Genomic DNA, 121,896 nt, shown 5'->3' on the forward strand with positions numbered 1-121,896 from the left:
CATGACTCACAAAGTCTTTGGAAGTGTTCCTTCGATCTTCCCCAGGTAGCTAGTACTGCCTCGTAAAGGTCTGAATATAAAGACACTTGTAACAAAAATAAAGTGGATCCAAAAACCTGGAGCTGGGCTTGGCATCACCGAGCCTCGACTAGATCAGCCAAACCACTGCAATGTGCAGACCCGTGAGGGTGAAAATAAACGTTCATTGTTGAAAGCCCACTGAAGTTCGGAGTCTATTATGTAGCGAATATTGACTAATATAGACAGTGGCACTAGAAATGGGTTGTTGCCTTTACAAAAATCTATTATATGTGGTATCGTTTATGGGCCTAGGGGCCAGGTTGTATGAAAACCAATAAAGGAAGTTAGAAAACTTATGATCTGTCTTATGTACTGGTGAAGCATTTGGCCAAACTGTCGTCTGCTATGCCCTAAAAGGCAGAAAATGGCCTAATGAACGTGTGGGATTAGAAAGGTATTTGAAGCACAATGTTGATAGCATGAGCATGCTGTTGTAAGAAAGAAATGGCCTCAGGGGGGTAAAACTGGCTAATTTGCAAGCATAATTGAAAGGAAACGAAGTCCAAATAATGCAGGTTGGGTAATGGAACTTTTTCTCACTGAATCATAGCTATAGCCATTGGGACACAGGACAAAGACAAATCAAAGATGGAACTTACAGTGTTCTTTTTTAAGACCTGAAAAAAATAGTGTTAAAAGATCCTTATAGAAAGGTAACTTTTGCTCTCTTTTGGTTTAATTTACTCTTCCTTTTCTAGGTTCTGAGGATGGAAGTCTACATGATTAGTATTAATGCTTTTCCTCCCTAATTTATATATATTTATGACTATAAATTTCCCTTTAAGCACTGTTTTAGCTGCATCTCAAAAACTGCTATATTTTCATTATTATTCAGTCAAAAACATTTTCTAAATGTCATTATTATTTTGTTTTTGACCCTCAACTTATTTACAAAGGTGTTATTTATTAGCTAAACAATGAGTGTTTGGAGATTTTCTTGCTTTCTTTTTCTTACTCATTTATAGGTTTATCGTGGTCAGAAAACATACTTTAAAATTTTTAATTTCTCTTTATGACCCTATCCATATATCCTGCATTGGTATATGTACCTTATGAGCTTGAAAACAATGTATATTCTGCAGCTCTTTGTTGCAGTGTTCTATAACATCAGTTAAGTTAACTTGTTTAATATTGTTGAAAACTGCTATATTCCAGCTGATTTTTGCTTACCTGTTCTATTAGTTACTGAAAGATAGATGCTAAAAACTCTGATGCCTGGATCTGTCCATTTCTTCTTTATTCCTTTTTTTTTATTGCTTCATTTCTTTTGAAACAGCATTATTAGATGCATACACAATTAGAATTGTTATGTGTTTCTAATAATTTGACCCATTTATGATTTTGAAATATGCCACTTAATCTCTGGTAATGGCCTTTTTCTTTAAGTCTGTTTTATCTGACATTAATATAACCCCACTAGCTTCCTAATGATTGGTATTTGGATGATACAACTTTTTCAACCTTCTTCTTTTATCCTACCTGTGTCCTTATATTTAGTGTGTGACTCTTTGTCCAAATATTGGTTTCTAAATCTTTTCCTCACTAAAAGGAAGCAAATATCCTTAGAGAATGATCAGGTTCATGGCTGGACAGAGAAGTCCAAAAAAAGTGAGCCTGGAGTATTTTGTTTTGCCACAAATCAAGGAAGCAGTTAAAATAAAATTGGGACATGTCAACGATATTTGCATATTCCCACTCATGTAAACTTGCACTTTCATTACTTAATTCCTTTCAATATTGTTTGCAGTAGTAAATTATTGGAAACAATTTGTACATCTATGTATAGGGGACTAGTTAAATGATGGGGTATCTGTATGATGGAATACACTGGAAATATAAAAAATGAGAAAGGTCTTTCTAGAAGACTTAAAATGACATACAAAACATGTAGCTTTTCTGAAAAAAATAGGTACAAAGCAGTGTGTATAATGTGCTGCCATTTATATAAGAAGGAGACAATACTATGTTTTGGTGTTTATATGCATTTATGTTACATAAATGCAATATATGCATTTGCTCAACTGTTTGTAAGCTATCTCTAGGAGGATAAACAAATAAGTGATGACATTTTTGCCTTCAGGGAGGGAAACCCGATAGCTACAGCAGGAGTCAGAGGAGATTTGTACTTTTTGAATATTTTGAAAAATGAACAAGGACAAATTTTAAAAACTCAAGTAGCCAAACAAATATGTATTTATATATACACAGATATAGTTGTTAAAACAATTTCTGTTGGTCATTTTTAAAAATTGTTTTAAAGAATTTATTTTAAGGACACTTGCACTGTTGGTCTCAATGCAAACCAATGCAATCACTGTGGCAAACAGTGTGGAGTTTCCTCAAAAAGTTAAAAATAGAATTACCATATGATCCAGTTCCAATTCCACTACTGGGTATTTACCCGGAGAAAATGAAAACAATAATTTGAAAAGATATATACATCCCTATGTTTATTGCAGCATTATTTACAATAGCCAAGATGTAGAAGTAACTTGTGTCCATCCTTAGATAAATAGATAAAGAAGATGTGCTATGTATACACCACATTCATATATACAAAATGGAATATTACTCAGCCATGAAAAAGAATGAAATATTGCTATTTGTAACAACATGGATGGACCTATAATACTAAGCAAAATAAGTCAGTCCAAGAAAGACAAATGCCATATGATTTCACTCATATGTAGAATTTAAGAAACAAAACAAACAAAGAAAAAGAGAAACAAAAAAACACTCTTAAATACAGAGAACAAACTGGTGATTGCCAGAAGGGAAGAGGGTGGGAGGATGGGTAAAATAAATAGGATTAAGAGTACACTTATCTTGGGGCGCCTGGGTGGCTCAGTCGGTTAAGCATCTGACTTCGGCTCAGGTCATGATCTCGTGGTTTGTGGGCCCGAGCCCCACGTCCGGCTCTATGCTGATGGCTCAGAGTCTGGATCCTGCTTCAGATTCTGTGTCTCCCCTCTCTCTGCCCCTCCCCTGCTCACACTCTGTGTCTCTCTGTCTCTCAATAATAAATAAATGTTAAAAAAATTTTTTAGAAAAGAGTACCCTTGGGGCGCCTGGGTGGCTCAGTCGGTTAAGCGTCCGACTTCAGCTCAGGTCATGATCTCGCAGTCCGTGAGTTCGAGCCCCGCATCGGGCTCTGGGCTGATGGCCCAGAGTCTGGAGCCTGCTTCCGATTCTGTGTCTCCCTCTCTCTCTGCCCCTCCCCCGTTCATGCTCTGTCTCTCTCTGTCTCAAAAATAAATAAAACATTAAAAGAAAGAAAGAAAGAAAGAAAGAAAGAAAGAAAGAAAGAAAGAAAAGAGTACCCTTAACTTAAAAATTTTTTTTTCAGCATTTTTTTCTCTATAGCTACATATTCTGTAGGTTGTTCCTTGGTTAAACAGAGATGTACATTCATATTTGTTGACACAGAAAGATGCCCACATCACATATAATACAAATATATGTATATCATACCATATATTTTTATGCATATATGTGTATATGTGTTTATCCACACACACACTTAGAGAAGAGAGATACATGCACATACACCCTCCTAGGGAGACACTTGGAAGTATAACAGGTATTAAATATTATCTGTAATAATCCGTCTCTAGGTGGTAGAATTTGCATGCTTTATACTTTCTTCTTTGTAGTTTTCTTTTTTTAATTTAATTTAATTTTTATTTAATTTTATTTATTTAATTTTATTTTTTTATCTTTCAAAATGTACATCCAAATTAGTTAGCATATAGTGAAACAATGATTTCAGGAGTAGATTCTTTAATACCCCTACCCATTTAGCCCATCCCCCCTCCCACAACCCCTCCAGGATCTCTCTGTTTGTTCTCCATATTTAAGAGTCTCTTCTGCCTTGTCCCCCTCCCTGTTTTCATATCATTTTTGTTTCCCTTCCCTTATGTTCATCTGTTTTGTCTCTTAAAGTCCTCATATGAGTGAAGTCATATGATTTTTATCTTTCTCTGACTGACTAATTTCACTTAGCATAATACCCTCCAGTTCCATCCACGTAGTTGCAAATGGCAAGATTTCATTCTTTTTTATTGCCGAGTAATACTCCATTGTATAGATATACCACATCTTCTTTTCATTCATCCATCAATGGACATTTGGGCTGTTTCCATACTTTGGCTATTGTTGATAGTGCTGCTATAAAAAGGGGGTGCATGTGTCCCTTCGAAACAGCACACCTGTATCCGTTGGATAAATGCCTAGTAGTGCAATTGCTGGGTCATAGGGTAGTTCTATTTTTAGTTTTTTGGGGAACCTCCATACTGTTTTCCAGAGTGGTTGCACCAGCTTGCATTCCCATGTAGTTTCTATAGATGAATTTATTTTACAATGAATATGTATCTGTTTCCCCCAAAGAATAAAGTTATTATACAATAATACAAAATATTCATAGGCCAGAAAAACTTATACCATAGGGAATAATAGCACACAAAATAGTATTATTTTCTAAATTGTCACTTGAAAGGAGAATAAAAACAGCCCATTTTAAAGTAAATATCGCTGGTTTCCTTCATTAATAGCATGCCAGCCTATTGAGAGCAGTATTTTTCTAAGATTCCAGAAATTTCCAGGTGTCACAGTCCCACATGTTTCCTGGCAGTGCTCTCTTTCCTAGATGCAATGTTGTTTCCTCTTGCAAAAAATATTTACACAGAAAAAGTTACAAAAGAAAGGCACTAACTCACCAAAAAAAAATTAAAAAAAATTTTTTTTTTAAGTTTATTCATTTTTGAGAGAGAGAAAGGGATACAGAGAGAGAGGAGAGAGAGAGAGTGTGAGCAGGGAAGGGGCTGAGAGAGAGAGGGAGACACAGAATCTGAAGCAGGCTCCAGACTCTGAGCTGTCAGCACAGAGCTCAATACGGGGCTCGAACTCACGAGAAGTGAGATCATGACCTGAGCTGAAGTTGGATGCTCAACTGACTGAGCCACCCAGGCGCCCCCTCACCAAAAAGTTTGAACTCTTTTATCGGATAGGATTTGCAGACTGAACACAACCAGCCTTACCTTAGCCTATTACGTAAAAGAAATTTTTACCCTGACATTTATTACCCTCACCCACACCCCCGAAGAACTGCTAGGTGATTTCTCCTCTTTACCCTGTCCTTTAGCACTGATCAGTTTCCCTATAGTTCCTCTTCATGGCTCCAAGTTGCCAGCGAGTTGCTCCCTCCACTAACTTGTTACATGACCTTTTAACCCAGTAACTCCCAGTTTATAATTACAATACTGAAAGAAGCACAGACTTTCCAATGCCCATCACCACTGTAAAATCCAAACATATACACATATTAACACATACACAGTAAAACATTGTCTGCTTCCAGTATTGTGCCAGTTCTTCAGGATTAATGGCCTTCAACCTGCTGGAATGTCCAAACTAAATATCTTCATATGCTGGGCTATCCAACCTGAATCGTCAAATAGTAAGTGATGTTTTAAAATTCACACATCTGTAACCTACTCAACAAGCACTATGGTGCCACACGTTGTGGTAGGTATTTTCATGTCGATTATTTCTAACCTGCCAAGAACCACCTCCCCCCCCATACTGTTCTCCATAGTGGCTGTATCAATTTGCATTCACACCTGAAGTGCACTAGGGTTTATGTGGGAATTCTTTATGCTAAGCTTGCCAATGAATCCACCCCATCCACACCAAATCTATAAGAAGGGGCAAATGGGATGTGTCAGCTGAGCCTGTCCTTATTTTAGTATGTAAGCAAAGTTTTCTAGCTGCCCCACTCAACACACTTCCACTTATTGGTCAGAAATATATTAGGAGGCCGGTTCTGGCTGCAAGATGTCCAGGGAAGGGGGCTGTAGCTGGGGTAAGCTGACCAGAGTGTGGGTCGAGAGAGAATACAAGAAATGAGGGGAGCAGTGAGAATGAACTGAGCAGAAGCTGGGGGAGAGGACCTGTCACCATCACGGGGGAGATAGTTGGTGGGCATGGGAGATAGAGGGTGGATGATGCAGATGCCTTTGGCCATCTTTGCCATTGCACTTCAGACTTGCCCTTGCAGGGTGGTTTGTATAAAATGGATTTGCCATGTCTCTTTTTTATTCATTCCATGCATATCGAGAGTCTAGTACATATTCCCAGAAGGTTTTTAAGGGAACACATAATTCGATTGCATGGGCTATAATAAAAATAAATATATTGTACCAATAGTACCTGACTTGCAGTGTTTCAACTTAATGATTTTTCGACTTTACAATGGTGTGGAAGTGATACACATTCAGTAGAAATCACACATCAAAATCTGAATTTGGATCTTTTCCTGGGCTACCGCTATGCAGTACTGTACTTTCATGATGTGGGGTAGTGACAGGGAGCCATAGTTCTTGGTCAGCCACACGATCAAAAGGGTGGACAACCAGTGCATTTACAAACCCTTCGATACAGGAGTACTGATGCATAGGGGCACTTGTACCCCAATGTTTATAGCAGCACTCTCAACAATAGCCAAATTATGGAAAGAGCCTAAATGTCCATCAACTGATGAATGAATAAAGAAGTTGTGGTTTATATACACAATGGAGTACTATGTGGCAATGAAAAAGAATGAATTACGGCCCTTTGTAGCAACGTGGATGGAACTGGAGAGTGTTATGCTAAGTGAAATAAGTCATACAGAGAAAGACAGATACCATATGTTTTCACTCTTATGTGGACCCTGAGAAACTTAACAGGAACCCATGGGGGAGGGGAAGGAAAAAAAAAAGAGAGAGGTTAGAGTGGGAGAGAGCCAAAGTATAAGAGACTCTTAAAAACTGAGAACAAACTGAGGGCTGATGGGGGGTGGGAGGGAGGGGAGGGTGGGTGATGGGTATTGAAGAGGGCATCTTTTGGGATGAACACTGGGTGTTGTATGGAAACCAATTTGACAATACATTTCATATACTTAAAAAAAATAGGAAAACCAGGATTAAAAAAAAAACAAAAACAAAAAACAAACCCTTCTATACCCTTACAATCATTCTGCTTCTCACTTTCAGTATAGGATGCAATAAATTGCATGTGATATTCAATACTTTATTATAAAATTATAAAATGGACTTTGTATTAGATGATGTTTGCCCAACTGTAGGCTAATGTAAGCGTTCTCAGCATGTTTAAGCTTGGTCAGGCTAAGATGATGTTCAGTAGGTTAGGTGTATTAGATGCATTTTAGACCTAGGATATTTTCAACTTATGATGGATATATTGGATGTAACCCATTTTTAGTTGAGGAAGATCTGTATATTATATATATTTGGTCTTTGTCCTTGGTTCCTGGCACAGAGCTCCTAAACGTCTTGGAATTTCCTGAATGATAAGAGTGTTTTTGTTACATATATTGAACCCCTTTATAACACACCTGAGCTGATACTGAAGAAGGGACTCAGAGTGGAGTTCTTAGATAGCCTCAGGATGGGGACTGCTCACCAGAAAGACTAAAACCATGATTAGCGGGTGAACCATTGGGGACTGAAGGGGGCTAAGGATTGGGTTATAAAAACTCGTGAACAACAAGGTTTGGAGAGCTTCTGGGTTGGTGAACACACGGAAATGTAGGGAGGGTGGTGTACCCAGAGAGGGCAGGGAAGCTCTGAATTACCTTCCACACCTTGCTCTATGGGTCTCTTCCATCTGGCTGTTTCTGAGGTGTATCCTTTATAATAAATCCATAAATGTAAGTAAAGTGTTTCCCTGAGTTCTGTGAGCCATTCTAGCAAATTATTGAACCTGAGATAGGGGTGATCTGTGGGAATCATCAAATTTAGAGTCAGCCAGCCAAAAGTGTGAGTAGCCTGGGCACCTGATTTATCGCTGGCATCTGGAATCTGGTGGTGGGACTGAGTCCTCTAACTTGTGGGATCTGACGCTAACTGTGCAGATAGGGTCAGAATTGGAGAATTGATGTTGGAAAAGACATTATCTATGTGGTGTCAGAGAAAAAGCCAACTGCAAAACCCAAAAAGGCAAAAACAAAAATAAAAACCCACAAACGACAATAAACTTGCCATCTTCTCCATGAATTTTGACATGGTAGCAGGAATCAGTATTTGCACTAAAGGTCTTTCCTTAAAAGTGGCAAGACAGGAATTCTTTCAAGTTGAGAGAGCGGCCACATTGGCATACATCTCGGAGTTCGCAATGCTGGGAGTTTAGGTCGGTAGATGCCACATAAGCAGTGAGTCAGGCCAATTGTTCTGTTGCCACTGTGACCCATCCCCTGTGAGTCATGTCTTTAAAAGAAGAAATGGACCGCCCAAAACGAACCTTGGTTTGCTAAACTTTTAGAACACAGAGAAGAAGCATGGTTTTCTCCCAGTCACATTGAATAAACACAGCCACGTTGTGAGCCTTAGACCCTTGTTATGGGTTGAATTGTGTTTCTCCCACACCCCCCAAATATGTTAAAGTCCTAAGCCCCAGCCCCTCATATTGTGGACTTATCTGATTATCTCAGATTGTGGACTTAAGGTGAGGTAACACAGGTGTAGGAAGGACACTTCTCCCAATATGACTGTTGTCTTTATAAGAAGAGGAAGAGAAATACGCATGAGAGGGGAATCCCATGTGATGATGAAGGAGAGACTGAAATGCTACAGCTATAAGCCAAGGAATTCCAAAGGCTGCCAGCTACCAACAGAAGCTGGGAAGAGGCACGGAGGGAATCTCCCTTACAGGTGTCAGAGTGAGCACGGCTGATACCGTGATTTCAGACTTCTTAGCCTCCAGAACTGCAAGACAGTAAAGTTCTGTTGTTTTAAGGCAACTAATTAGTGGCACTTCATTATGGCAGCACTAGGAAACTATTGTAACTTTCATATATATCTTTTTGTCTTCTACTATATGCTATAGAAAATGTACCAGGAAAGATTCAGGTTCCTGATAGAAAAGGAACTCTTTACTCCTTAGTGTACTGAGTGTTGAGCAACTGATTCATAAACTAACGTTTCTTCCTGGCGTTTGGCTTAGAATTCTTTATTCTAGGATTCTCTTACTCAAGGATTATCGGTAGGATATTTTACATCTTTGACTAAAACATAAAAATGATAAACTTGGGGCACCTGGGTGGCTCAGTTGGTTAAATGTCCTACTCTTGATCTCAGCTCAGGTCATGATCTCACGGTTCATGAGATTGAGCCCCATGTTGGGCTCTGTGCTGACAGCACGGAGCTTGCTCAGGATTCTCTCTTCCTGTCTCTGCCCCTCCCGGCTCACACACACACACGTCTCTGTCTCTTTCTCTCTCTGTCTCTCTCAAACTAAATAAAAAAAAAACTTAAAAAAAATAGTGATAAACTCTAAACTGAGACTGGAAAAATTTTGACCAGTAGGGCTGGGCTATTTCTACTGGCTGGGCTATAGGCGGTGTTGGCAGTGGTGATTCGTCCAATCTGCACCCTCACCTCACACTGAATGTCACTTCCAGAGCTCTCCCTTAAGACCAGGTTATGGCATGTTACCCTTAGACCAGTCTCTTCCCTGTGTTTGAACTTCCTCCAATGTGTCATTGGTTGTCCCATAATAATCTTAGCTCCTGTATCATGGATTGGTGGCAAGAAGTGTGACGGGTCTGATACCTTTCCTACTTACAAGTTAGCAAGTTCTCGTGGATGACGGCAGAAGACATGAGACTCCTAGATCAGAGAGAACAAGGACTATCAATCACAGCAAAAGTAGTAGATAGATCTTCATGTTCATCTCCATCAGTTTCTCATGGTCCCCAAGTCTCTCCAGGGCAATTCAAGGAGCCCATGAGGGATACCTGCAGACACACTGAGTTGCATTACAGAAGAGGAACACTCATCTTGGGGAATCCACCACTTTTATGACATTCCTACTCCTAGTCTGGGGGAGACGTACCTCATCCCCTAATATTGCTTCCTATGAACATGATCCTGAAAATGGCCTGGTAAACAGCAGTCAGAGCTGTGCATTCATGGCATACCAACCAACAATGTACAGGAATGCCCACTTTGCCCATGGCAAAATGGCCTCTCTGGCGTGCCAGAGCCTTGGCAAACTGTAGACTGCCCGAAATCCAGCCTACCGCCTATTTCTGTACATTCTGTAAGGTAAGAATGGTTTTTACATTTGAACCCTAAATAAGAAAATTATTACACCCGCAAAAGAGGATTCTATTCTTCTTACTAATAGACCTGTGTTACAAAAAAGTGTACTCAATTATTATTGAAACTCTTTGAGTTTTGTCAATTAAAAAATAGTTTTTTGTTCTGTAAGTTCCTATAAAACATTATCGATTTTTGCCTCTCAGCCTGAGAACCGTAACTCTTGACAGAAAACATTTGCTGGCTCCTGATCTAGGTAATCGAGAGAACCTTCGCAATGGGTCCTGCTTATGTGACATTTTTGTAACTGCTAATTTCACAGCTAAGCTTAGAGGGAATGTGTGACTAACCAAATTAGTTCAGATGTCTGCGGATTCTTTATTTAAATGTAGTTTTTGAATAGGTAAACATGAACATTATTTCATTCAAATCAGAATTCAAAAGGTTCCTTATCAGCCTTTCTCCACTAGCCAGCTAGATCTTTGAATCTTCTAATGCCAGAGCTGAGTTTTATCACTGAAAAACACCTTTGCTTTATATTTAGGCTGATAATAAAAGAGACTAGCGTGCTTGAATTAGAGAGATAGAATATTGCTTATCTAAATTTTTTTTTTTTTGGCATCCAGCCTGTCTGGATTAATTTTATTTAGTATACATATATAAATGTCAAAATAGTTACAGTTGATGTTTCAGTTACGTATTGGTGCATAACAAACTACCCCCAAACTTAGTGGCTTAAAGCAATAACAATTTATTATTTCTCCCAACTCTATGAGTTGACCAGGTGATTGTCCTGTGTTCTGAGGTGTCAGCTGGGGTGCTGGGACTTTAGAAGGACAACATAGCCTTACTCACATTGCTGGCAGTTGGTGCCGGCTGCCAGCAGGGGGCTCAGTTGGGACTGTTGACTGGGGACAGTGGTTCTCTCTGTGAGTCTCAGGAGACTGCCTGAGCTTTTGACTGCGTTCAAGTTGGGCTCTAAGAAAAAGCATTCCAAACCCAGTCTAAGGAACTACCCACCACCACTGAAATCTATCGATCAAAATATATCAGAGAGATGTACCCTGGTTGTGTAAGACGTTAACATTATGGGAAGCCAGATGAAGGGTATGCAGGAACACGCTATATTATGTTTGTAAGTATTCTATAAATTAAAATTATTTTAAAATTAAAAGTTTACAGAGAAATGGGTCACAAGGTTAGCCCAGATGTAAGGGGCGGGGAAATGGACTCCAGCTTTTGATGGGGAGATGACAAGTTATATTGCAAAAGACTATGCAGGATGGGAGGCATTACAGGACCCTAGTGGGCTTGTAAATTCTGTTCAGGACGTCTTAGCCAAGGCATGATTTGGAGTCTGTGTGTGTGTGTGTGTGTGTGTGTGTGTGTGTGTCTTGTTTGTAATGCTGTATCACCTGATTTTAAGAATCTTCCTTTTTTCACCTTTGAACCAGCTATTAAGAAGTATTTCTGTGTTCATATTGCCATTTACTCCTTCTGGGATCACATTTTCTGAGCATGACTCAGAAAAAAATAGATTGTCTGAGGTAAGGCTAAGGGGCATTCCCTGACTTGACTATTGTGACATGCTGACCCCAAGTCTGAGAATCAGACATGTAAGCCCACTGTGTGCACACAAAATGAGCTAGAGTAGAGAGTATTTTCCCCCAAAGCCTTGGTCTAATTTGGTTACATTGCAACTTCTAGGATCTAGATGAACTGCTGATCATCAGCATTGACTTTGGGAGCTAATAAAGCAAAAACACCCTTAGATTTTAAAGACTGGCTGTGGTAAATCACAAGCCATTTGTAAACATCTTAGGATTTATTTATGACTACGTTTTGGGGTCTACTTTGGTCTTTCCCGAAGTTCCAAATTCCACTTGCTGCTCCTTTAAACTTCGTTCATACCCCAGCATTAGATACAGGATTTATGAGGAAAGAGTAAGAAACCTGGGATTATTTGACATGGAAATGCTATAAAAAATGTCTTTATTTAGGAAAGCTCCCTCATCATAAATGAAATTGATCTATGTTTTACTTTTTTGTACTATCTCTATCAGATATAGTATAAGAAATATGCTAGTTTTCTAAAATGAACTAGAAAGATTTCCATCTTTGTATGCTCAGCAGTAATTTAATTTAAATAACATGGGAGACACCTGTTCTTTGAAGGTCAGATAGAGGATAACTATCTGTAAAATCACCCGGGCAGGGCTCATTTTTTTAAAAGTAGATCTTTGGGAGTTTTTTCAATTTTTTCAGTCATAATTGGTCTATCCAGGTTTTCTATTTATTCTTCAGTCAACTTTTAAAATTTATATTTCTAGAAAATCAGCAATTTCATTTAGATCTTCCTATTTATTGGCAAAAAGCTACACATGATACTTTATTATAACCTTCCAATGTATCCCTGTGTGTGATTTTACTGCCTTTCTCATTGATAAATTTGTACATTTTTTAGCCTCTTTTTCCTTGATTAATCTTAGCTATTCTTTCTCTTTTTATTGCCTTTTTGGGGGAAGAAATAGCCCTGATTTTGTTCATTAATTCTACTTCTATGTTTGCCTTCTAATTCATTAACTTTATTAATTTCTTTGCCTTTGTGAGTGTACTCTCAATTTACTGATAATGGGTATTATAGTTGCCCACATTGGTAGCAGGAGACATGGTGAAGAGGAAGGGCTGTTGGATGTGATCGGAGCTTCCAAAAGGTGACTAGATGAAGTTTGAAGAGGTGAAGACCACTTTTCATTTATTATGAGACACATCCAAAGAGAGTCATTTTGAGTGATTTCCCTGCAGTGTAATGAATAATTTAAAGATGTTTTGAGTAAGTGGAGCATAAAGGACAGAAAAGGAATAAAATGAGCACCCTTAGGGGTGGTCAGGTGGGTCTACCCTGCTCTGACTGCTGTCAAATTGTTTCAAAGCAATTAAGAGCTTCATGGCTTCTAGGAAAAGAATCACTTAGAAGATCAGATTTCTAAATTCAGATATATGAAATGTCTGATTATTCAGTGGTACTTTTTCTTCCATCAGTGCTATGAACTTCCCACATCATGGTATGGAATCTCTCCCTTCTTGAAACAAAGGAAAATTCCTACGGACAGAAATGTTTGGGTCGCTAGGAAAGCAAACTATCCTCCTGTAATTCTTCATCACTTAGGGGGAACAACTGAGATTGAATTAGGAAGGTAGGGCTCTGTCTCAGGCTTCAAAAGCTAGAAACACTAGCGTGGACAAGTAATTCCTTGGGTTCCGTCTTCTAGGATCATAATATCTGTCTTACTGAATTTAATGCAAAGCAAACACAATTTTTCCCAGTATTTCGTGTAAACCAAATTACCATGCATTTTTATGTACTGCTCTCAGCCAAGGCCAACGATTTGAATTATATCCACCATCTTTAATCCCCTAACCCCAAGCACATGGATATCCCCCAAACCCCTGATGCAGAAATTGTTCACCCTATTCTCTTCCATTCTGTTACTGTCTTGTCACAGGACCTGAAAACTCCTCAGTGGCCCAATTTTTTTAAATACGTTTTTAATGCTTGGTAAAAATAATTAGAAAAAGAAGAATATTTCATGACATAGGAAAGTTACATGAAATTCAAGTTTGTGCCCATAAATTAAGTTTATTGGGACACATCACACCACACTTGTTTGTTTACGTATTGGCTACTTTCAGGCGACCATAATACACTGAATAGTTGCGGAGAGATGGTATGGCCCATAAAGCTGAAAATGTTTGCTCTCTGGTCTTTTAGAAAAAAATTTTGCCGGGACGCCTGGGTGGCTCAGTCGGTTAAGCATCAGACTTCGGCTCAGGTCATGATCTCACGGTTTGTGAGTTTGAGCCCCGCATCAGGCTCTGCGCTGACAGCTTGGAGCCCGGAGCCTGCTTCAGATTCTGTGTCTCCCTCTGTCTTTGCCCCTCCCCTGTTCATGTTCTCTCTCTCTCTCTCTCTCAAAAATAAACATTTAAAAGAATTTAAAGAAATTGTCAACACCTGGCCTAGACTATGAATGTGATGCCTGGAACAGTGCAAGTCCAATGTCATATCAAAACTTCATCTCTCGGTCAAATGGAAACTTCTTCCTTTCCTCTGGCACACACAGGCTCTATGCTTCTGCATACCTAGTCCTCCACCCTGCTCCTTGTATTCGTTTGTAGCGATGCTATAACAAAATACCACATGCTAGGGGCTTCAACAACAATTTGATTTCTTACAATTCTGGAAGCAAAGCTGGAAGTCCAAGATCAAGGTGTCAGCTGGATTGGTTTCTTCTGAGCTTCCTCTCCTTGGCTTGTAAATGGCCATCTTTTCATCCCTGTTTCTTCATGTGGCTCTCCCTCTACATGTATCTGTCCCAATTTCCTTATTTTCTAAGGGTACCAGTCATACTGGGTTAGGACCCACCCCATGACCATTGCAACTTAACGACCCCTTTAAAGACCCCAACTCCAAATACGCTCACCTTCAAAAGCTCTGCAGGTTCGACTTCAATGTATAAATTTGTGGGGAGTTGGGGCGGGGGCGTGGAAAGACACAGTTCAGCCCATAAGACTCTTCTACTCTTTCTCTTTTACTCTGCTGCTTCTGACTTGTCCAGGATCAGATCAGGGGAAAGGGATGAGGGTTGAAGAGCAAATGCATTTTATTTAGCTGGTGCTATTGTTCCTTCTCATGAAGCTGTCGAATGCCTCCTTCCAGGACAGACTTTGAACTGTTGATTTCTCTAGAAGTAATAGTATCGGTTCTTTGGACACTCCCTCTCCAGCAATGGCCTCCACCCTGTACCTTGACACTGGTGACACACTCTCTAACTGATCGCTCCTTTTCAGCTCTTGCCCAGCCAGTGGTACCTTCCAGCCAGTTTTCTTGCTATCCTTTGGCCCAACAGGCAGTCCTCTGGGTTCAGGTCCTTTCTAGCTGACTGAAGCCTGGCTACCCTCCTGAGGATGACAAGCACAAACACAAAGGTCACACACCTTATTCCATGTCCATGGAATTGTAGTTGTTTCCCTCTACTGCAGTTCACTCTCCTCCTGCTGCCATTTTCATGGGGACCCTCATTTTCATGGGGACACATGTCAGAGTCTTCCAAGGTCTTATTATATTCCATTCTAGGAGCTACAAAGGAAGCAGGGGCCATGTAGGCCATGCATTTCCGGTAAGACCAGGCTAACAGGTTTCTGTAGGACAACAAGCATTCTCTGGGGACTCCTAGCCAGAACATCCTCTCTGCGAAGACTTCTCTTGGGGCTCCCTCACTAGGCCTGAGGTGGGGATGGTAAGGAAAATGCTACAAAGAATCCTCCCTCATCCTTTATATCCTCGAGGTGGCTGGTGACATTTGAGCAAAGATTTAAAGGAGATGAACAGCAAGGGAAAAAGTGTGAGCCAGCAAAGTGTCTGACATTCCAGAGTGGGATGAGTAAGGAGAAGACAGGCAGGAGATGACATTTTTTAAGGTACTGTAAATGGTAATGTAAGATGATAACAGTAGGAAACTGGGTGAGGATTATGGTTAATTAAATTGCGTCCTACCCCCACCGAATTCATATGTTGAAGATTTAACCCCGTTGTGACTATATTTGGAGGTAGAGTCTTTAGAGATATCATTAAAGATAAATTAGATCATAAGTGGGGAGCCTTATCCCAATAAGACTATAATTAATGCCTTTATAAGGAGAAGAGACCTCAGACTTCTCACCCTGCATGTGCACATGCGCGTATGTGTGTGCATGTGCACAGAGGAAAGACTATGTGAAGACACAGTGAGAAGGTGCCTGTCTACAAGCCAGGAAGAGAATCTTACCAGAAACCAAGCCTCAGCACCTTGATCTTGGACTTCTAGACTTCAAAACTGTGAAAAAATAAATGTCTGTTGTTTGGGTCACCCAATCTGTGCTTATCTTATGGCAGCCCTCGCAGGCTGATACAGGTATATGGGAGCTGTCTACTGTCTGCAACTTTCTTATAAATCTATGATTATTTAAAAATAAAAAGCCTGGGTGTGCCTGGGTGGCTCAGTCTGTTAAGCATCAGACTCTTGATTTTGGCTCAGGTCATGATCTCATGGTTCATGAGTTCGAGCCCTGTGTTGGGCTCTGAACTGCCAGCATGGAGCCTGCTTGGGATTCTCTCTCCTGCTCTTTCTGCCCCTCCTCTGCTCATTCTCGCTCTCTCTAAATAAATAAATAAATAAATAGCCTTAAAAAGTGAATAGAGAAGAAAAAAATGCCCCAGAAGATAACATATCATCAGAGTGCAGAAATACAACAATAGGCTTATTTTGGGAAGAGATTCTTTTCCATCTCATTGTTTTAAGTCAACCACTGCTATTTTCTTTTTTTTTTTAATTAAAAAAATTTTTAATGTTTATTTATTTTTGAGAGAGAGAGAGACAGAGTGTGAGCTGGGGAGGAGCAGAGAGAGAGGGAGACACAGGCTCCAGGCTCTGAGCTGTCAGTACAGAGCCCAATGTGGGGCTTAAACCCATGAACTGTGAGATCATGACCTGAGCTGAAGTCGGACACTTAACTGAGCCACCCAGGCACCCCAACCACTGCTATTTTCTAGTTTCATTCTTCTATATTCCTGCATTACCTCTCCTGCCTTTTTCATTGTGCTTCCATATGAATAGTTCTCCACTTTGTGAGCCCTCCTACTTCCCTCACCCGTTGTATCAGTATATTGAACGTCCTTGGTTTGTTGAACAATAGATGTTATCAGAGTGAAGCAAGGATTCTGGATCCAATATATTTTGAAAATTCTAGGTGAAGCAACATTAAGCAGGTGTGTCTCCAGTTTAAAAAACAAACAAACAAGTTAATATAAAGATCCTGGTTGTGGAACCAATCTTGCCCACCTTTAGTAGTAGGTCCTTAGGATGATGTAGCTCTTTTGTTTCAATGGGAGGGTGCTGTCACCTATTGTTCTCACCTTTGAGATCTACTCTGAAACCCAAAACATTAAAATCAAATTTCACATCCTCTGACACTTCCACTGCTTTGTGCTTTGAATGTATATTTTCTTGCCACATGTTCCCACTTTGCTACCACTGATACCTACTCATTCTTGGCCTGGCTTCCCTGTAAAGCCTTTAAATGTTCCCTCAACTAGAGTTTTAGATTAATTGCTTAATTCTCCTGTGTCAAGGGTCTGATTTATATTATAGATAATTGCGTGCTTTCTTTATTAGATTGCAAGTTCTTGTTGGCAGAGAGTTGAGGAGGCGTGAAAATATGGGGAAGGAGGAGAGATACTGAAATTAAATCAAGATGAGCTGTAATGAGCATCCCACTACAAGGGGAATGAATTTTTCCCCATGGTGTAACTGAAGGGATCTTTTCATGGTTTTTTGTGCTCTCTGTATTCTTTCAAATCGTGACTTTGGATAATTACTTTTGTAATAGTTAATATTGTCAAAATTATGGTAAAATGTTGGTGCTTTTGTAATGATACCTGAAATGCATGAATCCTGTCTTGCCAGAAGATCTTCGTCTCCAGGAATTCCTGGCAGAATTAAACACTCAAATATCAATAATGGTTTGTGAGTTGAAGCACCCCTTATAAGCACTTGCACAGGGCCTACTGTCCCAAGGCAAGTGCTTTGATAAAGTCTGAGGTTGAAGCGTCCAGACCAGGCTGGAGATATGAGCAGATCTTCTTCCTTTGTCCTGAAAGGGCGAAAAGCTGACATTTAATGAGATGGGAAAGATTTTGGATGGAAACAGTTTTGGGAGGAAGAGCAGGAGTTCAGTTGTGAATGTCTGAAGTTTGAGATACCTATTAGACACCTAACTGGAGGTGTTATTAAGCTCTTTGATAAGAAGCTGCTCTCAGGGAAGATATAGGCCAGACAAAAATTCAGTGGGCCTTAATAAATGGTTAATATTTAAAGTCATGAAATTGGATGAAATCATTAAAAGAGTCTAGGTAGAAAAGAAAAGAGGTCCCATGATCTCTTGTATTGTTCAATCACTGCTCTTTCAGATGTATTTGAGGTTGAATCTTTTGTAGATTATGATTGTGTCACAGGTGTGGTTGGTTACGGTTTTTATTTCATGTTGAAAAAAGTTAAAGACCCAAGCCAATTCATAAAATCAAATAAAAATAGAAATGATTGAAGAATAGCTTAAAGATTCAAATAAAATCCCAAATCTTCTATGTGTATTACATATTGTTGCTTACTCACCAACATCCATTCCATGCCAACTACTTAACCTAAACTGACCACAATAATCCCATTCCCCTGCCAATAAAGGTTTAACAGAAGCAGGCCCAGGACAATTTCAAAGACAAGCAAGGAGAGGCTTACCAGAGTCATCCGAAATGAAGCTTTTAGACTGCTAAGAAAACACTATGGGAAAGACAGCTAGGTTTTCTGTCTTTCCCACTCAGTCTGAACAAGAAAATTCATACTACTGCAGATCTATGTCTTATAAACATGAGTGTAACCAACCTTGGGATGATTGGAGATTGCCCAGTAAGGACCTAGGTCCTTGTTGACATCACTAGACTGTGAAATTAACCAACACAGAAATCTGGCCAACAGTTGTGTAAGCTAATAAATATCCTTACAAAATCTTAAGCCAATTTCAGTATCAAAAACTGCAGCTCAAAGTATCCTAATAAATGTATCTTGTGTGTGGCATAAAACGAATTGTCTCTAGGTTCTCGGAGACTGTAAATAAATGGTATAGCTAAGTTTGGACTAATTGCATTCTTCATAAAAGCTGTGATAGTCTGCCCAAGAGATAGTTGGCTTTTGTTTGACTTTGGAGCATAGTCCATACATCTCTGAGTTAAGTTGATTTCAAGAGAAAAAAAATCTCCATAAAGTTTTTTCTGTAGTTTAACACTACCATATAATGACAAGGGGCAAGAGGTGAAGGGCGATGTTTCTAAAATAGATAATATATACTTAAGAGTGAAAGAAAGTCAAAGAAAGTGATTGTCAGAATCCATTCAGGGCCCTCCCAGACTCCCTTTGTGTCTGGACTCCAACGGTCTTCAGAGTCTATGCCATTCACTTGGCATGTGTTACCGGTGACCTTGTACATTATAATAATCCGCATCATAATTATGAACACATGCTGCACAAAGTAGCTGTGATATGTATCTTGTTTAATATGCAGTAATTTAATATGCAGCCTATATCTTGTTTAATTCTTTTGTATTCTCTGTTCTAGGTATAATGAGGTAGGGAATGAGGAAGCTGAGATTCAAAGAAGTCAAGTCACTTTCTAATGTTATCCCTTGCTGCACATATGTGTACCCCTGAAATTTACATGTTGATGTATTAGGTCCTCAGGTGATGGTGTTAGGAGATGGAGGTTAGGCCTTTGGGAGATGATTAGGTCCTGAAGGTGAAGCCCTCATGAATGGGATTAGTGCCTTTGTAAAGGGGCTCTGGAGAGCTCCTTCACACATTCTTCTGCCACGTAAGTATACAATGAGAAGTCTGTAATCCAGAAGGGGGTCCTTACCCAGCCATGCTGGAACCCTGATCTCAGGCCCCCAGCCTGCAGAACTGTGAGTGGTTAAATTTCTGTTGTTTATAAGCTACCCAGTCTGCAGCCCAAATGGACTAAGACACCCCTTTACTAATAGCAGTAAGTCAGTCTAGGTTAGTAGGGCATCCGAGGCATTTAGTCTCAAACCTAGACAGTGCCTGGCACACAGGGGCACTCATTAAATGTTTATTGAGTGAATGACTCAATGTCCTCTAATTGTTACATTGGGTTTCATAGTGTATCACCTTGAACTCAAATCCTGGCCACTTCATTACCTTATCACCATCCTTAGATGACGGTTGTTAGGACTTTTGAATAAGAGAAAAATAATTCAATATATTTCCAAATAATCTCCTTTTATACACTGACAATGTCTTTGTGCAGAACAGCCCCACATACTGTCACCATGACAACACAATGTCCTTAGTCCCATTCAGACCATTAGACACACTTTATAAATAGAATATTCAGCTACATTCCACCCAATTTTGCCTTAACTTCTTTTGTAATAAACCCAGAGAGAATAAACAACATATTAAGTTCTGCTTTAAAATGCAGAATATGCTGCTTTCGTGAGGTTTTTATTTAATAGTTCACACAGTCATGTGAGACTTGTCATGAGCATTTAACACTTAGAAACTATTTTGTTGCCTTAACAAGTAGCCGAGAACCTTCTACCTGGTAGGTGTAAAATTAGGTGCCAGAAACACAAAGATAAACAACCACAGTTTTCCTTCCCTCAGGACACTAACGACACAACACGGGATACATTCATGTGTATGACGCATAAACCTGTAAACTTAAATTAGAGATAATACGGTCAGATAGTGTTACCTTCACTTCCTCTAATGCAAAGACAACCTATTATCAATGTCTTCTTATCGTTGCAGTCAGGTGTAGGTTCTACTCTGAAAGTCTCAGCTTATGATGACACTGAATGGTTTATAACTTGTCAGATCACAAGACAACCAATTTAGGGAAGACGAGAGATAGCACATTAATTCCAAACAGTGAGTTGTCTTCTTGCTACATTTCAAAATACATTTGGTGAAGAAGCATTGTCCTTTACCTCGGGCAATAAAATGTGCTCCAGGAAAGTTTCCCGAAAACAAAAAAATTCCACTTTAGTTAATTATATTTTATAATTCGTCTTAACGGTCATCTTTCAGATGTTTCTAGGGATAGGAAAAGTGTTCAGAACTGCCTAGAATTGCTAATAATAAGGATGATGATAATAGCTATTCCTGAGCACTTAGTATGTGTTAGGTGCGGTAATCTGCCTATTTAGATTCATTGTTTCGTTTAATTCTTACAATAATCTAGTGAGGCGTGTACCATCATCAGCCTCATTCTAAAAATGAGGCATCTGGGACTTGAAAGAGATTAAGTAGTTTGTTCAGCTCCTAAATGGTGAAGGTGAAGTGTAGGAATTTCTAGACCTTATTCGCACTCATCTTCATTAGTAAGAGGTACGTTTTCATTTGTTCTCAAGGCAAGTGTCACATAGAACATTTGTAGCAGGATTTTGACTACAAGTAAATATTTTAGTAAGCAGAGGCATTTCTAGTCCTTTGCCGTATAGCTTGTTATTAACTGGTCTGCTGTAAAACCTACTTCCTCTCGCTCTGCAATACCAAAATATCTCCAGCTAGACTCTAGAACCCGCAACAGTACCCCTGAGGTCATTGTGATGTTGACGTTTCTATTTAATCTCCTTCTCCTGGAGCCCTGTTCTGTATCCCTGACTCACAGCACATGCTAATGGCTCCAGGTGGCAGTGATGTAAGGAGCCTTGGTTAATAAGCCCATTAGCAGTCAGCACTGCTGTGGGTGGAAGAGAAAACAATTCTCTGTTTGGGATGAAGTAAAAAAAAAAAAATGCGCATTATACACTAAAGCAACAGAAAGAATTGGGCGTATGACTGAAAGGCATGGTTATTATTCCCTTCCTGACCCCATACTGTAAAATACTCATTAAAATATTTTATTCCCAGCTGTCCATGACTGAGAAGTATTTCTTAACATTGAAAACAGAAGAAAAAACCCTGAAGTGAAAACCTGAAAGTTAATGGGAAAAACAGGTTTCACACAGAGTCCTGTAAATGGGCCAAGAAGAAAAATCAAAGTTGAAAGGAAGAAAGAAAGAAAGAAAGAAAGAAAAAAAGAGGAGCTGTTTGGGATTTCAGAGTTCATGGGTAACCCTCCAAAGTGCTGGCCACTTGAAAGCAAGTTGAATATCCAGAAGTCTGAGACTACAGAGTAGCCTAATTGCTCGAATCCAAGATGACTGAGGAAAAAAGGAGGCTGTTCTGTAAGATTTTTGTCTTCTAGGGGTGATTAAAAATATGGTCCTAATTCCCAGACACAAGGTTGGGTGAACCTAGACCCAAGTTTGTCGACCTCAGTGCCAGTGACACTTTGGGCCAGGGAATTCCTTGTTATGGGGGCTGTCTTGGGCACCATGGGGTGTTTAGTAGCATCTTGACCTCTGCCCACTGTCCAGTAGGTGCTGGGAGCATACTCCCCGTCCCTCGGTCATAACAATCTAAAATGCATCCAAACATTGCCATGTATCCCATGTGGGGCAAAATTGTCCCCAGTTGAGAACCAGTGGCTTAGACACTTCATTTTCCAGTTCCTTTTATGTGCGGTGACCCAACTGACCCTCCTTCAGGAGACCTGGTAACACAGTGTCAACCCAGAGACCTTACAGTCCTTCAGGTGGCTTTGAATTTCAATTCTTTCACTTGGTAGCTATGGCCTTAGTCAAATTACAAAATAATAATATCAGTAGTTATTATTAAGTGCTTATGCATTCACTTTTCAATATGAATGCTTTCAGAATGCACTGAAGGAGCCAGGAAATCTACTAGGTTCTAGGGATACAACGTTGAAATCACAAAATAATAGTGACTCTGCTGTTATGGAATTTAGCAGCCTGGCCATGAGATGGATATTAATCAAACAACTGCCCACATAGTGCACAACGACCAGGTCAGATGAGTGCTATGAGGTAAAGTATATAGCATGAATATGTGCATAGGTCCTGTGGTTAGAGAAAACAGCAGGCATTCTGAAAGATCAGTATGGTTGAACCATAGGAACCATAGGTCAGACACTCTTTCCCTGGAGGATAGCAGGGAGTGGAGGTACATGTGGCATGACATGAACACTATTAATACTCTTATATATTACATGAGGGTCTGTAATGTTGTCACTTATCAAGGTCAAATGACTTGAGAGTGGGGAAGCTGGAATTTAAGACCATATCTGTTGTACTTCAGAGCCTGTGTTCTTTCACTATTTAATTATTATTATTAATATTATTACTTATCATTGCTGCCTCTTCATTACACTGTCATAGTTCTTCATTTGATTTATTTTTAATAATGAAACATTTTAGACTTCACAAAGATGTAGAAAATGATAGAATAAATATCTATGTATCTGTCATTCAACTTCAGAAATCAAATATTACCAACGTGGTTGGGGTCCCCTGTGGTCTGCTCTCAGAACCCAGTTCCCTCCCACAAACCATGCTCACCAGTGGTAACTACCATCCCGAATCTGGTCTGTTTTTTTCCCCAAGCATATCTTTACACATTTACTACATATACGTGTAGCTAGCTGAAAACATCTAAAGTACCATATAAAATATCAAGTTATGTGTACCCTTCAATAATTTACCCCAGTGCTTTCTTTTGAGGTTTATCCCTTTTCTTTTTTTTTTTTTTTAATGTTTATTTATTTTTGAGAGAAAGAAAGACAGAGACAGAGACAGAGACAGAGGATCTGAAATGGGCTCCACGCTGACAGCACATAGCCTGATTCAGGGCTTGAACTCACAAACTGGTGAGATCATGACATGAGTAAAAGACGCTTAAAGAGACTGAGCCAGCTAGGAGCCCTATCCATTTTCTTTTGAAGTGTATGCTTGCTGATACATGAAGCTCTAGGTCATTCACTTTCATTGCTCTGTAGTATTCAATGTATGACTGTGCCACAACTTATTTATTCATTCTCCTATTGCTGAATTGGATTTTGTTTAACGTTTTTTTTTTTTGCCATTATAAACCATGCTGCAATAATATTCTCGTACATACCCTCTTGCACACAAGTCTAGGAATTTCTCTGAAGACTGTATCTAGAAATTGCTACATTGAAAGTATAAGCATCTTCAATTTTACTAGACATTGTCAACTTGATTTTCAAAGTGATACCAATTTAAAAACCCTAAGCAAGTATGTGGTTTTTGTTCCATATATTCTGCAAACTGAGTCCTCTGTCAGTTATACAGTGTTAAGGATTTCTGTCTGTATCTTGTCACTTATTTATTATGTCTGTTGTTATGCAATAGTCAACTCTAACATAATCAAATCTATCAATCCTTTTATTCCTGGAGTGTAGTTTGAGGAAACCAAAGAAATGAATGAGTTATAGAAATTCTTTTCATATTTCGAAAAACAATGGTGTGTTAGCAATACGCAATGGTTTGCTTTTAATTTCCTTTTCATGCCTTTTGTTATTGGTTTGTCTGTAGTAGTTTCTCACCTGCAATTGAGTTACGTGGTGGGAAAGGCAGAACTTGGGGCAACCACTTTGTCATTGGAGATCATGGCAGATGTGGCACATTTGTGTCAGCAGCTGTGGCAATCAGTGGCTTTCTGATTTGACAGCTTCCAACTGTGGACAAGGGAGCAGCTCCTGGAAGCTCGGCCCATTTCTGAAGTTATTCCAACAATTCTGTGAACTGCCTCTATCCCTTAAAAAATCTGTCTTACACTGGTGGGAGTGGAATCTGTCGTCTATCACTAAAAACCTACCAAACACAGATGACTATGACAGATCATCGCATTCTCAGTAGAGCTGAAATTAACAACAGGAAAAGAATATAACCTTTGAAATACACATTCAAATATGGTTGATTCGCATAGTCTGCACCTGATACTATGTAAAGTGTTTGCAGTACAGACGCCAAGGATTTCCCTGTGTGAGCTTATAAATCTAAGTGTGGGGTATGAGGTGACCACGGAGGGTGCAAGAAGAGATTAACAGATAAAAATAATAAAATATTAAACATGGTGGTAAAAGCTACATATAAAGCTTCCTACTCTTTGAAGCCTGACACCTTTTGAAATCAAAGAAATTGGGAGGGGAGAAAGGAGACCGAGGAAAGAAGAAAGGAAAAAAGGAAGAGGGAAAAAAAGCAGAAAAAGAATATCTGACACTTTATAAATATTATTTGACCCTCATGATGTACAAACATTATCTTATTGAAAATGTCATCACAATACAGCAAATATGTTGAGAATGTTGATCTGATTTTAGAGGTAGAAACCAAGGCTCTGGGATTTAAAGCCATGTACACCTATCCCCAGACCCCTCTCTTTTTTTAACTTTATGTGATGGGGCGGGGAGAGACTTAGTTAAGATTTCTGGTTATTTTTTGCAAAGTTATCAGTTGAATACCTAGTCTGTAAAATAGAATAAGATTTTGCATTGTGAGCACTTTTTCCCCTTGAACTTTAATTAGAGTTTGATGATCTTTTTCTGCTACATAAATTCAAAATTTTATACTTTGGACATTTCTTGGACAAATCTGAAATGAGGACATGCATGTTTCCAGATATTTCTTCTCACTCCTGAAAATTGTGCTGATTTGGCCTGATAGTTTCTATAAGTAACTCTGTGGGATGGTTAAGGGTACAGTTAGGAAGACGCCTGCCAGAATGAACTGCACATTCATGACAACACAGAATTCCCTTATAGATTTGAACTAAGCAACCATATAAATGAGCAACCTTCTCAAGGGCATGCTGCATCACCAATGGAGTTTACTTAATTTATTTTGACAACTACTTCTAAGAAAAATGCATAGTAATATAACACCCCATTGCCATTTCAGATCAAGTGAGAGGTGTATGTATGTATTTGCCAGGCATTTGTGGGTGTGTAAATGTGTGTGTGTGTGTGTGTGTGTGTGTGTGTGTGTGTATATGTTTGGAGGTTTTATTCAAAAAACTTGGAATTTCAGCAGTAAAGAGAGATTAAATTCTATGTTGAATGTGAAAAGACTCTTTCATTAGTAAATACTGCCAATTTTCAGCTCTGAAAAACTGATGGATAAAATTCACTTCAGGTTAAATTATATACTAAAGCTAACTTAAATGTCAGTCCTTTTTTTCAGACATTCTGTTATGTGTTAATCTAGCGCCCCCTTGTGTAATACATTTTAATAACAAACTTTGGCAGTCTATTTCTATACTGTTTTGATTTCTAATTCTAAAGGATAATAGTCATTGGATAATGGCATTATTTTATCTTCTTTGTGTTTTTTTTTCCTTCGCCTTCAAAGACATACGTAATAAAAACTATCCGAAAGGAGCAAGACTGAAATTTGCAGGTTTTGTGCTATGCCTATGACTGTCAGTAAACAAAAAAATATGTTTATGAATCAGGACATTTCTTTAGAAAACCAGGTGCACAATCAAGAGACCAAGGAAAAATAATTTTGCAAGACAGGAAAAATAATTTTGTAAAACCGGACAATTAGTTCTCATAGATTCTTGGAATTTTAGGGCAAGAAGAAAATGTGGAGATCTAGTGAGGGACAGAATATGGTTGGCACTTGTTTTTCCTGTATAAAGGCTGCTGTCGCTGTGTGGGGCTGGAACAGGCTGATGGGCACTGTTTGTGCTCCAGACAGAGCATGGATTTCTTTTTTTCCTTCTTTTCAAGTTGTTATTTAAGTTCCAACTAGTTAACATACAGTGCAATATTGGTTTCAGGTGTAGAATTTTGTGATTCATCACTTATGTACAACACCCGATGCTCATCCCAAGTGCCCTCCTTAATGCCATCACCTATTTATCCCATCCCCCATCTGCCTCCCCTCTGGTAACCATCAGTTTGTCCTCTGTAGTTAAGAGTCTGTTTTCTTGCTTTGCCTCTCTTCCCCTCCCCCATTATGTTCATCTGTTTTGTTTCTTAAATTTCACATATGAGTGAAATCATATGGCATTTGTCTTTCTCTGACATATTTTGTTTAGCATAATACTCTCTAGCCCCGTTCACTTCATTGCAAATGGCAAGATTTCATTCTTTTTTATGGCTGATTAATATTCAAATATATATGTATACACACATATATAGTTGATAATGCTGCTATAACATGTGCATGTATCCCTTTGAATCAGTAATTTTTTTAGAGAAAGAGAGAGCATGAGCAGGGGGGAGGGGCAGAGGGAGAGAGAGAAAATCTTAAGCAGGCTCCTCATTCAACGTGGAGCCTTATGTGGGACTCCATCCCACAATCCTGAGATCATGACCTGAAATCAAGAGTTGGACACTCAACTGACTGAGCCACCCAGTCACCCCCAAATCAGTAGTTTTGTATCCTTTGGGTAAATACCTAGCAGTGACATCGCTGGGTTGTAGGGTGGTTCTATTTTTAACTTTTTAAGGAACCTCCATACTGTTTTCCACAGTGGCTGCACCAGTTTGCATTCCCACCAACAGTGTAAGAGGGTTCCCCTTTCTCCACACCCTTGCCAACACCTGTCGTTTCTTGTGTTGTTAAGTTTAGCCATTCTGACTGGTCAGAGCACGGTTTTCTGACAAATTTATTTTTTAAAGAAATTGTGGTAAAAACGTGTAGCATAAAATACACCATCTTAACCATTTTTAAGTGTACAACAGTATTAACTATATGAGCACTGTTGCGCAACAGATTTCTAGAACTTTCTCATCTTGCAAAACGGACACCCTGTACCCACTGAACAACAACTCCTCTTTTCTCCTTTCTGACAATTTTTCTTTTTTCAGGAAATCTCACGTGCACATCAGTATGTGAAGAGACACAGACAGTGCTGTTCTAGTCAAAGGCTGGGTGGGTGGCACCCTGTCTATTGGGCTCTCCTCTGGGTCGCTCCTCAGGCTGTGTATTCTCTGAATTCTTAGGCTTCTCAGAACTATGATGGTTTGACATCACAATTACAGATTTTGCTCTTCCCCACTATTAAGGGTTGAATTGTGTCCCCCCACATTCATATGTTGAAGCCCTTACCTCCAGTACTATAGAATGTAACCTTATTTGGAGATAGGGTCTTCACAGAAATGATCAGGTTAACATGAAGTCATTGGGGTGGGCTCTAATCCAACATGACCGGTGTTCTTATAAAAAGGGGGCTTTGTAAAGATGAAGGCAGAGATTAGAGTGATGTACCTGGAAGCCAGGGAACACCAGAGGTTTCTGGTAAACCACCAGAAGCTAGGGGAGAGAGCTGGAGCAGATTCTCTCACAGCCTTCAAGAGAACTAACCCTACTGACCCCTTCATCTTGTACTTCTAGCCTCCAGAATGAACACACTTCTGCGGTTGAAGCCACCTGTTTATTAGTGGAACCCTAACAAACTAACAGCCCACATTCACTGTCAGTGGCACTGGGGGTTGTTACCGCTGCCTGACGTAGCATCGCTAACACAGACTTAAGAGTCAGCCTGAGCAATTACAAATCCCCACGATGCAGGCGGGCCAGATCCGGGGACTCCGAGGGGGTCTGGCAGAACCAGCCAAGAGAGTCTGTGGCCTTCACACAGGATGGAGATCAAACTTGGGCTGGCAGGGAGTGAGAGCAGAGTTTATTGAAGACATAGAGAAGATACAGGTGGAGGGTCTGGGAGACTCAGAAAGGAAAAGGAGGATGAGTCTTGTCTTTGTTTGGGATCTGGAGTTTTTACCGAGGACAGTGATCTGGTGGATGTATCCTTTCAGACAACCAGGAACTGGTCGAACAAGGATGAGTGCTCAGGTGTCCTTCACAAGTCACTTACACCCGGGAGCCAAGGGTCTTGGGGGTCAAGGTATTTGGAGTCAGTGGTCTTGAAAAATGTTCATGGCCACCTCACCCAGACACTCCTTAGATGTCACCTGTTGTGCTGGAAGACTCCAAAGAAATCATTAACTTCTTGACCTTTATGAGATGGACACACATTGAGTCATGTGTAAGGTGGGGATGCAGGTCCTAGCTAGAAGCAGGAAAAGAAGCAAAGGAAAAAAAAAAGACAGTTTTTTCCCTTAGGTTTCCCTGTCTCGCCCAGAGATATGACAACTTTGAAACGCAATGCAATTAAATATTCTATCACGGAAAGTAATTAGCTCAGTGAAGAATGTGTTTTGAAATTGCCCCTGAAGGGGAGCAGAGGATGCCTCCCCAAAATATTCCTCTTTGGCCTAAGGATTATCTTCAGCTGGTTATTTTGAAGAAACAGACACAGGAATAGTTCTGAAAATGGAATAGAAGTTACCCTTTTGGAAGGGACATTTACACTTCTGTCTCAGAAAGAGGATGATTACATTTCTACAAAGTCTCATCTAGGTTACGGTACTTGGGTCACTCAGTTAAGTGTCCCACTCTTGATTTTGGCTCAGGTCATGATCTTGCAGTTCCTGGATTTGAGCCCCGACGGGCGAGCTCTGTGCTGACCGTGCGGAGCCGGCTTCGGATTCTCTCTCTCCCCTTCGCTCTCTGCCCCTCTTCTGCTTGTGCTCTCTCTCTCTCTCTCTCTGTCTCCAAATAAGTAAATAAACTTTTAAAAAAAAGGTCTCATCAATGCAGCAGGAAAGGACTTAAATTGGCCACCATACCATGTTTACTGTGCTTTGCCTGATAACTTCCCATAAACTAGACTATTTTTCCTCCTCTATACCCAGAAGATTGCTGAATATTTATTTTTACGTGGAATTGTTTTATTTTTAATTTTTAAGTTTTTATTTAAATTCCAATTCGTTAACATACAGTGTTAACTGTATCTTAGTTTCAGGCCTGCAATATAGTGATTCAACACTTCCATACAATACCCTGTGCTCATCACTTCCTAGACATCAAGATATTCCACCACAAAATTTGCATCTTTCAAAAGTAAAAGCATTTTTCTACATAGAAAAATAACACTTTCTCATTTAAAAATATTGTTTTAAAATCTTTAGTATTATCAATCAACCAGTCAACATTTAAATATCCCTATATGCCCCCAAATCATATTTAACTCCAAAATAGGATCCAATTTGAGCTCAAGTATTGCAACTGATTGTTATTTCTTTAAATCTCTTAATATGACCAGTCACATTTTAATGGCATTTTCTTTCTGAAGGCAATGGCTCACAGTGAAAAAAATACCTCAGATTCTGAATTTATCTGATTGTTTCCTTGTGGTATCATTTACTTTTTCCCTATAAACTGGAGTTAGATGCAAAGGCTCAATTAGATCCAACCCTTTTTGGCAACAGTACATTCTAGATGGTGTGTTTTACTTCATATTGGATCTCATTAGGAGGTTCATGATATCTGGTTGCTCACCTGTGGGATGCTGAGTGAGGCCAAATGTGGTGGCAACATTTGATCCATCCATGGTGACCAGAACTAATCCTGTGTTGTTATTTGACCCCATACACGCGTCCAGTTTCCCATTGATCAGCCTCCTACTGAGGTCAGTTCCTTGCTTGAATCAATGATTTTATTAAGTGCTGCAAAATAATGATTTCTTACTTTTATCATTTCCTATATGTTCTGTTTATTTTTCTCCTGTTAATACGTCTTTTATTACTGACGGTTGGGGATGTCTCAGTTAGGAACTGAGAAGGATGGAGGGAAAATTCTTTTTTCTCACCTACAAGAGTTAGTTTAATAACGGTCTGGAATGATGGAGAGATTTTTTTTTCTTTCCCTTTTGTTAAGATCAATATAGACTTGTGGATTTTTACAAATTCAATGCATTTTAATAAACTACAATCATGGGGGAGGGGTTGTTCAAACTATCACAAATAGAACCAGTGGAAGACACTTTAAGCTGGCTCCTGGGTCTTTTTGACATGAGTCTTTAATATTTTTTTTAAATTTTTTAATGCTTATTTATTTTTGAAGGAGAATGAGACAGAGCATGAGTGGGGGAGAGTAACTCCTTAATCTTTGAAAGTTTTCTTGCTTGCTTTTGGGCATTAAATCTGTGCCTTTGGTATGAGAGACCAAAATCACTGTTCTGAGATGGCAAGATGCAAACACAGTGACATTACATCTTGGATATTTCAGTAATGAAAGTTTAAATATATATATATATATACACACACACACACACACATATATAACACATATAATACATGTATATATATATATTTAAACTTTATATATATTTAAAAAGTGAGTTCATATTAGTATTTTCAATCGAATCGTAGCAATACAGCATTTTTACCTAATTCTTTATCTCTGTCCCTTTATCTTTTATCTTACAATACAAAGAAATGCTTTTAAAAACAACACCAAAAAAAAACACAACAGTATTACCACTAAAAAATGTTTTAAAAAACTTTTGTAGATTTTCTTCTTCTTCTTCTTCTTCTTCTTCTTCTTCTTCTTCTTCTTCTTCTTCTTTTCTTAGAATGCATCCCAGTAAGAATGCACAGTCAAGGTACATTATTTTAAAGTTTCTTAAAATACATCTTTCCTAGGGCGTCTGGGTGGCTCAGGCAGTTGAGCATCTGACTCTTGGTTTCAGCTCAGGTCATGATCTCACAGTTTGTGACATCGAGCCCTGCGTCATGCTCTGTGCTGACACTGCAGAGCCTGCTTGGGATTCTCTCTCTCCCTCTCTGTCTGCCTGTCCCCTTGCTCTCTCTCTCTCTCTCTCTCTCAAAATAAATATTTTTTAAAAATTAAAAAAAAAATTCATCTTTCCTCTGTGGAGTGACTCTAGGAATTTAATATACAATTAGGTTCATTTGTTTTGCTTTGCTTTCCACTTCAGCCATTGGGATTTACAAGAAATGCTAGTTTTAGTAGGGAGTGACTCAGAAATCAGACCCAGATGAGAAGCCTCACCTTATTCCTTGTTTCTCCCCACCCTAGGCAACCATTTTTAATGATTTCTTCTTTATCCTGCCAGTGTTCATTTTTGCAAGTGCATATTTTTTTCTTATTGCCCTCCTTTCCTACCCAAAATGTAGCATGTCGTTTATTTTTCTTCTCCCTTGCTTTTATAATAACTCTATATCCTGGGGATCTCCCCACAGTGCTGTATCTCTCCCTTTTTCTTTCTTCTTTTTTCTTTTTTAGTTTCTGAACTTTATAATTTTAATGAAACAAAACAAAAAGCAGGTCTCACAAACAGCAAAGAGGTTCTAGAATTTCCCCACATTTTTCACTTAAGACAGTGATTATGAAACCGGTGTCCAATGTAAACACGAAACACAGCTGATTTCCTTCTTGGCCATATCCATCCAGGTGGTTTGTTTTGGAGTTACTGAATACTAACTTTTTATAAGCACCAGTCATTTTTTTTTTTTGAGAACCCAATTGGTTTGTCCAATAAGTAAACACTGCTGTACAGCATTTTCCTTTTTTAAAAACCACTGAGCTAAAATACAGAATGTGTATGTGTCTGGATCTGAACCAAAACTTTTAAGATCCTAATTATCCTGAAGAATACTGAAGACATTAACAGGGCATATCACATACTTGTTATATACCTCATAATGGCTAAGGCAACTATTACAGTTCTAAAGAAAACAGCATTTCATTCAGAGGCTGTCCAGAGTTTGAACTTCATCAAAGTTTTCACACTTTTTCTGATTTGGAGTAGTTTCCCCAAATAGGGTCATATTATTAGAACAAAGTTTTATGCTCATGCCAAACAGGCTCTGGCATTTCAGAGATACATTTTTGTAGAGCAAGACTTCTTGCTCTGGACCCTGGAGACCATTGAGAAATTGAGAGGCCGTGCTTAATGGATGCAGACAGGAAGGGACATACTTAAGCTCACGTGACCTTGAGATAAGCACAAACAAAGCTGGAACTCGGTAGCGCTGTTCATGTACCACCTGTTCCAGAAACACATTTTGCTTAAAGAAGGGAATTATGGTCCAGTTTTGCAGTGTTAATAGCTACCAGTTTCTCAAAGATATTTTTGGTAAAGATCATTTCCTGGCTGGCAAGGAGTTAGGAATTGGCCTTAAATTCAGATCAACTTTCTCACTGTTAGTCAAAAACAAAACAAAACACCTCAAAAAAAATGCAAAACAAGCAACAACAACAACAAAAAAAACCCCACCAGCCAACAGGGGTTAAAATTGCACGATTAAGCTGGAAGGCAAATTATATGATATACAGAGAGGAATACACACCACCAAAATAGTTTTGAGAGCATGAAACACTCACGTTGAAATGTTTCCTCTGTATTATCCCAATTTTCATGAAAGGAAAATTGATATGTAGTTTCCTTCTTTACAGATATGAAAAAAGAAGCAAGAAGGCAAAGCCGAGAGAAACATGCTACACTGCCAAGGGCCACAGTGGCGTTTGGTTGTTTTGGTCTTTGTACCAGCAACTCCCACACCCACAGGAGAGACCCAGACCCTGCTGGACTACACGTTTTTCCTTCCAGTCCACACTCGAACAATGGACCCCACTCCTCTGGCAGCAAGTGTCTTTCCATGCCATTGCAATAACACGGCACTGCCACTGTCCGAGGGCTCTGGAAGCCTTTGTAAATGTACTGCATTAAAAGATTCACACCATTCTTGTCCAGGGATTGAACAGCCTTTTCAATATCATTAGCTTTAAAAGAGGTGCGCCCCTTCAAGACGATGCTGCCTGCTCGAGCCTTCACCGCCTGACTCTTGGTGTTGATGGGGGGATATTTCAGGGCTGCCTGTAGGGTAGCTGTCATGTTTCCTGTGATGGAGGTTAAGGGCTCTGCCTTTTTCTAACTGCATAGAGCATTGAGTTCCCTAATCCATCTTTTGAACAGTTTCACCATATTCTAGTGACTATGTATCCTCATAAGGGTAGATAGAGCCAGAAAAATGGATTCTCATGCCCCACTCCTCTTGCAAAATGGCACTGGCATACCTCCAATCAAGCTGAACTGGCAGACAGTGCTTGGGGAAGGAGTTCTGCATAATATCCCTTTTGATGGCAGGAGTGTGAGGCTTTTGAGCACTTCAAAGATCAGTCTATGGTGCAAAAGTGGCGTGGGTGACTATGTCATTTGCAGATTTGGTAAAGTCCACTTGGTGGCAACAGGGTGACTGGTAGCATCTGGTGCTCTGTGGGCAGTGGTCACAGGGAGGGTCCCTTCGTCAGGCCCCCTCTGCAGTGATGTTTGGGGCCCTGTGCCCAGAGCCTTGAGCCTGTTTTCCAGCTCATCCAACGTTTCTCTGAGCTGCCTGGGAGTCTTTAACAAATTTCTTTTTCTGCTTAATTGGCCAGAGTATGTTTTTCATGCTTACAACTAAGAACTCTGACCTAAATACTCTTTATGAAAAAATAATGATTAAACAATACTAAATACAAAGAGTGAGGAAAAAGAATGTACCATCTGTCCTTACTTCATCAGTAATAAATTATCTTTGACCCACTCTCTCAGCCTGTCCTTGACATTTGTTTTATCCTCATTACTTTGCTTTAAAAAAAGAAAAGAAAGAAAAGAAAAGAAAAGAAAAGAAAAGAGCAACCAAGTTTTGAATTCTCTGTTTTGCTCCTCCCTTGTACAGGATGGTAATTGGAGATATTCAACTCGATGGGGTGTAGCCTTCTATCCAATGTCAGAATTTCCTAGTCTCAATATCCTCCCCCCCTTCATTCTGGCAGCAAAGATGGCTTTGGGTATAGGAGATAGGAATGGGACAAAGAGTCAAACTATTGACTTTGGGGTTCCTACTGAGATTCTTCAAAACCATCAGTAAGGGAGATGTTCATCTTCAAAACACAATTTTCAATTTCAAGATCCAGATATTTTAGGGTACCAAGAAATTCAGTGAGTTGTCTGTTAGAAGTCCAAAGATCTCATCTTTGAGTATCAAGATCAAACTGGGAGAACTCACACACTAATGTTTCTGCCAAAACAGAACATGGAGGATGTCATAAGCAGAGGTGTGGGTTTTATTGTACTCTAAAGGAGACATAGCTAAGGAGGGAGTGGATCTGGAGAAGACTTGGGGTGACACAGGAGGACAGAATGAGCTTTGTAGACCCGGCTGCCCAAGAGCAGGAGCAGCCAAGAAACTAATGGAACAATGAATATCAGCAGAAGTGACCACATGACAGACCCTTGCCTGCTTCTGATACCGTGATCCTTGTCACATATCACTTAGCTCACTGCTCAGAACATGGGAGCTGGACTAAGAAACGTTGCTCCTATTGCCATCACCATTTATATGAATAGGCAGGAGCGCTCCTTGGTCACCACTGGAATCAAACCCCTGCCCAGTTATAATAGGTTATTGAAAAGAGGGGACGGCTGATTTCCAAGAGAACATCGGTGCACAGTGGCATCCGGGGCACACTCAGACTTCCAGGGAAGGTCAAAGTTGGGAAGGAAGCAGAACACTGGATTCTGGGAGGCTGGGGATGCCACGCCTTGCTGGTGCCTCTGAGGGGCGCCAGCACTGAAGGAGCTGCAGTCAGGCTGCATAGATTCAGGAAGAAGGAAAAGGAAGGTGGGGGTGTGGCGGCTCCTATGAGGCCTGTGGGGCAGAGAGAAGACAGCACTGAACCCTCAGACACAGATCTGGGGAGTTAAAGCATAATGTGACTGGGACAAGGCTGGTAACCAGAAGCTTAATTTTCTCCTCTTTCTCTTGTGCTCTTTTCCAGCAGAGGTGGTCTCAGATGCTCTCCGTGACTCCCTAACCATCCAGCTTATGCCTAACCATCCCCCTTGAGGCTGGGACCCCTTCCAACTGGCTCCATGAGCCTCACTACCTTTGTTTTTTATCTCTTGATTCCCACCCACTAGTCTGTAATGCTCGGGCCACTTTTGAGGGTTAACATACAAGCTTAAAAATAAAAATATTTGGGAATTAATACCTTTCCCCCCACCCCACCCCCCACATAGATTGTAAGCTCCTTTGAGATACGAACCCACCTTCTACAAGATGCCTTATATTATGTACTACACAAACAGGATAGTCAAATATTAACTGACTGACATCTATTTCCCTTAATTCTGATGGGAATGTTCACGGCTCTGTCCTCAGCGTCACTGGTGACAATATCAAACAGCACTAGATGTTCCAAACGTGTTTGTTTTTCTTTCCCAAGAGGACTACCTTACACTCCCCAGAGTAGTTCACCTGGTGGCTTACCAAACCACAGCCTTGTCCAATAAAGTCATCTGGCAAATGACGTCACAGATACTGAAGCTAATAACCTTTAGGACAAGCCAAGATTTCTGGCTTGACTGCTGGCTTGAAGTATCTGCAGCCCTTGTTCATATCTTCTTACCTTCGTTCCACATTTAATTTTATTAAAAACATTGTATTTATTGGCAAACTAATGAGGTTTAATAAAATACTATATGTAAACACTTGACCCAGCTTAGACACTAACCAAGCTCTCCCATTGTGAGCTATTCTTGTTACCGAATCTTCAGAGAAATGATTTTATTCATTATTCTCTCATGTAGCCATTTACCACACCAGATGAGAAAGCAAGGACTAGTTGTTGAACTTGGCTTGATTTGATATTTTTTTGCTTGATGCATTTTTAATGTATTCCCCCTTCTTCTTTTCTCTGCATTTTCTACCTTCTAAAGTGGCCACAAATATTAGCACGGTAAGAACAATATGAAAAGAAACTACCTTCTCTGTGCATTATTCATGGCCTTCATTACTCGGAAAGGACTGGCCTAGTTTTCTATTTCCATAGGGACATTTTGCACAGCTCACATGCAGTGTGACTGTTAGCAGTCATGACAGGTAATACTTTATTCCTCTAGATCCAGACATCCACACACCCTAAAACTTAATAAAAAGCTGAAGCCCCTCTTGGGAAATTGATTTACAAGAAATTTACTGTCTATTTGGGTATTATGCCTATTCTGTGATGGATCTCTCAGGACCCTCTGATGGGACTTAAGTCAGTAAAACATGTAGGGGACACTTTCCTGTATTGAACTTGCTTCTCCTCTACTCAAAGAGGTAGTGTGACCCTTTCCTACCTGGGAGCTCTAAATGATGACTGCTGATGACAGTGTTAGCCCGGTCCAACGGTTCTAAATTTTCATCTGTCTCCAAATCACCTGGAAAGTTTGAGAAGAGTCATAATCTAGGTCTCTCTACTTCTGCCCTCACCTTTACACACAGGTTTTAACGCACTAGGTCAGGGAGGTGGTCCCAGGAAGCAGTGTACCAGGTCACTCGTTGGCAGGCAGTGCCCAGAACAGTGTGAGGAGTGCTGGTAGATGCCGTTCACAGGTTTTTTCATTCAGTGAGCGTTTACTGAGTGTTCAGGGTAAAACTGGATATCATGAGCGAAAACTATGCATTCCGTGTAGGAGACAAAAGATACAAAGTACTGATGAGTAGAGGGTCTGCAAAACACGTTCACCTCCATTTTTTCCCCTCCGTGTCACATATGTGAGAGGCAGTGATTGGTGTTTCCATTTTACAGAAGAAATAACGTAAGTCATTTCTCCCAGGTTCTATGGCTGTTAGGTGATAGACATAGATAATATCCAGGACTTTTGACCACTGGGGATAGAAGGAAGAAAACTTTAATGATAGGTACACTAACCCTCTGAAAGACAAGGGCATCAAGCTGTGCTGACACAAAGGTCCATTGCTATGTTTACCACAGGGAAAAATTGGAAACAATCTAAATAAGGATTTGGTTAAAAGAATCCAGGTATTGTCTATTCACACAATGGAATACTCTGCAGTCTTTCAAAAGGAAAAGGTAGATCTTTATTAATGGAAAACATGTTTGTGATGCATTGTAAAGTTTTAAAAGAAACCACAGAACTCCAGGTACAGAGTGATCAATTTTATGCATAAACTATGCATGTATTTAAAATTCTTTGAGGCCCCCCCCAATGTTTACAGCAGCACTATCAACAATAGCCAAATTAGGGAAAGAGCCCAAATGTCCATCAACTGATGAACGGATGAAGAAGATGTGGTATGTGTAATGGAATATTATTCAGAAACCGAAAAAAATGAAATCTTGCCATTTGCAACAATGTGGATGGAATTAGAATGTATCATACTAAGCAAAATAAGTCAAAGAAAGGCAAATACCATATGATTTCACTCAAGTGTGTAATTTAAGAAACAAAATAGATGAACTTAAGAGAAGGGAAGGAAAAATAAGATAAAAACAGAGAGGGAGGCAAACCATAAGAGACTTAAATACAGAGGACAAACTGAGGGTTGCTGGAGGGGTGTTGGGTGGGGGGATGGGCTAAATGGGTGATGGGTACTAAGGAGGGCACATGTTGGGATGAGCACTGGGTGTTATGTGTAAGTGATGAAACACTAATGCTGAAAACTAATGAAACACTAATACTGAAACCAACACTACACTATATGTTAACTAACTTGAATTTAAATAAGTAAATTAAAAAAATAAAATTCTTTGAGGCCATTTCCGTCTACACATTGAGAGAGAGAGAAAGTGAGAGAGAGAGCACTATGGAGAGAGAGAGAGAGAGAGCGAGAGCACTATGAAAGGTGTAGATTACTGCTATATTTTTTGGCACCCTGGTGAATAGTTGCCATTGTAAAAATACTAGTCAATAGAGCTTTCACTTGACCCTTTATGGAACAAGAGATAATTTCTCTAAGTTGTATGTAAATCTGAGACATATTTGGTATAGAAAGAACTGCATTAGGGGTCTTGGCCATTGGTTAGGGTCTCTTCTCCTGAGAATCACAGCTCTGTGGGAGCCTGGGTGGCTCAATTAGTTAAGTGTCCGACTCTTGATTTTGGTTCAGGTCATGATCTCAAGGTTCTTGAGTTTGAGCCTCACATTGGTTTCCGCACTGACCATGTGGAGCTGGTTGGGATTCTGTCTCTCTCTCTCTCTCTCTCTCTGCCCTTCTCCTATTCTTTCTTGCTCTCTCAAAATAAATAAATAAATAAATAAATAAATAACAAACTTTAAAAAATCACTTTTTTTAACATTTAAAACAATTTTTAATGTTTATTTTATTATTTTTGAGAGAGAGAGAGAGAGAGAGTGTGAGCGGGGGTGGGGGGGGGGCAGAGAGCAAGAGAGAGACACAGAATCTGAAGCAGACTCCAGGCTCTAAGCTGTCAAGCACAGAGCCCAATGTGGGACTCGAGCTCACAAACTGTGAGATCATGACCTGAGTCGAAATCGGACACTTAACCAACTGAGCCACCCAGGTGCCCCTCACAACTTTTTTCTTAACTATAATTATAATGCTATTCTATTTCATATGCTATAGCAGAGTAACATTAATGTATGTACCCAAAACAGCAATAAAATGAAGGTATTAGTTTATAAGAGCCAAGCATTGTAAAAAAAAAAAATTTTTAATTGTCATATACTTTGCAAAGGGAAATGCATTTAGGAAGAAGATTGTCTTTTGAAGGTGAATCTTTGACTCTTGAAAGGCAAGTACTGGCTGGAAGAAAGGAAAAAAAAATAAAAACACATATGTGAAAAATAGTCAAAGAAGTTTTCCAATTCACAACTACAGAGTGCAATAAGATGATACTTTATTGACGTTTCCTTGTATGCTTTTCCAGAATTGGGTAATGTGTATTATCATTATCATTCTACTTTTAGCCCATCATGGTATGCCTTTCCTGGGCAGGTCCTAGGGGGACAAAGATGACAAGATAATATCTCTGCCTTGGGGAGTCAAGAGTCTTACCCTTTATTTTTCAACCTGCAATAAATTCTGTTCCAGGTAAAACAAGCGTGGGCAGAACAAATGATGGGCAAAGGCTCTTAGGTGAAGAGTCTCATGTCTTTAGTGGCTGATTTATTTTTAACAAGATGAAATGATTTTTTGTGCTTGTGAATACTGAAGTTTGTTTTTTTTTTTTTGAAAACAAAAGATTACTTTTTTTTTTTTTTTTTTTTTTTTTTTTTTACTCTTCATGAAAACAAAGCCTAAAGGAAAATAACACTTAATTCTCATTAGAGTGTCTTATCACATTTCTAGGTCATGGGCCCCCCATCCACGCCCCCTTAAGAATCTGATGAAGATAAGGAACTGTCCTCGAACAAACCCATGAACTATTGCAGCTAGTTTTAGGAGCTCAAGAATGACCAAACCTATCCACGGACACCGGGAAATCAATTCTGTTCTAGAAGGCTGTTCTTTTCAAATGTAAATCTGATACTCTTCAGCTATTTTTAGAGCACCTATACTATGAAAAAGCACTATGTTAGATGTAGGGTTGTAATCTGCTTTAACAAGCCCTTCAAGTGATTCGTCAGAAGTGTCAGCATGCTGAAGTTTGGTATCCACTAGCCTAAACCAAAATATGCCGTACGGAGGCCCTGGCCCCTGGAGGTGAGTTTTTACCTATTTGGTCTGATGTGGGGAGCCAGTCATTGGTATTCCTAAAACATCTCCAGGAAATCCCCATATGCAACATAGTTGAGACTTATTGGTTTAACGACTGGAATGTGCCTTCTGTTCCTGATAAACACCCATAGCCCCAAAAGGAAAAAAATCCATGGTCTACACCTGGTATGGCTCCCAGCATGCATGCACTGTGGCTCCAGGCTAGGAGCCTTAAAGGACTAGGCAGCCCTGCTTCCATCACAGGGCACTTTGGAAACTGTGTCCCGATGCCCCACCTCCCCTGGACTAATTCACCCTTCAAGCGCAGGAGCTCCAAATCCCGCTTTCTAGTTAATTAATAAATATTAATTTCTCTTTTGGGTTTTTTTTTTAATGAAAAAGATAAAAGACAATTTCTGAATTGTCTGTATGAAACTCGAGGATAGGAACTCAATTCTGTGGGTGGAGGCTCTTACCTTCCAATTGCTGTCCCTAGCAACAAATAGATCAATTTTTGTTACTGATCAGCCTCTCTGCTAACAGCTTCTGTTAAGACATCTATTTCACAATGAATGGAGAAATCTTTGCTTTGAAGAGATCGTAGGCTTTTGATTTACATGACAGGCAACTTTTGCAAGTCACTGCCCTCTGGAATATCTGCAAGGGGTCACAAACATCAGATAAAAGTCACTGCCCTTCCTATTAGAGTGATCTTTATTAAATAATGGGATATATCTATTATTATAAAATAATAATAGCCACCATTTTATTGAGCAATTAGTATAGATAGCCACTGCATTGGGCATATTGCATACATTATTTAATATATTTTTCACAAGAATTACTCAGAGTTATTATTCCCATTTTGTAGATGTTGTTCAAGGTCAAACATTCAGCATGCAAACCCAGACCTTTCTGATTCTAGAGTCTATGGACTTCTCCCCACGTTGCATGATCCTCTCTCTGACTGCAATGCACAGAGCCCTCACAGTCACATGCTTCCTAAATGACCCCGGGGAAAGACTCATATGACAGAACTCCAAACTCCTCTTGTAAGAGCACTCTTAAACTGTTTGAGAAATTACTTGCACCACTGCTCACCATCTCCCAGTTCTAGTTGCTGTGAGAGCTGCCTCCAGTTTAAGCTGGGAAAACATTCTTATTTGATAGGAGATTTATCTTGGCATTTGTAGGGAGAGCCTGTAGAATGGATGGACTCATACGGTCATCTAAGACTGCAATGAAGTCACATAGAATAAAATACCTCTCTAAGAATGATCTGCTTTCTTTGGTAAGTTGAAGAAAAGTTAAACACATTGTTTAAGCAACGAACTATCCATTTAGGGCCCGATGGATGTGATATGTCTTTTTATTAAAGAGAATAAACATACATTTGCCAAATCTTCACTTGGCTTGGTTACATGATCCTGACATGACAACAGCCTGTGGGAAGAGTTTCAGGTGAAACAGAATTTTGGCACGTGCTTGCTGTTTAACAACACCATGGTTCTTGCAAGTAACACAGATCCTAACGACTTACTTGCCTTAGAACAAAATCGTCACATTGTGTTCTTCAGGCAAAAGCAATAGGTGCAAAGTCTTTCTTTTACAGAATTTCACACTTACACCTCTATTCTCTGTGAAGTCTGAAGGACCACTTGTAAAGCCTCCAGAAGCCCTTCGGTCCCATCAGGTTAATTACTGGTTCACATGTGGGAGATGCACAAACAGTTCTGCATTTCCCTGCCCAAGGCTGCTTCACTCCTGGTATGTTGCAAATCTGATTTATGAATGATAATTTTTAACCTCCAGCTTTATCATGTTGGATTATACAAGTGCATTTCATCAGAAGGGAAAATAGAAAGGGAAGGCTTCAAGGGAAAATGGTATAAATGACTTTAGCCCACATTGCTTATTTCATCACAACCATGGTCTCTAAATGCTCATGCTTCATGCTGGCCTGGAAATGCCAAATGTTTAAGAAAGAGATGATGTTGTGCTTGCTAGGAATATTGCTTTCTTCATCCACATGTGAATATTGATTTATTACATCAACAAACATTTTCAGAAAATCAGAGTTTTTAATCCATGAAACATTTAATCCGTCAGGAACCAAAGTTCTTGGTACAAGTAAAAAGAGAAATGACTAAATTCAGCAGTTATTATATCAAATGCCACTGCCATTTTATTTAAATTTATTCATAGAAGATCAGATATTGAAATAACTTTTAATTCTCAGTATTTTTTGTTTTTTAAGAGAGAGAGAGAGAGAGAGAGCACGAGTGGGAGAGAAGGGCAGAGGGAGAGAGACAGAGTCTTGAGCAGGCATGGAGCCCGACTTGGGGTTTGATTCCACAACCCTGGGATCATGACCTGAGATGAAATCAAGAGTGGGATACTCAACTGGCTGAGCCCCTCAGAAGCCCTATCAGTATTTTTAACAGTAGTGAAGAGTGATATAATCTAAATAGTCATTATTCAAATTAATTATGGTATTTAATAAGTATTATTTGATAGAATATTCAAATATTTTTAAAAAATTCTTCCAATATTTTTTAATAATATGAGATATGTTCAGAAAATAAATCCATGAGGAAAAAATCAAGGTATAAGATTGTTCCCAAAAAGCAAAATTGTCCCCCCAAACAAAAATATGTAAATATGCAAAATATTAGAACGTAATAGAGCAGAATATTAGGAGTATTTACCTATGAGAGCTAGGGTTGTGGGTAATGTTCATTTGCTTCACGTTTTCAATATTGTAGATATATTAAAATAAGCACATATCCATTTTTTTAATAAGAAGAAATATTATTTTGGTCTATCAGCAGGAGGAAAATTAAAATTCTGAGGAATCTCAGAAATCATCCAGTGAATAACTAAGAGTTAACTAACTCAAATGATAAATACCCCAGTCAGTCTCATTAAAGATATTCATATTTATACTTAATACCAAAAAGGCCATATATGAAAGACCCACAGCTAATATCATCCTCAATGGGGAAAAGCTCAAGGTTTCCCCCTAAGGTCAAGAACATGACAGGAATGTCCACTCTCACCACTATTGTTCAACATAGTGTTGAAAGACCTAGCCTCAGCAATCAGACTACAAAAATAAATCAAAGACAAATCAGCAAGGAAGAAGTCAAACTTCCACTCTTTGCAGATGACATGATACTCTATGTGGAAAACCTTAAAGATTCCACCAAAACAAAAAACAAAACACAAAAAACAAAAATGCTAGAACTGATACATGAATTCAGCAAAGTCACAGGATATAAAATCAACGTACAGAAATCGGTTGCATTTCTATACACCAATAATGAAGCAGCAGAAAGAGAAATTAAGGAATCTATCCCATTTACAATTGCACCCCAAACCATAAAATACCTAGGAATAAACCTAACCAAAGAGATAAAAGATCTATATGCTGAAAACTGTAGAAAGCTTATGAAATAAATTGAAGAAGACACAAAGAAATGGAAAAACATTCCATGCTCATGGATTGGAAGAACAAATATCGTTAAGATGTCGATCCTATACAAAGCATTCTACACATTCAGTGCAATCTCTATCAAAATACCACCAGTATTCTTCACAGAGCTAGAATAAATAATTTTATTTTTCTAACATTTGTATGGAACCAGAAAAGACCCTGAAGAACCAAAGCAATCCTGAGAAAGAAAACCAAAGCTAGAGGCATCACAATTCCAGACTTCAAGCTGTACTACAAAGCTGTAATCATCAAGACAGTATGGTACTGGCACAAAAACAGACAAATAGATCAATGGAATAGAAAAGAGAACCCAGAAATGGACCCACAAACGTACGGCCAATTAATCTTTGACAAAGCAGGAAAGAATATCCAACAGAAGTCTCTTTAGCAAATGGTGCTGGCAAAACTGGACAGCGACATGCAGAAGAATTCTTACACTGTACACAAAAATAAACTCAAAATGGATGAAAGACCTAAATATAAGGCAAGAAACCATCAAAATCCTAGAGGAGAAAAGAGTCAACAACGTTTTCACCTTGCCCACAGCAACTTCCTACTAGACATTCTCCAGAGGCAAGGGAAACAAAAACAAAAACGAACTATTGGGACCTTATCAAGATAAAAATATTCTGCACAGCAAAGGAAACAATCAACAAAACTAAACAGCCACCTATGAAATAGGAGAAGATATTTGCAAATGACATATCAGATAAAGGGTTAATATCCAAAATCTATAAAGAACTTATCAAACTCAATACCCAAAAAACAAATAATTGAGTGAAGAAATGGGCAAAAGACATGAATAGACAGTTTTCCAAAGAAGACATCCAGATGGCCAACAGACACATGAAAAGGTGCTCAACATCACGCATCATCAGGGAAATACAAATTAAAACCACAATGAGATACCTCATACCTATCAGAATGGCTAAAATTAACAACTCAGGAAACAACAGATGTTGGTGAAGATGAGGAGAAAGGGGAACTCTTTTGTGCCACTGGTGGGAATGCAAACTGGTGCAGCCACTCTGGAAGACAGTATGGAGCTTCCTCAAAAAATTAAAAGTAGAACTACCATACGACCCAGCAATTGCACTACTAGGTATTTATCCAAAGGATACAAAAATGCTGATTTGAAGGGGTACATGCACTCTGATGTTTATAGAAGCACTATAAACAGTAGCCAAATTATGGAAAGAGCCCAAATGTCCATCAACTGACAAATGGATAGAAAAGAAGTGGTATATACATACAATGGAATATTACTCAGCAATCAAAAAGAATGAAATCTTGCCATTTGCAACAAAGTGGATGGAACTAGAATTACAATGTTAAGCAAAATAAGTCAGTCAGAGAAAGATAAATATCATACAATTTCACTCATATGTGGAATTTAAGAAACAAAACAGATGAACATAGGGGAAGGGAAGGAAAAATAAGGTAAAAACAAAGAGGGAGAAAAACCATAAGAGACTCTTTTTTTAACTTTAATGTTTATTTATTTCTGAGAGAGAGAGAGAGAGAGAGAGAGAGCAGAAGTGGGGGGTAAGGCAGAGAGAGAGGGAGACACAGAATCTGAAGCAAGCTCCAGACTCTGAGCTGTCAGCACAGAACCTGAAGTGGGGCTCGAACCCATGAATCATGAAATCATGATCTGAGTCAAAGTAGGATGCCTAACTGACTGAGCCACCTAGGTGTCCCAACAAACCATAAGAGACTCTTAAACACAGAGAACAAACTGAGGGCTGCTGGATGGGTGTTGGGTGAGGGGATGGGCTAAATGGGTGATGGGTATTAAGGAGGGCACTTGTTGGGATGAGCACTGGGTGTTATATGTAAGTGATAAATCACTAAATTCGACTCCTAAAACCATTATTACACTGTATGTTAACTAACTTGGATTTAAATGAAATAATAATAATAATAATAATAGTAATAATAATAAAGATATTCATGTTTAGATGTAAAACTTTTATGAAAGAGTGTCTATTTTATAGATACCACTGGTGCCTAACACCTTCGTTGGGAGTTTAGTCTTATAAGATACTGGTTTGTAAATATCCACTGTTTTCATGCTGGAAAGAGAATAGAAGTTGCCTGTCGCAAAGAATGTTGTCAATAAGTATTTGTTGGTTGAAGGAAGGAGTAGGAATGGTTACTCAGATTGTAATGAGTGAAGAGGTCACCATTTGCCCACTTTCTTTTATCACTGCCATCTTGGATTCTTTTTTATTTAATCAACCATCAAGTATGTTTATGAACATTTATCCTATAAATATTCTAACCATAGTTTTCTCTAAGCCACCTCTAGAAGGACGAGTTTTACTATGCTTATAACAGCAATAGGAATTCAACTGATACTAAGACTACACGCGTCTTAATGAGGGTGTGACTTCCTTCTGACAATACGGAAAAGAAAACATCAGATCTTAAACGTGCATATAGTTGTCTCAAAGTCTTGAAACGGTAGAAACGCCTCCCAATAGCACAAACCCTCCTGGGTGTTCACTTGTAGTGGCTTGGCAACCAAGTCCATAGACAGCAGAGTAAACACGACTCATAGCCCTGATGCCAAGTGCCTTGTTGGCAAACATCTTGTAATTCTGGAAGACCCATGTGCAGAAGCTGGACCCTAGTTGGAATGCAAAGCAATGGATATCCTTAAATTGGAGAAAAGAGATTAGATCCACCCAACTGAGAAACTGCTTGTCAAACAAAAGTTGTAGTTTTATACTCTCGGGGCTCTGTGGCTATTCATAACTCTCACGAACAGTTTAGGGTCTTTTTTTTCCAACAGATGCAAACAAATCAGCCAATGGCATTTAAAAAAAAAGAGTATATGAAAACATTTAAAATTTACAATTTAATTGGGGGTTTTGGGTTTTTTTTTTTCATGCTTTGAGAGTATAAAGAATTTGAGGGTGCTTTTAGGCAACACATAAACTGTAACAGTCAAAAATAAATTAAAAATCAGGACCAGATAAAATGAAAGTGTGGTGCAAACACACACCACTGCCCCCTCCCCCCCTGCCCCGCACACACACAAATAGTTAGGAAACTATTTCAACATATAGTATAGTTCAACATAACTGGCTACAGGTGGGACACAAATTTGGCTTTGAGTTCTTGGAAAACATAGCCTAAGAGAAAAGTCAGTTGCATAGTATTTATTGCCCAAAAGAAGAAAATTTAGAGTTTCTCAGGCCAAGCAAAGACTGTATAGAACTCCGTTCTGAAAGAAATTACCCAGTGGACTGCATGTAGGGAACACTTAAAGACATAGTATATAATGACCTCAGTAATATCCCTGCAACAAATGTAGATCTTGATTTTATAAGGATACTTGTTGTTGTGTCTTCCCCCCAAAGTCAATTTCATGATAGTAGAAAGCAACTCAGGGAAACCAGTCTCCTGTGAATCTAAGTGATGCCCAAGGATGTTGTTTTCTTAGATTTTAGTTCAACCCCTGAATAAAACCTGCATAAAAAAATCAGAATTGATGACTTACTTCACCTTAAATCATTTCTGTGTCAGTAGATGCAGATATAAAGTTACATTAACTGAAGGAGGTTCCAGTCAAATACTTTAAGATCAACCAAATAGTGTTGATATTCTTTTATAAAATCAAGGGTTAAACCAGTCTATCTTGATGAGCTATTCTACAAAGTTAGAATGTTATTCAAACAACAATTTGGGGACTGCATTTGAACCAAATTGTTGAAAATATAGTTTTAAGAGTGTCAACTAATAACTCTTGACAATTGTATAGGATAAACCTATAACCAAATGGGACAAAATATTTCAAAAGTATCCAGTGAATGATAGCATTTGGACTAAAATTAAGTCTGCGTAAAGTTAGCTTCACCAGTGACAATGAAGCCTTGGGCAAATCAACCAGTGTCTCTGAGTTTACTTCTATTTGGAAAAATGGGAATAGTTAATCAAAGATCAAAGATCAAATGACATAAATAACTTGAAAGGGCATTGTGCATTGTAAAACACCAACAAAATGTCTAAGATTGTTGTTACATCTGTTAGCATTTTATTAAGGACCATTAGAAATTTGTTTGGACTAAAGGTTCTGATTATAACCCTAATAACTTCCTCTTAAAATTCTTTACCTATTCAGTTTAACGAGTATTTATTTGAGTACCTATCAAATGCTATTGGTGGGACAAAACGGAAACATGGCCCCTTCATACAAAGGGGGTTAGAACGCTATTCCATGGTGCTGAGTGTCCCTTGACAATAACTTCTCTTCTTGTTGACAGCTAGCACAGCTGAGAGCATCAGGGATTGCCTGGGAGGCCTCTCAAAGAAAAGACAGCATGGGGTGTTTCTGCTTCTCCTCCTTATCAAGCCCTCTGTGATCTTGTCATAGAGTTTTCATTAATAAGTAATTGACAACTGATAAAATGTTCAAAGAAGAACTTTTAAAAATTGCCCCAGGGTTGAAAGCTGTATGCCAGTTTCCATGTGAGATTAAATTTTATTGCCTGAGTTCAGATCTTAAAAGATAATGAAGTTTGATGAGTTCAGATGTTACATGCTATTCAAGAATGATCTTTTCAAGTGTTTTCCAAAAGCAGCCATGCACAGCATAGATCATGTTAGGCATCTCCTAGTCCTCTGCCGTCGCCAGCAGAGCATTGGCCCCTACAATCCTACTAATGCACAGGGCACTTCAAACCAGTTATTGCTTAACACGTATTTAAAAAAATTTTTTTTATGTTTGTTTATTTTTGAGAGGGAGAGACACAATGTGAATGGGGGAGGGGCAGAGAGAGAGGGTGACACAGAATCCGAAGCAGGCTCCAGACTCTGCTGATGCACAGAGCCTGATGCAGGGCTTGAACTTACAAACTGTGAGATCATGACCTGAGCCGAAGTCAGACGCTTAACCAACTGAGCCACCCAGCTGCCCCTAAATTGCTTAATGCTTATTAATGCGTTTCACAACCATCCCACAATTGTTAACGTCAAATATAGTAAGTAGGAGTGTGTCATGTCATAACTCCAAAATAATGTTTTTACATTCTTCTTTCTGCAACCAGCTCTCACCCAAACAGCACCGAGGGAACAAAACCTCTAAACTCACAATGCAAAAGCCAGATAATAATTATAGTGACTGTTTATGTAAAGTCCATTACAACATTATGACAAGCTATTGATAATTAAAAACGAAAAGTGATGTTCAGTAAGCTGCTTTGAAAATCCAATCAGTACAATTAAATATACAGGTCATAAATCAGTGCATATAATAAATACATATGTAAACAATTTTATTCCCCACTTAACATCTGTAGTAATTTTCTGGGCTTGTTCACAGTTGAATAAAAGGTAGAAAAAAGGAGCTGGCCAAACATCAACATCATAAGTAACATGCTATTTATGAGAATGTTTAACCTAGTTAAGATAATTTAAAACACAACACTAACAACATCATCTGATTGTATTTTCTTGTGTTTGATATGTCAATTATATATGTATAATTTTTAAAATTTCAGCTGTTTTAGTTACTATTTATGTGAAGGTAACAAAGCAACACTTAAAAAAAATTTTAATGCTTATTTAATTATTTTTGAAAGAGAGAGAGAGAGAGAGAGAAAGAGAGAGAGAGACAGAGCATGAGCTGGGGAGGAGCAAAGAGAGGGAGACACAGAATCCAAAGCAGGCTCCAGGCTCTGAGTTGTCAACACAGAGCCTGACAGGGGGCTCAAACCCGCTAACCACAGGATCATGACCTGAGCCAAAGTTGGGTGCTTAACTGACTAAATCACCCCGGCACCCCACAAAGCAACATTTTTTGGAATGATTTCATAATTCAGACTTTTCACTCAGACAGGTCTTCCTCCAAGTTAATGGGACTGGTGAGCTGTTACTGTATGTGGATTTTCCCATTTATATGACAGTTGCTTGTCCTAAGCCAAAGGGAGGAATTGAGTTTACATGGGAAGTGAAATCATGCTAAATTCAATACACCTGTAGGATAGGTAAAGCTGGTCAGTGCACATTGCTTTCCTCCCTTTTCTCAAGAATATGCTTATTTATGAGAAAGTAAACACCAGTTAATGAATTTAATGTCTCAAAGAAAAGTATTTTTAACTACTCAAGCCGAAACATAAGAAGGTAAAGAAAAATATATACATTTGCAACACATTTGAGCAACAAAGGACTAATTAATAGTCTTAATATAAAAGAAGATTTTAAAAGTCATCAAGGAGAAAAAAGGAGAACAGCAGATGAACAAAGAACTTGATGAATTTAAAGAATATAGGGGCGCCTGGGTGGCTCAGTCGGTTAAGCGGCCGACTTCGGCTCAGGTCACGATCTCGCGGTCCATGAGTTCGATCCCCGCGTCGGGCTCTGTGCTGACTGCTCAGAGCCTGGAGCCTGTTTCAGATTCTGTGTCTCTCTCTCTCTCTCTGACCCTCCCCCATTCATGCTCTGTCTCTCTCTCTCTCAAAAATAAATAAACGTTAACAAAAAAATTAAAAAAAAATAAATAAAGAATATAATAAATAAATTGGGGCACCTGGGTGGTTCAGTTAGTTAAGCATCTGATTTTGACTCAGGTCATGATCTCATGGTCCGTGGGATGGAGCCCCACATCGGGCTCTGTACTGACAGCTCAGAGCCTGGAGCCAACTCTGTGTCTCCCTGTCTCTCTGCCCCTCCCCAACTCACCCTCTCTCTCTCTCTCTCTCTCTCCCTCAAAAATAAACATTAAAAAATTTAAAGAATAAAATAAACAAATGAATAAATAAATGAATACATCGTAGATAACAAGAGCCGGGTGTCTTGCTGTCAGAAAGGGAGTTATGAATACAGAAAAACAGAAGGCTAGAATGAATCCTTGAAATTTATGGGTTTGGATTGGAGTATCAGTACAATCCAATATATTTCCATTGGTAAAAACTTGTGATTTTTACAGTATCTTCAGATGGACAGATACAAGAATAGGATGTGTGTGTGTGTGTGTGTGTACGCATGTGATTGTGTGTACATGTGTATACACACATTTACTTTTTAGCTCAATGTGCTGAAAGAGCCCAGAGAGGGAATGATTTCTCAGTACCAATGGGCCCTTCTAGCACACATCTTGTTTTCACATACCAGTCTAAAATAAAAGGACCTGGGACTCCTTGGACAAATGGCTAGCAGGATGATAGCAGGAAAAGTATAGAATGAAGTACTTCTATAGATGAGCCTGGAATATCTTGTGGTGCCAGAAAGCAAGTGCTCAATAAATGTGGCGGTCATATAAACAAAGGTATAGGAGTCAACCTAAAACATTGACTAAATCTGGAGTAGTCTGAGCAACAAAAAAAATAATGATGTCTTAGCTCTGGTAGCTATAACAAAATACCACAGACTGAGTGGCTTAAACAATAGAAAATTATTTCTCACAGTTCTGAAGTCCAAGATCAAGGTGCTGCTGGCAAGAGAGTTTTCATTCAGAGGCCTCTCTTGGCTTATAGGTGGTTGCCATCCCACTGTGGTCACCTGACCTCTTTGTGCATGTGTGGAGACAGAGCAAGAGTAAGCTTTCTGGCGTCTCTTCTTCTAGGGGCAATCCCCTTCTGAGGGCCCCACCCTCATGACCTCTTCTAAACCTAGTTACTTCCCAAAGGCTCTTATCTCCCAAGACCATCGGATTGGGGATTAGGGCTTTAAAGTATGAATTTTGGAGAGACCACAAACATTCAGTCCATAATGGATAATGAATTATAACCCACAGAGTAAAATAAGAATCCACAAGTCCATGGACATGTAAATAATTGAATAACTGAACAAGTGGGAGAGAAATAAAAGCTCTTTGGTAGAGCAGAATTCCAACTAAAGACTTAAAAAATAATGGAAGTAAACAATCACCACTTAGCAAATATCAGAGTAATAGTTGTTTTAGTCAAGAATCTCCAATGGATACTAAACTTAGTGAGTCAAAGTATGATGAGAAACAGGATAAGTGCACAATATTAAAGTATCACCCCACAAGATTCTTATTAATTCTGAAGAGGAAAATGGCTTTATAGTGGAGAAACCTGGCAGATCCGACTTTAACCAAGTGATTAAAGTTAACATCAATAGTAATAGGACAGATTGCCATCACATGTTTTCTACTATTATATATTGAGAAGTATACACTATTGCTTTTGTGGTATTCTTACAAAAACACAGACTTGAATTCAGTCAGAGGAAACCTTAGACAAACCTAAAATGAGAGACCCTAAAAGTCTGAAGTTCATGAAAGACAAAAACTGAAGAACAATACCAAATTAAGCAGAGGTGACAAGCTCATGCAATCTGTGATCCTAGATCCATCTTGAGTTAAGGGTAGTGTCATATATGATACTTCTGGGTCTCACATAACAAAAAGCATAGAAACAAGCACTAAGTACAGTGGTTTTTAGAAAATACTTACCAATTGTTGGGGTGCCTGGGTGGCTCAGTCGGTTAAGCGTCCGACTTCAGCTCAGGTCATGATCTCTCGGTTTGTGAGTTCAAACCCGGCGTCGGGTTCTGTGCTGACACCTCAGAGCCTGGAGCCTGCTTTGGATTCTGTGTCTCGCTCTCTCTCTGCCCCTCCCCTGCTCATGCTCTGTCTCTCTCTGTCTCAAAAATAAATTAAAAAAAAAAATTAAAAAAAAGAGTACATTTAAAAAAAAAAAGAAAATACTTACTGATTGTTTACGAAAGAATCTAGATGACTAGAGTCCTTTGACTTAATTAGCTCCCCTTTCTCTGAGTAGAAGCATGTGCTCTGAACCATCCATAGAGGATAGGCATGCATTTAGGCTTGTCAGAGGAGCTCTGTCCTTCACCAGAGAATTTATAGTACATAGGCTAAAAAAAATTGAACAGTTGCCTTGAAACTGCTAGACTCTGCCAAGTAAAGATATTTTATGATCTCAGAGGTGACTCTGACTCATTTTTTTTCTTGGCTCTGGAGAACTAGAGAGCCAGGGCCCCTTGATCATGTTGTCCTTAGTCCACATCTTAGAATGTCTACTGTTCTGTGAAAGGAAGGTGCATGCAAAATGATCTCCAAAACCTGAAGGAGCCATAAGACTGAAGAAAAAGGCCCTCAAGTCCAGCTTGACAAGAAATAGTTTATTAAAAGGACTTATGGACAGAAGCATGTCTTGGGTGGCTACAAGATTAATAGATCTCCATAACCCCACCTCCTGTAAGGCCTGCTTTTGTAACTGTGAGACTGCCTGGGAGGAAATATTTGAGAATCATAGTCATATCTCCAAAATAGATCAAAGATATTGTGCCCCCAGGGTGTACTTAAGGGTGTAATTAAACAAAAATAAATAATGGGGGTGGGGGACTGTGTTCAAGAAGGTTGCAGGTCACAAAGTGGTCATCATGGCATGTTTGTCCAAGATGGCATTCTTCTGGTTCACGTATCTATCCTAAGGGTGGATACCTTTCCTATTTATTCTTTTGGGCAATGTCATTGGAAAGATAAAAAACTACAATTCCCACTGTATTTTGCCTGAGTGCTCTAAAAAATCCACCTGTACACTTTCAGTTTCCAAGAATGGTAGGCTAGCTATTGAGGTCATCTCTTTTGATGAAAAAAACTAAAACTACCGGGCAAAAGTCACTTAGAAGCAGTGATGACCTAACATGGCAGTAAAGAATTGTGAGGCCAAAATTAAAAAATAAAATGGGAACCTCAAGGAGTAAGCTAGAACAGAAACTGCTTTTTTTTCTGGGGCATTTGACAATTCTTTTTTTTTTTTTTTTTTTTAATGAAAGAGAGAGAGAGAGCAGCATGAGTTGGGGAGAGGGGCAGAGGGAGGGAGGGAGAGAGAATCTTAAGCATGTTCCATGCTCAGTGTGGAGCATCCTGCTGAGCATGGAGCCTGATGCACAGCTCCATCCATGACCCTGGGATCATGACCTGAGCCGAAATCAAGAATCTGACATTCAACTGACTGAGCCACCCAGGAGTGAGGAATTTGACAATTCCGGTCAATTGTAACTTTTGTTTTGGTAGCCTCAGACATAAATCAAAGCTCAGGACATATAAAAGTTCAGCACTGAAGAGGAGAGCTAAAAATAATAGACACATGAGAAAAACTTGTGACTTTAAGGAGCTAGATCTTTAGAGTAAGATGAATAAGAAGTTAACCAACTTTCACAAAGATTTACATCCAAATTTTAATTCGCCTGGGAGGTACAGGGAACATCAGCCCGTGAATTTGATTTAAGGTGGTCCTTGACTCTTTTTGCCCCCATGTACCTTGAAACTATGCAAATCTCTGGAGGAGGATACCTTCATCATATTCTCACATTATTCCTGAAAGTATTTTCATGAACAATGATCAGTACAGAAACAAAGATGACTGGGTAACAAAAAAAAAGTCACCCTAAGAAAGAAACAGTAAGAACAAACATAGACTTACAAAGATTTCAAATACTAAAATCAGGAGATTCTGGGGCAGCTGGGTGACTCAGTCGGTTAAGCATCTGACTGTCGATTTGGGTTCAGGTCATGATCTTGTGGTTCATGAAACTGAGCCCCACATTGGGCTTCATGCTGACAGCACGGATCCCGCTTGGGATTATCTCTCTCCCTCTCTCTCTGTCCCTCCCCCACTCACAGATGCTCTCTCTCTCTATCCCAAAATAAATAAATACACTTTAAAAAATAAATACAGAAAAATAAAATCACCAGATACAGGCTGCAATCTGACTACATTTAATATGTTTAAGGAAATAAAAGAAGACTTGAGAATAAGTACAGAAAAAAAGAAACCATACCAAAAAAAAAGGATAAAATAACTGAAATTGAGAATTCATTGAACAGATTTAGCTGAAGAAAGAATTATTGAACCAGGGAACAGGTCAGCAGATATTCTCCAGAATGTAACGTGGAAAGGCAGCAAGAGCAGGAGATAAGAGAATAAAGTTTGAAGGCCTAACATACCTTTGACTTTAATCCCAGAAGGAGAGGAGAGAGAATATGAGGTACAGAATATGAGACATGAGCACATAAAAATGACTATGGATTTTATTATTATTATTTTATTATTTTTTGGCTATGATTTTTTTTAACGTTTATTTATTTTTGAGACAGAGAGAGACAGAGCATGAACGGGGGAGGGGCAGAGACAGAGGGAGACACAGAATCGGAAGCAGGCTCCAGGCTCCGAGCCATCAGCCCAGAGCCCGACGCGGGGCTCGAACTCACGGACCGTGAGATCGTGACCTGAGCTGAAGTCAGACGCTTAACCGACTGAGCCACCCAGGCGCCCCTTGGCTATGAATTTTTAAAAATTTATACTATTAACCCACAGATTCAAGAAGCCTAACAAATTCAAGAAAGATGTATAGAAATCCACAGCTAGATACAGCACACTAAAATTACAGAAAAACAAAGTCGAAGAGAAGAATCTTAAAAACAACTAAACAAAAACACACTTTCCGTCAGAAATGCCTCAGTGGAAACTTACGTAAGTTAGTTCTCAGAGCTTTAGCCCAGATATTTTATTTTACAAAAACAAAAACACAAAAACAAAAACAAAACAAAAGCAAAAACAAAAAGGAAGACAAACAAAAACAAAAACAAAGCAAAAACCAGCTTACCATCTCTTAAATTAACACACTTCTGATTTCCTTTAACAATTATAAGAAATTGATATTCAGTGCCAATTAATATGAAGACACACTAAAATCTCTCAGCAAAGAAAGAATTTTGCTTTTAATTTCTGTTAAATTTCCAGAGAAGTTGGATTTCGAAGGTGTGCACCGTTTAATAGAACCAATCAAAAGAAAGAAAATACAGAAACATAAGATACAAATTTGGCTTGACTCTTTGGATTTGGGTGGAGAACATGATGAATTTTCTGGAGATTTTTTTGTCAAATGTTTGAGACTATGTTTTTTTACTACTCACCAGGTTTAGTGTCTGAGAGATTCTGAAAATCCCTTTAATATTTTAAAAGCTATAGGATGACTGTCTCATTTATAAGAACAAAGAAGTCTCACAGGTGAAGAGAGGTGGCCCAAGGAAGTAGGAATAGCATTAGCAGGATCCAAAAGATGCGGATTCCAGTCTCTGTTTAGACTCAAATAGTTGTGTGATTTGGACAAGCCACTCTACTTCAGGGGCCACAGTTATTTTTGTCTACCATGCTATGTTCTGGGTTTCTCTACATTTACCTCAGAGAAAATCTAGATTAAAATAATGGTGTCTTGTTCTCTGGTTCTAATCTTTACCCATTAGTGCAGGACATTAAGTCCCCATACTACTTCCAGATGTCACCCAGACCGGACTCATGTGCTCCTGAACCTAGTGATCTTTTTTAAAAAGTTTGTTTGTTTATTTTGAGGAAGAGAGGGAGAGACGATGGGCATGCATGAGTTGGAGAAGGGCAGAGAAAGGGGGAGAGAGAATCCCAAGCAGGCTCTGTACTGACAGTGCAGCGTCACATGTGGGATTCGATCACATGAACAGTGGCATCATGACCTGAGCCCAAACCAAGAGTTGGATGCTTAATTGACTGAGCCATCCAGATGCCCCTGAACTTAGTGATTTTAATTTCCTATTATTTCTTTCTTCTTTCTCCCTATTTTAGACTCTCTTTAATATGTAGCTGCAGCTTCCAAAATGGAACTTAAATATCTTCTCTTGACACCAAGGCCCATTGGACACTGTGTGATATCTCTGGAGAACCCAGGGAACCAATGTGGGTGGAGCTCCCACTTTTGGGTTACCCTCTGTCACCTGGTGCAACGTGGTCTTGAGCTCCTTCTGCTCCTAGAGATATCAGTAATATTATTCTTTGGTATTTTATTTCCTGTAGTCTCCAAACTCCCAGGAAAGCTGTTTCAAGTCTGGCTGGGTAAGGAGAGAGGAAGGTGAAGACAGAGGAAGAGATTATAAACATATAGTCATGAAGCAACATGAAGCAACATGAGCCGGACATTCAAAGTCTACCTTCTTTCGTGGCCACGCTCTCTACTTAGGCTTCCGGTTTGCCTCAAAGGGTTGAGAGTCATTACCCAGAGATATGACTAAGTAACTTATCCAGGAATTATCCAGTGTAAACTTTTCCAAAAACTTGAAGTGTTCCAGCAGCAGCCCTATCTTTACTGCACTGGACTTAAAGAGTCTGGACAATGTGCCTTGAAATCACTCCATTAGAGATTTAGTTCTTTGGATTCTGTGTATTTTCCAGCCCTCCCTAAAAGTGCTAGAAATCCTGATCTTCATCTGAACAGAGCCTTATCTGTGAGCTGGCTGAGGAAAAGTTAATGCAAGAAATTAGTCACAGTTTAGAGCCTCAAAAGGAGAAAAAAGTAGAGACTAAGAGATATGTCATTTTTTGGTTCCTCTCATCATGCAACTTATTTATCTTTTCTTTGTTACTGCAAAAATATTCATTGAGGGAAGTTAAGGGTTGAATTGTATTCCCCCAAAAGTTTTGTTAAAGTCCCAATCTCTAGTGCCTCCGAATGTGGCCCTATTTGAAAATAGTGTCACTGCAGTTGCCATTAGTGAAGATGAGGTTATCCTAGAGTAGGATGGGCACTTAACACAATATGACCTGTGCTCTTATAAAAAGACGGGCATGTGAAAACACAGTGACACAGGGAGAATTCCACGGGAAGATTAGAGTGATGCATCTACAAAACAAGAATGGCAAAGATTGCTGAGAAATCACCAGAAGCTAGGAAGAGGCAAGGAAGACCTGGATTTCACACTTCTAGTTTCTGGAATGATGAGACAGTAGATTTATGCTGTCTTAGGTCATCCAGTTTGTGGTATTTTGCCTTAAGAAACTAGTACAAAGGCCCATGTGTCAAATCTCATCCTACTGGCTTTGGATCATAATCAAATAAGATGTGATCCCATTCTCAGGAAAATACCAGACAGGATTTAAAAAAGAGAGAGAGAAAGAGATTGGTTAAGAGGTTTGTATTGTTAGGAAAAGGGCTTTAACAACACTGTATATGTATATGTATATGTATATGTATATGTATATGTATATGTATATCTATATCTATATCTATATCTATATCTATTATCTATCTATATATCTATATATCTATAGAGAGAGATATGCATGTATTGTACACACACTCTACAATAAATAAAAGAGTTGGCCTGGAAAAAGTGGAGCCCTGATGGGATGACACAGGTAAGATAGCCTCTGTCTTCTTCCTTTGGAAGTCCTGAGATGACAACTTTGGAGACTGAAAACATGGTTTGTGTTTATGGGCAGAGGGAAGCAGGGATCACCAGATGTTGGCATATTTTCCAAGAACAGTATGCATCAAAGTCAATTCATTACTTTTGACTGGGAAGTCAGACTGGTAGATGACAAAAGGTAGCAGACAAAGCATAGCAAGAATTAGACACACTTGGCAGTTTTCCTTATGATGTCCTTACGAACAGGATGAAGTGGTTAAGTTGGGGATTTAGGACAGCTATACCTATGGATTGGTGATTAATTAATGGAGCTATGCCAGCCTGAGTTGAGGTTTCCAGTGGAATGCCAAGAAGCTCTTACGTAAGTGCTGCCATTTTCCACATTTTTATCAGTGACCTGGAAGATTCAAGCATTGCCATTTTTTTCTTTGATGGGCCAGATGACTCCATCTATATCTAGAGGTATGCATGTGGTTCTGGATGGAGCCACTTACTTAAGAAGGGCACAGGGAAGCCAGAAAGTGTTTTGAAGAGTGACTAGGTTAGTAACCTGGAAAACAGTAGTAGTTATGTAACACATACACACACACACACACACACACACACACACACACACACCCCAAGTGAGGTATTTGGGGATATTGAGGCTAAACAATGGAGGACCCAAGAAAGACATGGCAGTCAAGAGATAGTTTTACTTGGTTTGAAGGGTTGTAATCAATGGATCAAACAGTAGGAAGGCGACCTCCACTTGGCATAAAAGGAGCTTTCAGGATGTTAGAGTAAAATAAAAAATGCTGACAACAACATTTGAAAGAAAGCAAATCTCTATGGATTAATCTATAAATCTAGTAAAAAACTCCAGTAGGGTTCTTTTTTAGGAATCTAATTACTTGGTCTAAATATGTAGAAGAATAGAGGCCTGTAAGTAGCTAAATAATTTTTTTTTAATTTATTTATTTTTGAGAGAGAAAGAGACAGAGTCCAAGTGGGGGAGAGGCAGAGAAAGAGAAACAGAATCTGAAGCAGGCTCCAGGCTCTGAGATGTCAGCACAGAGCCTGACATAGGGCTCAAACCCACGAGCTGTGAGATCATGATCTGAGCCTAAGTCAGATGCTTAACCGACTGAGCCACCCAGACACAGCAGTAGCTAAATCACCTTTGAAAAAGAAGAGCAAAAATGTTACTCTTGCCCAAAGAATGGTAAGGTATACCACACAGCCATGATAATAAAACAGGGGGGAGCCGGTGCGGCCACAGGGAAACAAGCCAATGGAAAAGAAGAACTCAGTGACAGACTTACGCCATTAGGGCAACCTAGTGCACGTTGGAGGTACAACTCAGTGGCGAACAAATGGATTGTTCAATGGGTGCTGTTGAGGAAACTGGTGGACTATGCGGGGAAAAATATAGATGGAAGAACTAGTGTAGAAGTGGATGTAGAACTAGATGTGAAGGAAACTCTAAAGCAAACAGAAAAAAATATAGAGATACATTTTGTGATTTTGGAGTAGGAAGGACTTAAATGAAATTGCCAAAACACAAAGCCCTAGGGGGGAAATATTCAACTGTCTATTTCAAACTGAAAGATTTTTCAGTGATAACCTATGCAAAGTTATCAGAGTAAACAGTGATAGATTGGAAATAGCTATTTGCAACATGAACACCATGAGAAGTGAATACCTAGCTATGCAAAACACCACAAGTAAATATCTAGGATACATAGACCAATTCACAAGGGAAAGATAAGAAGCCTAGTTACGGGGCACCTGGCTGGCTCAGTCGGTCGAGCATCCAACTCTTGACTTCAGCTCAGGTCATGATCTCACAGTTTGTGAGATCAAGCCCTGCATCAGGTTCTGCACTGACAACACAGAGCCTGCTTGGGATTCTCTCCCTCTCTCTCGCCCTCCCCTGCATTCTCTCTCTCTCTCTCTCAAAAGAAATAAATAAAACTCTGAAAAAAAAGAAGCCTAATTAGAAAAGGTCCTATCAAGATAGACTTGTGAGACCTTGGTTTCCTCATTTGCTCATTCAATGAATACTTATTGAGTGACTATCACATATCAGCACTGTTCCAGGCACTGGGGATAGAGCAGACAACGCTTCCTGCCCTTATGGCATTTAAATACTCCACAATATTCTCTTCCGTTAATAGGAAAAAGACATTAGTTTCTACTAAATTAAATTTCCTTTTAAATGTCAATGGTATCAGTTTGAATTGTGAGGAATTTTTAGGGTGCATTTCTTTTAAATTCATACTTCTGCATGATGATAAATAACTTCCAAGGACACACAGGTTTGACAGGCACAGAAAGCTGACGCTTCACCCGTGTTTGGAGTGTAAAGCCTAGTGTTTGGGTGGACCCAGAATGCCTAAGACTGAATCATGGCTGTTCCCTATCACCTATGCATAGTATTTGGCAACTTCTCTGAGCTTCAGTGTCTTTATCATAAAATAGAACTAATGGTCAGACTCGCTGTGAAATTGGTAAAGGATTAAATGATATAATATAAAACAGGACAGCATCTGACACATGATAAAAACTTAATGTTGGCTCTTTTTACTTCTATGTCTTGATTAGGACCTTACGCTTCCAAAAATTGTTATTTTCCTGCACACCGTATTTCAAAATGAGTACGGTAACATCTTCGGGTTATGAATCAGGTAATTCGTTTTCCTTTTAAGTAATGACCAGAAAAGCAAATCATATGCTTTCCCTGCCTCTGTACCCTGGTGGTGTCTGAGGCGTGTCCCATGGGTTAAACATTAATCCTCCTGTGTGACACCTGAACTCAGCATTGCAGGACTGGAGGGGAAGTGAGAGACCGACTCACCAGGCCCAGCCCTGTCCCACACAGGAGGATTCAAAGGCCTGGAGGAGGCAAGTGCCCTGCCCCGAGTTGCCACAGCTAGAACCGTGGTGCTACTTGTGTGGTTATGATTAATTGGTTGTGATTAAAAAAGATTATCATGATTAGGAAATCAAGGTTGTGGTCAGGAAAGAGTCCAGTCATTCAGCTGACTTTGTAAAATGGGATGAACCGGTGACATGAATAATCTCACCTAATTAGAGACCTGGACTCCAAAGACTCGTGGTGATTCCAGGTATGAAGAATTCGCAAGACATCCCGGTTTGCCTGTCATGCTTTGGTGCAGCGGGTGGAGCCAGTCTTCCTCATTAGAATAAGGTAAACAGATTCGACCCAGTTATAAATGGGGGGAAAATGTGTGTCCTCTGTCACTGAGGGTTGTAGAGAGCGGTGCCTGGCTGGAGAACTCAGTGCAGCGGAGAAAAGGGGCAGAGCATGAGTTCCAAGTCAAAATCCATTGGGATCATCGGAGTGCCTTTCTCAAAGGGCCAGGTGAGTAAAACACTCGGCTTTGAATAACTGGAATTTATCACAGAGTTTCAGACTTTAGAATTAGGAAAGTGTTCATGTCTGGTTAGTTCAGTTCCCTGGTGCAACTGGGCCTGAAATATATATTTTAAAGTCTTCTTACCCTTTTGCAACATTGTAGAATTATGATCACCATGTCACCTATCCTGGTGGTTCCTAATCTCAGCCACAGCCAGTTCTATTTGAACCTACTAAGTTTTTCTTCTTATTGTTTAAGAGAACATATTTTTATTTGAATGGAAATGGACTATTTTTGTATTATAGCTATTCACTGAGATTTCCATGTTCTTGTGGTTTTGGGTTTTACAGTGCATACATAGAGGGCAAGAGGATTTTAAGAAAACACATTGGTTTAGGGATGTATTAATGCCTAGAGCCATTTCATAGATTGGCAGCGATTTTCAGACTTCTTGTAATTTGCATAACCTAAATGTTATTGCTTTATGCAACTTTATGACTGATTCACATCATTTGAGGGCTTTAATGCTTCTGTGAAAGTGTTAGTTCATGGGCTGGGCAGAACCCTTTGTGTAGCCCTTTTTGAGGGAGGAAAAAAGAAAGAAAAGAAAATCCAACTGGAAGTTGGCAGTATTGAAAGGACCGATGCATTTATGAAATTCCCTGATTGCCAACACATGCCAGGAACATTTCATTACATGGTCTTCTGCCTGGGCACACTCATTCTGGCAGATAGAATGTGATTATGGACACCTTAGGCTCCAGGATGCATCTGTGCTTAAAGGGGGAAATAAAGAACAAAAACAAAGGCAACCTGACAAAGCGAATTGAAACTCCTAGGGGTGAAACTTTTGTCACTGTTGTTATTTCAAACGGGGTCTTCTTTGTCTCTTTGCCCATGTAGGCCGTACTTCGCTCCTCTTAGTTTTGAACCTGCGCTTGGCACTCTGGCATTTTATTGCAAAACAGATTGGGAGAGGTCAGAGGGTAGAGACCCAAACTGCATTTGGACTGTCAGTAAATACGGCAGCACTTCCCTCCTAGTCCTTTAAAGCCCTCTCCCGAATCATGGGGACATTTGGCTGACGGAGAAATGTTTCTTCTAGTGCTGGGGTTAATCGCAAAACCCACAATGTACTCACCTATTCTTGGGACAGGTTTTAACAAAGACAGAATTAAAATAGCTGACTAAAAGGAAGGAAAGGAGGGAGGAAAACAAAAAATTTCAGAAGGAAGGAAGGGAGGCAGAAGGGAGGGAGCGAGGGAGGGAGGTAACAGCCTGAGCATACTCTGGCCCCTGGACCTCGGCAGAGGACCTTATGCTGATAGGGATAGCCCTTCAAAGGGATAGTATTTTGAAATACAGCCTGATGCATTTTCCATTCTTGGTATTTCTTTTTTTTGTTTTTTCCCTACGGCTCTTCCCCTATTAATGGCCCCATGAGAATGAAGCTTACTGTCTCGTGGTAGTAAGGACGCAGAGATATTTTTGCACTAAGCCATAGCATAGAGGGAAATGGTGGCCAGCATATTAGCATCTCTCCTCACCTAAAGGAGGTAGAAGGCTGACAAACAGGCAAAGGAGAGGATTAGAGGATTAGGATGAGGAGAAGGTTGAGTCTGAGAAAAGCCTCCGTCCCCTGCCTCACTCCCTCGCAAGGCAGTGAGGGGTGGGGGAGAGGCGATGGCAAAAAATGAGGTATTATATTTATTTTATAGTTAACTGAGGATCAGAGAGGTTTAGTAATTTGCTAAGTTGCTAGCCTTGGCTGTGTGGTTCCAGACAGGATTGTATGATTCAAAGCCTATGCACCTGCCTTGTGTCGATGCCTGTAGAGCCACAGCATACTTCACACTTGTGGGCATTTAGGGATCTGGACCCAGCTTCAGAGTCAGTAGAGTTAACAAAATGATTTCCAAACTGGGCGGATAAACCAAGCAACGAGGAGATACCAATCGTGAGAAGCATTTTGACTCAAACAAATAAAGAATGATGGAAAGAGTCACTCTGGGAAATGTAACCACTGTGTTAGAGCAGATATAGTGTCAACCAAGGCGTCTGTAAGACTTGTTCTAAAGCTTGAAAGGAAAGGGGAAAAGACCAGGGAGTTTTCTCAAGGTGACAATCTGTGAGCACCTAGTAAGTGTCAGCCCTAACTACAACACACAGCGCTGCAAGTGGAAAGAACATTGGACTGAAATCTAATAAGGAGGAAAGACAAAGCAAGCAAGTACAAAACCAGAGGCAAAACTTGAGCCAAGCAGCACTCTCTTGAGGTTTAAAGAAAGGGAAATTATATCTGCTTGATGAAGGTTGTGTGTGGGGGGGCGGGGGGCGGGGAGGGTAGTCATTCAAGAAGGGAATGGAGAAAAGGAGCAACATGTGTCAGGAACAGGAATTTGACATAGAGGATTTGCTTAGCAGCCAGGGTGAGTCATCTGGAATTAGGTAGAAATATTTGCTTCGTTTGGTGCCATAGCCCCAATCCCAGGGATATAGACACATGAGCCTTTTGGCACATCTCGTGGGACAATGCAAAATAACGTTCTGTGTCTAAAAGCCTTGTTGGAAATTAGAATCAGAGAGGTGCATAAGAAAATTGTTTCTTAAGACTTCTATTCTGCCAGGAGTCTAGAGAGGATTTATTGCAAGAAGGAAGTGTGTTCGATTTTCTGATGTAAAAACAACAAGAGGAGAATTCTTGTCCATGGTGCCTAAGCAGGTCAAAACCTGAAATACCGGGCTGGTCTTTGTGGATTCAGCTCCCAAGTGATGACGTTCTGCTGCCTGCTCTCTCCCCAGGAGCTCGCTAACTCACTGCCATGAGGACATGCACGTAGGGCTCTCCTGCCTTGCTTTTTTTTTTCCCTTATGCTTTTACCCAAGTTTTCCCCTGGGTTTGCAGTATTTTTCCATCCCACCATCCATTTTCCTGAAAACCTACTTGTGTTGCAAGACTCTGCTGAAATGTCACCTACTGCATGTAGCCTTACCTGACACATGCTCTGTCCCCAGCTGAGCTAGGAGCAGCCTGTTTTTGTCGTTAAAGCATCTTGTATCTGCATTGAAGTAACTCTCCTAGTACCATAATTGGGGTTCAATATACGAATTCCATATTAGCTTATGAGTTACCCCAAGAAAGAAGCCCTCTCTTTTTCATGATTTTCTATCAGAGTGCTTTCGCACAAAATACGTGCTCACCTTGTTGATAACATGGTGTCTGTCATGGGAAGAGGCGATGCAGGTTCTGGAATCCAAAGAACTTGGATGTGAAATAAGGCTCTGCCACTTGTTAGCTGTGTGCCCATAGGAGAACTCTATAACCTCTCTGATTCTAGATCCTCATTTTTAACATAGGACTAATTCAGTCTGCCTTGCTGTGATGACTAAATGAGATGGTGTAAATTCCCAGCTCTGTAGGAATTCAACTGATTAAATAATGAGAAGAGTTTCTATTGTGGGCAGCTGATCATATCTGAATTATTTTATTGTTTAATTGTTCAGCCACGAGGAGGCGTGGAAGAAGGCCCTACAGTATTGAGAAAGGCTGGCCTGCTTGAGAAACTTAAAGAACAAGGTAATTTTTCCATTGAAAGACGATCAGCCTGGGGTACCTGGGTGGCTTAGCTGGTTAAGTGCTGACTCTTGATTTCGCTCAGGTCATGATCCCAGAGTCATGGGATCAAGACCCGAGTTGGGCTCCACGCTGAGTGTGCTGCCTGCTTACGATTCTCTCTCTCTTTCTCCCTCTACCCCCTCCCCAACTTGTGTGCTCATGTGCTCTCAAAAAAAAAAAAAAAAAAAAAGGTACAGGCTCCTGCTGGAATGGGGTATATCTGGAATGACATTTATCGCACAGAACTGCAGCACTAGTGATAACTTTAGAAGTACAATCATATATATATATATGTATATATATATATTCATATATATATATATATGTATATATATATATATATGGCAGTGTGTGGAGAAAATGCTCAGTAAGTATTGTTGGATGAATATCTTCACTCAGGTATTTTGTCTTTCCAGCCAAACTTTTTACTGTATAAGAATCTGTGTGCAAGAACTGGGGTTGGGTGGGTGGTAAGGGAGGTGGGGGATTTGCAAATGAAAAGTAAGGGGCAGCAGGAAGTACAATGCTAGCAAGAGGACCCCTGTTTGTAAAAGGAAGTAAATGATGATGTCGAGGATGATGATGATGACGATAGCACCTGGTGTTTGCATAGTGTGTATGTGCGTATGCACGTACATATACATTCACATACACATACGTGAGCAGACAAAGGAAAAAATGATATAGAATTTAAAAGTACAGGCTAAAGCAGATGTTGTCTTTGCATATAACATCCTGATGAAGTATCGGAGAGGACACAGGGCAACTGGAACCCTCCCGTTTCCAGTGGGAATGTATAATGATAGAGCCACTTTGGAAAGCGGTTTGGCAGTTTCTCCAAAAAACATACATTTGCCTTTTCACCCATCAAATCTACTCCTAGGTATTTATCCAAGAGAAGTTAAAACACATCCCCACAAAGACTTGCTCTTGAATGTTTCTAGCAGCATTATTTATATAGCCAAAAAAAAAAAAAAAAACAGAAAAAAAGAAAACAAAATGCCCATCAACTGGTGAATGGATAAATGACAAGTAGTACATCCGTACTATAAGATAGTACCCAACAATAAAAAGGAACAGACCACTGACACAGGCAAGGACATGGATGAACTTCAAAGACAACATACTAAGTGAAAGAGACCAGACTCAAAAGACTACCTACTGTATGACCGCTTTTACGTGAAATTCTAGAAAAGACAAAAGCACAGCAACAGCAAGATGATCAGCAGGGGGGCCTACCTTGGGGTGGGCGCAGGGCATGACTGCAAAGGGGCATGGGGGAGTTTGGGGGGCATAGGGGAAGTGTTCTAAATCTTGATTATGGTGCTGGTTACAAGGCTATAGATTTCTAGAACTCGTTGACCTGTACACTTAAAATGAGTGAATTTTAGTAAATGATAAATAAGAATTAATTAAATAAGAATAAAATAGTAAATAAGAATTAATTAAGAATAAAATAGTAAATAAGAATTACACCTCATGAAGCTGAAAAGAGGAGGGAGCTAGAGAACAGAAATGTTGGGTAAATGGACTGGACTGATGTCTCAGTAAACAAGCATCATTTGGTCAGATTTTATATCAAGTTAAATCTCTTAAAGGTGTTACTGAATCATGGATATGCGCAAGCATAAAATAAATACAATATACAATGACTAGTTAGATCAGAACACTGAACTGGTCCCATGTCAGTTTTACATAAAGCTCTCTGTACCTTGAAGCTTAATGCAAGGCTTTCTAGCAAATGCACCCATGTCCTTAGGAACTTTGGGTTACCTGCAATTTCTCCCTATTATAAAAGTATAATAATAAAGCCTTTATTTCCTGAGTTCACTGAAGTGTTAGGCTCATTGCTGATAATATACTTATTGAATTTTGATACCATTACTGAGGCAGGTCCAATGCACAGAGGACAGAGCTGAGCTACTTCAGCAAGTGACAGATTGGATTGAAACCAAGGACTGTTAATTACAGAGTCAGGAATCTTAGAAAATACCAGTGTATTTCCTTCTGGGCATAAATGCACACACACACACACACACACACACACACACACACATATTCTTCTAAAAAAACTATTTTTTATTATAAATACAAGACATGCTTATTGCAAAGGTGGAAAGAACATAGGCAGAGAGAGGGCCACAGAGAGATCAAGAGAGCGAAGCCACTCGTTAAGCCCAAACCAGAAGATTATCGCTGTCATACTTTAGTGTCCAGCCTAACTGGATTGGTTCCAAAAGTATTGACCGAGACCCCGGTGTTCAGCTGAGAGGATGACGTCAGGCAAAAGTAGACGTGGATTCTTCTGCCTTTGCAACTTTTGCAGTCCTTCCAGATGCTTTCTTTGCTTATAAAAGTGCACTGTTTTGTAAATTTGGAATCATCGTACACAGACTGTCATCTTTTTTAATGTAGTAACCTGAAACTTTTGGTGTTAATTATAGGGTGTGATGTGAAAGATTACGGGGACCTGCCCTTTGTTGACGTCCCTAATGATCCTCCCTTTGAAATTGTGAAGAATCCAAGGTCTGTGGGAAAAGCGAATGAGCAGCTGGCTGGTGTGGTGGCAGAGGTGAAGAAGAATGGAAGGACCAGCCTGGTGCTGGGCGGAGATCACAGGTCTTGTTTAATGCTTTTCTCCATGAAGTCTGGCACAAATGGCATGAGGGAGGATGACCAAAACCATGAGGAGAGAGAAAATATGAAAGGGAAAGCACTGATCAATACTTTATACCAAATTTTCTGCCTTTTTTCCTTTTAATTGCATTGGTTGCTACTTTCTTTTGGAAACACAGACTCCCCTCTATTTGAAGTCTTGCATTATCTTTATTACAGCAGAAAATACATGACATGAATGGATTTCTGTAAACAATTCCACACAAACTTACATTCCGAAATAAATAAGCATGAGGAAGTCACAGCCAGCTCATTGTACTTGATACAATAATAGGGTAATAGGAACAACTTATTAAAGTCAATATTTAAAGTCTATGCTGCCCATTATAAAGGTAATATTTTCAAATTCTTGAAACATACACACACGTAAATAAGATTGTAGTAATTTTAGCTTCCTAACAACCATTTCAAATGAAACTGAAATTCTGGCATATTTCTTTCCTGCCGTACTGTTTTTATTGTACCTGATTTTGTTTACCAAGTGCGTGTGTTATCCTATATGTTATTCTTAACCTAAAGCACAGATTTCCTTATGTTACTTCATGATATAGATAGGCATAATTTTTATTGTCCATTATTTTTCATCAAGGTATTAAAAATCACTATACATATCCATATTGTCAGATACTCAGGTAATTTTCAAATTTTCACAATTATAAATGTGGCAAAAATATTTTTGTGCATCAACCTTCTTAATGTATCCAGCGACCTTGAGGGTAGACGTTATCAGAAGTCTGATCAGGTCAGAAAGTACAACATTACAATCACTCTTGATGTAAGAGTCAATCACCTCAGCTCCTTGGTTTCCCCTAAAACTCAGCTGAGAAACTGGGGTTCACTTTCTTTTTAAGTGGAAACATTTGTAAGTGGAAATTTTAAGAGTGGCAAACAGCCTCAAGACAAGAAATCTGAAGGGAAAACAAACATCAAGCTGAGTAATCAATACTCAAACTTCAAGCAGAGGATCTGAGTGTTGAACAGTGAGTAAGCACCCAGGATATCCTGGCTGAAATGAATACAAGGATTTCTGAGTGATACTCTCCCATTGTAAAATAATTGGATTTTAGTAAAAATGGAAGGATTCTGTGGTAATTCACTTGAGAGAATGAAGTATTTACCAAGAGAATTGAGAGTACAGAAAATCAGCCTGATACAATATTGAGAATTAAATAGTGTCTCATGCTAAGGGATTCATGTGGTTAGTGTTTTATACAGATTTTTTTGCTTAAAATAATAATTTGCAATTTTATTAGAAGGTGGTTTCCAAAAAACAAAAAAATCACAAGTTTTTTAGCAAGGCCATTGATGCAAACATAACTTGCTAGCAATTAATATAAGCTATGATTTCTCTTTTAATTGGCAGCTCTAATTAAAAATCTGTCAGAAATAGCAGCCATTTTGACTTAAAGGAAAACCAAGTGAGAGCACTGAGTTAATAATATGATGGATGTCATAAACTGCAAAGCCGATGTTTACACAAACTTTTTTTTTCCTGTGTAGTATGGCGATTGGAAGCATCTCTGGCCATGCCAGGGTCCACCCAGATCTCTGCGTCATTTGGGTGGATGCTCACACTGATATCAACACTCCATTGACAACCACAAGTGGGAACTTGCACGGACAACCTGTGTCTTTCCTCCTGAAGGAACTAAAAGGAAAGGTAAAAGGCTGGTTGGTATTCTATTACAGAAGAATCATCGCTTTAGCAGAAGTTCAGGAGATAGAAAGGAAGGAAGAACCCTGTGCCATCTTATTTGTGGTGTGATCTCAATCCATTTTGTCAGCAGTCAATAAGCAAAGGGGGTGGCGGATAAGAGTAGTGAGGCTCTGTGCCTCTGCCGTACATGGTAGTTTGCAAACTGACCTTACAAATATCTTCCCTTTTGATTTTTAAACTACCCTTTTTTGTAGGTGGGGCAGAAAGTGATCCTTTATATAAGCAAGTTAGCAGAGGTTCAGAGGTTATAACTTGCTCAAGATCACATGCCAAGTACATGGCAAGGCAAGGGCCAAAACTGGTCTCCGACAACCTACGTCTTCCTACTGCATGCCACACAGCCTCTCATTCTTACCGAGTGTCCCCTCCATGTCATGGGAATTTTCAAAAGTGTTTTAAAATGTGTATTACAATGGCTTATTATTTAACATCTTTACTGTGAGAAGTTCATATCTACATCGCAAGAGGAAGAACTACCTCCTGTTCCCTAGAAACTTCTTTTCTAACACATATGACATTCCAGATTTAACACTGTGGTTCATAATTTTCATTGATATTCTGTAGCATATCAATAAAACAATTTTTATTGATATAGCTTTAGTATGTTGGTCTTTATGATGATCCTTGGGGATGCAAATCCCCTTGTTAAAGGCTCAGAACTGATGACCAAGTGATAGGTTTATAAACTTACATGGGAAGAGCCATCCCTGGCTCTGGGACATCTGGAAAGCAACCAAAGGGCTGCCCAAAAATTCCCCCAGTCACTCTAAGCCATCCTCTGGGATTAAGTCCTTACTGATGAGAGAAAGAAGGAAGCTACAAAAGTAATGAAAGCACACTGATTTCTTTATGGCAGAGTTTTGGGAAAACAGGGTCCAGTGGAATGGGGCACAGAGCAGGTAAATGCTGACAAATGATTCAGGTCAGGTCTGGGCCACAGGGTGAGGGTGGGTAAGCAAATCTAGAGTGCCACAAGGGGAGGCAGGCATTCTCTTCTGAATTTTGTGCTGTCTTTAATGATTTCCTCGAAACTCGTGTTCTAAATGTAAGATATACGCAGTCCAATAAGTGCCCTTTACTTCTAAGGTAAGATCTGCTCAAGAATCATACATGTTAACCAAATGGAAACATTGCAATTTTAGATCCCTGATGTACCAGGATTCTCGTGGGTGACTCCCTGCATATCCGCCAAAGATATTGTGTATATTGGCCTGAGAGACGTGGACCCTGGGGAACAGTAAGTTTAATTCCTTGATGCGATTTACCTTCGCTTTCTCCCTTTTGCATGCATGCTGGTCAAACCTGTGACACAAAAATTGTTTTAAGTACCAAGCATTATATCGATATCTATATATCCATATAAGTATTTATGTATATAACTCAGGTGAATTTTATATTGGCTTGCTGTTAAAAATACATTGATATATACATATAGGTCACAGAACTCAAATATTTTATGTATCATACCACAACGATCTTTTCTTTAAAAGGAAACAGTAGTGCATAGAACTAGACTCTTTATTAATTGTAGGTTATATTAATATTTCCTCTTTCATAGCTATATTTTGAAAACTCTGGGTATTAAGTATTTTTCAATGACTGAAGTGGATAAACTGGGCATTGGCAAGGTGATGGAAGAAGCACTCAGCTACCTACTAGGAAGGTATGATCCTTGTAAATATTATTAAAAAGACTTACTACTGATGTTAATAGATGTTAAGTTATTAATAAGGACTCTATATAAAATCATAGAACTTCACTGGATTGTTACTTTTGATGAAACAAGGTAAGAACTGTATTTCTGTACTACATATTAAACCACTAACTTTAAACTGAGTTTCCTGGGGTGCCTTGGGTGGCTCAGTTGGTTAAGCGTCCGACTTCAGCTCAGGTTACGGTCTCATGGTTCATAGTTCGAGCCCCACATCGGGCTCTGTGCTGACAGCTCAGAGCCTGGAGCCTGCTTCAGATTCTGTGACTCCCTCTCTCTCTCTGCCCCTCCCCCACTCACACTCTCTCTCTCTCTCTCAAAAAATAAGTAAACATTAAAAAATTAAAAAAAAAAAATTAAGCTGAGTGTCCTTCCCACCTCTTAAAAGAAAGAAAAGGCCAATTCATTTGAGCTTCGATGTTGATGGACTGGACCCATCCTTCACACCAGCTACTGGCACACCAGTCCCGGGAGGTCTGACTTACAGAGAAGGTCTCTACATTACAGAAGAAATTTACAAAACAGGTAGGTAAAAACTGGGGTGAATAAAGAAGCAAGTGTACACATGGCCAATATAGATTTATACCCCCTGATCTCAAAGTCAAGGCCCATTGGACACTTCCAGAATGCCCATCTCATGATGCAATCCCCACCTCTTTACACTCCTGGATAATATTTCAAGTCAGGTTATGAACTAAAAACGTCAACTATTTAACAAATTACATTATTTTCATTTGTTATTACAGGGCTACTCTCAGGATTAGATATAATGGAAGTGAACCCATCTCTGGGGAAGACACCGGAAGAAGTAACTCGAACAGTGAACACAGCAGTAACAGTAACCTTGGCTTGCTTTGGAGTTGCTCGGGAGGGTAATCATAAGCCTATTGACTACCTTAACCCACCTAAGTAAATGTGGACATGCCATGTAAAAATCTCATAGCTAATGTCATAATTCGCCAATCTAATAACTTAAGCTTACAGCTATTGCCCCAATGATTTGATCTTTCCAAAAAATCTTCTGCCTTGGTAATTATTATTAAAATTAGTATAAACTATCAATTCCCTCTGGTATGAAATTCAAGACTTGGACATTCTAACTTCTGTGAAACTGAAAAGTTTGTATTTCTCATTTTGGCAAAAGACATCCTTAGAGAAGGATACGTTAACTTCCAAATAAAATTTGCTGGCCTTTAAAACAAACACACACCTGTTTAAGCCCACACATGTAGAATGGGACTCCTGATGTCAGCAGATTAAGCTTACCCCACCTGAAAGGGATCATATTCTTAAGTTGTTCAAAAGATGTGATTTTTATAATAAACTCTCTATATTAAGGTTCTCTCATGTCTACATGTTTCTAAATACATGGAATTGCTAAGGATTTAAAAAGCCACAGTGAAATCATCATCCTCAAAATTCTGTAAGCCTGGTGAAATGAAACTCTGGCTCTGGTTTCTTCAACTGCAAAATGGGCAATGATAGGGCCTGGGGAATCTCCACATTCATTAATGTTTGACGATCATGTTTTACTTTTGTAAAAACCTCAGACATGGTGTTGGTTTATATTTTAAGCAAAGCTTCTATTCACGTAGGCTTTCTGGAGGCCTACCCTGGAGGTAGAAAAAAGAAATCAAATTGCTATTGTTTCTAAGATCTAACTCGGATAGGAATTTCACTTAAAATGATCTGTGGCTTCCAAACTTCTTACTTTTACTCATTGTAATCAGAGTGTATCTCATTAGCTGAAATCCTTAAACACCCTGAAAACTCATCTTGGCTATGGAATATAGTGAGGAAAGTGGAGAAAATAAATGAGAGTAAACTACAGTTGACCCTTGAACAACATGGGTTTGAACTGCATGGGTCCACTTATATACAATTTTTTGATACATACGGTACTGTAAATGTATTTTCTTGTCCTTAGGATTTTTTTTTTAATTTTTTTTTTTCAACGTTTTTTATTTATTTTTGGGACAGAGAGAGACAGAGCATGAACGGGGGAGGGGCAGAGAGAGAGGGAGACACAGAATCGGAAACAGGTTCCAGGCTCCGAGCCATCAGCCCAGAGCCTGACGCGGGGCTCGAACTCACGGACCGCGAGATCGTGACCTGGCTGAAGTCGGACTCTTAACCGACTGCGCCACCCAGGCGCCCCCTTAGGATTTTCTTAATAACATTTTCTTCTCTCTAGCTTCATTGTAAGAGTTCAGTATATTATATACGTAACAGACAAAATGTGTGTTAATTGACTGCTAATGTTATCCGTAAGGCTTCTAGTCAACAGTAAACTATCAGTGGTTAAACTCTTGGGAAGTCAAAAGTTACAAACTTTCGACTGTGTGGGGGGCAGCACCCCTAACCCCTGTGTTGTTCAAGGGTCAGGTATATAATTAAAACCAGGGAAGCAAACTCTTCCCCCTCTCCCCAACTTACATAGAAACTCAAATGGACTCTGTGATGAAGCAGGTCCCATGAAAGGATTTTTATTGTTGTTGTAACAGCTATGTGTTAAAGAGCCCCTATCACCTGATTTTTCACAAGCAATCCAGAATTTTAAATCTGTTGACATTATAGACTCTGTCAGATACGTATTTTACTGAATTACTTTTAGGTCAAAGCAATTATGATACATCTTACTGTAAAGTATAATGTTCAATACAATAGCCACGTGGGGTTATTTAAATTATTTAAAGCTTAATAAAATTAAAAATGCAGCTCTACACTTCAGGTGCTCAGTACACGGACCTTCTGAGTCTTGTACTGGACAGCACAGATACAGAATATTTCCACCACTGCAGAAAGTCCTATGGGACAGAGCCACTCTAGATTACTATTCATTTTCAAAAAGAAAAACTTTGAGGATGAAATGAATATAAAGGCGATGTTTTTCCCTCAGGTGCATTCTAAACCCAAATAAAGCTTCTATCTTCTTCTATTGTCTCTGATTAACAATTCTTTTAAAAGCCTATTTTGGGAAAATCATATCCCCTTATTTTTAGCTAGAGAGGAAACAAATGGAATTTTTAGTAAATTAACTGGAATGTATTTGTCCTTGAGACAGTCACACTGATTTTCACTTCCTTTATTCTGTTTGTGTAATACCAGAGTCACAATGATTCCATTCTAGGATCTCAAAGCAATATATTCTTCAAGTCAGTAAGAGTAAGTGAAACTATGCCAAAGGGAACACTTGAAATCATTTCTAGCATAACATTTCTGGAGAATTTTAAGGAAATTATTAACCTAGAAAAATTACTTATACCATTACATACATTTTAAGTCAGACTTGCATGGCAAATAAAGATGTAGTGATTACAATAATATGAACCACAAGGAGAGATCTAAGAGAAATGTATTCAGAAATAAAAATCTAAAATACAGTTGGCCACATTTCTAATTCCTTAAAAAAAAAATCAGTAACTCTTAGTTCCTAGGTCAATGTCAGGAAAGTGGAGAAAATAAATGAGAGTAAACTACAGTTTATTAGGTCAGTGTCAGTCACCAAATGCAGTGTACAACCTGTAGAAACAGCCCAGTTCTCTTGTTACAACCTAGCCAGCATACTGCCTGGAACACAGCAGACACCCGTTCAGACTGAGTAATCAGACGGTTTGCTCATTCAACAGATTTTACTAATTATTTTCAAATCTTACAATCTTAACGCCATTGCCCCACCCTCCCCAAATTAAGTTTGCCTCTTAAAATCTGATAAACCATAAAGAACCACAATGTATGCTATAATTAAAAATACATTAACTTAAGAATTTCAAGAGTATAAAAACTTAAAGAATCACATCATTGGCCAGGTGAGAGTGTCAACCTGGAAAAGCAATTAATTTACTTTTAGAAACAGAGATTGGAGAATCACCATTTAAGTATTATTTTATTAAGTTTATGCCTTTCTGTGTTATTTTTTTACATGGCTTTGAAACTCATTTCATACAGTAAGTTCAAGTCCATAGCAAAAGCAAAAACTTGCCAATCTGCCTTAATAGAAATGTTAGCCCATTTCTTTGGAAATCTATGGTAAAAATTTTAAGCCATTTTTAAAAGAATAGGAAACTGTGTTTGCTCCTGCAATGAAGTGAAAATTCGAGTCCCTTACTTGACAAAAATCTCCTATCCCAAAGATACACCAAGATAGATTTATGTATAAAATGATTTGTAATAACTATTTCACATGTGTGTTGCCTTTAAAACAATGTATTTGAAAGCAGAAGTCATTAATAATAAAAATTAAAAATAAAACCGGGGACTAGATAGGAAAGATCGAAAGGATCTAGTAAGAGTCATTTGATCATAGATACCTCAGTATTCCTAGGTAGCTCTAATAAATTGTGATGGATATGAGCAACATGTAGTTCATCTCTTAGAGACAAAAATACCGGTAGGGAGATGGGAGTTGTAAAGTATCAACAGATTCATCATTTGAATCAAAATAAAACAATCTGAACATCACTGCTTCTACTGTATCTCTCTCTATGTAGCAGGATCATGTTCAGATTTAATAGATTTGAGTCCACTTCCAAAGACAGATGTGTCTTCCTTTTCACCGCGGTACACCCTGCCCTCACTGAGTGACCGGTAAAGACACTGGCACCTGATTAGACTGAGGTGCTGGAGACCCACTATTTATGGCTTGTGGGGGCACTGCAGCTGGTTCCATCTTGCTAATGTGTGTGATGAATCGAAGACGGAGTTTTAAAGCTGGTTTTAAGTTACAGATAATCTTCTCTACCTGCGAAATAAACACATTAAAAAATATTTTAACCAGAGAACTTCAATTTCCCACCTTGAAAGAAGTGACTTATGCATATCTGGAGATGATAAACTAGGGAGTAGAGTGGGCTGGATGAAGAGTTTCTTATGTGTTTCAGGTTTTAACAAAAGCAAATAAAATTCTCGTACACGAGGAAAAAACTGCATTCGCCCTCACACACATTATATGTTATATATGTGTGTATATGTGTGTGTGCATATATCTATACATGCATACACTTACAAAAACATACCCACTTACCTAGCTAGCCAGTCATCTCACTGTCAAAAGCTAGTATAGCGTACATTACGCGTTCTTCCTCCTTTTAAAATGCCACCATCACAGAAGCGTGAAGCATGATTATACTTTGAAGTTCTTTGAATAACTTATATCTGTAACATTTATCAACACAGCTAATTTTTTGGTTTTGATTTATACTTGGAATTGAAACAAAATAACATTATATCTGCTTTTACTTAGGGGCCTCCAACTTTGGTTTTGCCTCAGGTCATGATCTCACGGTTTGTGGGATCAAGCCCCACCATCGGGCTCTGAGCTGACAGCATGGGGCCTACTTGGGATTCTCTCTCTCTCCGTGTCTCTCCCCCTCCCGTGCTCACACCCTCTCTCAAAATAAATAAAGAAATAAACTTAAAAAAAAAAAATCTACTTTTACTTGGAAATAAAAACATCAAGCAGTTCCATGGCTTTCTTAGCTTCATTCAAATGCTCTTTGATCTTACCAGGAAAAATCAGCCCATTAATAATTTTTCCTTTCTGTATTCCCTGGTGTCCCAAATATACATATTTTTCAGGCCTAAATATAAAGGATATGCTAAATAAAACATTTCTGTATTGGTTCCCACTCAAATCTCCTTGACAATCTTGCTGAGGCATAAAGGAATCAACATCCTCCCTACCCCATGTCCCTAGGTCCAAGGAAACAATCCAGTAGACTAGGATTCATGTGTTTATATATCAACTTACCTTCCTTTCCTACCAGAGAAAGAATAACATTAAGGTATGGAGAGGAGTTCACCTGCCTTCACCTACCTGCCCTACCTCCATCCTTCTAAAAGAGCCAAGATTCTGTTTCCTACAGATAAGGAAACTCAGTTCTGATTCAAGGACGTCCTTGCCACTTTCCAGTGACTTTACTAGAAAGTAGCTCTTTATATGTTGACTCAGAACGTGCTTCCCTTTAACTTCACTGGAGTTTGTGTGCCCTTTGAAGTGACACAGAACAAATCTAATGCCTATTCCAAATGGCAATCCTCCAAATAGTGAGAACATGAACAATTCCCTGGGACTTTGACAATTCATGTTAAGTTCCTCCAGTTCCTTCAAATACCCTTTCCGAATTATTCTCGTGATCCCCCTGGCTTCAGTTTTCTAGTCATGCTGCAATATGTCCAATGTCTCCAGAGTGTACCCTAATCACTGTGGGGGAAAAGCAGGACCTCCTTTACTCTTTACACCACACCTCCCTGGTCTTTTCAAAAAGTAGTCATACCATACTGTTTCTTTCTAATGAGATTACTATTAATCAACAACCTCGGTCTTTTTCAGATGCCCTGCTGCAAATATCAAGGGGGCAAAGTTTGAGAAATGATAACATGTATTTACTATTACTTTATACATGCAGAATAATGTGTTCATATAGCCTAAAAGGTCTAATAACATCAGCCTTCTCCTCTTAAAAGAAAAAAATTTAAAAATCTCAAACAAAAGTATATCATCACATAGTCAAGTTGTCTAAACTAAACATCATTAAAAGATAAAATTAACTTACTTGTTCTTTTACGCTGTCACCAGTAAACATATACTTCATATGATACAGGAAGTCACAGATGGGGTCCATGTAATTTAAGTGGGCGCTGCACTGGTCTACATTCAGCAACATGTCATAAAATGCCACACCGATCTATTTAACAAATAATATAAAATTACTTAAATGGGCAAAAATATTCAGTAATTTAGAATGATGCAGCTGGACTCCATTACAAGACAAACACAGAGGGATAACATGTTTGTTGAAGAATTGTCGCTGATCATACAAACCTCTATGTGCATGGGATATATACGGTCTGCATTAATAATGGAATCCAGAGTGCTACAAAACTCCCCCCCCAATAGGGCTTAAACGTAGTTTCTCTTCGTAACTCAGGAATGTCGCTTAAAATTAAGAGGTAGACAATCTCTTTTGTAGAAACCACTTCTCAGTGTCTGAGATAACCACAGTCTCAGAGATACTTCAGATTGTACCTTCTTAGTTCCATTTGGTGGCTCATACTTTAAGGTTCTATTCCTGTCTCATTTTCTTTTCTCTGTATTCTTGTAAGACTGACTGACTTCATCCATTTCCATGATTTTAATCAATTCCTCTGCACTATAGTGCAGGCTCTCAAATGCACTTCTCCATCTTAACTTTCTTCTCAAGCTTGATAATGGTTATTTCCCCTATATTTCCAATTCAGTACGTCCCGCACCAAACTCATTATACGCATTCTAAGTTACAGGCACGCTAAATCCTCTAAAATTGCTTTTAGAGCCTATTAAACTAATTTCATTACTAATGGTTACGATATGCAGGTTGGAAAACACTGGGAAATAAACTTACATAGATCTTTTAGGACTTAATCTTATCACAGAAAAGCCAGATTATATTTTACCTCTATCATACATCGAGTTCTCTCTTGCTGAAATCTTTGTAAAAATGGTCCCACAAGATGATACACATAAAGCAACTGGAATTCAGTTTTCACTATAGGAAGAAGGACTTCAGTGAGAAACCTAAAATTCGAAGATTAAAAATAAAAATTTCCTGTGACTTTAAATCATTTGAATTATTTGAACTTTGTTGATGTAGCCTACCCAAGCATTTGTAAAATTTGTAATATTTTTTAAAGTTTCTCTTTCTAATTAATCTTACATTTCTCACTGGCTATTATTTTCATTTGATTATCAAAATAAATTACTTCAGATTTAGGAGTCATTCTCAACAGTACAATTACTAAGTGACAGGGGAATTACAGGTACCCCCGGATCCCCTGAGTGCTTTCTGAAAGTTTGCATCATGCCACTTTGCTTTTACAAAAGACCTACATTATTATAGCGATGGTTTTTTTTTTTTTTGTAAAAGCAAAAATTCTCTTTGGTCTTCTTTTGGTTTGCAAAAATAGGTACTAATATAGGTCTTCCATAAAAGCGAAGTGGCGTAACATGAACTTTTAGAAAGAGTGGGATATGCTTCACTTTACGCCATTTTGGCTTATGGAAGGTTTCACGGTAATGTTCTACTTTTGAATAGTAGGAAAAACATGTATCTGAAATAAAAAGAGAATGGCCAATCTAATATAAATGCCATACTCAAGAAATGTGAATTTAAGTAATACCAATTGTATAGTCAAGAAAAAATAATCAGAAAACAGGCTAATATGAGTTATACAGTTCAAAATACAACTTGTGAGATATATTCTGGAAAAAGCATGCATTTGATGAAGTCTCCTGAAACTGTGATGGAAAACTAGATATCAGATTATTTCTTGCATATACAAATTAATTTTTACAGAAAATTCTGAAATTAAAGAGCTTCCTCATTATTTAGAAACTCTATGTAATTAAAATTCACTTTGCAAGTTGTTCTATTGAATGAGATGCATACCTCATGTGTAAATGAGTTAAAAAACACACAAAACAAAAAGAGTCCAATTTATTTAAGAAATCATAATACCTACTTGGGAATGAGAGAAAGTTGCCCAATGCTGGAATGGTGCCACACAGCATGTGCGAGAGCTAATGTATAGCTGCAGCTCATCTCGGAGTAGGACTGATGACAAGCAGTGAAATCAAAGAGGCGGAATGGATAGCCAACCCACTCTGACTCAGAGGTCAAGCTGGGACTGCTGATAACACTCACAATTCGATCATGAAGAACAATCCAATATGGCTCCTTTAAAATGAGAGGAAAGCCTGATGAAAATGATCACTTATCCAGTATTCCACCCCATTTCTAATATTCCACTCCAAAGCCTAACATAATGGCACATTCTCATTCTTTAAAATTTTTTACTTATCTAGCTTGTGTTTTTGTGTAATGGAGATTTTGAAATCAAAAGTGAGTGGTTTCACAGTAAGTCAAATACAGTTAAGAACCTGGGGATAAGTGTCTGTGAGTTAGAGGGCTAGTATCTGATACTAGTGTATGGAAAATTGCCCTTACCAATACCTATTATACAGACAACACTGGTACACATATATAACTCACAGATAAATATAGATATTTTGGAGGTGTGCAAGGAAAAAATGATTCATAGATGTGCATAAGCAAACAAGTTTGGAGAGCACAGAGTTAGATAATGTCATTGACATCGAAAGGTATCACAATAGACAACTGAATAGTGCTAAGTAGACACATGTGAGGTCACAGAAGGGAGACTTCACATGAGGGGAGGTCCAGGAAGGGTTCACTGAAGAAGCAGAACCTAAGCTGGCAAAGAATGAACAGGCTTCAGAGAAGCTGACAGAAGGAAGATGGGCTCTGCATAATGTCTCGTTCTATAACACATCAGAAGTACCTCAGACATATCTCAACAAGTGTTATTTGCATGAGTGAAAGGCTCTAGATATATAGCATGTTAAGTGGTCAAAAGCAGATCAGAACTAAGGTTGGATAGATAATGTAAGAACTAAAGTTGGTCAGACAAAGGATACCGAGACCCATTGGTCAGGCAGATTTTTAGATCTGAAGAAGGCAAACAAAATAGTCACTGTAGGTGTCTGAAGCAACAATGATATGAAAACTTGAAAAATATGAACCACTTCCTTAATTGCATGACGTCCTTATACAAGGGCATCTTACATGCTTTTTTTTTTTTTTTTTTTTTTTCATGCATCTTATTCTTTTGGCTGACAGCGAACAACTGTATTCTGGTACAAATCAAAATGATTAACTCACTGGCAGTGCAGTGATGATGAGTCCAATTGCATTCATCCATGCTGTAATATTCTCTCTTGGCACTAAAGGCTGACTATAAGTGAAGAAAACAGAAGAAAAATATGAAAAATGTGAAATTACAAAAACACCCTTATACGGTTAATAATGGATCTTATTTTGACAACATATATAAATTGGGGCTAACAACTGATCTACTCCAATAAAACTACAATGGATTTTCATTGAGTAAAAATTTAAATATCCAAAAGCTTTTTTTTTTGGTTGTCTCCTTTAACAGCGGTTGCTGGGATGTTAAGACTATTGCCACTTATTTCCACTTCTCCAATCATTATCCCCCACTTCATGCTGATCTTCAAGAAAGGAATCTTGAAAGATTATCTTTAGTGAGATGATAACCTTATTCCTAACTTAAATGTCAAACAGCTACTAAAGAGTAGAGGTTGGGGTGGGGGGCGCCTGAGTGGCTCAGTTGGTTAAGCGTCTGACTTTGGCTCAAGTCAAGATCTCGCTGTCTGTGAGTTCGAACCCTGTGTCAGGTTCTGTGCTGACAGCTCGGAGCCTGGAGCCTGCTTCAGATTCTGTGTCTCCCTCTCTCTGCCCCTCCCCCACTTGTGCTCTGTCTCTCTAGAAAATGAATAAATGTTAAAAAAAAAATTTTGTTTTTAATTAAAAAAAAAATAGTAGACGTGGGAACAAACCCAGGTCTTCTGACCCTGTCCAGGGCTCCCTCCATTATATCTATATCACAAAGACAAAATCTGGGACCAAAAGACAGTTACTGTCCCAAGTGCATCAGCCTTGGGACAACAGATTTGTCTAACAGCTCCTAATAAAATATCATTCTCTTTACAAAAAACAATGAATCTTACTGCATGAAACAGGATACAGACCTTTTCAGGACGACATTTAGAAGAGCATTTCCAACATCTTCACCTGAAACGGCCAAGGCCATGAGCTCCACACAAGTAACATGCAGTGCATGGGCAGCTGGGTTGGGAAACTCATTGAATCTCCAGTCGCAGTTTGGGAATGGACCGGGAGATTTGCCAGCCATCGGTGCAGATGATTAAAGCAATAACTGTTTGCTTGTTTTGAAATTAATGGCTCATATTTGTAGAGTGCTTTACAGTTTTCCAATGTTTCACATGTAAGCATCTCATTTGATTATCAATTTATGATTATGAGGCCTCAATAAGTGAGCAGAAATTAAGAGGCAAATACCATGAACCAAATACACTAATACGTTTGACATAACTGAAATGCATAATCACAAGGTAGAAATAGCTGGTCTTCTATAGGTGTGCTTTTATAACTGTGACATGACAGCCATAGATGCAACCAAAGTAGCCCTAGGCTTCATCTACCTATTTCTTTCAATAGTTGTAAGGCAGGTAGTAAGAACATTATAATGAGTAATTCTTTTACTTCAGGAAATAAATCTCTTTGTGTAAGAAAATAAATCGTGCCCATTTACGTAAAATTGCTCTACCTAGTAAATAGTGATATGGTATACAAACATATTAAACATGGTGTGCTTATAACTTAAAACATGAAATCAAAAAAAGAAATCAAAATATAAGTAAATCAGCTTTTTCATTAAAAAGGAGGGAAAAACAAGTTTTATTATTATCTATTAATCTATTTTAAAAGCATCCAAGGATTTGTTTAAAGCAACAAAATTCTAGGGGTGGGAGGGAGGGGAAAGTGGGTGATGGGCATTGAGGAGGGGACCTGTTGGGATGAGCACTGGGTGTTGTATGGAAACCAATTTGACAATACATTTCATATTAAAAAAATAATAAAGTAAAGTAACAAAATTCTATATTCTGCAGTAGCAAACAGATGCATTTACTACAATACATAGTATATTTTTTTGGAGATCAATTTTTTTTTCTTTGAAACAAACCTTGTAAGGTCTGTTTTTAAGATTTAAATTTTAATGGAGTGAATTTCTGCCTATTTGGCAGCTAAGTTGATGTTGCTAATTTAAGATGTCAAAACCTTTACAAAAGTAAAAACAAAAATAATCTTAAAAGAACTGAAGCCTTGGCATGTATAAAAATATTACCTTGAGGGGTGCCTGGGTGTCTCAGTCATTAAGCATCCGACTCTTGGTTTTGGCTTGGGTCATGATCTCACAGTTTGTGAGTTTGAGCCCTGTGTTGGGCTCTGTGCTGACAGCGGGGCGCCTGCTTGGGATTCTGTCAGTCCCTCTCTCTCTGCTCCTCTCCAGCTCGTGCTGTCTCTGTCTCTCTCAAAATGAATAAATAAACTTAAAAAAATATATATTACCTTGAAAAGGTAGTATGTGTCCTCACAAATCAACATATAGTTATTTCTGAAAGGTCTGGAAAAATCACAATGAAAAGGATATTATCTACTAGTCTGCCAATCAATCTGCAATAGTAGGAGTCATCAGGGATCCAAGGATTTTCTTCTCGTGCATTCATGCCACACTTCAGGTACGTGTCACTTAGACACCAGCCTTGGGGTCGATTATCCTTGAGTGAGCCAATGATGGCATGGACAAGTTTTCGCTTGAGATGTGGGCGGTCTCTCAGGTGCATTTCATAATAGTGCAGAGTATTATACAAATAAGTCACTGGCCGATCTGCCAAGAAGAAAACAATCATCACAAAGTTTATCCAGTTACCGACAACTGTGAAAAACTAACCCTCTCTGTTCAAGATTACCAAAAGATAGCTCAGAAGCCAATGAAACTATTTCACATGCTGGGAAGTTGCGTACGATGAATATTTTTATTTCAAAACAAGGCAGAAGGCTTCGAATAATATATGCATGGTATGTAAATGAATAACTGCTGTGGCGCTGTTGATACTAGCAAAAAGATCAGAAGAGCCTCAATGGTCAAAAACAGGGTAAATCATGGCATGTACGGATTAATGGGCTTTTTATGCACTGATAAAAATAATCCATCCTAACACACTATACAGGTATTAAAACAAGGTGCAGAACAATGTGTGTATTATATATTATTTGTGGGGGAAAAAAAAAACAACCCTAACTACACAATAGCTAAGGAAGGAAGCACAAGGAACTGGTAACAGTCGTTGCCCACAGAGAAAGAAACTGGCTAGCTGGAGATCAGGGATGGGACTAACTATTCTTCCCTGCGTACCCTTCTCTACCATGCGCATGTTACCTAATCCAAAAAAACAAAAACAAAACAAAATGTTTTTACAGGAATGCTCACTTGAACTTCATACTTACTCTGTAATGCTAACATGCAATTCAGACTTCTGGTTAGGAGGAAAACATCTTAGATAAAGGACTAAGAAGAACTGCCCCCCACCCCGCCACCCCAGAGAAATATACTTTGTCCCCACAGTGGCTGCTCTAGGACTTTCATGCTCCTGTCACTGACTCCACCATTCTCTAGTCACATGGTTTCAAACTTTGTAGTTCTCTTCTTTTCTTTCTATATTCTCCCTACAAGCAGCAGTCAAGGCCTGTTCCTTCTCCCTGGACTATCTGTCCCTTCTTTCGCATTCCCAATGCCATTACAGTTGTTTAGATACTAATCCTACACCTGAAATTTTTTGACGTTAAGTTTTTGAAATGGCTTCCTCCTTCCAAAACATGCTACTGACTACAACTAGATTTAACTTTCTAAAATAATGCTCTCTATGCCATGACCTTACTCAATAACATCTAGTTGACTCTTGATTATCTGCATGTTATAAAATCAAAACTTCTGAGCCTGGCACTTAAAGGTGATCTACATTGTCGGGTACAATGTTTAAATTCTCAAGTTAGCCGATGAGGACACTGTTGTTAAAATGCTGTGATTTTTCCAAAAGATTCCTTCTGCCTAGAATGTTCTCTTCTTCCTGTTTAGATAAATCACATACATCACAGCTCAAATCCTATCATCCAGGAAGCCTGCCAAGACCCTTTAGTTCACAGTAACATCAGTCTGCTCTGAACTCATAACGCTTCTCTTTCCCTACACATTTGGCAATTAATCACACACTATGTAAAAGGGGGCCTCTCCTGCATATCACTTTTATTTCTGCTATTTAGTACATCTGCTATGACCTACCTATTCATATTTTTATGTCACCTACTTTATACTTCATGGCATCACTATATAGCACTTACTCCCAAAACATTTTTATTGAAAAACAATTAAAATTTGAAAAAGCTCACCATGAAATTTATATAAGCCACCAAGGTGATCTAGTAGAGTCTCCAGTGACTTGGAAACTGGAAGCAGCTCTAAAAACCTGTGGATTACTATATCAAATACTGGGAGAAATCGAAGACACACATTTCCAAAATAGATGGGGAGGTAGGGAGACTGAATCTGCACAGGAGGGTCGACCTGCTCCGCGAGGCCCTCAAAATACAGTTTCTCGGGGTACTTCTGTGGAAGTGAGAAAATGGGAAATGTTTAGGACATCTTTTTTTAAATTCTCTTAAAAAATAGAGCTAAATAAACTTGTCATTTTTAAAAGAATATGAAAACATTTTTGTTTTGCAGCGCAATGAAATCTAGAGTCCTTCACTTGACAAAAATCTCTATTATCCCAAAGGTATATCGAAAAAGATTTATGTATAGAAAATTTGTGATAACCCTTTCATTTTGTATGTAAGTACTCACATCTACTAAAATTGCAGTTTCAATATATTCTTAACGGTAGAGATATTCTAGAACCTCGAGGAAGTTTAGAGAGCTAATTTACTTCTGTACAGATTAGAGAGAAAACAGTGGAACCACAGAGAAAACAGCCAAATCAATTAGCCAAATACCTAAGTCTGGCTTAAGAAGGAGTCACAGAAGCACTGATTTGAATGAGTACCTTGTGATAATTCATGTGCTTGGTGTGCCAGTCGTTCTGTAGCCAGTGCTCTGGAGAATTTTCCTTCACGAAGTCACTCACTCGATTTCTAAAATCATTTGGTTTGAGTAACAGCAACTGAATTATGAAATAACAAACCTGGGCTTCATTTCCTTCATGACTACGCATGGCCTTTGGAGAAAAACAGAAAAATGATATTAAAATGTCTGACCTGTGCAAACGCATGGCCCCTCCACTAGATAGTCTAAATTGGAATATAGTAATACCTCACTATCATTACAGTTTCAACATATGTGGAGTCTACCCCTAACCAACTGTTCAGAATTCCCTAAGCGCATTTAACTTTCTTACTCATTTTTGGTTCTCACCATTCCTTCTGTCTAAAGTATCACTCTTTTTTCTTTTGTTGAAATTTAACCCATTTTTCAAGATATATCACCTGGGTAGATGTGCTCTCATTACTGCCTGGCGATATTTTCCTCACTCACACCTCTATCTGATCCTTCTATCTTATTGATTTATAGACTTAGCTTACTTCCCCTACTATATCATAACCATATTTATGTTCTGCAGCTAAGAGGTTAATGTTAACCAACTAAGCCACCCCAAATATCAACACTGCAGTATTTTTTTTAATGTTTATTTATTTTTGAGAGAGAGAGAGAGAGACAGAGTGATTGAGGGACAGGCAGAGAGAGATGGAGACACAGAATCCGAAGCAGGCTCTAAGCTCTGAGCTGTCAGCACAGAGCCCGACGTGGGGCTTAAACTCATGAAGCATGAGATCATGACCTGAGCCGAAGTCGGACACTTAACCAACTGAGCCACCCAGGTGCCCCAACACTACAGTGTTAAAAAAAATAAGTATTTTCCAGCCTTGTTCAGTGTCTTCTCTTAAAATCTTGCTGAAATAGGGGTGCCTGCATGGCTTAGTCAATTAAACATCCAACTTCAGCTCAGCTCATGATCTCACGGTTCGTGAGTTTGAGTCCCACATAGGGCTCTGTGCTGACAGCTCAGAGCCTGGAGCCTGCTTCGGATTCTGTGTCTCCCTCTCCCTCTGCCCCTTCCCGGCTCACGCCCTGTCTCTCTCTCTCAAAAATAAATAAATAAATGTTAAAAAAATTTTTTTAAAGTTTTTTGCTGAAATAGACATCAAAGTTGAGAAAAAAATAATTTGAGGAATATTGGGTGGCTATGTGAAACATTCAGTTCTGACTGTGGCTACCAAAGTGTACAGAAATGATTATTAACACTCTGCAAAGAAATACGATGGCTTTTTACCACTCCTGCCTCTAGTGGGAGCCTTTGGGAATCAACTCAGGGTTTAACTAACTGTTTATACTTTCACAGCATCACAAGATCAGGATCATGTCTGTCTTACTTACTTCTATACTTTCTGTGCATCAAACATAGCAGATATTCAATACATGCTTACTGAATGAATGAATGAATAAATACACTGGGAAATCTCTAGTTCCTTAGGGAATTGATAGTAAGACTTGATTATAGGCAATATAGTTTGATCAGCACAAGGTCTATCAGTCACACACACTGATCCAAAACAGAATGAGGCGGCTTAGAAACTTATTCCTAAGTAAGCATATTCTTACCAGGCAGAGAATTAATCTGTCCAATGTAACAATGTTGTACTTCCATACCATGTCATTAAGAATTTCAATGCATTTGTTGAGTTGCTGACCCCCAGCTGATGTAGAGAACTCATATACTAGGAAATCTGCAAATGTTCTCACATGGGCAACCAAGGCCCTGGCTCCAATTCTTTCTAATACTCTGGAAATCAGAGAGTAAAAAATAAGTTATATTGCTGTATGGTAATAATGGATTGTCAAATGGAATGCAGATCTAGGTTTTTGGCTTACCTATAGCCAATCTGATTTATATGATCTGTTTCCAAGAGCATTTTCCAGAGAAGACAAAGGAAGAGAGGAGGAGAGCCTTGCATAGAAAAGTGGGTAATGATGTCATTTTCATTGGTCATCGACTTCCACTTCCTATACTCCTCTTCCACATTTTTTTTCAGATTAAAACGGCTTTCCTGAGGTACGTTATTTTGTTTGAAGAATGCCTAAAAGGAAGATGAGAAGTTTACTTCAAGGGTTATACTAGAAAGAACACTGGCTACAGAGTTAAGAAGCCAGTTCTAGGCTTGATTATGACACTAATAAACTCTAGGCAACCTCAAGCAACTTAGTAATCAAGCCTTGAATTTCTATAATGGGAAAATACACAGGCTTAATTTGGTATCTCTAAGATTCCCTTTCTAGATTTCCTAAACAGAAATTCCAAGCAAGCCTGAATTCAAAGCTTCTTCAATCATCTGTTGATACTTCTGTTCATCATTAAAAAGAAAAAAAAAAAAAGAAATTTATGTATCCTTTGGTTACATATTTTAGCATCTCTGAAAGGAAAATCTATTACACAGCCAAATGGGTCTCAGACCATCAGTAATGACACCACCTGGGACCTGTAAGAAATGCAGTCTTGGACCCCATTCCAGACCTACTGAATTGGAAGTTCTGCCCCTAGGGCCCAGCAGTCGGTATCCGAACAAGCCCTCTAGGTGATTCTGGTAAATTTGAGAACTAATGCTTTAGCCCTATTAGAAGTTATAGAAAGCAGATGTTCATTATGCTTAAACTTTTCTTTGCAAAGTAGAGGACAGATGAAGTTTTCTTTTCTCCATATTATAAAAGCCAAGCTTATAGTTTTTCTCTCTGTGTGATTAAGAAAAAATTCAGTCAAGTGCACCAATGTGTATTCTGTGCAGCTCCATTAACTTGTATTTCTCCCCATTTCAGTTCTAAGAGAAAGAATTTTTTAGGTAACGTGTTAATTCTCACAAGATTGTAAAACTGTTAATAATATGAGATCATAATTAAATTTTTAGGAATATATACAGTCCTAGAGTACGACAAGGAACAAGTCAAGACACTTGGAATAGCAAAGATTTTTTGAAAAAGAAATAAAAGCTAATTTCCTTTGGATATCACTAAAACAAAGTCTCTAGTACAACACTAAATGGGAAAGAATGACTTTATATATATTAAATGGAAGAATGATTTTTACATATTCAACATGTAATTCAAGACCAGATTACCTGTAGCGGGCCTGGAAAACAGCTAAGAGTGTGTGATGCCCAATTATGAGGAGTAAAACTCATGATAGTCTGAAGTATATCTTTACACCAAGTTCCCTGAATTGAATCAGAGCCTGTAAAAAAATCTAAACATAAACAAAAAATGTAATCCAGATATAAATGATCATACCCACAATTCTTAAATATCACAGAGAAAGCAACAAACAATTATGCACACCCAAGGAATTTCACTGCAATACGCTCACTGCTTAACTAGTTACATTCAGTTTAGGACCTAAGTTTTTTTAGTCTATGTGAGTGTTTTGAATGATCGCATTAGTAAGTAAGAACACAATTAGTGGAAAGAAGACAAAAGACATTGCAATCTAAGTTTTTTTAAGGTTACAGAGCACCAATGATACAACAGTGATACAGGTCCACCACGAATGCTCATGTAGTTGACTCTGACAATAAGGAGTCAGCACTTCACTGAGCCAAGGAAATATAATTACAAAAGCAGCTATATTTTCTAGTGGTTGAAACAGCTACAGACTATAACTCTCTAAATCAAGAAGGTTAATTTATATAAAATAAGATAGTCCACACAGATGTTATTTCAGGCTGCTAAATCCAGTAACTATTTCTTTAAAACAGCAGTTCTCCAAGTGTGGTCTGTGGAGTCTGTGGGTCCCCAATATCCTTTCACGGATTTGATGAGGTAAAAACTACTAAAATAATTATAATAAGACAGCATTGACCTTTTTACTGTGTTAACACGTGCACCAATAGTGCAAAGGTAATGATAGGTAAAACTGCTGGCCTGTAGAACAAATCAAACTGTGGCACCAAACTATACTAACAGCCATTGTAATCTTCACTATGCTCTTGGCTGGGGGTCAGGGGTGGGGAGAAGGAGTCAGTTTTACTTAAGAATATCCTTGAAGTAGTGAAAAAGACTGTATCTCAGCCCTTAAGTACATCTCATTTTAATATTCTGTGTGATAAAAACGGAGGTATGAATAGTGTTCTAGCTACTATTATACATCAAAGTATGATGGGTATCTTAAGGAAAAGTACTTGTGCAATTGTTTGAATACTGAGTGAAATTAGCTCTTTTTTTAAAAATGGAATTCCATTTTTACTTAAAAGAACATCTGACAGAAAACTACAGTTATTCAGACTTGGGCACTAAGCACACATTTTCTTGAAAATTAACAAAGGGAGCCTGTTACTTCAAGGAAAACAAATGATCACATCTTTTGCCAGTGATAAAATTTGACACTTCAAGTGAAAAATCAAAATTTTGGAAAACTTGTATCTACTACTATAAACCTAATAGTTTTATAAAACTTAAAGATTTTCCTAAAGAAATTTGTAGTGATATAAACAAATGTAATTTTATGATACTGTATAATGAAGTGTGTGAACATTTATAAGATCTATATAATTCACTGAACCAATGTCTTCCAAAACACTAATTCATGAAGCTACAAAATATGGATTAAAAAAATCCATTAAATGTGCAAAACAGACCAATGGGTTATAATGTAATAGAGTAAAAAAAGTTCACTGATAGAATTTTGGATTGCATTCTACATTGCACCGAACATTTAAGAAACCATCACTTGTCCAATTTTGTGTGACATCAAAGAGTATTCACAATTATCGGAAAGGCTATTAAAATACTCCTCTCCTTTCCAACCTGTTACCTGGGTGAGGCCATATTTTCTTCATTTCTAAAATAACATATTGAGATAGGTGAAATGCAGAAGTAAATCTGAGAATCTAGCAAAGCTTTCTTTACATCAGATATTAAAGAGAGATGTAAAAAATGTGAAAAAATGGCACCTCTTCTCACTAAAGTTTTGTTTTAGAGAATATATAATTTATTTTTCATAAAAAATTAGAATGTTAATATATGTTTATTATTTTTAAGGGAATCAAACAAATACTAAAAAAGCATCTATCTTAATATCTATAAGGTAAATATTGATAAAATAATAAATGTTGGTAAAATCCATATAAATGGAAAATCTTTGGGAATTTGTATGTTTTTAAGAATGTTAAATGGTCCTGCGGTGCCTGGATGGCTCAGTCGGTTGAACATTCCACCTTGGCTCTGGTCATGATCTCATAGTCCATGAGTTCAAGCTCTGCCTCAGGCTCTGTGCTGACAGCTCAGAGTCTGGAGCCTGCTTCAGATTGTGTGTCTCCCTCTCTCTCTGCCCCTCCTCCCCCTTCCCCACTCACACTCTGTCTCCCTCTCTCTCTGAAAAAGTAAACATTAAAAAAAATTTACAAATGTTAAGTGGTCCTGAGACCAAAAAGGTCAAGAACCACTACTTAAAAATGATGTAAAATGGCTGGAAACTGAAGCTCAACCTAGTTAAAAAATGATAGCACACAGAAGAACCTACATTAATGATTGAAATGGTGAAGGTATTAAAACAACTTTTTTTTTAAACATATGAAAAGGGTCTTTTTGCGATGCTTCTTTAATAATCGCTAAGGACACAGCACGCTTTAATTCATTTGTTTTCCCTATTGATGGTCGCACATTCACTGTACCTGTTACATGAGTTGCTCTAGCTAAGGTCAATATCAAGGCTCGGTTCAGCTCCTCAGATTCCGCGGACAGCACCGTTTTGGGATCACTCAGGAAGCGTGTGAACTGTGGCTGTACCTCCGAACTACCTAATGCTGTTATAAGCCTAAGTGCGGTACTCTCAACACTAAAAGGTAAGAGAACAAAAAGAAATGTGAAAAAGTTAAGTGGCATATAAAATTTCAGAATTATAGAATTGAATCTAGTTCTAGGTTAATTACAATTGAAAAATATGCAAACTTTGAATTCCTCTTCTTTGATTAAAAAAAAAAAAAAAACCTTCCTCCTTTGAGTAAGAATGCACTTTGTCTTAAAAACCTGAGATACCAAATGTTATAGCAAACACCATCTGACATTTTTTACATATTTGAAAAAGATAGCCTGCAGCTTATAGGACTAAACAGTTTCACCTGGATATATAGGATTTCAAAAATTACATTTTTTAGGGGTGTGTGGGTGGCTCAGTCGCTTAAGCATCCAACTCTTGATTTCCGCTCAGGTCATGATCTCACAGTTTGTGGGTTCAAGCTACACGTTGGGCTCTGTACTGTATGGAGCCCATTTGGGAGTCTCTCTCCCTCTCTCTCTGCCCCTCCCCTGCTTGTACTCTCTGTCTCTCAAAATAAATAAACATTAAAGTAGCCTCTTATTTAAAAAAATTATATTTAAAAAAATTTTATTTTATTTTATTAATGTTTATTCATTCAGAGAATGCGCACGCACAAAGGCATGGGAGGGGCAGAGAGAGAGAGGGACAAAGGATCTAAAGCAGGGTGGGTGCTGACAGCAGAGTGGCCAATGCAGGGCTGGAACTCACAAACTGAACGATGATCATGACCTGAGCAGAAGTTGGATGCTCAACCAACCATTCTAAAGGGCTAAATTAGAACCCAAGTGCCCCTTAAAAAAAATTTATATTTTTAAATCTCAAATATATTTTCACTTAAAACAAAATCAAAATGACATGACAATTTAACCATAATCTAAAGTATATTTAAATCCAATATTCTAGGGGCGCCTGGGTGGCTCAGTCGGTTAAGCGTCCGACTTCGGCTCAGGTCACGATCTCGCGGTCTGCGAGTTCAAGCCCCGCGTCGGGCTCTGGGCTGATGGCTCAGAGCCTGGAGCCTGCTTCCGATTCTGTGTCTCCCTCTCTCTCTGCCCCTCCCCCGTTCATGCTCTGTGTCTCTCTGTCTCAAAAATAAATAAAAAACATTAAAAAAAATTTAAAAAAAAATAAAAAAAAATCCAATATTCTAAATATTTTTAATGTTTAATTTTTGAGAGAGAGAGAGAGAGAGAGAGAGAGAGAGAGAGAGAGGGAGGGAGGGAGGGGTAGAGAGGGAGACAAAGAACTCAAGCAGGCTCCAGGCTCTGCGCCATCAGCACAGAGTCCAGTGCGGGGCTCCAACCCACGAACTGTGAGATCATGACATGAGCCCAAGTCTGACGCTTAACCGATTGAGCCACCCAAGTGCCTCCTAAATCCAATATTCTAAAGGGCTAAATTAGAACATATCATCAAAGGCCTTGAAAGTACTTTTTCTCAGTCCAAAGATCACTAGGCAAGGACTCAACTATCTTAATAACTTTCTATTTAAAAGCTGTACTCTACTTCTATATTGGAAATGAGATGCTCTGGAAGAAGAGTTTTATGACAAATGAATAAAAATACTATCGAGGATTAAGTTCCCATGTCCAACAAAGTTTCTAATAAATCTTAAGGGAAGACAGTCATCAAAGAACTCACCAGAGATGGAGCTGGTTCTGGTTTGTTTGTGCAACTGCAGCTAAAGTATGAAGATGGCTCAGGAGCTGCACTCGGTAATGAGGCTGAATGTGGTGCATCCGGTAGCTGAACATCTCAAGAAGTGTGTGCAAGATCCCCCAGGCATGTGACTTGAAAACAGTTGGCAAAAGTTGACCTTGAGGAATAAGACAATTTAAGGCACCAATTATAAAAGTTATGAATTAAAAACATTTCAAGAGTCACATGGAGTAAAATCTATGTAAAGATTTGATCATGAACACACACACACACACACACACACACTTTCCAAATTTTCTCCATAATTTCTCCCTTAATGGTAATGAAAAAAGTCCAGATCCTAATTATAATACCAAGTTTGCCCTTTTTTTTCCCCTGGAATTTGACAAATGAGACTCAAGTTCATCTAGAAAAATAAGAGACATTAAATGAAAAAAAAAATTACCCTTCCTCACTTCTCAGTTCTTTCAAATTACTTTTATAAAGTTAATGTTTCCAGTCTTTTGAAGCATGAGGATCACTTTTTAATATACAGATTGCATTACACCCACCCCTATTCCCTCCTCTCTCCCCAAAAAGTTTTATTGAACCCTTGATTATCTGGGAAGAAGAGTAATTATGGTTAAAACTAAAATTATACCATATTAGTGAAAAGTTACAATTACCATGAATCAGAAAAAAACTTCTATATTACAAAGTATATATTATTTAGAACTATGTAACAACTAATAAACATTACAAGCTGTCTTCTAAAATGCAGGAAAACTCCTTTCCTATTGCCAGACTTAGCCCCAGGGGCAAACTAGCAAAAGAAGCATACGAGACCACAGATTCTTGCATGAGTACAGGGACCATGTCTGTTTAGCTCATTGTATCCCAAGCACTTAACATAATACCCCTTTCTTATCATAATAACTTTACTTAAAAATGCAGCTTACTCTCCTGATTCTCACACTTCCTACCCCCCTTTTTTGCTTTATTTTTCTCCATAAGACATATCATCTGACATATTCTATACTTCATTTATTTACTTGTCTCCCTCATTAGCAGGTAATCTCTATGATGGCAGTGACATCTTTACGCTGTTGTATCCCCAGCACCTAAAAGAATACCTGTTGAATGAATGAATGGGTTAATGGGTACAAACACCAGAAAGTCCCGTCTTACTGATAAATCCTTTGATGCCCAAAGACTCTATTTCCATATAGACCAATAAACGACTGTACGTTTCCACTAGGGCTGGAGCCAAGGCCACACTGGATTTTGCATGAGCAAGTTTTATCACTCTGGTAGCAATGCTATGGATAAGGCTGAGGAGAAACAAAAGAAAAGAAAAATCCATATTTTTGACATAAACATAGGATTAGTGTATTTATAGGAAACTTGGTATAAATCTAAGTTCAAAAATGAATGAGCTCCATTTTAATCATTTCAGCCATGCAGGACACCTGGTAGTGATGCACTGTATAACCTGAGACGAATTCTGGTTTCCATGGTGTTTTCAATGTGCATCAGGATCCCTCTGCTCATGCAAAAAGCAAAATTTGGGGACAACTCATAATACACTTGAATTGAAAAAAAAATAAATAAAAAGACCAGGGGCAGCTGGGTGGCTCAGTTGGTTAAGCGTCCAACTCGATTTTGGCTCAGGTCATGCTCTCACGGTTCATAAGATCAAGCACTGCGTCAGGTTCTGCACTGACGGCTTACAGCCCACTTCGGATTCTCTCTCTCCCTCACTCTCTGCCCCTCCCCTGTGCACTCTCAAAATACATATTTTTTTTTTTAAAAAGACTGAAACAAAAACTAAAACACAAAAAGAAACCCAAACCTCAAAAATAATTTTAATAAAAGAACATGCATGAATGGCTTTAGTCTGTTTTTCTCTTTCAAATATGTAACTAAAACTGTTTGAGAAAGTAAACAACTTTTATTATGGAATTACTTAAAAAAAAAAATCACTGCTAAGATCCAAATGTTGGGTTCTAACAGGGCTTCCCTCAACTCTGTCACCCAAGCAGGTAAAGCACATGTATAATTTTATGACAATGTTTACCATGAGAAAAAGAGCATGGCTTTTCTAGAACTGATGTCCCACAGATACATTCTCTTTCACCCACAGTGTCTGATGTTTGAGCCAGTACTTAAGAGCTGAAAGACTAGAAATAAAAATCTGGATTTCTACTCCTTCTCAAAAAAAATTTAGAAGATTTAGTTACATTAGCTTACGTTCTTACATTATAGAAATTAGCTAAAATGGCAGCACCATGAGGAAAGCTTCAGTCAGCCTCAATTCCTTCTATATACACACACTTCCATGTGCACTAATATCTGACTCTCTTCCACTCAGCAGAATGTGTCACTCATTTACATTATCAGCTTGGCTCTTAAGGGGTACTTAAGGTTCAAGAATCACACCCAACAGAGCATTTTCTGTCTTTTGGAAACCATAATGTCAATTCTAAGAGCATCCTATTTGTAATCAATACAGCAAAGGCATTATAATTTTCACATTCCTGGACTCAGCTATTTCCAGCAAATTACTTGATAAAAATGTACTATGGGTAGATGTAAAGACATAAAAATAGTCTTCTAGCCATCATTATAATAGTAAGACACCATGAATAACTCATGCCCAACAATGCAGAACTGGCTAAATAATTATATATGGCCACACCAAAGACTTCTTTGTAGCAATTAAAACAGATGTTTCTGAAAAACACTAAACCTAAAGAGGTGTTTGACAGATTATTATGGGGAAAAGGTGATTATAACAAAGTGTTACTGTAAGAACACATTTTATTAAAAAAAAAAACAAAAAACCTAGCCCATAAATTTATATATTTATACATAGAAAAAAAGACTCAGAACATATACCAAAAATTTTTACAATGCTTATTTGTTATGATGAGATTATAGCAGTTATTTTCTTCAGGTTTATTTTATATTCTAGAGTTCCTATAATAAATAACTTTTATAATAAACCAAATCATGAAAAAAATGCAATTGACCATAAAAAACACACACATAATCATGAAATCATGCCTGTACTACACCGATATCAATTCCCCAACACAGGACCAAATAAATAAAAAGAACATACCTCATTTTGGCATGAACCGTCAGTGAGTCCAGGAGGTTCATGGGTAAGGGAGTAATAGACGCGGAAGCCAAGCAGCTCGTTCCAGGAAGAGGTACTCTCATAATTCCATTCCCATAAATAGTTTCTACCAGAGCTCCCATGGGTAATGTAAAACATTCTGAATTTGTAGAGTATGCATTACACAGCAGGGCGATCTTATAGTCATTCATCTGTAAACTTTTATTTCTAAGACTCTGCTGTAGGAACCTACAATTTCAAGTACCATCAAACAGTAAAAAACGCAAGTAACTTCCAGAAAGTTAGCTTTGTGTTTTAAAAAACATTTACTTTCATGAAATGATTTACCAATACTATCTTTATTCCTACAGGTATAATAGTTTCTGCTCAAAATATAGAGTGGTTAACGTACAAAAGTTTAAGTAGCATATCAACAAGAACTTAAATAATAATAAGCTACCAGTTAATGAATATGTGTTAAGTATTACTACATACACAGCACTAAGATTCAAATAATGAACAAGTAACTTACAAATTCTATTTATTATCCATCTGGCTAAGTATAACAATGTGCCTTCATTATAGATGTCACTGTGAAAAGATGATTGAGGAATGTCTCATAAAGGGACAGCCAAATGGAATGTGAAGTCTGACTCCCCTACAGTCTCCTATGAAGAGATCTGGGGATCCTTTTCAGAAGTTCTAGGTGGGAAGTTCAGATATTCCTAATATCCGTGACTATCTAAAGCCAAGTCCTATGCTCTTTTTAAGAGCATCTTCTTTGAGTTATCACAGCTCTGGAAATGATGTAAGGGAGCACACCAGCCAGAAAAGCTCAAACAGTCCTGGCAGCCAGGGAGTGAAAGAGATCTGTCAGATCATGCTCAAATCCTGAGTGCTTAGGAAATTTGGAAACATTTTCACATACTTTTGGAAATTAAAAACTTTAATTAAGGTAAAACATGTAAAAGCAAAGATTAGACCTGGAAATTAAAAATTATATATCTGCATACATATAAACAGAATTAATTTTCTAATTGTTTTCTGATGCAGGTTATTGGTCAGTCTCTCTTGGCAGGACATGCAATTAAATATTCACCTTTACCTCCAGTGGGTGTGGGGAGATTTCTATACTTCATACAAATACCGAGACTGACATTAGCCTATAATGACATTAGGCTAATGTCATTGCTATTTTTTAAAACAGTAATTTTAAAAAATGAACTGTTAAGCTACAAATTACTTACTCATGGTGAAGCTTTAGAGAATGAGGTATTGGAATCTGTAGCTTGGAGTTGTCATTTTGGGCTTTTCTATTGAGATGAATCCAAATGCAAGTCATTGCAAAGGCATGAGTTGACTGGGGTTTGTTAATATCAGGAACTGGGATATACTGGAAAACAATTTGCATATTATAAGAAAGAGAAGAATTAACAAATTGTAAATATTTTAATAAATATGTATTCTAATAATCCATTGTTGATATAACTTTTTAAAATACCCTGTATTAATTCAGCTTCAATTGTTCTTTGACTCTTTAATAATATAAATCAGAAGATCTAACAGCTATAAAAAATTAAAACTATTACAAGATTGTTTACTTGCCAAGGAATTAACAGAAATTCACAGGTGCTGTCACAGAGCATTCACAATCATTCAAAAATTTACATTCTTTAAAAAACAGACACATTATGAAATTTTACTGAATGTGATAAATATACTGTAAACTCAGAATTTCTAAAGGTCACATATATGGTTTTCAAGAACATAGAAAAATTAAGAAATATGCGATCTGAATAAGTACTGTATTCAATATATATTATCACACACACTATACATATTGTATACTGATGGGGGAAATGATATGGACATGTGGAATTTGCTTTAAAATTGTCTAGTATTAACAAAAAAAGATAAGTGGAAAGATGAAGCAAGGATGTTTCTTAAAACTACAATGATGTATCACCTCACACCTGTCAGAATGGCCAAAATAGAAAACACAAGAAACAAGTGTTGGTGAGGATGTGGAGAAAAAGGAACCTTGTGCACTGTTGGTGGGAATGCAAACTGTGGAAGACATCATGGAGGTTCCTCAAAAAGTTCCTTAAAAGTTAGAACTACTCTACAATCCAGTAATCACGCTACTAGGTATTTACCCCCAAAACAGAAAAACATGAATTCAAAGAGATACACACACCCCTGTGCTTACTGCAACATTATTTACAACAGCCAAATTATGGAAGCAGCCCAAGTGTACACTGATGAATGAATGAAGACATGGCGTGCACACACACACACACACACACACACACACACGATGGAATATTATTCAGTCACAAAAAAGAATGAAATCTTGTCATTTGCAACATGGTTGGAGCTAAAGAGTATGTTAAGTGAAATAAGGCAGTTAGGGAAAGACAAATACCATATGATTTCACTCATATGTGGAATTTAAGAAACAAAACAAATGAGCAAAGAAAAAAAAAAGGGAGAGACAAACCAAGAAATAGACTTTTAATTATAAAGAACAAAGTGATGGCTACCAGAGGGGAGGTGGGTGGGTGGGGGGATGGGTAAAATAGGTGATGGGGATAAGAGTACGCTTATCTTGATGAGCACTAACATACAGAATTGTTGAATCACTATACTGTATACCTGAGACTAATGAAAAACTTAGAAAATATTTTTTGGTGATGAGTACACAGGGGTTTATTTTTTTATTCACCCTACCTTTTTTGTGCATTTAAAAATTTCCATAATAACATGTGTTTAAAGAAATGGCAATCGTCAATATATACCATATTTTACCCAAATACCTCATCTAACAGAACAATGGGGGAACATACTAAACTCACAAACAAACAAAAACAGACATTAACAGACACTGATGTTATTTGATCATTCAATGATTTGTATAGATCAAAACAACTTAATGCTTTTAAAAAATTGTAAACCTACTTAGAATACAGAGAAATACACCTGGCTGGCTCAGTTGGTTAAGTATACCACTTTTGATTTCGTTTCAGGTCATGATCTCATGACTGTGAGATCGAGCCCCATGTTGGACTCCGTGCTGGGCATAGGGCCTGTTGAAGATACTTGCTCTTCCTCTCCTTCCTCCCCTCCCCTGTTCATGCTCCCTCTCAAAAAAAAAAAAAAAAAAAAGAGAAAGAGCTTGCTATAGATGTTCAATTTAAGATAAGCTTCAGAACTAATCTAGTTCAATTTCTTCACTTTCCATGAGTAAACTAATATCAAGAGAGACTAATGTACCATCTCATGATTTTTAGTCACAGAATTGGGAAAGAACCCAGGTTTTCAGCTTCCAAATCTGGTAACCTGTTCACAAAATCACACAAAAATCCTTACGTATAAATTAGACATACTCCCCTCATCACACTGTTAACAATTTGTAAAACTTACTTCTTTTTCTGGATACAGGAGGTCAAAGAGCTTCATGACAGGGAGAAAATCAGCGAGTGCATTTTTCTGAATACTTCCAGAAATGAATTGCAGGAGAACCCACATTAGATGATCTCTGCCTTTAATCAGTCCTCTCCCTGCTAACTGTAAAAGATGTTTAAATACAGATCTACACAGCTGGTTAAAGAGATGGATGTAGTAAAGTTTAAAGGGGAAAAAACCAAAACAAAACCCCCACAAAAAACAGGAGAAACCCTGTTCTCCGAAAGTTAGCATCCCACTTTGGCATTTACAATACTTAATCTCAACTTAAGACACACCAAGCAAAGCCTTTTATTTTAATATTATATATAGAGTTCCTCCCTGATCCCAAAACAACTATACATATCAAAAGTTCAATGTTTTAGAGCATAACTAAGTTGATCATGTATGCAAGAGAATCAAGTTTAATATAAGATAATTGCTAAAAATCTTTCATCAAAACACAAGGAATACTTCATTATACAAAAAGGATTTTTTTTTCTTTAATTTAAAATCCTTGAGGAGTGGGTATCAAAAAACACTTTTCCTGGTTTCCTGTAGATTAGAACAGAAATCAACGGTGGTGGGGGTGGCAGTGGGGGGAACTGGTGGTTAGAAGGATTTTAACAATGCTTACGAAAAATTTTCCCCCCAAAAATCATGCTGTAGAGATGTTATAACAACATTTATTTGCATTCAACATGTCTAAAACATTATGATAAAACCAACTCTTCTACAAATTTCCTCGTCCATTTGTGTTCCCTGTTTTGGATTCATTGTCCCACTTTTTCATTCACTGCCAAAGTAGAAACCAGTGAGTGATGCCAGACTCCTGTTACTCCCTCTGTTACCTACCCATTACCAAGTCCTATTCACCTCTCAGCTTTTCTGGTCTTGGGCTCCTCCTCTCTTTTCTGGCTTAGGCCGTTAGCATCTCCCACCCAGATCACTGCAAAGGTTCCCTTACCAACATCCTTGCCTCTGACTTTGGACCCGTCCATCTTTATGTCCCCATCTTCCTACATGTGGCAATTAGCAGTAATTATTCCAACGTATATATGATGAGGTCATTCCCCTCCTCATTTGCCGCCCAAAGAGAATCTAAACTCATTAGAACAAATACGTTTGTCCACATAAAGCTTTCCACGTCTGGTCTTGCCTTACTGCCTTTCTGTTCTCACTAACACTTCCCCATTTATATTTTTCTCTCCAATTCTCACACACTTTTGTCCTTTCCAAAATGATCATCTTACTGCTATGGAAACACTTTCCTATCTTTTCCTCTTGGCAAATTTCTATTTGTCTTCAATATCTCTTTGCTAAAGCCATTCCTGATGTCTTTAATAGGGATTATTCTCTTTCGTTTCCATTGCAGGAAAACATGCTTCCATTATGCGAACTACTATTGTAATCAAATTGTTTATAGCTATATCTTCCCACGAGTAAGGAGCTCCTTGAGGGTACTGTAGTGCCTTTTCATTTTGTATCCCCTGGTCCTCGCACTATGAATATGTGGAATGAATGACTGAAACCAATATTTACAGTGACGAGAAAGTGGAAAGTTTAGAAGCCATAAAGGCACTGAACAAAACGGCCATCAGGGCTCAGAGCTTCTGCCACTGCCAAAACCACTAGGCAGCGTCGATACCCGTCTAAAGCCGACCAATCGACAGGTGAAGTGGCTCCGACAGGACAGTTGGTACTCACCTTCTGATGAAGAGAAAGGACCATATGTGGGAAACTTGCAAACTGGAAAAGCACAAAGAAAATGAGCTGACTCGAGAGGTGCTGCCACAGGAGTTGGCTCGTGCCCCCATCGTCAAACTTCTCCTCGGTCTCGGACCGCTCCATGGCATAGACCACCAGATCCACCAACTGGTCCTCCAGCACAGGGCAACGCTGCTTGTGCTGTAGGGCAGAGATTAGATACAGTATTCCAAAAGCCTCCCGGTTAGTTTCAGAAGTTTACCGGTTAATGGGCATTAATTGTAACAAGAGGCTGAGAAGCATGGAATGAAGTTGAACTTAGAAAGTTAAGGTTAGGTTTAGTCTATTAAAGCTGCATCACGTTACATTATCATAGAGGATGAGTTCCATTACAAAGATTATTTTTCAGATCTCACACAGAACAGACTTCCTATTCACTTTTAACTTTTAATACAGACATCAGACATCACTGCTTCAATTTGACAAAGGGTACTGCAAGGCAGAAAATTTAGTTATTTATCCTTTGAAAAAAAGATAATTTAAAAAGCATAGGAAATGAGGATAGTAGTATTAATTTTCTATTCTAACTCAAAATAGAAGAACCCCGAATTTCCAAGAATCAAATATCGTGAGGAGAACAAACAAGGCAGTGAGAATCTATGTATTTTAAAGCAACCACCACAAGTTTACAGTACCTTTACACACAGAGATATATCTAAATAGCTGCCAGATTACACTCAGTATCTGTTTTTCGGTGTGTGGTATTGATCCTGATATTGAAATGGAAACTTCCTCTACTGAATAACCGACCTCAAAGTTAATCTCTGCTCTTCCTTCTTAAAAGCCAAACATAATGCAGCTTTAATTTCAAATTAGACTATTTTAAAATCTAAAACAAGAAAAAGAATTGAATTTAAACACTAAAATGAAAATGCAACTTCCCTTTCTAGAGGCAAAAAGATTTATGCTTTTAAAGTGATTTAAAAAATATGCTTTTACCAAAAGAAATATGTTAAGCCATATTTTAAGCCATTTTCATATTTCTTTTATAAAATATGTTATATGACTTAATAGCCAGGCAGTTGGAAGCCTTTCTAGTGAATACAATTACTAATACAGATGCTTTCTTTCTAAGCTTTAGATGTGATTATTAGTCTTTTGCCATGAAAAAGGGATATGATTTCTTTAAATTTAGGGAAAAAATGCAAAATGGGGACGGATTTGGGAAAAAAACAAAACATAATGAATAGCATCCCCTCTTTTGCATGCTCTTTGCCAGCTCCAAACTTGTAAAGCTCCAATATAGCTGCACTTTCTTAAAGCATGCAAATAAAACAAACATCTATCCGAAACAGTAAGCATCAATGGTTGTTTCATATTTTTTCCAAAACACAATGCCATGATCACAGTTCAACCACATTACAGGTTTACAAATAGCAATATTAACACCACCAGTTGGGACTACAGTACTTTCCCTCCAAATGTAATTATCATTATGAAGCAGAGCAAAGTGCAACAGACAACACTACGAACTATTTCTTAAATCAGCATGCAAAACTACTGTGTACAGGGCTTGAAATTCACTAGTTCTGCCAACCACCAACAACCTAAGGAATGTGTCAGACAACACAAATTTAGAGTGAAATCATTCAAAGTATACAAGAGTCAGAAAAATTTGTGAAAAGAAGTAAAGCCAGGATTTCCAGTAGGAATTTTTCATTACTGATGGGAATTTCCTTCTAGTTTGGAAACTAACCAATTTGTCATCTACTCCTCCATCCATGATGGTCTTCCATCAGTCTGCTTCGGGGAAAAAAGAGCAAACTAAATAAAATTGGTTTTTAGCACCTGAGTCATTTTGGAGTTTCCCTTTTTAGTATTAGCTGTGTGTCTTTAAAAAACCAGACTCTTACCTACATATTTTTAGGGTGTAGTAATAGTCATACAGTTAATGACTTAAAGAGGAAAACCAAAAATATTAAGATTTTGACAAAGTAAGAACAACTAGGAAATTTACAGTTAAAGCTGACGATCTTTCAATACATACCACAATTCAAATTCCCTCTAAGTTTTCTGTTAAGAATTAAATCAGCCTGGAATCTCTATGACATCTAATGCCCTGGCGTCTGAGTGTGCCAGAACATTTATCAGGATTAACTCTGTGTTTCCCATGTGTTTTGATGAAAGCCAAGGATATTTCTCAAACCAAGTTTCAAGATAGGTTAGTTCCTCTGTTTATTTGCCAATTTTATTAATACAAAAAAAAAAAAACAAAAAAAACCAAACCCCTGTTGAAATATAAAATGATCTACACTAACTACTTTAGAATAGTAAGTTTGGCTTTAGTTTTCATTACTAAAAAATAAGTACATTAAAATTAATACTCTCCACCATGTATATTATTTTACAAAGTGGAACAAATGAAAATTTGTAAAGCAGTTTAATGATCTGATAAAGATTATCAATCACTAGGCTATGATACTTCTGTAAGCCAATGGATGCTCTATGGCTGTTCACAACATGCTTTCTGAAAGCTTCTGTAAATTTAATCCTTCGAGATCTAGGCATTTAGTTGAATTAGCTAGTTTATATATTTACATGAATATTTAGTTAAAACTTGTTTTAACATTAAGAATCTAAGTTCAATATTTTACCATTTCAATTTCTGCATGATAGTTCAAACTGTATTGGAAACTTATTTAAAATGTTCAGCTTTGGTAAAAGCTAAAAAGGAGGCACAAGGCATTAATAGAAATACTAACACTGACCTCCACTCATGCCCCTGATTCTTTCCCACCACTATTTCAAGTGGAAAATGATAATGCTTTTCAGTCCAAGTAACCATATCCTAGATTAAGTGGCCCCTGACCCTTTTGATGTAACAGTTCTGGTACTGCTTTTGTGGCAAAATTTTAACATACTGTACTTAGGTGGGCTTAAGTTAATTTCAAACCACTATTTCAGTGCTAGAAATCAATTTTAGAGCAATACCTATTCAGGACAAGTTGGGAAGAAAAATCCCTTTGTACGTTATTTATCATATTCTCTGCCAATCAGCCCTATGCCAGTTAATACCACTTTCAATGGTGCCTTTCAAAGATAATTGAGTGATTGGTCTATCACTGTCTCAGGGTGGCCAGAGTTCACACACCACCACATAAGAGCTTGAGGGGTGTATCTGTTATATGATGTTCTTCTTGGGCAGAAAGAACATGAAGCTGTGTGAACATATAAAACAGGATTCTTCCACTGGGAACACTCCACCTTGCTGGTCACAGAACTGGGCTATTTACGACTTTTTGAATGTGACCAACTTTAGGATAAAATATAGCCCAATTCCTACTGGAAAATGCAATATGGACAGCTCTTAAAAAGTTTCAAGCTTTGAGTAAATTATTGCATTGCTAGAGAAAGGACAAGAAAGTATAGTGCAGGATATAGTTCTGTAATGATAAAAGATGTGATAAGATAACTTGTTTATTTTTAATCATATGCCTTATACTTTGTATTCTCACTTTCTACTCTACTTTCCAGGTGGTAAAATTAATATATCAAGTCAGTTCAGCATATATCTTCCATCTACAAGTCCATTCACTACAGAGTTTTGTACCAAACAATTACTGATGAATTGTGAACTTTTGACAATGTTTACAGTGGGACCAATACTAATAATGTTCTGTCAGCATTTCCATTATAAACTTTATTTTTTACGGATTTATGTCTTAGTCATAAACTTTTTTTAGGTTGAAACTTGTTATTAAAATAATCAAATCAGAAATACTCTTCTATGAATTGTTTTGTCAATTTCTAGTCTGAGAAGAGCTGCATCCCAAGAGAAAAAAGCTAATGATAGCCAAGGCTATCTGGGGGAAGGTACTCGCAGCTCAAATGACCATGGGTACATTTATCCACCAAACTGTAAAAAAAAAAAATTGAGTCAAGTATGACTTAAAGTTCATTGCAAAAATTAGTTTTAAGACATAGCATGAAGCATTCTTTCAAAGTTGGCTGAATACTTACCTCTAACTCAAGTGAAAGCTGATCAGAAATAATGACTTGCTATTTAAGATGTTAAATTGACAGACTGTGTGAAGTGACTGTCAGGTACTGTAGTGTGAGGCAGTTCAGTTTCACATGAACATAGGCTTGTCCAAACAAGGAAACTTGGTAAATTTTTCAGAAGAAAAAACTTAAAATAATAAAAGAGATACTGCTACTAGGGTGAGGTTTGGCATGCAAAGTTTCAACACTGAGCAAGTTTTATGGCCAAGCTATATGTCCTTAAAAATAGGGCTTTATAAATGGAAGCACTGGCACAACCTTCACTATAGTATTGCAAACAGTAACGCTATTTTATGTAACCTAGACAAGAACGTCTTTTTAAAATCAAAAAGCTGGTCTATTTTAATATGTTGGGCTCAAAAATTTTTAACAAAAATAATTGGAACCACTATTTTGCTTAAAATCTCAAAGGTGAAAAGTCCTGGAACAGACTTGGGACTGTATAAGAGTTTGGTTCGTAAAGTTTGGCCATAGTGTTTTTCTCCCACCACAGGTGAGCTTCAATTGCAAGGAGCCCACTCTAGGAGGAGGACACTTCTGGCAAAGACTGACAAAGAAGGGTGTTTGTCAAGCAGGTGTGGGGTCACCTAAGAGTGTGACATTTCTTAGTCAATCCCCATGTTTCCAAAAAAACCTTCCCTGCATAAAGTTTACCACTCCAACTTTTAAAATAACGTATCTCTAGTAAAGTGCTTTTCCCTCTTTTTTGTTTTGTTTTTAATTTGTTTTTGTTTTAAGGCAAAGCAATGTAAATAGTTTTATAGATGTTATTTATTTATGTTTTAATAATCCGGAAAGATAAAGGCCACCACAAATCTTTCCATGTCTGAAAATTCCACAAGGCGAGCTTTAGCCCTAAAGTATAAAAAAAGAAAAAAAAAAAAAAAAGGAAAATGGAGTGGGAAGGAAAAACCACCCATCAAAAAGTGACAGGTGTTATTGTGTGCCAGGTGTTGTCTCTTTTTGTTAAAAAAAAAAAAAAAAAAGGAAAAAAGAAAAAAGAAAAAAAAAGAATATAAAAAAACAAACACCAAAAACCAAAACCAAAAACAATCCACCAAAAACAACTCTCATATCCCAAGAAGAAATTCGTTTTAGTGGCCTTGGTCTCAGCATGGTCCTGCCAATTTCAAGCCCCGACCATACATGTATTCTCTAAATGGAATCAGTGGCTACAAAGCGGCCAGCGTATCGTTAGTCACAATACAACAGTAAGGTTGTGAACATACCTGAGCAATGTTCAAGGTCTAGAGCATTGGAGGATGGGCAGGACAAGACAGGACAGAACAAAAATAAAGGAAGAAAAAAAGAAAAGACAAAACAGTGACTATGAGGCCAGCCTCAAGGAACCCAGAGTCAGCACAAACCCTCCCACATGTTAAACCACCAAAAACAAACATACACCAAAAAGGGGGGAAAAAATCAGCAGCCAGGCCACGCTGAAGATACCAAGGGTTATAAAAATAGGCACCCAAACAACAAAAAAGTCAAAAATTATGGTTAAGTCATGTGTAGGTTTCTCTGGCAAAAGGTATACTTGAAACTGGCCTTATAGAAAAAAAAGCAATGCAAAATAAACCAACTTTTAAAATATCTCCTTTTTAATTTAAACATTTTTAAAGCAATATATAAATGATAGGAACAATTCATTGTTTAATAAACCACATATTAAAAAAAAAAAAATCACCAAATAGTTCTTAACTGTTTTGCTCAGTTAGCTCTAGCAAAGAAAAGAGAAAAGAATAGTGCAGATTCTATGCAGAATTTACTAGGTTTCCAGCATAGTACAGTACCTGCTTATTTAAACCTAGCATATTGCAGACCATATCCCTGGAATAAGGCTGCTCCAATACATATCTCAACAAAGCAGTCTGTGGTTCAAACAGATCCTTTAAAGAAAATAAAAAAAATTATTGCTTCAAGATCAAAGTAAATGTTAATTCAAATAATTTGAAATTGGGATAAGAAAAATCCACTAAAGGCACTTGTTACCTTCATACAGTAGGCAGTATCTAGTGGAAAAAAATCATAGGATTTTAGTGCTTACAGTTAATCTGACCCCACCCCTCATTTCATAGGTGATAAAACTGAGATGAAGGGACTTGCCCAAGGTCATACAGAGGCTAAATTTTGAAATGACTTCAGTTACAGTCACATGAAAGTCTTAAGCATCACTGTAAGGAAAGAATCTTCTGCTCAGAAATCTAACCAAAGGAATGGAGGCAGTTTCCAATCACTTTCATAGTGTTAATATAAACACTACTTCCAAATTTGGAGGAAAATGACTTGATAGTAAAGGGGTTAAGAGTGTAGATTCTGGAGTCAGATTGTCTGAGTTCAAATACTGACTCTACCATTTCCTAAACAAGGGGCCTTAGCCAAACTGCTACCCCACTCTGTCTCAGTTGCATCATATGTATAATGGAGACACTAAGACGATAGTCGAGAATAAGGGTTATTGCAAAAAAGTTCTTAGTGCTGGGCATACAGTAAGTGCATAAGTTATTTATCTATTTTCAATATCATTGCTCTCATGGTAACTATAAATTCCATGTAGTTTACCACTCTTTCACATTCCAAAGTTTGCTGACTAATAATATGCCGAGAACTCAGAATTGTGACCTTAGTTTCACTATTCACTCTCCTCACTTCTGAGCAAGTTTCCTAATCGCTCTGTACATCATTTTTGACACGAAACATTTACATGAAAAATATCTAGTCTTCCCCATACCCTGCTCTATAACCATTTCAACCATACTATAATGAATCTATCAAATTTCAGTATAGTGTTGTATCTGTATGTCATGCTTCATTTTATTGATACTTATAGATTTTTTTCCTTTGAGAATACTCTATTTCACTTTTGTCCTTTCCATCCCCTCTTTAAAAAATCTAACAAAAGTCAGGGCACCTGGCTGGCTCAGTCAGAAGAGCATGTGACTCTTGATCTTAGGGTTGTGAGTTCAAGCCCCATGTTGGGTGTAGAGATTACTTAAAGAAACTTAAAAAAATAAAAATAAAAAATCTAACAAAGGAGAGGCTCACTCTTCGAATTTTAAGAACCACACAAATTCATTTTTGGTCCTCACTTTGTAAAGGAAGAATAAAAACAAGGATTCTACTTAAAGATTCAGTTTTCTTAGTCTATGTGCTTTGTCCACTGGAGCATAAACATCCACAATATCAAAAACCACAGGGAATAATTGGATACTAGAATCACATGATAAACCACAATTTTTCATTAAATATGTACTTCTTCAGCCTATGAAGAGATAATTTAGCACAACACATCAAATAATCCAGGATGAAGGCTGTTAGATGGATCGAAAATTCCATTATATTTATCTACATACCTTATCATATGGCAAGAGGCCTTTCAAAGGAAAACGAAGAGTTGCAGGATCCAATTTCCACGAGTTACAAATGGCTCCCGAGTTATTTACAACTGGCAGAAGGCTGCAGCGGCCTGTATGTATTACAAAAAAAATGTTTTTAAGTAAACATGAACACAGAAATGCCTGGTCCTTTGATCATTCTGTGAATATTTAATAAATATCTGGGCTGAATCAGACACTGATTGTAAAAAGCTTGTAGTTAAATTTCGGGAATTTTCTTTGATTATTTTTAGTCCAGATGGTCGAAGACCAATTGTACAGACATTCCAAATTCAAAAATGTTACATTTGTCCAAGTATCTAGGTTAGAGATAGCAAACTATAATCCGTGGGCCAGATGCAGCTTGCTGCCTGTTTTTGTAAAGTCTTACTGGAACACTGATGCTTTTGCACCACAATGACAGAGCCGAGGAGTTCCAACAGACTGAATGGTTCCTAAAGCCTAAAATATTTACTATATCACCATTTATAGAAAAAGTTTACAGATCTCTAGTCTAGGGTCAACACGATTCACTTTACACATGATGTTCCTAGAGGCCTTAGATGTAGCATATGACCATCAACTCAGATACCCGACTGCCTAATGAATATTGTCACTTGGATGTCCCACAGGCACCTCAAGCTTAACACATCTTAAGTTGAACTCATCATGCTTCTCAAATCTGCACCACTTCTAGAATTCATTAAATGGTACCAATATCCACTCAGTTACAAAAGCTAGACGTCTGAGAACTATCTGTCTAGTGTCTGTTTGCTTTATTTTTGTATTTCCAATCTAGAATAGCACCTGACTCAAAAGAAGTGCTGAAAATTTGGTCATCAACTAAATAATGGTCTATATACCCAAACACTGCTGCGCACTGCACAAATTGCCAAATCACATGATTATTTTTAAAAGAAAATTCTGAGGGGTGCCTGGGTGGCTAAGTCAGTTAAATGTCCTACTCCTGATTTCAGCTTAGGTCATAATCTCAGGGTTGTGAGATCAAGTCCTGCATCAGGCTCAGTGCTGATAGTGGAGACTGCTTCAGATTCTCTTTCTCTGCCCCTCCCCTGTTCTCTCTCTTTTTCTCAAAAAGAACAATCTAAGGAAAAAATAAATAAAAAAATTCCGAGAGTCTAACAAAACATGAAAAAATGAAAAACAAAAGAAATGAAGTATAGAACAAAAGTGTGAATTGGAATGGGCTGAAAGAACCTGATAGTCTTGTGTACTATGGCCTCAGAGGGACAGATCGGATGAGACTTCTAGTTGCCTGGAGATTCCATGGGGCTTTACTAGCTCTAATAAAAGTTCCCTCTTTTCACCAGGAAAAACATCTTCTAGAATGATTCCACCTGAAGCTTAGACCTAGTCCAGACACCTGTGTTTTCCTCCCTACACTCAACACAAAAAGTACCTGAAAACAAGGAAATGGCTATTATTAAGCTTCTACAGAATTATCAAAATAACAAACCACTAGGACATGTGTAAGGTACATCTGCAAATTTTGTTCAGTAGCTGACTAAAAACCAGGTATTATTTAGTGTATTTTAAATTATAATCCTACCACAAATGGAGTTTATCCTTGCTGTGGGCCTGAAGGTATCCACAAAGTCTGATACCAAGTTTCCAAGTAACTAAAAACAAAACAAGTACAAAAATAAAATCAAGACTGCTCTGAATATAACCATCATTTATATAAAATGAGACAATATGTTAAGATTTAATACAATACTTAGCATATAAAAATGACTCAAAAGTTAGTCCTCTTATACTTCCTTACAAAGAATTACTTCCCAGTTCATCTGTCCCTGAATTAAGCCAAATCATACCACCATGTCCTTAGCTATTTGATGAAGCTGGTATATTTTAACACATGATATAGAAACTGTCTCAAGAAGATAGCAGAAAAATAAAACAAATACATTATAATGATAAAAAAAAAAGCACATTTTATCTCAGGATAAAAGTGACCATTTTGAAAATAAGCACACAAAAATTAGATTAATATAACGGGAGGGGTTGTGGGAGGGGGGATGGGCTAAATGGGTAAGGGCACTAAGGAATCTACTCTTGAAATCATTGTTGCACTATATGCTAACTAATTTGGATGTAAATTTTAAAAAAAATAAGTAAAAAAACCCACAAAAATTAGATTAATATAACTATTTTTGATTAAAATTTCTATTAAAAAATATAGAAAATATCAGATTTACCCAGTGTGGAAGTTTTCCCTCAGGATATAGTTTCCTGATCTCTGTGACTGCAAAATAGGCTGGTAATAGACAGGCATTTCTTTCCAAGATATATGCTATAACCTAAGAAAAATAAAAGAACAATGTTATTGTTCTTGATTAGTTCCACAGATAAGCCCTTTATATGCAACAGTGGCAACAAGAACAAAGATATTAAAAGCAAGGATATGATATTATGGGTTTAATGGGCTTACACTATAGCATAAAAGAATTCATTTATATGTGAAGAATCTCTAAAAATGAAGATTAATGGACGATGAAATGGATGTTAGTAAATAACCTTGCTTTAAATATTGGTAGCCTCTAAGAGGAAAGCAACAGATCAAAGTGACAACTCTTGCAACATTAGTCACTAAGCACAAAGATCTTTCAGTGGTCCACAGGCTATGGTCTTGTAACAGCTGAAAATACTTTAAGTCTATATTGTTTTCATAATTAAAAGCTATGACTTAATTAAAATTTTCATTAGAAATACAATAAAAGTAAAATACATTTTAATCATATCATAAAAATATAATAAACAGTAAAACTAGAAGTGATTTTTGTAGAAGTACCCAAATGGAACAGTTCACAAACTACCATATGTTTTAAAGGCACAGATCTATATAAAAATAGACTTTTTTGAGATTATGATCAATGAATTGCAAACATGTCCTAAATTACCTCTCTTGCTGCTAGAAGCTGCTGTACAACAGCTGAGCTCACTGTATTGGGAATTGTCAAGATTTTCTCCAAAATCACTTTTAAGAGATCTCGAACACCCTGATATAAGAAAAAACTCATAGGTTAAAACTAAGTAGTGCCCCCCGTGCTAGGTTAAAACACCTAAAAATTTCAACATCACATAATCAGAAAAAAATGTTACCTTCAATGTCACATTTTCAATTTTTCTGAATCAGAGCTAACATTTAAGTCCCTAACATTAACCCAAGAGAAGAGTCATGTTGCAAAACAGAATTCTAAAGAATGTCCTACAATATGAATGAACAAAGAAAGTCACTTACAAATAAAAATCAGTCCACACTCTGCTAAGTTTTTCGGACCCTCACAACATTACTACACTTTCTATTATTATGAGAGTCCAAAAAGTTTAATTTGAGCTTACAAAAATATATTTAAATAGAACTCGAAAACACTCTGAGACATGGGCCATAATATTAAATTTTCTGGCAGGTGATCCCTTCTGCTTACTCGCTTTGTCGTATTCTAACTTTACTCCCCCTTCTCATCTATCACATACCTAATCACTCAAACTTATCCAATAAGGCTATTCTGTTAATTGGTCATCTCCTATCTATTACTAGTTGCCTTATTTCAGAGCAGAATCAGATATAGAGAGAAAAAATTTCATTTAACATGCATTTATGGAGTATAAACTGTGTGATCAGTCTTGCAAAAAAGAGACAAAACATACACATGAAAGAAATTAGAAAAAAAATTATAAGGCATCCTACAAATTAGAAAGCAAAACTCCATTGTTTCTCGGCTTTTTGGCTAAGATCAAGTGAAGAAAGCAAAAACTCCAAGTAAACCTGCTAAGGAAAGTGAAGTGTAAGTAAAGAGAAAATTAAAAAAAGAAAGAAAGAAATAAAAAAGTTTCTTAGAATTAATTTTGTATGAAATCATGATGCAGATCAATAATTAGGCAGTTTAAGTCATTTCTGATTAGAGAAAATACAGATAATACAGATAAAGCCTAGGGTCAGACAATGGCAATCCTTTCAAAAAGGACAATAACAAAGGTAGTCTGAATGGAGGAGAATGGTGTTTGCAGCAAGGGAGACCCTGAGTTGTATTACGAGACACAGGGAGAGTGTGTGCTGTTATTCTGGGTCAAGAGAAGAGCGCTGAAGCATATATGGTCAAAGGAGGTCAAAGCAGAGGTGAAACAGGGCTTGCTCCCTTTAGCAGCTGATGACTACATCCCTTCATGGTTTCACATGCCCCTGCTCTGTGCTCTTTCATTTGAAAGGGGCGCAACATTGTAAGATCTGTGACATGAAAAGGCAACAGAATCTGCTGGTGACTTCCCTACTCATCATATATATTAGGACTGGAATTTTTAAGAATGTTGGGAGGAGAGGGCTGCCTGGGTGGCTCAGTCGGTTAAGCGGCCGACTTCGGCTCAGGTCATGATCTCGCGGTCCGTGAGTTCGAGCCCCGCGTCGAGCTCTGTGCTGACAGCTCAGAGCCTGGAGCCTGCTTCGGATTCTGTGTCTCCCTCTCTCTCTCTGGCCCTCCCCTGCTCATGCTCTGTCTCTCTCTCTGTCAAAAATAAATAAACATTAAAAAAAATTTTTTTTTAATTTAAAAATAAAAAGAATGTTGGGAGGAGAGCAGAGAAGCTATGGGAAACACTGAGCAATTTTAAGTTCCTTTAGGAAATACAACAAAAAATAAATGCTTCCATTTCATTTATTCCATCTGAAATTAAGATCTACACACTAAAAATCAATCATGTCTGAAAGTGATTACTTTTTATAATTAGGAAAAAATACCTTGTAATCCACTCCCCCAATTATTTTCCGAACTAGTTTAAATGTTAAGGCCCAAAGCTGCGTTCTTTCCCATTCCAGTGTGTCAGAGTTTATCAGGGATTCACAAACCATCCTAGAAAATAAGAATACCCATTCCAGTTACATAACAGAATTTTTCAAATTCTCTAACAGCCAAGGTCTGTGTATTCTGTGTATTTATCATAGCGTTTCTGCGAAAGGAACATTACTTTTCAAACGTACTTTAAAAAATTATGTACATTTTTTTCACTTAAGTGAAAGACAGAACACAAAACTGAACACAATAATATTGTGTATATTCTTGCTAGACAGAAATCTACCAGAAACTATAGATGAAATGCTTACCATCTATCAGTTTGCGGTAGATTGTATTTTTCCAAGATGACTGAAACAAGATTTTCAATCCCACACGCTCTTTTAAAGTGTGACACTGACACTACTCCCATGAAGAGGTGGGAGAAGGGTCTACACTTTCTTCCCTAAAATCTGGGCAGGCCTAAGATTATGGCAAAAGGGGCGCTTATGACATCCAAGGCAAGGTAATGTAGCTTCTGTCTAGCCTTCTTTTGAATGCTTGTGTTGGGTGCCATCATGCTGTGAGAAAGTCCAGATCACAAGGAGAGGGCATGTGTAGATTCCAGATGATAGCCCCAGCTAGAGTCTCAGATAACAGCCAGGCATCAACCACCAGACATGAATGGGGAAACCTTTGTGATAACTATAGCCATAGCTACCATCCGACTGCAATCTCAAGATCCTGAGAAAAACTGCCTACTGAACTCAATCACTGCAACCATGAGTGTTAATAAGAGGATTATTATTGTTTTAAGTCACAATGTGTTCATGTAGTTCATTGTGCAGGAAAAGTTAAGTGATCCTAGCTCCTGAGTTGAAAGGCAAAGCCCGCCTGGTTTTGAGCTTTTATGTACACAATTCTAAGAATACTATATGCTAGAAACTAAAACCTGACATTTTATGAAGGATTACTTGTTGAGCCTAACCTCCTTTTTCATTCTTTTACTCTATTATAACAACCTGGATCAATTTCCAAATATTAACAAAAAAAAATTCTTTGGATTGCTCTATCAGTGAACATACCTGGGTGGAAGGAGACCAGTCTCCACTGCCATCGCTAAGCAGTCATAAAGAAAAGAAATTCTTTTAGGACTATGCTGGCCATGAATAAATTTAACAATCCACTGGATGCACTGTTCATGAGATTCCTGGAAAATTAAAAAATGATTATATTTTAGGTCCAAAGTGATATTTTATATATAGCCATATACAGAGCTAACAAATAGCTAATATACCTGGGAGTATATCAAGACTATGAATGAAATACTCCACTATAAACATTCATGAATGAAAACAATTAAAAAAAAAAAGACAAAATGAAAAAATTCAGATTTAGTATTTCAGTCATATTAAACTTAAAATCAATACAATTCTATAGATTAAATTCCCACTATTTTTATTACATGAGACTGCCAGAGGGAGTAAGATTTTCTTAGTATTTTCATGGTCAGTAGAAAGCGCTAACAAAGACTGTGTACTGTGTAAGAAATTGTAAGCAATGCCCTTAATGGCAGATATAAACATTCCTGTCATTGGGCTGGGGGAGGGGGGTGGGGTGGGGATCCACTGTGAGTCAGTATATCAGCCTCATGAGAATTGTGTGAAATCTAATCCCTAACAGCCTAATTATGAATCCAATGACATATCAAATTTCTAGACTTGTATAACCTGATACCAAAATGTAGTACCCATATCAGTTTGTCTTCTAGGATACCCTCAAGAGGGACCTACATGTCCTCCTCTTCTGCACTACTACTGTCCCTCAAACACACTTCTATTGTTGAAAATATAATGATGATTTAGAAATATCTATTTTCTGGGGCGCCTGGGTGGCTCAGTTGGTTAAGCGGCCGACTTCGGCTCAGGTCACGATCTCGCAGTCCGTGAGTTCGAGCCCCGCGTCGGGCTCTGTGCTGACAGCTCAGAGCCTGGAGCCTGTTTCAGATTCTGTGTCTCCCTCTCTCTGACCCTCCCCCGTTCATGCTCTGTCTCTGTCTCAAAAATAAATAAATAAAAAAAAAAAAAGTTAAAAAAAAAAAAAGAAATATCTATTTTCTTCCTGGCTCCCCCATTAGAATATAAACTTCTTGAACACACAGGCCATCCTTAACCCAAATTAAAATAAAATGTTTAATAAATTATTTAAAAATTAAAATATGTTGAAAAGATGTTCGATATTAGAGAAATGCAAAATAAACCATGATGAGATATAATTTCTCCTGTTTTAGATTGGTAAACATCAAGAAACATTCATTAACACCCTACTGTGAGGCTGGGAACAGGTACGCTTATTCTCCCCTTGCCTGGTATGACCCTTAGGAAAAGCTATTAGGCAATCTGTATAAAAATTATAAATAGACATACCCTCTAACCTACCAATACTACTTTCAGGAATTTATTCTGCACAGTGTCCTATGCAGAATATTATTCATTTTAGTACTGTTTAAAGTATTGTTATTCATTTAGTATTGTTTAAATAACCTAAGAAATAACCTAAATGTCACTCAGTAGGAGACTGGTTAAATAAAGGAAGGTATAGTCATATAATGGATTATGCTACTGTATGAAAGGCAGAAGTAACTTTCAATGGATTAATGTAGAATTACTTTCGGAATTTAATAGTAAGAGGAAAAAAGGTGCTAATGAACAGTGTACACATTATATGAATGTTTTATAAAAATTGATTCTACATGTGTAAAATACTTCCAGAAGGCAACAAACTGGGGATACTGGCTGCTGACATGAAAAAGTAGGTGATTAAGTTAAGAAAGATAGAAGGCAGACTATTCGTAGGGTCCCCCTTTTTGGTACCTTTTGCATTTGGAGTCATATGAATATATTACCTATTAGAAAGTAATTAAAACATTTTTTTTTAAATGAATATATGCCGGGGCGCCTGGGTGGCTCAGTCAGTTGAGCATCCGACTCTTGATTTTGGCTCAGGTCATGATCTCAGGGTCAAGTAATCAAGTTTAGCATCGGGCTGTGTGCTGAGCACGGAGCCTGCTTAAGACACTCTCTCTCTGTCTCTTTCTCCCCCTCTGTCCCTCTGCCCCTCTCCTCCTCTCAGGGTCTCTAATAAAAAAAAAAAAAATTAAAAAAAAGAGAATATATGCCATTATGTAACCCATGTTTGAGCAGCAAGTCTTATCACCAGTGGCTTAAATGGGAACGGTTCTCATTTTCCTACAAATAATTCACCATGAGAAGATAATACACTACTGGAACAGCAGCTCTTTAAGGATCACACATTTTGTCTTTTTCACGAACATATTTTCTGGTGACTGTTCTTTGTTACTAAGTTTTGCTGCTCCTTTCCTCATTTTTATTGTAATATCTTAGTATCTTTATTATAGTATCCTTATTGTGGCATTTTTTTGTACCTTTACTTTAGTATCTTTGATCATAGTATCTTTGTATCAATGCTTTGTAGCTCCTTTGTTGAGAAAATGAATGAAATTTGTATCTTTTACACTTCTACCACAGCTCTTTTCCCTTGCACCAAATAAATCAAAATAGGATGAAAATGGTTTTATATAATCTAACATGGGGTAGATTTTTAAAGACATCTCACACTGTGCTGTTATCAACTTGACTTCTCAGTACTGGTTCTCCACTAGAAGAATACAAATGGAAACAAATGGAAGCCTGAATATACAAATAAAAAGTATTGACAAACTTATTTCTCCCTTTCCAGAAATACCTTAACAGCAACAACAAAATAATGTAAAAAAGAAGGCATCAAAAATCATCAGCTGAATGTCGTAAAAATGCAGTGCTCACCTGAGAAAGACCACCCCAAAACTGTCTGAAGGCCCCCAAACAGCTAATTAGTTTTGTTTTTTCATCTTCAGGGGTGTCCATAAACATTCTAAAACACAAAAGTCAGATTATTTGCTACTAGTTCTAAAACAGTAATTCAACATAACCAGAATCTTATCGATCTTACATATCTCCAAGACAAACCAAAGTAAAATCTTACAAAAATACACTCATGTGAAAACACAAAAATCTGCCATGCATATATACTCACCCAGGAAAAGCCTCTTCTATAATTTCCGTTTTCTGTAAAAAACAAAAAGTAAACGATGTAAAACAAACAAAAGAAGAAGAAAAAAGGAGGGACCTCCTCGAGAAAAACACTACAATGTAACATAGGACAAATCAACTCAATCAGAGACACACACAAAATAACAATCCCGGCCTGGTCTGTCACGAAGGGTATTGTGGATTTCAAAGGCGACTTTGAAGTTGACAGCTGTTGGAGATTCCTAAACCCTTGCGGACCTGCACGGTGTCACAACAAAGGAGAGGAAGGGGACAGGTTGCCTGGGCCGGGTTCCTTGAGTCAGCCACCGAGTGTCCCCCTCGCCCGGCCACTGCCCTTTATTCCTGGTGGCTCCACTCACCACCACGTCCTCAAAAATGCTCTGCAGTTGCGTCTCCATTTGGACCATCGCCCCTGCCTTCCTAGGAGGCCCAGCGAGCGGCCCGGGTTAGACCCGAGCTCCGGGAATTGAGGGGCAGAGGGGCGGAGACGCCCGCCGGAAACCTGGGCTCTCAGGAGTCGCTTTCTCTAGCGCTCAGCGGAAAGGATCCCCTTTCGAGGCCCAGCAAACCGCAGGAGTCTGCCCGGAAGCCCGGAAGTGCCGGGTGCGTGCGGGTTATGAAACCTGCAGAAACCAGAGACCCAGCCAAATGTTCCGCCGGTGGAGAAGGCCGGCCTGCGAGCCAGACGAGAGCGCCCCCAAGTGGAGCTTTGAACCTAAGTACCCCGAGGCGTCGTCGGCTGCAGGTCGCCACCTCCCGGCTGGAGCGGGAGATGCTTCCGGCTCAGGGCTAGTGCTTTTGGCTCCTGGGAAGGAAAAAAGCTTGGAGCCCAGGGAATGGCAGCCAGCGAGAAATGCTCCTCCTGCAACCTAGGTGAACATGATGTCTGTCACCTGCTGACTTTCTGGAGCCTGGATTTGAGACCACACCTTTCTTGACGACAGGGACCTTATCTTCTCAAGTACGGTAACTTCAGTTACACAGTGTGTGACACATAGCAGGCTTTCAAAAAAGGTTGAAAAAATAAATGAACGCATTATTACTGATTTTTAATTAGAATAATCAAATAATAATATCTACCATTTTTAGTTATAATCATATAAAATAATAAATGTTATTTATTACCTATTACTGAATACCTAGCCTCTTTGGTGAGGGTAGGGGTGGAGAAGGGTTGGCAAATAGGAAGGCTGATCTACTGGCATGGTCAAATCAGTGGCTAAGTGCACTGTGGAGTATACCCCTCACTCACCACTTTATTTTTTCAAGCATCAGTTTGACATATTCCTGGAAGCCTGACCTCCTCAGTTAAGCTGATTTAGGGTCTCTTCTTTATCTTCATTTAACACCTTGGTGCATAAGTAGTGGAGTACTTCATTTATGAAATATTTGTTCACCCTTTGCTCAGAGCTAGACACAATGTTAGGTACTTAATGAACCATAATGCATTAATCAATTTTGTAAAATATCCAAGCTAGAAGAATGACAGACCAGAGTTATTTTTGTGTGCTAAACAGACTATCTTATTTTGGACTATCTTTGATCAGATGCACCTTTTCTTAAGTTTGTTTGGGGTGAGGAGGGGCAGAGACAAGGAGAAGGGGAGAGAGAGAGAATCCCAAGCAGGTTCCCGCTGTCAGCCTGTCAGCACAGCCAATGCAGGACTTGATGTCAAGAACCTTGAGATCGTGACCTGACCCGAAATCAAGAGTCGGACCCTTAACCAACTGAGCCACCCGGACGGCCCCAGATACACTTTTAAGATAGTTTTCAGTTACTGTCTAGCAGATTTCCAGGCTTTCACTCTGTTTCCAAATGAGTGTGTTAGCAAATGCTCGAAATCTCAATATTGGCCAGGGCTTGTATAGTTAAAAAGGAAGAATGGTCAAGAAAGAATTATATTTTTTTATAACCAAATACAAATTAATTTTTATAACATGCTTGCTGATGTTCCATCCTTTGAATAAAAATTGACCATCTATTCCTATACCTTCATGTGTTTCCCCTGATATTAATTTCTTCATTTGATGTGTAATCTATAAACAATGAAATACATACATTTTGCATGTACAGATCCATGAATCTTGACAAATGTTTACACTGGCCCAACTGCCAATTCAGTGAAGAGATGGAGTATATTTATCACACCAGGAAGTTCCTGGTGTTCCTTTGCAGCCAAACCCCCAAACACTGTTTTAACTTATGTAACTATGAATTAATTTGCATGTTCTTGAAGTTTATATAACTGGAATCACACAGTATGTATTCTTTTGTGCCTAGCTTCTTTCACATAACTTTATATTTGGAGAACCATCCATGTATGTCAATCTGTAGTATACTACAGATTATTTATCAATTCACCTGTTAGGAGGCATTTAGATTATTCTCAGTTTTTGAATGATTTGAATAAAGTTGCTATAAACATTCTTGAACAAGTCTTCAACCAGACATATGTTATCTTTTCTCTTAGGTAAATGCCTAGGAACGCAATTTTGGGGTCATATGGGAAGTATATGTTTAATTTTATAATAAATTGCCAAACAGTTCCCTAAGATGGTTTTTACCATTTTTATATTCTAATACAACAAATGTGTGAGGGTTCCAACTGTTATGCCAGTATCATATTGTCTCAATTGCTGTAGCTTATTAGCAAGTCTCAAAATAGGGTAGCCTAAGTTCTCCAGTTTTATTATTTTTTTCAAGCTTATTTTGGTTATTCTAGGTCCTTTGCTCATTTCTTTTTAAATTTTTTTTGTTGAGAGAGAAAGGGGGGAAGAGAAAGAGGGGGGAGAGAGAGAGAGAGAGAGAGAGAGAGAGAGAGAGTATCTTAAGCAGGCTTCATGCTCAGCGAGGAGCCAGAGGAGGGCCTGGAACCCAGGATCCTTGGATCATGACCTGAACCTAAATCAAGAGTTGGATGCTCAATGGACTGAGCCACTCAGGAACCCCAAATATATTACTTGTTTCTCATTGTGAATTTTAAAAAAAATTTTTTTTAAATTTTAATTATTTATTTTTGAAAGGGAGAGAGTACATGCATGTGAGTGGGGGAAAGGCAGAGGGAGGGAGAGAGAAAATCTCAGTGTAGGCTCCGCTCCCAGCACTCCCAAAGCGGGGCTCTATCTCCGGACCCTGGGATCATGGTCTGAGCGGAAACCAAGAGTTGGTTGCTTTACCAACTGAGCCACTCAGGCGCCCCTATGTCTTTGCATTTCCATATAAATTTTAGAATCAGCTTCTCAATTTGACAAAAAAAAAAAAAAAAAAAAAACCTAGAATTTTTATTGGGATTAAATTGAATCTATAGAATAATTTGGGGATAATTGATACCTAAATAATATTGAGTCTTTTAGTCCACAAACACAGTGGATCTCTCCATTTATTTAGGTCTTTTACTTTTTCAGCAGTATTTAATGATACCAGTCCTCAGTGACAGAGTGGTTTTGTTAATTCTGTATGCCATAACCAAGAGTCAGTCCATTCAATTAAAATACTCCTCTAAATCCTTAGCTTGAAATTTCTATAAAATGGCATATAATTTCCTTAGCAGAAAATGTCAAATCACTAAACGCTCACTAGAAGGGGGGGAAAAAAAGCATACAAGGAAAGGACTGGTTGGAGATATGCTTGAATGAGTAATGTATCAACTGTCTTAGTTTTCCTCAAAGATGACCAAGCCTTCAGCAGGAAGGAAATTACCGGGAGCAGGTCAAAGCAGACTGAGTGAAAGTGCAAATGTAAAACTGCACCTAGGGAAATGTGCTAATGGTCAAACCAGTGCAACTAGATTGGTTCAAGTTGGAGGCTTGGTGCTGGGAACAGTCACTAAGTCAGGAAACAAATAAAGGCAGAAATGAAAATAGAGGTGACCAGCAAGACTGGAACGAACTGAGAACAGCCAGGACATCTCTGAAAAAAAGCTGGTACATTCAGATCATTGTTAGTGCTGGACTCAAGATAAACAGTTTGATCAGCCCGGAGGGTGAGGCCAGGGTAGACACCTTTCAGAATTGGAGGGCCCTGAAAGCCACAGTGTGGAGTCTGAGTCAGCAGCTGATGAGATGACTGCTTTGGGTTTATAAATTATAAGAAAGACACAAAAAATAATAAGAAGCATATGGTTTAGAGGAAATACTGGGCTAGATTTGAGGGTCTGGGGGTACACCTACCTCCCTAAGGAATGGAGATAGCAAATGTAATGGGGAGTCGGAAACCCTACATGTTGAGGGTAGAGATGAAGTCGTTTAGGACCTTGGGAGGAAGGAAGTAGAGAGGAGGAATACTCCATAAGTCTGTGAGCAACATAAAGGCATCGTCTGTATAGTCATGTTTTCTATTCCAAATTGTAGTATAATGTCATAAAATGAATGAATGAATAAATGATGAATGAAAGACTATTGATATTGTAAAGGAAGGTGTGGAGAGTAGGCTGGGTTCCAGGTTCCAATCAGATAAATTATCTCACGGAGTCATCAATGAAATGAAAATCCCATTAGCTTACCCATAAAAATCCCATTGG

General features: G+C 38.3%; 2 protein-coding genes and 1 pseudogene across 5 annotated transcripts; 1 reads left to right on the plus strand and 2 right to left on the minus strand.

The window, feature by feature from the left end:
* Positions 1–33,122: 33,122 nt before the first annotated feature.
* On the minus strand, positions 33,123–41,129 carry LOC102949567 (annotated as a pseudogene).
* A 19,749-nt stretch (positions 41,130–60,878) lies between these two features.
* ARG1 (arginase 1) lies at positions 60,879–72,116 on the plus strand. Its single transcript, XM_007078624.3, has 8 exons — positions 60,879–61,061; positions 64,561–64,633; positions 67,117–67,291; positions 68,849–69,008; positions 70,208–70,302; positions 70,624–70,728; positions 71,165–71,301; positions 71,523–72,116. The coding sequence occupies exons 1-8, from the start codon at positions 61,005–61,007 to the stop codon at positions 71,687–71,689; spliced, it is 969 nt and encodes a 322-aa protein (XP_007078686.1). The 5' UTR covers positions 60,879–61,004; the 3' UTR covers positions 71,690–72,116.
* An 808-nt stretch (positions 72,117–72,924) lies between these two features.
* Positions 72,925–117,952, minus strand: MED23 (mediator complex subunit 23). Of its 4 annotated transcripts, XM_007078622.3 has the most exons (30): positions 117,737–117,952; positions 117,361–117,392; positions 117,111–117,198; positions 114,351–114,475; positions 113,235–113,346; positions 111,400–111,498; positions 110,698–110,799; positions 110,049–110,118; positions 108,458–108,570; positions 106,898–106,993; positions 106,334–106,351; positions 101,043–101,243; positions 99,315–99,458; positions 97,139–97,284; positions 95,895–96,140; positions 93,959–94,101; positions 92,774–92,948; positions 90,987–91,150; positions 88,440–88,564; positions 87,202–87,407; positions 86,932–87,112; positions 85,319–85,489; positions 84,666–84,882; positions 82,870–83,106; positions 81,386–81,551; positions 80,496–80,568; positions 79,276–79,490; positions 78,211–78,331; positions 77,331–77,462; positions 72,925–75,517 (listed from the first exon to the last, which is right to left on the minus strand). In XM_007078622.3, exons 1-30 carry the CDS (start codon positions 117,782–117,784, stop codon positions 75,350–75,352), a joined length of 4,134 nt encoding a protein of 1,377 aa, XP_007078684.1. In that variant the 5' UTR covers positions 117,785–117,952; the 3' UTR covers positions 72,925–75,349. The 4 variants fall into 4 exon arrangements, with proteins under 4 accessions (XP_007078684.1, XP_007078685.1, XP_042843095.1 ...); XM_007078623.3 differs by lacking the exon at positions 106,334–106,351; XM_042987161.1 differs by lacking the exon at positions 117,111–117,198 and having other exon boundaries at positions 117,737–117,793.
* Between the last annotated feature and the right edge of the window lie 3,944 nt (positions 117,953–121,896).

This window comes from Panthera tigris, chromosome B2 (assembly GCF_018350195.1).
Source record: "Panthera tigris isolate Pti1 chromosome B2, P.tigris_Pti1_mat1.1, whole genome shotgun sequence".
Classification (NCBI taxonomy): domain Eukaryota; kingdom Metazoa; phylum Chordata; class Mammalia; order Carnivora; family Felidae; genus Panthera; species Panthera tigris.

Coding starts and splice junctions, on each gene's coding strand:
- ARG1 (XM_007078624.3), top strand. CDS start 61,005: ATGAGTTCCAAGTCAAAATCCATTGGGATCATCGGAGTGCCTTTCTCA. Junction 61,062..64,560: donor TGCCTTTCTCAAAGGGCCAG/GTGAGTAAAACA, acceptor TTAATTGTTCAG/CCACGAGGAGGCGTGGAAGA. Junction 70,303..70,623: donor GACGTGGACCCTGGGGAACA/GTAAGTTTAATT, acceptor CCTCTTTCATAG/CTATATTTTGAAAACTCTGG.
- MED23 (XM_007078622.3), bottom strand. CDS start 117,784: ATGGTCCAAATGGAGACGCAACTGCAGAGCATTTTTGAGGACGTGGTG. Junction 114,476..117,110: donor TTTGGGGTGGTCTTTCTCAG/GTGAGCACTGCA, acceptor TTAATTTTCCAG/GAATCTCATGAACAGTGCAT. Junction 113,347..114,350: donor ACTGGTCTCCTTCCACCCAG/GTATGTTCACTG, acceptor CTTATTTTCTAG/GATGGTTTGTGAATCCCTGA.